The sequence below is a fragment of the Periophthalmus magnuspinnatus genome, chromosome 1, assembly GCF_009829125.3.
Source record: "Periophthalmus magnuspinnatus isolate fPerMag1 chromosome 1, fPerMag1.2.pri, whole genome shotgun sequence".
Lineage (NCBI taxonomy): Eukaryota > Metazoa > Chordata > Actinopteri > Gobiiformes > Gobiidae > Periophthalmus > Periophthalmus magnuspinnatus.
This window is the reverse complement of record NC_047126.1, coordinates 33,185,859-33,330,037: the sequence shown is the minus strand read 5'-3', so window position 1 is coordinate 33,330,037 and position 144,179 is coordinate 33,185,859. Positions and strand designations below refer to the sequence as shown.

General features: G+C 40.9%; 3 protein-coding genes across 3 annotated transcripts in view; all 3 read right to left on the bottom strand.

The window, feature by feature from the left end:
* The window catches only part of LOC117378456 (beta-1,3-galactosyltransferase 1-like), a 22,950-nt gene extending 12,243 nt beyond the window's left edge, over positions 1-10,707 (bottom strand). Inside the window, exon 1 of the mRNA XM_033975062.2 lies at positions 10,492-10,707. Within this exon, the coding sequence (XP_033830953.1) occupies positions 10,492-10,615 (124 nt within the window). The 5' untranslated portion in view covers positions 10,616-10,707. The remainder of the gene's footprint in view (positions 1-10,491) is intronic.
* Positions 10,708-48,139: 37,432 nt separating this feature from the next.
* Positions 48,140-54,127, bottom strand: LOC117370464 (beta-1,3-galactosyltransferase 1-like). The gene is made up of 2 exons (XM_055225228.1): positions 53,987-54,127; positions 48,140-49,571 (listed from the first exon to the last, which is right to left on the bottom strand). The coding sequence occupies exons 1-2, from the start codon at positions 54,016-54,018 to the stop codon at positions 48,227-48,229; spliced, it is 1,377 nt and encodes a 458-aa protein (XP_055081203.1). The 5' UTR covers positions 54,019-54,127; the 3' UTR covers positions 48,140-48,226.
* An 11,265-nt stretch (positions 54,128-65,392) lies between these two features.
* Positions 65,393-142,928, bottom strand: LOC117370448 (piezo-type mechanosensitive ion channel component 2-like). The gene is given in 56 exon segments (XM_055221762.1): positions 65,393-65,525; positions 77,141-77,282; positions 78,613-78,820; positions 79,672-79,751; positions 83,054-83,170; positions 83,820-83,986; positions 84,912-85,004; positions 86,554-86,742; positions 87,240-87,387; positions 88,172-88,330; positions 88,763-88,889; positions 90,871-90,958; positions 92,644-92,791; positions 93,270-93,369; positions 96,314-96,479; positions 96,917-97,099; positions 97,166-97,322; positions 97,494-97,595; positions 97,664-97,834; positions 98,221-98,356; positions 99,030-99,852; positions 100,287-100,476; positions 100,540-100,585; positions 101,918-102,035; positions 102,149-102,264; positions 104,703-104,860; positions 106,802-106,891; positions 108,155-108,317; positions 109,855-109,951; positions 110,133-110,289; positions 112,152-112,238; positions 112,985-113,156; positions 114,788-114,889; positions 115,225-115,429; positions 115,511-115,711; positions 116,028-116,141; positions 116,214-116,390; positions 118,330-118,545; positions 119,266-119,374; positions 120,304-120,398; positions 121,415-121,493; positions 121,949-122,097; positions 122,391-122,635; positions 122,759-122,888; positions 122,978-123,276; positions 123,325-123,402; positions 123,957-124,065; positions 126,020-126,178; positions 126,546-126,693; positions 129,093-129,303; positions 133,054-133,231; positions 135,511-135,625; positions 135,709-135,751; positions 136,808-136,915; positions 141,359-141,451; positions 142,847-142,928. Coding segments are annotated over 56 exon segments (8,427 nt in total). The 5' UTR covers positions 142,911-142,928; the 3' UTR covers positions 65,393-65,423.
* Between the last annotated feature and the right edge of the window lie 1,251 nt (positions 142,929-144,179).

Below are 144,179 nucleotides of genomic sequence, written 5' to 3'. Positions count from 1 at the left end.
CAACCTTGAGATTTAGGCCATAGTTTGATGAGTGTAGAGCATCTATTTAGTCTACAACAAAGTCCAGTACTCTGAACCCCATTCATTTCAATGGCACATTTATTATGTTACCATGGTAACATAGTTGCAAATAGAGGTATGTTCTTATTGACATTTTTGATCAGTATGTCAAGGAGGATGTATGTGCCAAATTTCAAATGTCTATGTCAAACTTTAGAAAAAAAAATGCATTGGGGTTGTAGGGGGCGCTACCGAGTCATTTTTCAAAATGACTCGGAAACAAAGGTGACTCGGAAACAAAGGTAGACAAAAAAAAATGAATTTTGGGTCCAATAAAATTGACTTTTCGTTAATGTTCAGGGGGTCAAAAGTGGCTTCAATCCGGCACGTATAATAATAATAATGGAATTTTTTTTTCCAACCATTATTTTTCTCCTAAACCATAACAGCTACAGTCTCGGGGTTTTTTTTCTCGGGGTCTTTTGTGACAATTAGAGGTCGTCGAGTTCTAATTTTTGACACCACTCACTGCCATGTCGGGGCGTGTTTACTACTTGATTTTTGTCATTTTCCATGCTCCGGACGCGGTTTTAATGAGTCCCTCGCCGGGACAGAGTCCCAGGCTCGGGCCTACTAATGGAAACGCATTTTCCACCAATTATCTTTCTCCTAAACCATAACTGCTACAGTCATGTGACTTTCTCATATTGTGCCCCATCACAAATAAGGCTCCTGTGAATTTTTTCACAAGTCCATGACAAATCGATTGTCTTCTACGAATTTTTGAAAATGAAATTTGAAGAGGGCGCTAGAGAGCCATTTTGTGAGAGTGCGCCTTGATTTGCATATCATTGCGTTCAGCTCACAAATGTGCATAAACGCTGTATTAGCGTTTTCCCAACAAAAAATGTGTGAAAGAGAAATATTTTATTGAAATTTTCCAAAAATTGCAATTTTGTTGAAAATTCACCCTGACCACATCCAAAGTCATAATCAAAATGTAATTGATAATCTTTAATCACACATGGGTTTAGTGGGATTTGGCCAAATTTGAAGTGTTTGTGATGAAAACTGTGAGAAAATGTCCTGAATGTGAGGGTGTGCACTTTTGTCATTCCCGGGTTTGATCCAATATGGCCGACTTCCTGTACAATTTAGGGCGGGGCCATAATATCATTTTTGTCATGTCCTTTGTCAGATTTTTACGTTGACTTTTTTCCAAGTCGGGCTCCCATTGGCCCCATGAAAATCAAAGTTTGAGGGGGCGCTACCAAGTCGGCTTTTGTTATTTTTCTCGGGGTGTTTTGTGACAATTAGAGGTCGTCGAGTTCTAATTTTTGACACCACTCACTGCCATGTCGGGGCGTGTTTACTACTTGATTTTTGCCATTTTCCATGCTCCGGACGCAGTTTTAATAACACAATATATATATATATATATATATATATATATATATATATATATATATATACACATACACACACACACACACACACACACACACACAATTATATTATACAATTCAATACAAAAATAAGAAATAGCAACCCAGCTTTAAATGGACATTCAAACATTTCTGATAATATTATCAAATAAATAATCGATTACAGTATGCGACCCAAGCCTTCAGAGGGCTGTTTAAGAGCTGTGTCTTTCAGTGTAAAGCTGTTATTAAACAAGGACCCATAAGCTCTCAATTGATGTTAGCACTTTGAGTGGTGCCTTGAAGGTGGAAAAGCACCGTAGATGAGAAGGGCTCAGGACCAGTCTTCTTTCATTGTAAAGGTATTTATTATCTAGGTATGCTACAGGGGTATATGATGGAGCATTCTACTACTAAATTATGTTTCTGTTGTAAAATGCACAATGTTTAGGGTGCCACTGTACATGTATATATATATATATATATATATTTATTTATCAAGGCATTCAAACCACTCTCCCACTCACCCACACACTCATACACAGACACTGGGGGAGAGGTGAGTTATGAGTCTTGCCCAAGGACACAATGACAGTATTCATTTGTGGGAGCATGAATCACACCTCCATCCTTTGGGTCAGTGGAAAAAGACTCTACCAACTGAACTGTCACCTCGTAATAATAGTCCAACCAGTGCCCCACCATCATCTTAGTGGCACTTCAGAGGCACTGGATCGTTCCTAATCAACCTCATAGGCCGCGTCTCAAGTCACCAAATCATTCGAAGGTACCCTTCAATGTACTCCTCGAAGTGCCCGGTTGAGAATGAGTAGTCCTCAGTGTAGCCGCCATCTTGCTGAAATGGGATGGGCCTACACCACTGACCGTACTACCACAGCTGTTATTTTTACTTATTTATTGTTTAATAGAAGAAAAGTCAAGGTTTCGTCATCGCAGACGTTTATTTCTGTTTAGATTGAATATCAATAGGCAAATATAATGTTCAAGGTCATTTTTTCCCAGTTGTAGCTAAAATATGCCTTGTTAAAACGTAATAATAGAGACAGAGGTAACCAATACCTTTTTTACATTTATAGTCTATAAACCAGAAAACACTTATTAGTACATATATATATATATATATATATATATATATATATATATATATATATATACACACACACACACTCATATGAGTTATATCTTGATTTACTAAGGCGAAGGTAAATGACACGTTCCCACCAGGGGGCGCGGACCTATGGAATGCACTGGAACTCATGAAGATGTGCAGATAAGCGTGGGACTTATGAAGACGCCGCACGGATTAGAAGGACCCTCCTCACACCTACACCCACCCACACACTGGGGGACCCTATAAAAGCTGTCACATGCACATCTCAGGACTCTCTTCTGTCCTTTCCAGAGAGTCTGTTGCTTCTTTGTTCACTTTATCCGTGGAACTCATTAAATCCTTCTGACTTTATGTTTCAGTGTCTTGGTCCTTTTTGACGCTTACACTAGAAACTAACATTCTTACTATTGCAATAATAATTTCTAATGATAATTAGATTATTGTCTAGCAATAACTGCACATTCCTTTATCCCATGTAACTCCCCTCCTTTTTAATCAGCAAACACGTGGCCTGTACATATCTTTATTCAGATTTAACAGTTTCATGTCGCAATGTTGTAGATGAGGTAAACCAGTACGAACATTTGAATGTGTATTGCGCAGCGGACTCCATTTTCTTCTCTTTTTTCTGTAGGCGCGGTGCATGATGGGATATAGCAGTGTGTGAAGTGTGCATGGATGCACACTTCGGTTACAGCCGATATCTGTGGAAATGCTGGAAACACAGGGAACATTTGTCGGGCGCATTGAAATGGGGCAGCTCTTGTCGCGCCGGAAGTTACGTAAATGCCCTTCGACGCACACTTCGAATGGTGCATCTAAGGGCATTTTGGCAAAGTGAGACACGACAATTGACTGTTTATATAAATGGACATGGCTAATCTGCTACCCGCTATTTTCCAAACAGGAACTGAGCATAAACCCTGACCAATCAGAGCAGACGATGCACACACAGTTGAAACCAGAAGTTTACATACATTATATAAAAACACATACAGTGGCTTGTAAAAGTATTCATCCCCCTGGAACTTTTTCAGATATTGTCACGTCACAGCCACAAATTTAAATACATTTTCTTAGCATTTTAAGTGAATGAGCAACACAAAATAGCACACAAGTGTGAAGTGGAAGGAAATATTTTACAAGATTTTCTTTTTTTTTTTTATAAATAAAAAACTTAAAAGTGCAGCGAGCAAAAGTATTCAGTCCCCTTTTTCTTGAATGCAACCAACTGCTTTTAGAAGTTGCCTGATGATTTTGTAAAGATTGAATGTTGACCTAATGACTGAAAAGAGTCCACCTGTGTGTAATCTTGTCTCAGTATAAATGCAGCTGTGCTGTGAAGGCCACAGAAGTTTGTTAAGAGAGTGTTGGGGAGCAAACCACAAAATGAAGTCAAAGGAGCACACCAAACAGGTCAGAGAAAAAGTTGTGGGCGAAGATTAAAGCAGGTTTTGATGAGTACTCAGAGTGCAGCCAGGAGGCCCATGGTGACTCTGGAAGAGCTGCAGAGATCCACAGCTCAGGTGGAGGAAACTGTTCACAGGATGATTATTAGTCCTGCACTACACAAATCTGGTCTTTATGGAAGAGTGGCAAGAAGAAAGCCATTGTTGAAAACCGTCTATAAAAAGTCTTGTTTACAGTTTGTTAGAAGTCATTTGGAGGACACAGCAAATGGTGCAGTATTATCAAATGTTGAATGGTTGTTTTTCTTATGAACTGCATTAATTGATGTGTCCACTGTGTGTGTACTGTATGTTATATGTCTCTATATGTGGCATGAGTACCCTTGTCCCAAGACAAATTTCTCCCAAGGGAGACAATAAAGGCTAGTCTAATCTAGTCAAACATGTGGCAGAAGGTGCTCTGGTCTGATGAGACCAAAATGTGTGGAGGAAAACTAACACTGCACATCACTCTGAACACACCATCTAAACACTGTCAGAGTTCATGGGAAGATGGACGGAGCTAAATACATCCTGTCGGAGTCTGCAAAAGACTTGAGACTGGAGCAGAGGTTCACCTTCCAGCAGGACAATGATCCTAAACATAAAGCCTAAGCAGCAATACAATGGTTTAAAGCAAAACATATTCAAGTGTTACAATGGCCCAGTCAAAGTCCCGACCTAAATCCAACTGAGAATCTGTGGCAAGATCTGAAAACTGCAGCTCACAAACGGTCTCCATCAAATGTGACAGAGCTTGAACTGTTTTGCCAGGAAGAATGGGCAAAAATTTCAGTCTGTAGGTGTGCAAAGCTGGTGGAGACATACCCAAAAAGACTCGAAACTGCAGCTCACAAACGGTCTCCATCACATCTGACAGAACTGGTCTTTTGCCAGGAAGAATGGGGAAAATTTTCAGTCTAGAGATGTGCAAAACTGGTGGAGACATAACCCAAAAGACTTGCAGCTGTAATTGCAGCAAAAGGCGGTTCCACAAAGTATTGACTTAGGGGGCTAAATACTTGTTGAACTTTTCAGTTTTTTGGAAATGATGTATAATTTTCTTTCAACTTCACATATATGTACCATTTTGTGTTACTTATTCACATAAAATGCAAACTTAAAAATATTAAAATTGTTTGTGACTTGACAAAATTTGAAAAGGTTCCAGGGAGATGAATGCTTTTGCAAGCCACTGTACGCTTTTCTTCTCACTGTCTGACCTAAAACAGGAAAACTTTAGTCTGATTCCATAACAATTACCAAAATTATTTACTAAATGCCAGAATAATGAGGATTTTTTTTTTCCAAGTCAGAAGTTTACATACATTAACATTACGAGGCATTTAATTTGTGATAAGGTCACTCCTTTAGAAGCTTCTGATAGGTTTATTGAGAACATTTGAGTTAATTAGAGACACACCTGTGGATGTATTTGAAGACTCAGCTGAAACACACTGGGTCTTTGTGGAACATCATGGGAAAGTGAAAAGAAATCATGCTCATTCTGGTTCATCCTTGGGTGCAATTTCCAGATCCCTGAAGGTGCCATCATTCAAACTATTATACACAAGTATAAACACCATAGGAATGTGCAAAAGACCTTGTGAAGATGCTGTTGAAACTGGTCATTATGTGTCACTGTGTCATTATCCACAGTGAAACGAGGACTGTACTGATATGGGCTGAAAAGACACTCTGCAGGAAGAAGACATTACCCCACAGAGGGACACAGGGACAAAGACTTTAATTTTTGGCGACATGTCCTGTGGTCTGATGAAACTAAAATCATTATGGTCACTGTTTGGCCATAATGAGCACTGTTACATTTGGAGGAAAAAGGGGAAACCTTGTAAGCCTGACAACACCATCCCATCTGTGAAATACTCGGGTGACAGCATCATGTTGTGGAGTTGTTTTGCTGCAGGAGGGATTGGTGCACTTCATAAAATAGATGGCATCATGAGGAAAGAACATTATGTGGAAATACTGAAGCAAGATCTCAAGACACGAACCAGGAAGTTAAAGCTTGGGTGCAATTGAGTTTTCCAAATGGACAGTGACCTGAAGCATACAGCCAAACTAGTTACAAAGTGGCTTAAACATGGACTGAAAGGACACTCTGCAGGAAGAAGACATTACTCCAAAAGAAACAAAAAAAATCCAGATTACAGTTTGCAAATGCACACAGGGACAAAGACTTAAATTTTTGGAGACATGTCCTGTGGTCTGATGAAACTAAAATTGAACTGTTTGGCCATAATGACCATTGTTATGTTTGGAGGAAAAAAGGAAGAGGCTTGTAAGCCTGAGAACACCATCCTGAAATGCAGGAGTGGCAGCATCATGTGTGGAGTTGTTTTGCTGCAGGAGGGACTGGTGCACATCACCAGATGACATCATGAGGAAAGAACATTATGTGGAAATACTGAAGCAACATCTCAAGACATGAACCAGAAAGTTAAAGCTTGGGTGCAAATGAGTCTTCAAATGGACAATGACCTGAAGCATACGGTCAAACTGGTTACAGTGGCTTAAAGATAACAAAGTCAATGTTTCTGAGTGGCCATCACAAAGCCCTGATCTCACTCCTATGGGCAGACCTAAAAAGGCCTGTGCGAGCAAGACGGCTACAAACTTTGTTCAGTTACACCAGTTCTGTCAGGACAAACGGGCCAAAATTCCTGCCAAGTATTGTGAGATGCTTGTGGAAGGAAATCCAAAATGTTTGTCCAAAGTCATACATTTTAAAGGCAAATATTAATGTACTAAATATTAATGAAATCCTTGTAAACTTCTGACTTTGAAGAGAGTAATGAAACATTAACTTAAAAATTATCCTGGCATTTAGCAAACTGAAATAATTCTGGTAATCTTAATTGACCTAAAATAGGAAAGGTTCAGTCTGACTTCATGTCAGACAGTGAAAAAAAAGTATTTGTATGCAGTGTACATAAACTTCTGGTTTCTGTATTCAAATCTAAGAAATGTATTCAAAATTATTAATAATGCAGCTTCACCTACATTGAAAAAATGTATTAAACTTTGTTCCGAACAAACTCCCCGATCCACTTGGTCTCCGTGAACTGAAATTGCACAGTTCCAGAAATATCCTTGGCGTTTGCTCAGTCGCCTTTACCAGACAGAGAATCAGCTTCAGACTCTGACATTTTCTGTAGATTTGAATAATTTTACTAGGAATTTGAAAAAGTACATTTTAGATAATCAAATGTGTCCACACCAGTCTAGATAAATTATATTGTTGTGTTTCACTATAAAAATCTGCACATGATTGAATTTTTAAATTGGTTTGGACTGTGGGAAACATACTGTACTGGACATGTATTTCCCTGCTAATGTCACTGTTTGTCTTATGTAATCGTAATGAAATGTGTGTTTTAAACTGTGTTCACTGCCCAGGGACTGCACACGGAAAGCAGCAGTAGCTGGTACAAATCATCTCTTCTTTTGTTAGATTAATGAAGTTGTACATGGTCCCTGACAGAAAGAATAAAGCAAGAAAGAAACTGTATGTAATTTAAGTAATAAAGCCTAAATATAGTCATCACAGCAAAATGAGGTAAAGATCTAAATGAGATGCTGCCTTCTTCCCTCCGATGGCATCATTTGAATATCTTCTTCAAACAATTTGCCTACGACTCTGTCAGCTTTTCCCGGAGGCACACCGCAAACAAAAATCCAGTAGGCTCAAGTAGATCCATAAACCAGGTTCTTTATTCTGGCACAGGCATCATTCAAACTGATTCGACACGATCTCCTGATTTTACATCTCCAGAGTGGGCTCTATATACTAGTAGCACACGTCACATTCTCTTAATAATTATCTTGAAATATACAGACATGTACATGTTATCTGGGTTCACTGAAGACAAAGTCAGCATGCTGATCTGGTCTTTCTTAAGAAACACACGTCTTGCACGTCTTGGTACAAAAATGCACATAGCACTTCCACGTCCATGTATGTTCCAAGTACATTATGACATCATCGTGCCACACTGGCACCCACAAAAACATACAGGTCAAAGTATAATATATCAAGTATAATAATATCATGTTACATGAAACATTAATCCCACACCTCAATGTCACCTTTTTCTCAGTAAAGATAGTATGTGACCTGCTTGGCACTTACTGTTGGAGGAAGTAGGATGGTGGTCGTTACAGCATAGCAGGAGATGCAGTGGCATTGTTTTGTGCCTCTGGATACAAAGACAACCATTTATGCCGTACTGGAATCTATGGTTTTAAATGTAGTCAAATGCAATGGCTTGTCTCGATTCATACTTAATGCTACAGTATGTAACTAGTCTCATTTTCAGAGTTTCCAGATGTCTCTAAACTTGTATGGTTGTCATGGTAATAGGAACAAACATTTAGGAATTGAGTGAAAAACTGCAGAATATAGTATTATGACTTTTGTAATCTTACAATGTCCAATATAAAGGTTGTAGTAGGACAATGGTGAGTAATATGAGGGCTCTGTACTCGATATTGGGCCAAATAGAGCACAACAAATAGTAAAGACATTAAGTGTTTTCCTATAAATAAAAAAATAGGCACCTACAAACAGATCTAGCTCCATGTAGTCTCACCAAAACGATACAAAGAAGTAATTTTCATATCGAAACAACTTGCCTGAAAATTAAAAAAAAAGCTATATTTTAGTTTTAAAAAAGACAAGAAAATAGTTTGTCGTTCATTAGTGATGAATTCATTATGCTGTGTGTGGTGACAAAATAGGAAGCCTTATAATATTGTCACGATTAAGCAAAATATACCATAAATTGTATTACAATTACAAAATTTATAAAATGGCCAATATAAGTTGTAGCAGGACAAGGGTGAGTGAACTAAGCTGTGCGGTGAATTTGAGTGCTCTGTATCGAATAATGGTGGCACTACTAAGGTGTTTTTTTGTTTTGTTTTTTTCCATTATTGTTCTCCTATAAAGGGTAAAGTCACTTGTGCCCCATCTCAAATAAGCCCCATGTACATTTTTTCACAAGTCCACAACAAACAGATCATCTTGTATGATGTTTTAATAAAATTTTAAGAGGACGCTAAAGAGCTATTTTTTCGATAGATAGGAATTTGATTTGGGTTCATTGTGTTCCTTTTCCTTCTTTCCCAGAGGTTGTTCCCACTAGCATTAGCAACAGGTTTAACCCTGCTAAACCAGCCGTGTGGGCAGGAAGGGGCATTAACTTAAGCCTTACTTGCCTCTGGCTGATTTTTACAAAGCTATACATGCTTTTGTCACATCGCGCCTGGATTATTGTAACTCTTTGTATCTAGGTCTGGACCAGGGCTCTATACAGTGTTTGCAGACTGTTCAAAATGCTGCAGGCGGGAGCACATTACGCCTGTTCTGTGCACTTTACATTGGCTCCCTATTGCTTTTCGGGTGAAATTCAAAGTGTTACTGATTGTCTTTAAATGTCTTAACTTCATGGGCCCAGCCTATCTTAGGGAGCTGCTGCAGCCTTATACTCCTCCCAGAGCTCTGAGGTCAGCTGACCAGCTTCTGCTTGCTGTGCCTAAAGCTAGGCTCAAAACTAGGGGTGACAGGGCCTTTTCTGTGGCAGCGCCCAAATTGTGGAACAGTCTCCCTTTGTCTGTCTGTTTACCTGAGTCTCTTACTCAGTTTAAGTCTCGGCTCAAAACTCATCTTTTCTCCCTGGCTTTTAATACTGTCTAGATAGAACGTCTTGGTACTTGCACTGTTATTGTATTTCATGCTCTTTTGTATAATGTAATTATACCTCATATGTTTTATGTGTTTAGTTATTTTATGTGAAGCACTTTGGTCAACTGAGGTTGTTTTTAAATGTGCTATATAAATAAACTTGAATTGAATTGAATTGAATTACCTTCAACACCCTTGCTCCTGAATCGCTCTTTGGTTTCTATGACAATCGCGGTCGGAATTCCAAATGTGGAACTCTGCTCCAAATTGGCCCGTGTGACTGCGAGCCTCAATGATCTTCATTTGACTGGAGCTGAACACTGAGTGACACTCCCTTGATCCATAGCAAAAACGAAGTTTAAATCTGTCAACTGGACAAATAATTGTAAGAGTGAAGATGTTTCGCTGCTCACCCAAGCCACTTCTTCAGTTCTGATCAGATTACTGGTGGACACTGCCTTATATCTGTCTGAAGGGACTGGGATTCAGCCCAGTTTGTCAGACATGCACTTTTGAGACGGTCCCTAAACCGCATTCACTCAGGCCAACAACACGCTCAGATTGAACAAGCACTGTGGGCCATTGTTCTTGTCCTCGTATAGGTGTATACACACTTTAGATGCCTTTAAGTTTGTTTTGTTTTTATTACGAGCTATTTACGCGAAAGTACGAGTGTGGAAATATGAGGCGAATATGAGGCATCGTATCGTGCGATAAGAAAGTCTGATAAAAATAAGCAGTCGTGTCCCGTTTACGCACACACGGGTTACCTGCGCTCACCTGCGGCACATCGGGTACGCGGTGGAGACTCTGCCGCGCCTCGGTTTGCGTTGGGCCGTTTCCCGCGGCTGTCTTTCGAATAGTAGAAGCAGCAAAAGCAGTAGAAGCAGTGGTAGCAGTCCATACGCCCACAGCCGGCTCCAACACGGAGCTAAACTCACCTTGACGACAACAACGTCCTGCCTTCTACGTAATACCCGGAAACGGCGAAGACGCAACGAGGAGAGAGGAGCAGAAGAAACAAGTGCGTATCATGCTCAGTATATGTACTGGACAGCCCTCATGTGAAAGATCAGAACCTCCAGAACTCACTCCCTGAGCTGCAGAGGCTGCACTAGCACTGATCTATGATTGTCTGCAGGTGCTGGGGTTTGGGTAGTGACCATTCAGATCAAAGAGAGGCATTTTAGTTTTAAATCAACTGGATTTCAGCATTGAAACTGATAACAGAAATGAGAGGCTCATGTGAGGCTCATTTCTGATTTCTGATTGGATAAGTGTCTAATCCGTACAATGTTTGTGTAATCAAGAATAATTCAGTCAGTAAAAGCTACATACGATTTGAACATGTTTACCTCATATTCCTGGTGACACATATGGATAAAATCTTACATACAGTCGCTTTTAAAGGTGAACTGCAACTTATCTTTGCTTTGCCGGAAACATTCCACAGTGCAGCTTTAAACTTACATCTTGCATGTTTTAACTGTACAGAAATACACTGAAAAACATACATTCTTACTGTGAACTGGATTGCTTCTACACAGATCTGACTGGTAACTTGCAGCGGAGTGGAGATAGATGAGTTTAATGCCATACTGTGGAATATTCCAGGAAAAGCAATAACATCTCCATAATGGCAAGTACTCTGTGACAAATACACTGCCTGGACAAAAAAAAGTTGCCACCTGGATTTAACTAAGCAAATAAGTTGGTGTTGCTGCAGTTGTCAGGTCTAAGTTCAGCAACAGTCTGTGCTTAAAGAATGAGGTCAGCTGACACCTGAATATACTGAATGACCAGGTTATTCCATTAATGGATTTTTTTTTTTTTTTCCTGATGACACGGGCATATTCCAAGATGACAATGCCAGGATTCATCGGGCTCAAATTGTGACAGAGTGGTTCAGGAGCATGAGACATCATTTTCACACATGGATTGTCCATCACAGAGTCCAGACCTTAACCCGATTGAGAACCTTGGGGTGTGCTTTTGGGATGTCACACTCTACCATCATAAATGCAAGACAACCAAATATCAGAGTGTGTGACCTTTTTTCTTTAGTGGCAACTTTTTTTTTGGCCAGGCAGTGAACAAATGAATTCCCCATGTGCATGAGTATCAGTGTTAGGTTAGAGCCCTGTAAGATGAGTGCTTGGTGTCACCTGATCTCACTCCTGATATGAGACGAGCCAAGGGGCAGGGCCACGTCAGAAAGGATGGGACTGATGTGAGGAGCAGTCCACTGTGCTGCGAGCCGGGCCTCTCCTTTGTTCCTCAGGTCAAATGTCTGGATTTGCTCAGCTCAGGCAACCAGTTACCAATTGACTGGGTGTAAAAAGACTGTCTTCCTTGCAAATGTTCAATGATTGTTTTTGAATATCAACACATACCCTGCCTATGTCTATTATTGATAAGTGTAACTTGTTTTTAATCATGTCTCTACTTACTTTTTAATTTGAAGTTTTTATGCCAAGTGTTTAACCAAGATTAAACCATGTAACCCAATTTAAATTAGATTTTTTTTAAAGTGCTTTCACATTTCACCGTGTATGTGAAGAATAATGTTACTTCAAAATAATATTACTAAGTAGAAGTACAAAATAGTGGTCCAAGAAATGACTCAAGTAAGAGTAACTTGAAAAGTAACTGTTGGGACGTAATATCGGATCTGATCTTAGAAGGGCAAAATATTAAATAAGGCACAAAATCTGGTATTTTCAAACAGACAAACTGAATTATATCTCGAGGAGCTGCAAGAAACACAAATCCAAATCATTTCATATTGTCGACATAAATCCACAACTTTTATTTAAGAAAAGTACTGTCACTTCATTACAAATATTACTCAAGCGGGATTAAAATAAGCTGCAGTAAAAGTACTCTGAAAAGTACAATTTCTATAAAAGTTTCTCAGCTAAATGTAACTGAGTACTACCCACATCTGAAGTTGTATAGTTTGTCTGCTGGTGGCTGCAACACACACAGTAGTTAATGCATCTAAGACAACATTTTTATTTTTTTCTCTTAGCAATAGATGGCAGTAGTACCACTTGCTTGTCCTTTTTTGTTTGTCTTCACGTTCTGAACCTGCCAAAACTGACGGGAGGTTTCGGATTTCTTCATTATGCAAATAGTGCCAAGCTACAATATGCAAATCATTAGGTCTATTAGAAAAATAAAAGTCTCTGGCTGGATTGGTGTGGTTCTGGTTTAGCTCCATTAGTTGTGTTGTAGATCTGGTTTGGGGCTTTTTCAGTCCTGGTTTAGTCCTGGTTCAGTTCTGGTTTAGTCCTTGTTTAGTCCTGGTTTAGTCCTGGTTCAGTCCTGGTTTAGTCCTGGTTTAGTTGTCTGTGTAATCCCTCACTTGTCCAGGTATGAAACATTGTAAATGACAAACTGAACTCTGTCAGCTGGATAAAAAGTTTTTGAGTGAAGATGTTTCGCTGCTCATTCAAGCGACTTCTTCAGTTCTGGTCAGATTACTCCTGGTGGACACTGCCTTATACAGTTGAAAACAGAAGTTTACATACGCTATCTTAAAACACACATACACTTTTTTTTTCTCACCGTCTGACATGAAATCAGACTAAACTTTTCCTGTTTTAGGTCAATTAGGATTACCAAAATGATTTATGGGAAAACCCAGATGAGGATGTCATGTCTTTGGAAGCTTCTGGTTTATTGAAAACATTTGTCATATCAGTGGTTGTATTTAAAGGCACACTTGAAACACACTGTTTCTTTGTGTAACATCATGAGAAAGTCAAAAAATGCACAAGTCTGGTTCATCCTTGGTGCAATTCCCAGATGCCTGAAGATGCCACATTCATCCGTCCAAACTATTACACAGAAGTATAAAGACCATGGGAATGTCCAGCCATCACACCGCTCAGGAAGGAGACGGGTTCTGTGTCGAACAATCTGAGAAGGTTCCCAACAAATCAACTGTGGAACAACCTTTTGACGAACACCTAGAAGAAAAATCCAGACGATGAATCTGATAAACTCGCAAATATGATTACAAGTTTGATTGTAACGGTGAGCAATGCAAGTTCATTAAATCACAATTTAGCAACTTTGAAGGATGTCTAGAGAAGATACAAGCAGGAATGACAAACAACGCAAAGGATATATAAAAAAAAAAAAAAGTTTAAGATGGATCTGAAAGAACTCTGCACCAAAAGTTGAAAATTTGTCAAAAAACACAAATTAACAAATACAACACACAAGAAAACAGGAGCATAAGACAGGACATAACGTACGGATCAAAAAACAACCACAATCACGAGGAGGATCCAACCTGCTGTCCCACATCAGCACTACTTTGCCCAAATGCTTTCCTTCGCTTGAAGATGAGAGGATTGAAATAATGCAGGCCCTCAGAAACGCTCTCCTGATGTGTGTTTCACTGTGATTGAAGGCATGGCTTCACTGGAGTTATGGAAGAAGCCAAAAAACAAGAATTTAATTCATTCCTTCTTTATCCAGCTAACCTAAAACTACCAAAAAGATAAGAATCAGATTATTTTGCCTCTTAACTACGCAAATCTTCTTCAAATAGACTTTGGGACAGTGGAATTGAATAAGGTCAGGTGTATATATTAGTTTAGGGAAGAGAAGCCACCTTACATGAAGTTTCAGCTTTTATTTAGGGCAGGTTTTGCTTTTTTGAGTTCATGGTGATAAATGGTGGGAGTTTTGGGATTTCTATATGTTCTGTTTATCATGTAATATTACTGTATGTTAAAAAACAAACTGACATAACATGACAACTTGTTTTAATATATGTACCTGGAATGGTAAAAGTTTAAATGCCCCTATCAAATGCATGACATGTTTAGATCCCCTATTAAGACACAGTATAGACATTGCCTTTATATTCTTCATTTGAATCAAAGACCTGTGGAACTTTGGTAGTAATTAAACACACTCCTTTATATCTGCGTATTGCGGATATAAAGGCTAATCTTTCAGGATGAGATTATGCACTAATCTCAATATACGCACCAAACCATTTATGATTCAACATTGTATGGACAAATAACAGAAATTTTATCAGGATCACAAGAATGTGCAGTAATTATTGGTGCTGATATGAATGCTATGTTAAATACAACCCTTGATAGTTCATCTTTTCGTTCACAATACTCACAACAAAATGTCAACTAATGCTTTTGAGACAACCACACTTTTATTTCGGCATAAAACACACTCTAGAGTAGACTATTTATGAGCTAATCCTTCTGCCTTTATGAAAATGTATAATGTTAAAATCATTCCCACTCTCCCCATTCAAGGCATCGCTCAATAACAGACCAGTGCCTTAACACTACTCCACTTAAAAACTTTCATTATTCTGATTACGTCAAAAATCAAATACAACAATTTTTTACATTTAATTCTGCTCCTGAAGTTGACCCATTGACATCATGGTGTATGTAATGCCATGATGTCTTACTCATAACATATTAATAAGATTTAATTCGAAAAAATAAGTATTAGAAAAAATGATTCACCTTTCTCCGACCTAGAGCAGAATTTGACATTCATAGATCTAAACAAAATCATTACTTTAGTGGTACCAGACATAATTCACTTCTTGCCATGGAACTAAATAAAGTACAATAATGTAACCACTATCAAAGTGAACAAAGAAATCAAAGTTCCCAAAATATTTCAAATCCCAAATATATAAACAAGGAATTTTGTTCATTCATCCACAATCTATTTAAATAAAGCAGGATGCAAAAATGGCCTACATGATTGAACTTTAACCTTATCTCAAGTATACAGCACACAACTCAACAGTAGAATTTCACTGAACAAACTCTAAGGGGCATGAAACAGGGCAAATCCCCGGGTTGGCAGGGCATCCATTTGGAATTGTATCTTATCTGTTGGAATGACTTGACTTTTGACTTCATTTGAGAAGCTCTTTCATTAATGATGTGAATCAAGCAATAATTATGATCTTACTGAAACAAATAAAGATCAAACTTTATGCAGTAACTGACCTTAAAGTCTGCACTCAAACCCTGGCATTGACACATATATGTCTACATTGATTGTGACCAAACTGGTTTTACTAAAATTGGAATCTGAAGACATAAGACTTTACTTCATATTCTCCACGCCACTGCTGATATTACATTAAACTGTGTTATTTTATCTCTTGATGCTGAAAAAACTCTCTGGTTTCAGTATTTATAGAAAGGAAACCGGCCACGTGTCTCATTAGCTACTTTAGCTAATGAGACAGTTCAAGTGGTGTTTCAGTGCCCAGTTTCAAATACTGCTATTGGTCTTTTGTTTTACATCCACTTTCTTTCTTTCTTTTTTTTTGATCAAATTTTTATTAAGTATTATTCAAGTATATTATTCAAGTTGATCTCAACTGCAGCTATACAGGTTACCCCCATGGGCATATCTATTCTTATTCTTCCTACTACTACTACTATTACTACAACTAATAATAATAATAAATAATACATAAAATAATAATAATAATAATAATAATAATAATAATTAAAACTGCAAGCAGTGATAAAGGCCCTCGCCACCCCTTGCGACCGCGGGGTACACGCCACCGTGGAGATCCTGCCTTTCGTTCCCGCTTACATCGCTCCTCCCCCCAAAATCAGCGACTGAGTAATACTACTCCATTCTTTTCAATGAGACCATTTATGGTCTCATTTATTTCCATTGTTGGAAATAGAGGTATGTCTTCATTTGCTTTTTTGTTCAGTATGTTGAGAGGAATATGTGTACCAAATTTTAATGGCCTATGACACAATAATTATTTTTCATCCATGTTGTCCGAAACCCATGTATTTCAAGGAGAAATGTCAGACATTGCCATGGCAACACCTTTAAACATAGAGGTATGGTGTACCTCTATGTTTTAAAGGCACTGACTTTTTTGTTCAGTATCGGAATAGGGATGTCCATGCCAAATTTCAAATGTTTGCGACCAAGTAATTTTTTACGTGCCATGTAAAAATTTCAAGAGGGCGCTGTGGAGCAATGTAATATTTGATATGTGTAAATTGCATAACTATGCACTCAGATCAAGATTTTGAACAAAATGTATATTAATGCCGGAAAATAGGAAACTGCATGTTTGAGCTACGGGCCATTGGAAACTTCAAAAAACTTCGGGTTTCTTTGCAGGCTGGCCACACCCACGTTTTACAACTTAGAAAATTCTAAAAGAGTTCCCTATAATCCCACAACGGTCTAGTAAATTGTGACCATTTTGCAAGTTTCTTGAATGAAAATCCACGACATAAAAACTCCAAATGTGAGAGTTAAAATTTTGAAAAAATGGGGTTCCGCCCACAATGGCTGACTTCCTGTAGGGTTTAGGGTGGGGTCATAATATAATTTTTTACTTGTCTTGACATGTTCTATGATTGTACCAAATTTCATTTGTCTACGATGAAAAAGGTCTCTCATTGCCGTAATGTATTTCAAATTTTGAGGTGGCGCTATTGAGTCTTTTTGACACATTAATTTTTTTGCACATGAGAATTCTAAATTTTTTGCCAATTTTGAATTTTAGGCCATAGTTTGATGAGTGTAGAGCATCTATTTAGTCTACAACAAAGTCCAGTACTCTGAACCCCATTCATTTCAATGACACATTTATTATGTTACCACGGTAACATAGTTGAAAATAGAGGTATGTTCTCATTGGCTTTTTTGTTCCGTATGATGAGAGGAATATGTGTACCAAATTTCAATGGTCTATGACAAAGTAATAATTTTTCATTCCAGTTATCCAAAACCCATGTATTTCAATGAGAAATGTCAGACGTTGCCATGGCAACACCTTTGAAAATAGAGGTATGGTGTCATTGACTTTTTTGTTAAGTATAGCAATAGGGATGTCCATGCCAAATTTCAAATGTTTATGTCAGAGTAATTTGTTTGGTCCAATTCAGAAGTTCAAGGGGGCGCTGTGGAGCAATTTATTGTCTGACCTGTGTAAATTGTATATCTATGTGTTCAGATCAACAGTTTGAATAAAAAAGTATATTCCTGCCGGGACATAGGACACTAACTGTGTGAGTTACGCGCCATTTAATAGTTCAAAATATTGCTTTTTTCTTTGCAGGCTGGCCACACCCACATTTTATGATGTAGAAAAATCCAAGACAGTTCCCTATAATCCCACATGGGTCTAGTTCATTTTGACCAATTTGCAAGATTCTTGAATGAAAATCCATGGCGCAAAAAATCCAAATGTGACAGGTAAAATTTTGAAAAAATGAGGTTCCGCCCACAATGGCCGACTTCCTGTAGGGTTTAGGGTGGGGTCATAATATAATTTAAATAAATATAATGATTTGCATACCATTGCGTTCAGCTCACAAATGTGCATAAACGCTGTATTAGCGTTTTCCCAACAAAAAATGTGTGAAAGAGAAATATTTTATTGAAATATTGCCAAAATTGCGATTTTGTTGAAAATTCACCCTGACCACACCCAAAGTCATAATCAAAATGTAATTGTTAATCTTTAATCACACATGTGTTTAGTGGGATTTGGCCAAATTTGACGTGTTTGTGATGAAAACTGGGCGAGAAAATGTCCTGAATGCGAGGGTGTGCACTTTTGTCGTTCTCGGGTTTGATCCAATATGGCCGACGTCCTGTACATTTTAGGGCGGGGCCATAATATCATTTTTGTCATGTCCCGACATGTACTATTTTTTTATGTGAGTTTCGGATTTTTACGTTGACTTTTTTCCGAGTCGGGCTCCCATTGGCCCCATGAAAATCAAAGTTTGAGGTGGCGCTACCGAGTCATCTTTCGTTATTTTTTCTCGGGGTCTTTTGTGACAATTAGAGCTCGTCGAGTTCTAATTTTTGACACCACTCACTGCCATGTCGGGGCGTGTTTACTACTTGATTTTTGCCATTTTCCGGGTTTCGGATGCGGTTTTAATGAGTCCCTCGCCGGGACGGAGTCCCAGGCTCGGGCCTAATAATAATAATAGTGATTAATCATATTATGAATAATATAAAATAATGAAAATAATCCCATCCAGGTGTGAATTCCTTCCGTACAGTAATTGTAAATTTACTCCATCTAAAGACATCAGCAGAAACTGCACTATACATATTCTTTATGTACTATATATATATATATATATATATATATATATATATATATATATATATATATATATATATATAAATAGAAAGAACAGAGTGTACACATAGTGTATCTCTCATGAATATACAGCATCCACATGACACAAAAACAGATATGTAATATATTCAGATCTCGATTTTGGCCAGTAAGTTGGACCCAAAGGAAATGTTTTTGGCTTTTGCTCCGTGCATTCAAGCAGCAGAAAGCTCCAGCTGAATTATTTCTCATTAAGATAAAGACCACCCTTTTACAGTCAGAAGCTGAAGTGACTTTCAACGGCCTATTACAATTTTCTTGGCAGCTGTAAGGCCTGCTAGTAATGTACGCCGGCCATTGATTGTCAAATTTAGTTTGGAGCTATTATTTAGCAAAATAAACCTCTGGGTGCAGGGGATGGTTACATCCACTGTCTTCATGATTTTCCCCAACAAGTGACTCTTCATGGAAATGCATACATGAAAATCTACTTCATCTTCATACATTAAGGGACCAGATTTCTGCCTGTATTCCACTTAAACAATCAAAGACTCATTTTTGGCCTAATAGTTACTAATCTACTGTCTGTCTTAACGTTGGAAAAAAAAAAATAATAATAATAATAATCAAAAACCATACAAAAATTTTTCATTTTTACATAACTATTCAATATTCTCTGGTGCCAAACCATCTGCATTGTCACAATAGGAAGATCCAAGTGTTAGGAGACATGTTTGGTGATTCTGGATTCTCCCCTTTAATCATTTACTTGCCATTAACTGTTAACCTTTAACTTTTAATCTGTCATCTTTTTTCTTTTTTCTTTTCATCTTTTTCCTCTAGTTGAGATCCTCCAGGAGCCTATGGGGTTCTATGGACTGAACCTCTCACCACAAATGACACAATATATTAAACAGAAAAATAAAAAAGAGCCTTGTTTCACAAATATGTTATTGTTACGACCCAGCTCAGCTAGGGAAAAGGGGAAGTAACAAAACAAGATGGAAATTTGTAAAACTAAAGTTATAATTTATTTAAAAGGAATGTTAAGGTTAAATATAACAAAAAGAGGCTCTAAACAGAGTAGTTTTCAATGTGCAACTTAAATACAGCTAACAAAACAAAAAATACCAAAAGTTACAATTACACACAAAAAAACAGGTCTCAGAATTAACCAAAGATCTAGAAGAGTCACAGTTTCAAAGTCCAATTTACAAGAATCACAAAGAACAAAAATGGCATACTTTTCCTGCCAGAACCAAGCAGCCCGGAGTAGCAGGGGGCGGGTCCTTTTAAAGAGGCGCTACCACAGGTGGAAGATCGTGATTGGCCAGGCTCGCACTTGATTGTTGCTCCAATCAGACGCAGGGCCCTGCTGTCAATCAGCAGTCAGCTGGAGGAGCACCACCTAAAGAGGTCCATGGAGAGGGTCAACACATAGGCACATAGGAGCTGAAGGCCTAGGGCCGGAACAATAATCTATTATTGATTGCAAATTATAAACCACTGAAAATTGAAAACGTGGAGTAAGTATTTAGATGCAGTATTGGAGAATGACAACTTGAAAGAATTATTGAACAAAATTACTTATTCTTCAAAAAGTCCAAACCATCAGATATTGCACTTTATCTTTCTACATAGAACTTATTTAACAATCAACAAAAGATACACACGTCGACAAAATTGATGGTACCTGTCAGTTAAAGAAAGAAAAACTTGAATCTGGCAAAAGTATTAATAAATAAAAATTCAATGAAATTTAAACAATGAAAGTCATTGGTTGCTTTTCAACCATGCCTCAACAGAATTATTAAAAAAATATAAATTCATGAAACAGGCCTGGGCAAAAATAAGATAAGATATGCCTGTATTAGTCCTGCAGTGGGGAAATTCCAGTATTGTGCTGCACAGTTCAAGAACAGCAGGAAAATGGTACATGCAATCAAACAAGATAATAAATAATAGCTTAAATTAAAACTGCAAGCAGTGATAAAGGCCCTCGCCACCCCTTGCGACCGCGGGATTTATGCCACCAAAAACCATACCACCATCCCACATACATTACTTCCATTGTATATGTCACACTGCTGTTTGTACACTCCAGTCCTGTTCACAGAGAAGCAGATGTGCAGGTGTGTTAATAAAGTGCTAATAATAAAAATTGACACGCAATATAATACTGATTAAACATTATTGTTTAATAATGTCTGTATGTGCTGTGTTTCTGAGTGTGAATGCTACATGTGTGCTGCTGAGTGTGTATGAGTGTCTTTTTTAATAGAAACTGTTTCAAATTAAATGGTAATAACATTGTTGTTGATGTTTTTTTAGGTCCCAATGAAGAAGGTCTGCTGTGGAAAGCAAGTCCCTGTCGTCAGACTGCAGCGGCTGTCACCCAAAGGGGGCAAAGCAAAAGTGGCCAAGAAGGATTCCTGCCATGAAAAACAAGCATCTGTCCAACTGCAGCCTCTGCAGCATGAAGACAGCAAAGCTAAGTCTCCTCACTTTGATAATATTGTTGGGTCATTTCATCAAGGACACACAATATTTAATCCAGAAAGTAGAGGAAAGCAGTGCACGGCCATTGCTTTGGCTGCAATTGTTAAACACACATACCAGCGAGAGGTGTATAAATGGTCTCAGAAAGATCTAAACATGACTTTATTGGAAGGTGATCGCCTGTACAGAAGGAAGAAGCCAGCTATTACTGGGGGTCACTTTTATTTGGGAGCTTTTGATTTTAAAAATGAGGAGAAGTTGTTTGGCAAGACGTTTTGTTTGAATATTGTCCCTGTTATGGGACGTTTGCTTTCAGTCACCATCCCTTTTGAGAAAGTATGCTTTGTTACTTTGAAGACAGCTCTGGAAGAACATCTTGCTACTGACAACGCTTGTCTCTTCACCATGTTAGCCACTACATATGCTATTATTGCTAAAAATGGCATGTATGCTATTGTGGACTCCCATGCACGCAGTAAATCTGGGATGGTAGATGGTAATGGTTCAAGTGTTGTTGTGTTTTTCAAGAGCATCAGTGAAGTTTACTACCACCTAATCCAACTTGCAGGAGGATTTGGTGTGCCACATGTTCAGTTTGAGCTTAATACTGTGACAGTGAGTTTGAAAGGTGAGAGTGAATGTGACGGTGTGCCTGCTGAGCCTGTAGCTGTCGAGAGTGTATGCGAGGGTGTGCCTGCTGAGCCTGCAGCTGTTGAGAGTGTATGCGAGGGTGTGTCTGCTGAGCCTGCAGCTGTTGAGAGTGTATGTGATGGTGTGTCTGCTGAGCCTGCAGCTGTTGAGAGTGTATGTGATGGTGTGTCTGCTGAGCCTGCAGCTGTTGAGAGTGTATGCAAGAGTGTGTCTGCTGAGCCTGCAGCTGTTGAGAGTGTATGTGATGGTGTGTCTGCTGACCCTGCAGCTGTTGAGAGTGTATGTGATGGTGTGTCTGCTGAGCCTGCAGCTGTTGAGAGTGTATGTGATGGTGTGTCTGCTGAGCCTGCAGCTGTTGAGAGTGTATGTGATGGTGTGTCTGCTGAGCCTGCAGCTGTTGAGAGTGTATGTGATGGTGTGTCTGCTGAGCCTGCAGCTGTTGAGAGTGTATGTGATGGTGTGTCTGCTGAGCCTGCAGCTGTTGAGAGTGTATGTGATGGTGTGTCTGCTGAGCCTGCAGCTGTTGAGAGTGTATGTGATGGTGTGTCTGCTGAGCCTGCAGCTGTTGAGAATGTATGCGATGGTGTGCACAGAAAGCGAACCAGGGTAGACTTAAAAAGTGGATCTTCTATTGTTCAAGGCAACCATATTGTGAAGAAATCCAAAGTGTATGATGCCAGTGACATCACAGTTGTTGGTAGTGAGGAAAATACTTTGCAGTTTAATCCTCTTTCAGAAAACGTGTGTAAGACAATTTGCAAATTTCACAGTGACACAACTGACTTGGAACATCAAGAGAAATTGAAAGCATACAGCAAGGAAAAATACACAACTGATTTGGAACGTCAAGAGCAATTGAAAGCATACAGCAAGGAAAAATACACAACTGACCTGGAACATCAAGAGAAATTGAAAGCATACAGTTGTGAGAAATACAGAAAAGATTTGACACACCAAAATAAAGTAAAATGTGAAAGTGTCAAAAATTATAAAGCAAATCCTGATCTTCGACAAAAATTAAAATCAATAAATAAAGCCAAATACCACAAAGATAGTACTTTTAGACATAATGTCCTGGCTAAAAAATCATTCAAAAGAAATCAAGATAAAGTACTAACTGATCAGATTAATTCTGTAATAAATGAGTTTTTAAAGAAATCAAATGATGGACCTGAATTTGTTTGCTGTGTATGTTTCCGATCCATGTTTAAAGCAGCAGTAGTTCCATACAAACAAAAGAACTACAAAAACAAAGCAGCTCAATTAACGGCAGAAACATGTGTCTCGGATGAGTATTTGCATAAATGTACCTCTGAGTGCAATACACCATGTTCATTACAAGAATCAAGAGGAGAGCTTTGGATGTGCAAGGTTTGCCATTCAAAGATCCGAAGAGGTGTAACCCCAGCAGAATGGTGGGGAAACAATTTACAACTGGATTCAATTCCTCTAGAGTTATCTTGTTTGAATCATCTGGAAAAACATCTGATTTCTTTAAACATTCCATTTATGAAAGTGTTAGCTTTACCAAAGGGTGGTCAAAATGGATGCCACGGACCAATTTTTTGCATCCCTTCTTCAGTAAATCATACTTGTTCTGTTTTGCCTCGGTCAAATCTGGAAGGTTGTTTGTTACGTGTTAAATTAAAGCGTAAGCTATCTTACAAAGGACATTATGAATATCACTTTGTTGACACAAATCACCTGAAAGAAGCACTTAAATATTTAAAGGAAAACAATCAATATTATCAAGACATAGAAATAAATGAAGAATGGGTGAATGAGTTTGCTAAGGAAGAAGAAAACCAAGCACAAGACAACTCTAATGATAATGTACAAAAAAACAGTTCCCCTGAGGATGCAGAAGACAAATCTCAACATGAAGAAGAAAAACATACAGAAGAAGTCTCAAACAATAATTCAAAACAACCTGAGTCTCCTGATGAAGAAGATGAAACTCTACATGACCGGCAGAACCACTGTATTTATCAAGATTCTTGTTCCATGCCTGTTGATCTTGGTCAAGAAACTCTTGATCAGGGTTTTGAAGATATAATTAATCTGGCACCTGCTGAACGAAACAATCCTGTGCGTATTTTGTCAGATAAAGATAATGAAGCAAAATCATTTCCATATCTTTTTCCATCAGGGAACAATACTTATCATACACCCAGACAGCACTACTTGACATTGGCACGATATTTTAATAACAGAATATTGCACGCTGATGGAAGGTTTGCAAAGTGCGTTGAATACATTTTTTTTGCACAATACATGTCAGAAGTTCAGCAAGTCATTCAGCAAGTGTCAATAGCATCACGCAAAGGACACACAAACCCTGCCGGCCAAAAAGAAAACATTGAGTCTTTGCAGGACATCATTAAGACTGATGAAGGATATCGTTTTCTAAGGCCTATAAGAGGTAGTCCAAGCTTTTGGCAAGGTGCACAAAAGGATTTACTTGCCATGGTGCGTAATCTGGGAAAACCAACGTTCTTTTGCAGTTTTTCGTCTGCAGACTTGCGCTGGGGAGGGCTTTTAAATTCAATTTTGAAGCAAGAGGGGAGAACTGAAACTTCTGAGAGTTTGGAGTATGCTGAAAGGTGTGAACTGTTGCGTAATCGCCCTGTCACTGCAGCACGCATGTTTGACTACAGGTGGCATCTCTTGTTGAATTACGTGTTACTATCTCCATTGAATCCAATTGGAAAGATTAAAGATTACTTTTATCGTGTAGAATTTCAACGTGGATCACCCCATGTACACGCTTTATTTTGGATTGAGGATGCTCCTGAGATTGGAAAAAACACAGATGAAGAAGTGGTGAAATTCATCGACAAGTACATAACATGTGAAATACCCACACAAGATCAGCAATTAGCTGAAACTGTTACCTCCGTGCAGCAACATTCTCAACGGCATTCGAAAACATGTAAGAAAAAGAATACAGCCTGCCGGTTCAATTTCCCACGCCCTGTATCTGAACGTACTTTCATCACCAAAAAACAGAAAATACCAAAGTGCCCAAAGTGCCAAGGTACAGACACTGCAACAAACAGCCAAGAACAAAGAAAAGACACTGTTGAATGCATATGCTCTCAAAATGAACAGAACTTTATGAAAGAAGAGGATGCAATGAAAATACTGACAACTGTTAAAAAAGTACTTCTGGATAAAGACAATCCCATTACGAGTATCCAGCAACTGTTTCAAAATGTTGGCATTACGCAGGAAGTATGGGAACAAGCACTTAAATGTGTTGAAAAACGCATGCAAATTGTCCTGCAAAGAGATGTCAATGAAATTTGGATTAATCCATATAATGCACTTTTGTTGAAATGTTGGAATGCTAACATGGACATCCAATATGTGGTTGATGTATATGCTTGTATCGTTTATATTTTCAGCTATATGTCCAAATCTGAGAGAGAGATGGGGCTGTTGTTGAAACAAACACATCAAGAGACCACAAAACAGGGAAACGCTGATGCCAAAGAAGCAATGAAGAAGATTGGTCAAGCCTACCTCCATAACCGTGATGTGTCTGCACAAGAAGCTGTGTACAGAATCACTCAAATGCACCTCAAAGAATGTTCAAGGAAAGTTGTGTTTATCCCCACAGGTGACACAATTTTCAAACTCACCAAACCACTAAATGAACTGAAAAAGTCAGGAAACAATGACATTTGGATGACTGGATTTGTGGATCGATATAAGAACAGACCACAGAATGACACTTTTGATGATATGTGCATAGCCACATTTGCTTCAGAGTATCGTGTGTTAAGTACATCAGAAAAGAAATCCAAAAATGTGATTAAGTTACAGAATTCATGTGGATACATTTCAAAACGTTTCAGAACCAAACCTGCTGTTGTGCGCTATGCACGGTTTTCGGAAACAAAGAATCCTGAGCTATATTACAAAAGCCTCTTCCAGCTGTTTTTTCCTTATCGTCATGATAATGACCTGAAACCTTCATCATTTCATTCTTTTGAACAGTTCTGCAAAGAAGGCACAGTGCAACTTGGCAACCAGACTGTTTCAGTGATGTCAATTGTGAACTCAAATAGATCTCACTATGACATTGAAACTGAAGATTTGGAAGAGATTAAAAATAATCTGGACTCTAATGAAATATTAGAGGATGCTTGGGCCATGCTTTGTCCTGAGCAAGAAGCTGAACGTTTGGAAGCCACTGATGAATTTGCACAGAGTAAACTGGATGATGAAGACCCCTTGCCCCATATTCCAGATTTGGGGATAGCTAACAAAGAAACTGCTCATTTAGAAAAACAACACAATGCGATGACTCGGGCTGAAGGTTTGGATTTAATTCGATCTTTAAATGACATCCAGCTGTCTATATTTTTCAAAGTACAAAAATGGTGCATACAAAAAGTCAATGGAAATGATCCAGAACCTTTACATGTGTTCATCACTGGTGGCGCTGGCACAGGGAAAAGCCACTTGATTCGGGCCATTCAGTATGAAGCCAATCGTCTATTTGCTCCAATGCGACGCCACCCAGACAACATGAGTGTTTTAATAACAGCACCCACTGGTATGGCAGCATACAATCTAAATGCATCTACAATTCACAGTGCATTTAGCATTGGAACAGATGTGACACTTCCCTACATACCATTAGGTGAAGAAAAACTCAATTCTCTCCGTGCCAAATATATTGACCTCAAGTTAGTAATCATTGATGAAATATCAATGGTTTCTCATAAACTGCTCACATATATACATGGAAGGCTGAGGCAAATCAAGCAAAGAGGTGATGTTTCCCCTTTTGGAAATGTCAGCCTTATAGCAGTTGGTGATTTCTATCAGTTACCACCAGTTATGGCAAAAGGTTTGTACACTGACAATCTACCTGTGAACTTTTGGTCAAGTTTCCAAATGGCTGAACTGAAAACAATTGTCAGACAGAAGGATACCACATTTGCAGAATTACTGAACAGATTAAGAACACGATCGAAAGGGACACCCATGCTTCATGAAGACATCCACATTCTACAAAGTCGTGAAACTGGAGAGCAGTCTTCTGCTCTACATATTTTCCCAACAAATTCACAGGTCAGTGAGCATAACTTTAACCAGCTCCAAGCCACTTGTCCTGACTATTAAACAATAGATGCACAGGACTATCACTACAACAGGAAAACTGGAAAAATGGAAAGCAAAGTCACACCTCACAGTAAAGACAACCTCACCAGTCTGCAGAAACAGCTATTTTTGGGTGTTCTTGCTAGAGTTATGCTGTGTAAGAACATTGATGTTGAAGATGGATTGGTCAATGGAGTCTGTGGAACTGTAACACATATTAGTGAAACAGAAATAAATGGACTTCCTGAAGCTGTTTATGTTCAGTTTGATGACATCAATGTTGGTACACAGAGACGAAAAAAGTACCCATCCACCTCACCTGCTTTAATAAACTCCACACGGATACAGCCAGAGGAGGAAAGGGCTAACAGCAAAGGGGGAAAACGTTGTCAGTTTCCTCTTGCACTTGCCTGGGCTGTTACAATCCACAAAGTACAAGGCCTGACTGTTGACAATGCTGTGGTGTCGCTAAAGCAAGTGTTTGCCTCAGGACAATCTTATGTGGCTTTAAGTCGTGTAAGAAGTCTAGATGGCCTTATTATCCAGGACTTTGATGAAAAGGCTATTTTTTGTAATGATGAGGTAAAACATGCCTTGGAAGCTATGCCACGCTTCTTGGATGACAATGTGTCACAAGCCAAACAGTCAGCTGATGTGTTAACCTTGTTTTTGATGAATGTTCAGGGTTTAGTAAAACATGTACCTGATTTGGTGTCATCCACGCAGCATTTACAGCCTGACTGTATAGCTGTGACAGAAACATGGTTAACATGTCAGTCTGCACTTCATAGTGTTGACATAGACGGTTACAGTTTTCACAGCCGTCCACGAAGTCTGGCATATGAACACAGCAATCTTCCGGCTCTTACTACACTCAAAAGTCAACATCACGGTGGAGTGGGCATGTATTGCTCACACAACACAAACTATCACTTTCCTGATGTACCCCAATTTCATTTGGAGTGCTTAATTTACAAAAATGTAAATCATCAGGTTTTAGTTGCTGTTGTGTATCGTCCACCAACATATCCCATGTCTGTGTTCAAGCAGAACTTGAAAAATCTGCTAACTTGGCTACAGGCACAAAGTCAGTCAGTTGTGGTTATGGGAGATTTCAATGATGACATATTGAAATCATCATCAGTGTGCAATTTCATGACCAGTTACGGATATGTTCAGAATGTCACATCTCCAACTACAGAACGAGGCACTTTGATTGATCATGTCTATGTCAAATCTCAACAATATGAGTTTTCATCAGAAGTTGTTCCAACATATTTTAGTGATCATCAGGGCATAGTCTGCTCTCTTAAGATGAAGTCGATGTAAGATGTGTAGATTTTCTTTTCTAACTCAAATGTTTTTGTTTTTTTTTTGTTCCTATGAATTCAAACTGTATTTTCTACTTATTGTGAATGTATTTGTTATGTAAAAGTCTGTAAGTAACATTTGTTCTGTCAATTTTTTTATTTATACAAAATAAAATCTCTGTACATAAATCCATCCAATTCTAACATTTTTTAAATATTTTATAGTGACATGCATTGATGCATCTACACTTGACAATATGTTATTATGTGTAGTTTGAATAAATGTTGTGTTTAGAAGTTGTTCCACCTAATTTTAGTGATTGTCAAGGGACAGCATGCTTTCTTAAAATGATATATTATGTAATAATATATATGTAATAATATTTATGTTTTTTTCTTTTTTTTTACTGTGAAATTCAACATTGTATATAGCCAACTGTTTTTTTTGCAAGTTGTACATATTGCTTATACATAAATCAAATTTTTATGTCAACAAACAAAATGTGTCTACTGCTTTTGTAAGAAGTAAGACATTACACATATTGTCATTTTGAAGGTATTAATATATATCTAAATAAATTGCCAAAAAAACCCTAACAATTTCTCAGCATCTTTTATTGTGTTTATGTACAAATTAAAGGCGTTCTTGGAATATTTATTGAAATATCCTCATTAGCAAACACTTTGGCATTTTAATTTTAATTTCTGACATATGTATTTCAATAGTATTTTTTTCCATTACCGTGGCAACATACTTGCAAATACAGATATGTTCTCAATGGCTTTTTTGTTCAGTATTGCAAGCCGGATGTCTATGCCAAATTTGATTTGTCTGCAATAAATAAAATTTGGTGGCCCAATTCAAAGTTTCAAGGGGCCACTGAACAGTTTTATAACATATCTATACAATTTTAACATCGCTATGTTCAGGTCATCAATGCACACAAATGTTTCATTGGGTCTGGCTCAATTTGACATCACCTATGAGAAATACACAAGTTTTTATGCTTCCAAATTCTCACTGCTTTGTAGATTTGCCACACCCACAATTCAGATTTCATCAAAAATCTACACATTAATATTTAATTGGACATGGTTCTTGGTTTAACCAATTTTCAAGTCTTTTGAAAGACATTCCAAGGTGGAGATATTACAAGTAAGACAAGTACAATTTTGGGTCATAATACAGTTTTTACTCATCATTCCCTGTGCTATTGTCATGACAACTTTTAATTTTTGTATGTTTAAAAATGTTTGGCCTCTTCTTCCATTGGCGTAATGTATTTTGACTTTTTAAAGGGACGCCAGGGAAACATTTTTCATCTTTTTAATTAAAAGTAAAAGTAATTTTTTTCGGTCCAATTCAAAAGTTCAAGGGGGAGCTGTGGATCACTGTAATGACTGACCTATGTAAATTGTATACCACTGGGTTTAGATCAAAATTTTGAACAAAACGTATATTAATGCATGTTTGCGTTACAGGCAATTTAATATTTAAACAAATGGCAATTTTGCATTTTTGTGTTTTGCAGGCTGGCCACGCCCACATTTTATGACTTTGAAAAATCCAAGGGCCTCAACTATAATCCCACATGGGTCTAGTTCATTTTGACCCATTTCCCAAGTGGATTCAAAGTCGCGACCAAAATAATAATAATAATAATAATAATTAAAACTGCAAGCAGTGATAAAGGCCCTCGCCACCCCTTGCGACCACGGGGTACACGCCACCGTGAAGATCCTGCGTTTCGTTCCCGCTTACATCGCCCCTCCCCCCAAAATCAGCGTCTCAGTAATACTACTCCATTCATTCCAATGAGACCATTTATGACATTGTCACGCCTGAACGGTTGGAAATAGAGGTATGTTCTCATAGGCTTTTTTGTTCAGTATGATGAGAGGAATATGTGTACCAAATTTCAATGGTCTGTGACAAAGTAATTATTTTTCATCCCAGTTAACCAAAACCTATGTATTTCAATGAGAAATGTCAGACGTTGCCATGGCAACACCTTTGAAAATAGAGATATGGTTTCTTTGACTTTTTTGTTCAGTATAGCAATAGCAAAGTCCATGCCAAATTTCAAATGTTTGTGACAAAGTAATTTTTTTACGTGCCATTTAAAACTTCAAGGGGGCGCTGTGGAGCTATGTAATATTTGACATATGTGAATTGCATGTCTATGCACTCAGATGAATATTTTGAACAAAACGTATATTAATGCCGGGAATTAGGACATTGCATGTTTGAGTTACGGGCCATTTAAAACTTCAAAAAACATACTTTTTCTTTGCAGGCCACACCCACATTTCATAATTTAGGGAAATCTAAGAGAGTTCCCTATAATCCCACAGGGGTTTAGTTCATTTTTACCAATTTGTAAGTTTCTTGAAAGAAAATCCAAGGCGCAAAAAATCCAAATGTGAGAGGTAAAATTTTGGAAAAATGGGGTTTCGCCCACAATGGCCGACTTCCTGTAGGGTTTAGGGTGGGGTCATAATATATTTTTTTACTTAACTTGACATGTTCTATGTTTGTACCAAATGTCATTTGCCTACGATAAAAAAGGTCTCTCATTGCCGCAATGTATTTCAAATTTTGAGGTGGCGCTATTGAGTCATTTTGATACGTTAATTTTTTTGAACATCAAAATACAAACTTTTTTGCTAATCTTGAATTTCAGGCCATAGTTTGATGAGTGTAGAGCATCTATTTAGTCTACAACAAAGTCCAGTACTCTGAACCCCATTCATTTCAATGACACATTTATTATGTTACCACGGTAACATAGTTGAAAATAGAGGTATGTTCTCATAGGCTTTTTTGTTCAGTATGATGAGAGGAATATGTGTACCAAATTTCAATGGTCTACGACAAAGTAAGAATTTTTCATCCCAGTTATCCAAAACCCATGTATTTCAATGAGAAATATCAGACGTTGCCATGGCAACACCTTTGAAAATAGAGGTATGGTGTCTTTGACTTTTTTGTTCAGTATAGCAATAGGGATGTCCATGCCAAATTTCAAATGTTTATGTCAAAGTAATTTTTTTGGTCCAATTCAAACGTTCAAGGGGGCGCTGTGGAGCAACTTATTGTCTGACCTGTGTAAATTGTATATCTATGTGTTCAGATCAACAGTTTGAATAAAAAAGTATATTCATGCCGGAACGTAGGACACTAACTGTGTGAGTTACATGCAATTTAAAACTGTACAAAATGGCTTTTTTCTTTGCAGGCTGGCCACACCCACATTTTCATACGTTAATTTTTTTGAACATTAAAATATAATTTTTTTCACCAATCTTGAAGTTTGGGTCCAATAAAATTGACTTTTCGTTAACGTTCAGGGGGTCAAAAGTGGATTCAAAGTCGCGACCAAAATAATAATAATAAGAAGAAGAATGGAAACACATTTTCCACCCATTATTTTTCTCCTAAACCCTAACAGCTACAGTCATGTGACTTTCTCACATTGTGGCCCATCACAAATAAGGCCCCTGTGAATTTTTTCACACGTCCACGACAAATCGCTTGTCTTCTACGAATTTTTGAAAATGAAATTTGAAGAGGGTGCTAGAGAGCCATTTTGTGAGAGAGTGCCTTGATTTGCATACCATTGCGTTCAGCTCACAAATGTGCATAAAGACTGTATTAGCATTTTCCCAACAAAAAATGTGTGAAAGAGAAATATTTTATAGAAATATTGCAAAAATTGCGATTTTGTTGAAAATTCACCCTGACCACACCCAAAGTCATAATCAAAATGTAATTGTTAATCTTTAATCACACATGGGTTTAGAGGGATTTGGCCAAATTTGAAGTGTTTGTGATGAAAACTGTGCGAGAAAATGTCCTGAATGTGAGGGTGCGCACTTTTGTCGTTCCCGGGTTTGATCCAATATGGCCGACTTCCTGTACATTTTAGGGCGGGGCCATAATATCATTTTTGTCATGTCCCAATATGTTCTATTTTTTGATGTGAGTTTCAGATTTTTAAGTTGACTTTTTTCCGAGTCGGGCTCCCATTGGCCCCATGAAAATGAAAGTTTGAGGTGGCGCTACCGAGTCGTCTTTCGATATTTTTTCTCGGGGTCTTTTGTGACAATTAGAGCTCGTCGAGTTCTAATTTTTGACACCACTCACTGCCATGTCGGGGCGTGTTTACTACTTGATTTTTGCCATTTTCCGGGTTTCGGACGCGGTTTTAATGAGTCCCTCGCCAGGACGGATTCCCAGGCTCGGGCCTAATAATAATAATGGAAACGCATTTTCCACCCATTATTTTTCTCCTAAACCATAACAGCTACAGTCATGTGACTTTCTCACATTGTGCCCCATCACAAATAAGGCCCCTGTGAATTTTTTCACACGTCCACGACAAATCGCTTGTCTTCTACGAATTTTTGAAAATGAAATTTGAAGAGGGCGCTAGAGAGCCATTTTGTGAGAGTGCCTTGATTTGCATACCATTGCGTTCAGCTCACAAATGTGCATAAACGCTGTATTAGCATTTTCCCAACAAAAAATGTGTGAAAGATAAATATTTTATTGAAATATTGCAAAAATTGCGATTTTGTTGAAAATTCACCCTGACCACACCCAAAGTCATAATCAAAATGTAATTGTTAATCTTTAATCACACATGGGTTTAGTGGGATTTGGCCAAATTTGAAGTGTTTGTGATGAAAACTGGGCGAGAAAATGTCCTGAATGTGAGGGTGTGCACTTTTGTCATTCCCGGGTTTGATTCAATATGGCCGGCGTCCTGTACATTGTAGGGCGGGGCCATAATATCATTTTTGTCATGTCCCGACATGTACTATTTTTTGATGTGAGTTTGGGATTTTTACGTCGATTTTTTTCCGAGTCGGGCTCCCATTGGCCCCATGAAAATCAAAGTTTGAGGTGGCGCTACCGAGTCATCTTTCGTTGTTTTTTCTCGGGGTCTTTTGTGACAATTAGAGCTCATCGAGTTCTAATTTTTGACACCACTCACTGCCATGTCGGGGCGTGTTTACTACTTGATTTTTGCCATTTTCCGGGTTTCGGACACGGTTTTAATGAGTCCCTCGCCGGGACGAAGTCCCAGGCTCGGGCCTAATAATTAAAAAAATAAACTAAAAATAGACTCTAATGTAACATACTGTTTCTTATTATGTACAAAAGAGTAACAGTGCAGCATATAAACAGAATAAATCTCAGTTAAGTGGCTTCAGTGGATTTACATGGTATTCAGTATTGCACATGGGTATAGTTGAATGACACATGTTCAGTATTAACAGTGTTCATTGTACAGTCTGACAGCAGCAGGAAGGAAAGACCTGCGAAACCTCTCCTTCACACAGAGAGGGTGAATCAGTCTGTCACTGAAGCTGCTCTCCAAGGCAGACAGAGTGTCCTGCAGGGGATGAGACTCATGGCTCAGCATAGATATGACCTTAGCCAGGACCCTCTTGTCCCCCACCTCCTGCACTGAGTGCAGAGCACAGCCCAGGACGGAGCTGGACTTCTTGATGACCTTGTCCAGCTTCTTCCTCTCTCTCTCTGTGATGCTGCTGTTCCAGCAGACCACACCGTACAGGATGGCTGATGCCACCACAGAGTCATAGAAGGTCTTCAGGAGTGGCCCTCTCACTCCAAAAGACCTGAGTCTCCTCAGGAGAGCCTGCTCTGGCCCTTCCTGTACAGTGCATCTGTGTTGTGAGTCCAGTCTATGAACACCCAGGTACTTGTATGAGTCCACTCTCTCAATGTCCCTTCCCTGGATGTTCACTGGGGGGGCAGTAGAGTGGTAACTTAATATTTTGTTGCACAACCTTTTGAGGCAATCACTGCAATCAAACGATTCCTGTAACTGTCAATGAGTCTTCTGCACCTCCCAACAGGTGTTGAGCTATGGGAGTGGCTTGTAATTGTGTCAGAGCTTTAAAAGAGTCTGAATCCCCCCAAGAATTGTGGGTTTTGAGAGGAGGAGATTTTGTTGACGGCATTTCTAACACTATACTAGTTATTCAATAAGGGAAAGTTTATATTAAAGCAGGTAAGATAAAACAGGTAAGAATAGATTACATCTAGTACAGATACATTTATATACTTGGTGACATATTACATAACACTTACAAGACACACTCCACCACATACACAGATTCACATCAATATACACCTAGGCCTACATAATACACATAGTCATAGTTTTAGGTAAGTGGTAGGTAAGTCTTGAGAGTGAGTTTGAGTGGTTGAAAGAGAGTGTGAGAGATAGTAAGGAGATATGGAGGGACATTCATATGCATGGGAGCACTTTGACTTAATAAGCCTGAATAAAGTCAAGTGTTTGATTTGTGCTCAAGAGAAAATCTCGAAAACTTTATAAATACCGTATCTCACATTTCGCCCACTCACATCCTCAACCGCCACCTTAACGTGGTGGAGGGGTTTGAGCACCCGAATGATCCTGGGAGCTATGTTGTCGGGGGCTTCATGCCCCTGGTAGGGTCACCCATGGCAAACAAGGTCCTGGGAGACGGGTCTGACTAAGAGCAGTTCAGAAGCCCATCATGAAGAGGAATCCAACGAGGCCATTTACGTCGCCCAGACTGCCGTTACCGGGGCCCCACCCTGGAGCCAGGCCTGGAGTGGGTGCTCGGCAGCAAGCACCTGGTGGCCGGGCCTTTTCCCACGGGGCCCGGCCGGGCCCAGCCCGAAGGAACGACGTGGGGCCGTCCTCCCGTGGACCCACCATCTGCGAGTGGAGCCATGAGGGGCGGGTGCAGAGAGATCTGGGCGGCAGTCGAAGGCGGGGACCTCGACGACCGGATCTCCAGACATGGAGATTAGCTCTGGGGACATGGAATGTCACCTCGCTGGGGGGGAAGGAGCCTGAGCTTGTGCGGGAGGTTGAGCGTTACCGGCTAGATATAGTCGGCCTCACCTCCATGCACAGCTTGGGCTCTGGAACCCAACTCCTTGAGAGGGGTTGGACTCTCCATTTCTCTGGTGTTGCCCGCGGGGAGCGGCGGCGAGCTGGTGTGGGCTTGCTCATTGCCCCACAGCTCAGCCGCCACGTGTTGGAGTTCACCCCGGTGAACAAGAGGGTTGCGTCCCTGCGCCTTCAGGTCGGGGACAGGTCTCTCACTGTTGTGTTGGCCTACGGGCCAAACAGCAGTGTGGAGTACCCGGCCTTCTTGGAGTCCCTAGGAGGGGTACTAGACAGTGCACCAACCAGGGACTCCATTGTTCTCCTGGGGGTCTTCAATGCCCATGTGGGTAATGACAGTGACACTTGGAGGGGTGTGATTGGGAATGGCCTCCCCAATCTGAACCCGAGTGGTGTTTTGTTATTGGACTTCTGTGCTAGTCACAGTTTGTCCATAACAAACACCATGTTCGAGCACAAGGGTGTCCATCGGTGCACGTGGCACCAGGACACTCTAGGTTGGAGGTCGATGATCGACTTTGTTGTCATGTCATCTGACCTCCGACTGCTTGTCTTGGACACTCAGGTGAAGAGAGGGGCTGAGCTGTCAACTGATCACCACCTCGAGGTGAGTTGGATCTGCTGGCGGAGGAGGAAGCCGGACAGACCTGGCAGGCCTAAGCGCATCGTGAGGGTCTGCTGGGAACGTCTGGCGGAGCCCTCTGTCAGAGGGGTCTTCAACTCCCACCTCCGGGAGAGCTTCTCCCTGATCCCGGGGGAGGCTAGGGACATGGACTCTGAGTGGGCCATGTTCTCCACGTCTATTGTCGATGTGGCTGCTCGTAGTTGTGGTTGTAAGATCTGCGGTGCTTGTTGCGGCGGCAATCCCCGAACCCGGTGGACACCGGAAGTAAGGGATGCCGTCAAGCTGAAGAAGGACTCCTATTGAGCCTTGTTGACTCGTGGGACTCCTGAGGCAGCTGATGAGTACCGGCGGGCCAAGCGTGCCGTGGCTTGGGCAGTCACAGAGGCAAAAACAGGGTTGGGAGGAGTTCAGGGAGGCCATGGAGGAGGACTATCGGACGGCCTCAAAGAGATTCTGGCAAACCGTCCGACGCCTCAGGAGGGGGAAGCAGTGCTTCACCAACACTGTTTACAGTGCGGGTGGAGAGCTGCTGACCTCGACTTGGGATGTTGTCGGGCGGTGGAAGGAATACTTTGAGGATCTCCTCAATCCCACTTCACCAACACTGTTTACAGTGCGGGTGGAGAGCTGCTGACCTCGACTTGGGATGTTGTCGGGCGGTGGAAGGAATACTTTGAGGATCTCCTCAATCCCACTGTCACGTCTTCCGAGGAGGAAGCAGAAACTGGGGACCCGGAGGAGGACTCGTCCATCACCCTGGCTGAAGTCACTGAGGTGGTTGGCAAGCTCCCCGGTGGCAAGGCTCCGGGGGTGGACGAGATCCATCCTGAGTACCTCAAGTCTCTGGATGTTGTGGGGCTGTCTTGGCTGACACGTCTCTGCAACATCGTGTGGTGGTCGGGGACAGTACCTGTGGAATGGCAGACCGGGGTGGTGGTCCCTCTGTATAAGAAGAGGGACCGGAGGGTGTGTTCCAATTACAGGGGAATCACACTTCTCAGCCTTCCCGGTAAGGTCTATTCCAGGGCACTGGAGAGGAGATTCAGGAGGAGCACTGTGGTTTTCGTCCTGGTCGCGGAACACTGAACCAGCTCTATACTCTCCATCGGGTCCTCGAGGGCTCATGGGAGTATGCCCAACCAGTCCACATGTGTTTTGTGGATCTGGAGAAGGCATTCGACCGTGTCCCTCGTGGTGTCCTTTGGGGGGTGCTCTGGGAGTATGGGGTCCGGGGCTCTTTGCTAAGGGCTGTCCGGTCCTGTATGACCGGAGCAGGAGCTGTGTTCACATTGCCGGCAGTAAGTCAGACCTTTTCCCGGTGCATGTTGGACTCCGCCAGGTTTGCCCTTTGTCACCGATTCTGTTCATTATATTTATGGACAGAATTTCTAGGTGCAGCCAGGGGCCGGAGTGGGTCTGGTTTGGGAACCACAGGATTTCATCTCTGCGGTTTGCAGATGATGTTGTCCTGAAGGCTTCTTCAAGCCAGGACCTGCAACAGGCACTGGGGCGGTTTGCAGCCGAGTGTAAAGCAGCTGGGATGAGAATCAGCTCCTCCAAATCCGAGGCCATGGTTCTCGACCGGAAAAAGGTGGTTTGCTCTCTCCGGGTGGGTGGTGAGTCTCTGCCCCAAGTGGAGGAGTTCAAGTATCTCGGGATCTTGTTCACGAGTGAGGGAAGTGTGGGTGTTTTGAAATGTTTCATAACTCTTGGACGTTCATACTGTTCACACTGTTTCCCAGAAATGGACTTGGGACAAGGATGTTGGGAAATGTTTTGATAAATGAATGTCAAGGTGACCTTTTCGAGAGGAACCAGATGCCAGAGTGAGCTCAGATCCCATCTCACTCCCTTCTATGGTCAGAGTTAGGTCCGGTGTTAGAGTTGTACCAAATTACATCAGGTGGGTGGATGGTCCAAAGAAGGGGTGGAACCTCCAGGGGAGTAGATCTAACAAAAGGGACAGTCACACCCAAATCGGGGGCTTTTGGGGCTTCGGGGTTTTTGGGGCTTTGGGGATTTGGGGCTTTACTGGGGTTTCGGGGTACCCCACACCCACAGAAGGATGGAGCGTGAGATTGACAGGCAGATCGGTGCAGCGTCTGCAGTAATGCGGTCGCTGTATCGGTCTGTTGTGGTAAAGAAGGAGCTGAGCCCAAAGGCAAAGCTCTCGATTTACTGGTCAATCTACCTTCCTACCCTCACCTATGGTCATGAGCTCTGGGTAATGACCGAAAGGACGAGGTCGCGGATACAAGCGGCTGAAATGGGTTTCCTCCGCAGGGTGGCCGAGCGCACCCTTAGGGATAGGGTGAGGAGCTCGGTCACACGGGAGGAGCTCGGAGTAGAGCTGCTGATCCTACACGTCGAGAGGAACCAGTTGAGGTGGCTCGGGCATCTGCTCAGGATGCCTCCTGGACGCCTCCCTAGGGAGGTGTTCTGGGCATGTCCCACTGGGAGGAGGCCCCAGGGAAGACCCAGGACACGCTGGAGGGACTATGTCTCTCGGCTGGCCTGGGAACGCCTTGGGGTCCCAGCGGAGGAGCTGGAGGACGTGTCCGGAGTGAGGGAAGTCTGGGAATCCCTGCTTGGACTGCTGCCCCCACGACCCGGCCTCGGATAAGCGGAAGAAAATGGATGGATGGACATCCCCAACACCTTTTCCAAAAATGTTCCAATTTCAGAAAAACTACAGTTGCACAATCACTATCCCAGTTGCTTAACCACATCATTTTATTCTCCAATTCTTCCAGTTTAAAATGCCTTTGTAGCTACAAACTCTTTAGTTGGCCAAGTCAGAGTAAAACTAATACATACATATAAGTGTAGGACACAAAGACACCTGTTTGAAAAGTATTTTTTTATTAGAAAGTAGCCATTTTATTGGTATAGCACATTTAAAAATAAGAGTTGCGTCTGTTGTGGAATTTCTAATATTAAAAACCTTAAAAATATAAAATAGACAATTGACAATGACCCAATGACCCAAAACACACAGCTAAAAACACCCAAGAATGGATAAGAGGAAAATTTTGGACTATTCTAAAGTCTCACTCTCTCCTCCCCTCTTTTTCCACACTAGGGTCCTCCTGGGAGCGTGAGGGTTCTACAGTATCTTTGCTGCTCCTAGTACTGCACTTTTCTGGACTGAGATGTCTGATGTTTCTCCTGGGATCTGCTGTAGCCACTCCTCCAGTTTAAGGGTCACTGCCCTGAGTGCTCTGATGACCACAGGCACCACTGATACCTTCACCTTCCAGGCCTTCTCCAGTTCTTCTTTGAGTTGTTGTTCCTTTTTCCTGATGTTCCCATTACTTGGTACTGTGTTGTCCACCACAACGGCTTTGCTCTGTTGTTTATGCACTACCACAATGTCCTTTTGGTCCTTCACCAGTCTGTATCAGGAAGTCCCACAGGATCTTGGCTCGATCATTCTCCACGACTTTTGGAGGTGTTTCCCACCTTGACCATGGGGTTTCCAGTCCGTACTCTGCACAGATGTTTCTGTACACTATGCCTGCCACTTGGTTATGCTGCTCCATGTATTCTTTCCCTGCAGCATCTTACACCCTGCAGTTATGTGCTGGATTGTCTCAGGGGCCTCTTTGCAGAGCCTACACCTTGGGTCTTGTCTGGTTTGGTAGATCTGGGCCTCTATCGCTCTAGTGCTCAAGCCAGGATGAGTGCCTCTGTCCTTCAGTCCAGCTCTCTCAAGCCATTGGTAGGATTTCTTGATATCAGCCACTTCAGTTATATTCCGGTGCTACATCCCATGCAGGGGCTTGTCCTCCCATGATGGTTCACAGTGACAGTGGCTCTCACACTCACTAGTCCTCGGCTTCCTTCCTTACGGCTCGCGTACAGTCTCAGGGTGCTGCATTTGGGACAGAACCCTCCATGCATGGTCAGGAGCTTTCATGTCCTAATGTCTGTGGTCTGTATCTCCTCCTTTGGCCAGCTTATGATTCCTGCTGGGAGTTGACTCCTTAGGACTTAGGAAGTATTTGGCCATGGCTGCTTTCCTTGTTTCCTCTTCAAGGTTGCCATTTGCTTGTGGGATTCCAAGGTAACTGCCCTCGATGGCTGCTATTGTTTCTTCTGGGAGTGAGACCCCTTCTATGTGAACTACTTTCCTCACTTTGTCATCATCCGGCTACACTTCTCAAGCCCAAATGACATTCCAATGTTTGTGCGGTAGATCTGTCAGCAGAAAGTCTCAATGAGTTTACTCAAAAGACTTCAATAAATTCCAATGTTAAGTCAGGTCCAAACATACCCTGGATTGCTTCTATCACTGATGACCAATAGGGGGCTTGACACCAAAATATATGAAAATGCCCCGCCCTGTCACTGCCACAATCTCTCCAACATTGAGCTTTATCAGGGTGATTACAATGTTTGCTCCTGCCATAAGGTGTTACAAAAAAAACGCACCATACTTTTTCACATAAATGCCCTCCAAAGACCTGAACAGGAGGTAGTTATGGTGGTAGTTTTGCAAATATTCGACCAATCATCCCCTGATATTTTAACATTAGCTTCCTTTTCCCAGGCATCTTTAGTATATATAGTAGAAATACTCTTTGCTTCTTGTAAACATTTATAGATTGTGGTTATTTGTTGTTGTTGTTGTTGTTGAGTGTTGCCTTTACAAGCTTCTATAAAATTCTTTTCACCAAATCATCTTCCTCAGTAAATTTAATTTCCCTATCAAAATAATGCCTTTACTGAAAATATCAGAAGACATCATGTTTGCTCAAATTATGTGTGGCCAGTAGTTCCATGTAACTTTTCAAAACACCATTATATGATATACAACAATAACCAGTGATATGTCGCCATGACCACTGTTCAAACCCATTATCTGTCTGCGTTCGCAAAAACTCTGAATCAAAAGCCTTCCTTCAATGTTTATGGTTTTTACTCCATATATTTATTGCTACTTTTATCCAGGCAGGTAACAGATGTGAGTCTAAGTACTTTTTGAGAAGAGGCTCATCACTGAGCATGGACTGAAGAGGCACATCAAAGTATGATTGGTCAATCTTTCCATGTAGCCTCACAACAGGGATCACACCAGCCTATCAGAACCCGTAGGTGGGCTGCTTTATAATATCCTTCCAGACATGGCAGGGCCAGTCCACCTTCCTCCCTTTGTAACTGTAATATCTGAAACTTTATTCTTGTTTTTTTTGTTTTTGTTTCCCCAAATAAAGTTTGCGATCATTCGATTCCACTCATTGAATTGCCTGGAGGATATCTAAACTGACAGTGCCTGGAAAAAATAAAGAAAACTTGGCAACAGATACATTTTTATAATGTCAATCCTATTATACATATTCAATGGCAACAATGACCATCGCTCTACATTCACTTTAATATTGTAGGTTAACATAGTATAGTTTTCTTCAAAGATTACTGATTAATACTTTGGTATATGTACTCCCAAAATTTGTCATCTTGTGAATCTCAGGAGAGGGTTGATAGTTAAAAGATTATTTGGGTTTTCGGTACATTATGCTTATATAAACAGGCTTTGCGTGTAGTGTCTCCTATGATAATCCCTGAAATATCTTTCAGTTCTCTATTAGCCTGAGCCAGAGGCTCAATCAAAAGTGCAAACAGAGTTGCGCTGAGGGGACATCCCTGACCACAGGCCCTCTCTAGATATATTGTGTCAGACAAGTCCCCATTGATTTCGATTCTGGCAAATGGGGAATTGTACAAAGATCTTATACACACAATTATTTTACTGTTAAAACCAAATTTGCTCAGGACCAAATAAAGATATTTCCAACCGACAGAATCAAATGCTTTTTCAGTATCGAGACTGCTACAGGGTCTATGTTTTTCATTTTATTAATGAGATGAAGAGCATGCCTAATATTGTCATGAGTCTGTCTATTGCGGACAAATCCAGATTGATCAGTGTCTGTCAATTCTGGAACTATGGCCTCGAACCTCTGAGCGAGTATCATGGCAAATATATGGTAATCGATATTTAAAACAGATATTGGATGGTAAGAGCTGTATAGACTTCTATCTTCACCTGGTTTATAAATCACTAAAATCACTGCTTGTTTCCCCCACCCATTAAAACATGATTAAAATAAGTCTTAAGTGGCCGAATTATTAAATTTCGAAAATGTTCATACCACTTGGCTGGATAACCGTCCTATTTGGCCATTTTATTGCCTTTCAATTTTGAGATGGCTTTACTAATTTCTTCTTTTGTTATTTCCCAATTTAGTCTCTCCTTTTGTTTGTTTCTTATAGATGGTAAGTAAAGTGAGGAAAGAAAATGATTTATAGCCTCAACATTAGCTGAGGGTTGGGTATACGTTTGCTCATAATATGCCACAAAGGAGGTCTGTATGTCTTTAAGATCATGACATATATTAATATCAAGAGGGCTCTTCATTTTATATATAAAGCTGTTGGCCTGTTCTTTACGTATCCGCCAGAATGACTAGAGAATGACTAAAGTGCACACACTCGCATTCAGGACATCTCCTCACGTCGTTTTCATCACAAACACTTCAAATTTGGTCAAATCCCACTAAACCCATGTATAATTAAAGATTATCAATTACATTTTGATTATGACTTTTGGTGTGGTCATGCTGAATTTTCTACAAATTCGCAATTTTTGGAAAAATTCAATAAAATATTTCTCTTTCACACATTTTTTGTTTGGAAAACGCTAATACAGCTTTTATGCACATTTGTGAGCTGAAGGCAATGATATGCAAATCAAGGCACTCTCTCACAAAATGGCTCTCTAGCGCCCTCTTCAAATTTCATTTTCAAAAATTCATAGAAGACAATCTATTTGTGTGAGTGGTGTCAAAATTACAACTCAACAAGCTCTAATTGTCACAAAAGACCCCGAGAAAAAATAATGAAAGACGACTCGGTAGCACCACCTCAAACTTTGATTTTCATGGGGCCAATGGGATCCTGACTCGGAAAAAAGTCAACGTAAAAATCCAAAACTCACATCAAAAAATAGGAAATGTCAGGACATAACAAAAATTATATTATGGCCCCGCCCTAAAATGTACACGAAGTCGGCCATATTGGATCAAACAATGAAAAGTGACAAAAGTGCACATCCTCGCATTCAGGACATCTCCTCGCACAGTTTTCATCACAAAAACTTCAAATTTGGCCAAATCCCACTAAACCCATATGTGATTAAAGATTATCAATTACCTTTTGATTATGACTTTGGGTGTGGTCAGGGTGAATTTTCAACAAAATTGCAATTTTTGGAAAATTTCAACAACAAAAAATGTGTGAAAGAGAAATATTTCTTTCACACATTTTTTGTTGGGAAAACACTAATACAGTGTTTATGCACATTTGTGAGATGAATGCAATGATATGCAAATCAAGGCACTCTCTCACAAAATGAGACTCTAGCGCCCTCTTCAAATTTCATTTTCAAAAATTCGTAGAAGACAATCAATTTGTCACGGACTCCAGAAAAATTCACAGGGGCCTTATTTGTGATGGGACAAAATGTGAGAAAGTCACATGACTGTAGCTGTTATGGTTTAGGAGAAAAATAATGGGTGAAAAATGTGTTTCCATTATTATTATTATTATTTTGGTGGCCGCTTTGAAGCCACTTTTGACCCCCTGAACGTTAACGAAAAGTCAATTTTATTGGACCCAATATTCAAGGTTGGTGAAAAATTTATTATTTTGATGTTCAAAAATGTTCAAAATGACTCAATAGCACCACCTCAAAATTTGAAATACATTACGGCAATGAGAGACCTTTTTCATCGTAGACAAATGAAATTTGGTACAAACATAGAACATGTCAAGACAAGTCAAAAATTATATTATGACCCCACCCTAAACCCTACAGGAAGTCGGCCATTGTGGGCTGAACTCAATTCTTTCAAAATTTTACCTCTCACATTTGAATTTTTTGCGCCTCGGATTTTCATTCAAGAAACATGCAAAATAGTCAAAATGAACTATCCCCATGTGGGATTATAGGGAACTGTCTTGGATTTTTCTACATCATAAAATGTGGGTGTGGCCAGCCTGCAAAGAAAAAGTCTCTTAGTCCTCTTTGACGCTTGCATCAGAAACGAACATTTCTTACATTATGGTCCATAAAATCTTTCATTTCCTTCTCAACAAAGTCATGAAATTTGTCATCCTAAGTTGTTAAGCCTCCATAAAGCATTTTCTTGACAAAAGTTGATTCTGATTGGGTTTTTGAATTTAACTGGGGGAATCTATATATCTATATATCTATCATATACACTCACCTAAAGGATTATTAGGAACACCTGTTCAATTTCTCCTTAATGCAATTATCTAATCAACCAATCACATGGCAGTTGCTTCAATGCATTTAGGGGTGTGGTCCTGCTCAAGACAATCTCCTGAACTCCAAACTGAATGTCAGAATGGGAAAGAAAGGTGATTTAAGCAATTTTGAGCATGGCATGGTTGTTGGTGCCAGACGGGCCAGTCTGAGTATTCACAATCTGCTCAGTTACTGGGATTTTCACGCACAACCATTTCTAGGGTTTACAAAGAATGGTGTGAAAAGGGAAAAACATCCAGTATGCGGCAGTCCTGTGGGCAAAAATGCCTTGTTGATGCTAGAGGTCAGAGGAGAATGGGCCGAGTGATTCAAGCTGATAGAAGAGCAACTTTGACTGAAATAACCACTCGTTACAACCGAGGAATGCAGTAAAGCATTTGTGAAGCCACAACACGCACAAGCTTGAGGTGGATGGGCTACAACAGCAGAAGACCCCACCGGTACCACTCATCTCCACTACAAATAGGAAAAAGAGGCTATAATTTGCACAAGCTCACCAAAATTGGACAGTTGAATACTGGAAAAATGTTGCCTGGTCTGATGAGTCTCGATTTCTGTTGAGACATTCAAATGGTAGAGTCAGAATTTGGCGTAAACAGAATGAGAACATGGATCCATCATGCCTTGTTACCACTGTGCAGGCTGCTGGTGGTGGTGTAATGGTGTGGGGGATGTTTTCTTGGCACACTTTAGGTCCCTTAGTGCCAATTCTGCATCGTTTAAATGCCACAGGCTACCTGAACATTGTTTCTGACCATGTCCATCCCTTCATGACCACCATGTACCCATCCTCTGATGGCTACTTCCAGCAGGATAATGCACCATGTCATAAAGCTCGAATCATTTCAAATTGGTTTCTTGAACATGACAATGAGTTCACTGTACTACAATGGCCCCCACAGTCACCAGATCTCAACCCGATAGAGCATTTTTCTTCGTGCCCTGGATGTGCATCCCATAAATCTCCATGAACTGATCAAGATGCTATCCTATCAATATGGGCCAACATTTCTAAAGAATGCTTTCAGCACCTTGTTGAATCAATGCCATGTAGAATTAAGGCAGTTCTGAAGACGAAAGGGGGTCAAACACCGTATTAGTATGGTGTTCCTAATAATCCTTCAGGTGAGTGTATATATATATTATACACATACATGCATGTCTTGTGTGCAAGCAAGGCGGCCTACACACTTGGCTCATTTAACCAAATATATGTAAACATCTGACTTTGAATAAAGTAATGAAAAAAGATCTCAAAAAATCCTGTCATTATTCTGGCATTTAGCAAATAGAAAAAAATTTGGTTGTCCTACCTGACCTAAAAGAGTAAATCTTTAGTCTGATTTTATGTCAGACAGTGAGAGAGAGAGAGAAAAAAAAGTGTATATGTATTTTTATATAGTGTATGCAAACTTCTGGTTTCAACATTATCTGTCTGAAGGGAGGAACTACACTGAAACTAATACACCTGTTGTTTGCTGTTTCTGTTTGTTAACTAGGTCTGTTGAAGTACACTGTGTGAACTGTGCCTGTGGTTAGAAACAGGAGATAGATGATAGGAAATAGATTCTCTTATGGAGTTACTGTTTAGTTTGTCCAATATAACACTCACTGCAGTCTTCACTATAATGAGTAGAGTAGACCACATTGCTTTGTTTGTTTGTGGGGTTTTAGTAAAAGCCAAAGTTAAATCTGTCAACTGGAGAAAACATTGTTTTAGCGAAGACTTTTCGATGCTCATCCAAGCCGCTTCTTCAGTTCTGGTCAGATTACTGCTGGACACTGCCTTATATCTCTCTGAAGGAAAGAGCTAACTACATGGAAACTCAAAACACCTATTGTTTACAGTTTCATCCTTAATGGCCTCCATTCAACCTTTAATGGCCCTACTGGCTCGCTTCATTGTTCTCTTTGTTTCTTTTGTTTGCATTGGGTCTAAGGATGGAATTATAAATTGGGGACAGGTGATGTGTCAGGGCCCAGTTCCTGTTCAAAAAAAGATTGTCTTTCCTAACAAAAATGGCTTCTTTAACTCTCCTCTCAAACCATTTATTTTCTCTGGCTAAGATCTGAACTTCACTATCTTCAAAGGAGTGGTTAGTGTCTTTGAGATGGAGATGTACAGTGAACTAGGGTCCAGACAGTGTACTAACGGTGTTGGCACATTCTGTCATGGAGTGGCTGTTTCTCCAGTGTAACACTCTTCACTATACTGAATGGAGTAGACCACATTGCTTTGTTTGTGGCTCGGAGTTTTGTCCTTTAGGTGAACCAGTCTCTGTCTTAAAATGTTAGTAGGTTTGAAATCAACTGGGAGGTTCAGAATCCAAACTAAGAAGAAAAGGCGCAACCATTCCTTACACAGCTGGTGTTTCTGAAAAGCTTCAGAGGAAAGCATGAAATTCTGCAGCAGATGAGCGGGGTCTTCTCCAGTTTCCCAGGAAGCATCAGGTGTAATATGAGATATGTGTTACACCAGGGCAGGCATTCAAAGTACAAACTCTAGTTTTAAATCAACTAGACCACTTGAAAACAATGCCATCTAAACCAACACCGGTATTGGGTATATGCTCTGAAGCAAAAAAACACATTGTAGTGGTATGGTGTATATATATATATATATATTTTCTCTCATTATTCTGGCATTTAGCAAATAGAAATAATTTTGGTAGTCCTACCTGAACTAAAACAGAAAAAGTTTAGTCTGATTTCATGTCAGACAGTGAGAAAAGTGTATATGTATTTTTATATAGTGTATTCAAACCTCTGGATTCAACATTATTTGTCTGAAGGGAGGAACTACACTGAAACCAATACACCTGTTGTTTGCCATTTGTTTGTTAACTAGGTCTATTGAACTAGACTAAGTGTGAACTGTGCCATTTCACACTGAGCCAACTGAGTCATATTTTGCATAATTTTTCAGGTCAAGAAGAAAAGGTGCAACCATTCCTCCGTGTGTCTGTAAAACTTCAGATCATTTTCAGATAGTATGAAATCCTGCAGCAGGTGAGTGAGGGAGGGGCTTCTCCAGTTCCCTAGGAAGCATCGGGTGTAATATGAGATATATGTAACTCCAGGGGAGGCATTCAAAGTACAAACTCTAGTTTTAAATCAACCAGCTCACTTGAAAAGCCATCTAAACCAACACTGGTTTTGGGTATATGCTCTGAAGCAAAAAACACATAGTAGTGTTCTGGTGTAAGGATGAACTCCCAATTTCTTCTGGTTGTTTATTTCCTGAACACAAGGGCTACTGTAGATCATAAACAAGAGCAAAACAGTAGCAGTCTCAACTCACTACAGCTGGTCTCCAAAACAGACCAGGAACTGACCAACAGAACCTCACATCAACTTGTTGGCATAGCAACCAAGAGTCACATACAAAATTAGTTACAACAAGTTAAACAAAATATCAGGCCCATTCATGGATACACCAGAATCACAGTGCCTTGTATTAATCTCAATTCTTTTTGCTACAGACATGCCCATACCATTAACAACACAAATTTGTATTTTGGAATAAATTAAACTTAATTAAATCTATAAAAAATATAATACCCCTACAACATATTTCAGGTTATGCTTTTATGCCATAAGGCACGGACATACTGTTTGTTGGTCCAGAATGTTTACACTTTTATTTACAGTGCTACATTTAAATGACAGATCAACACATTTTAAAAGAGCCAGAAGTGCTGAAGGTTAAGGTGACTTCTTTGCTTCTGATGCATCATACAGGTCTTCAATACATTTTATTTTTATTCACACATATTCCAGGAATTTACAGACCAGATCAAAAGTGCAGGGAAATATGTTTGCATGAATGAGGTCCATCTGGTTGCCAGCACATAACCATTCACACTCCCACTCCATTGCCACAGCTCAGATCCATGGTCTCACTGGACAGGGTGGACCCGTTTTTTTCAGGTCTGTCCAGAACTCGACCAGCTCCTTTGAGGAGCCCAGGATGTAGGTGATGACCTTGGAGAACTGGCAGCGCTCGTATTTGTGGTTATAGGCCTGAAACTGCCAAGGCTGAGGGGGAGCTGTTGGACTGAGGCCCAGCTTTTTCATGCACATCCCAATGTAAGCATCCTCAATGTTAAAAGGCTTTATTGTTTTGGAGACCTCCAAAAATTTCATTGGGAGGTCATTGGAGAAGATGTAGCCCATGCCCAGGCAGTAGGTCGGGTAGGTAGGCTCATGGTACATCTCCTCTGGCACGTACCATTTGGAGTTTTTGGATCGGACCACCGGACGGTTCCACATCAGCATCCCAGTTAAATAGTTCATTCTAGGGATTTCAGGCTTTTTCAGCATGTCCACTAAATTGTCTATATTTAAAAACATATCCGAGTCGATCTTCATGGCAAAGGTGGCGTTAATGCAGTATGTGGAAAGCCAGTGCATAATCACCATGGTCTTGATGGTGAGGTTCAAATATGAGTCGACAAAGTCACTCTGGATGAGATCATGGTGCTGGTCATTCTCCTGCTGGAGGCTCTGCCCATTGCCCCCAAGACCCCTAGCCAGTCCCAGCATGAACAGAGTCAGCACGCGCTCCCCCTGCACCTGGGACTCCTTACCCCACGTCTGACGGATGGCATTACGTGCATCTATGTTTATGGACGCCACCGGAACCATTAGAACCAGGAAGGGAGTGTTCTTGCATGCATCAGAGTTGTCCATGATGAAGTGATAGTTTGGGGCATAGGCCTGGTGAAAGTTGGGAAGTGGGAGTTTCGAAGCTGGAGTAGATGCTTCTGGTTTGGGTTGGGATTTAGTGGCCGGAGTGGGTGCTTCAGGTACAAGTTGAGTTGCTGGAGCAGGTGCTTCTGTTTTGGGTTGGGGTTTAGTGGCCGGAGTGGGTGCTTCAGGTACAAGTTGAGTTGCTGGAGCAGGTGCTTCTGTTTTGGGTTGGGGTTGGGTTGCTGGAACGGGTGTTTCTGGTTTGGGATGGGGTTTGGTGGTCAGCTCATTGGGGATAGCAGCAGCAGTCTGTACCACAAGCACCTCAGGTCGAGGACGGACATAAATAGCAGGGGGTCTGAATCCTCTTCTGGTGTACCAGTTCTGGGTGAGAAGCCTTTGGTAGTACTGATCCAGGGGAAGCTTGTCCCACGACAACACACTGCCTGACTCGCTCGACATGAAGAAGACAAAGAGCAGGAGAGCCAGGCACAGCAGGAGGAAGTGGACGAAGGAGGGGAGATGGTACCGTGATAGTCTACAAAACACAAACAGTACAAAAGCATTATTTATATAAGAAATATTATGGTATCCGGAATACACAATTGTCCATTACAATAAAATGTGAGTCTAATCACCATCAACCCAATTTTAGATGGGTGTGATTGACCGGTAATCCACCTGTCAGTCAAGTCAGGGACACTATCTGCATCAGAATCAGAACTTTTTACTTTTATTTATCTCCAAGTTGAAACTATTTTTGTTACAGACATGCAGTTGACCAGTAGAAGAATAGACTCAAAAGTTAACGAATTTTAAATATCAATAAAGAAACTCAGTGCAGTGAGTCTTATTGGTTTTGGGTTGCGCCTAGTCAATGCAAAGAAAACCTTCTCAGCATAAGTTTGTGCATCTGAAAAAACAGTCGACCAGCTTTTCTGGTCCTGTGACTAAGGGTACCAAAGGTTTTCATTGACTTATGCTTAGGCTCAAAGTGGCTGAGCGGGTGATAACAGGACCTGCCAACAAAATGCCTTCCTTGTGCTTGAACTGTCTCTGCATTATGGATGGAATTTTCCGTGTTGATGACATAGGTAGAACGATTCTGTTTCTGTATAAAACTATGCAACAAACATGCAGCTTTTTTATACTGTAGTATAATGCAACTCAGCATGAATGTATTCCATGTAGGGTGGTCAAAAGGATCGAAAATCAGATACTAATCGATACTAAAAAAGTCACATTCATAAGACAGAAATGAATCTCTCCAGAATAACTTTAGAATGATCTTGAGCTGTATCAGAACAAGTATAAGACCACATGGACCACTACCTTGATCACTGAGGGATTACACAGATCAGGGAGATTATCAGCGGTCTTGTATGTCTTCCATTTTCTAATAATTGCTCCCACAGTTGATTTCTTCACCCCAAGCTGCTTACCTATTGCAGATAGTCTTCTCAGCCTGGTGCTGGTCTACAGTTTTGTTTGTGGTGTCCTTTGACTGCCCTATGGTCTTGGTCATAGTGGAGTCTGACTGTTTGAGGTTGCGGACAGGTGCTTTTATACTCATAACGAGTTCAAACAGGTGCCATTAATACAGGTATCGAGTGGAGGACAGAGGAACTTCTTAAAGAAGTTGCAGGTCTGTGAGAAACACAAATCTTGCTTGTTTGTAGGTGACTGTGACAAAGTGGGCCTTTGTCCCTTTTAATAGTATTATAATTTGGTTTGTGCACATGTCTGTTCATTTTCAATACTAAACTAAATAGAACTATCCCGGGTTTGTTTTGTTTAGTTTTCAATCAGTTAAATCACCACACACTAGTTAGTTAAAATATATTTTATTTAGTTATTCAGTTCAATACAGTAATCCACTTCCCTGCATCTCCACATGGTCCAAACAAAGAGGGGGTGTGCCCTATGTCGGCCATTTTATAGGCTTGAGTGGGGTCGTGGGCCGGACCATGTGGAGGGAAAAACTGGCTTAAGTTTTATTTATTTCTTTGTGTTAATGTCTTGTGTATTTTCGTTTCATGAACTAAGTGTTTATAGTTTATTTAGTTAAACACTTTTAGTAAAGGGACTTGGGCCCGAGAGATGCTTTTATGGAACATAGTGCTTATGTTACTCCCACAGCCCCCTGGACAAGAGATGGAGTATACCGGGGGCGGAGCTTCCGGTACAGGAAAGTATTTTAGCCTGGGTAATTAGACAGATGAAAAACACCAGTGTAGCCAGGGTACTCGTGGCTTTTGTCTCAGTTGTCTCAGTTGTTTAAGTTTGGTTGCTTAGTTTCCGTTGAGCACCGTTAATTTTTGTAAATATGGATTATTTTTTGTGTTCACGGTGTACCACTACACGGGAATAAATTGTGTCTAATGGGACTTCTTTTGAGTCTGCCTCCTATTTTGATCACTCGGGCCAGCTTCCCCACAGTGACCAAATACTTATTTTACCGAGGAATTTACCAATTAATTCATTAAAAATCCTATAATGTGATTTCCTGGATTTTTTCCCCTCAGTCTGTCTCTCATAGTTGAACTGTTTCTAAGATGAAAATTACAAACTTCTCTCATCTTTTAAGTGAGAGAACTTGCACAATTGGTGGCTGCCTAAATACTTTTTTGCCCCACTGTATGTCTATGTGACATTTGGCATGTCTACAGTGACATTTGTATAAAGAAGAATAACACTGATATTTGCTCAAATGATACTAATTGATACTAGTTTTATGGTCTGATTTTTTTATATATATATATTTTTGACAATCCCAGGGCCTATGTCTTTCAAAATGCTACCTCCTCAAAAAGTTTCAGAATGGAGGCTACTGAAAGCATGTGTGAAGTAGACCATAATATTTTGAAATGATAAACTCATAAAAATGCTAATCAGGTCATATAAATTAGGTAGAGTTTTGATTTTCCAGGATAGAAAGTTAGTTTGCTACTTGAGTAGAATAGAAAAGCTCACATAATTCAGATGAAGGGGCACAGTTGGGTACTGACCCTATACTCATACTTGCACTGTCATACTTTTAATAGGAGCAGTACTCTTGACTTGAGTTTTGTTTACTCTTCCCACCATGAGCTTAAAAGTGACTTAAGGCTCATTTTCACAGCATTGGTACTGGTAATATTACTATTCAATCTGATGGGGACGTAAAAGCTGTTAAAATTCTTCTTTTTACTTTCTGTACATTTTGTAAGTACTCTAGGCTACTTGAGTACATTTGGACTGTACCTGTCCAAGGACTACTCCTGCCTATGGACTGCAAATGGAAAGTAGCACTAACAAGTCATCTTTTCTTTAGTAAGATAAATAATTTGTACATGGTCCCTGATAAATAAAGAATAAACTAAATTAAAGTCAGTGATAAAGGGCCGTTCTGACCCTTGTGGCAGAGGAAGGACAGGCCACAGTGTAAGAGCTGCATATCAGCCTGAGCTCGACATGTCATTCAATATTTCCAGTGTCATGTTGGAGATAAATGTTTATGGCCCATTGTAACTTTGCAGGGGGCACTGGAGAGACATTTTTAAAGATACACTTTCAATCCACACATCATTTTGTCCAGCTCATCAAAATACACAGACACTACTATGGGTTTGTCTGAATCTGACAATGTTTGCAAAAGTTACAGGATTTTTTTATGTTTTAAAAACATTAACTTCTTTAAGAGCTCATTGTGACCACACTCTGACACTTATATCAATTATTTTAACAACTTTTGACCCCAGACATGTCCTGATGTTGCTGCCTCAGTTTGGGGTCCATCAGATAAAAACCCTATAATTCTAATTAAATACTATTTTATAACTGATTATATTATAATATAGTTATAAATTAAGTATAACTATATTATTATATATTTTCGGAAAAAAAAAAAAAAAGAATAGTGGTTATGTCTTAATACAATGTTTTTTTACTGGCGATCTACCCGTCCCATCTGGCCAACTGTCCATGTGCTGTAACCACACACACACAGACACACCCCCCCACACACATACACAGACACACCCCCACACAGACACAGACACACACACCCACTCACCCCCACAGACACAGACACACACACACCCCCACACACCCCCACACACACCCCCCCACACACACAGGACCGGCCGGTGGGACAGCCCCAGAGGACCGTGACTCTGTGGCTCTGCGGCACGAGGCTCACGGGAGGCCGCAGATCGCTGCACTTTCTCTGGTCAATGAGAACGAAAGTTCTCTTAAGTCTCGACTTTAATGTCACATTGTGACATGAGTATTACGAAAACATGAATGTAAAAGCATAATGTATACAATAGTACAAGACATGCTGTTTTCGACTCATTGTCAAATTAAATATATCGCTTTCCATCTCTGCATTAAAATAATTACTATTGCAAACAAAAAAAACAAAAAAAACAAAAACAAAACTGCAGTGTGGAAAGAGCTTTAGAGTCCAGAAAGAAATGATCAAACTAAACAGTTACATAAGACATGAGACAGGCGCAGGGCACAAATCAGAGCCTCAAATGTGCCGTATACAGGCACAATATAAATACAGCCTTTTTAGGTAGTTGTCTGTTTATAAAGGCTGTATTTACTGTACATATAGTGGTAATGGCAATACACTGGTGTCTAAATGATGGTGTGTTCAGCGCTGTTCCCTGGTCTGACTGTGCGGGGTTAAGGCTCTCAGAGTCTCTGTCAGTACAGGGACTGGAGTTCCAAAGTTTCAAACATCATTTGGACAGTCCAGACTGTCTTGGGCTCTAGGCTGTGAAACCCTCTGACTAAAACTACACTTTTTAACCTCAAATAAACACGTCCTAGTTACTAGACTTACTCTGACAAAAATGACATTAAACTTATTCAAGTCTTTGGTTGTGTCCCTGGTATGTCCCTCCCCGGTGCTCGCTCTGCCCTGTCCCGCCTGTACAGCTCCATAAACAGTGGGCGTCTTACCTTCGGAGGCAGCTTTGGCACACGGCCCGCATGACTCGTGCGCTGTCCCGTCCCTCGGTGCGTATTCGGGGTATACCTGTGCAGGTGAGCGCGGCGCAGTGATGGCTCTTGGCGCAGAGAGGAGGAGGGACTAGTGTTTGGGTTGTGTAGTTTCCAGCTAATGGATAGCAATCTCATGTTTACCACCACAGTGAGATTTATGAGTTTGCGTTGATGAGCCGAGGGCGTGGAGTTTTGCGGTGAGAAAACTATTCTGCATATTCACAGCGCGTCCGACCATGTGCCCAAATCACAGCAGCAGTCGCTTCTTGGGGCTGAACATGAGAATTGATTTAACCAACAGAAAGTTAGAAAATCAGCAATGAAACAAAAACAGACAAGCAAATAGAGAAGTATCCCAGAACATCTCCTGTCCTTAGACCCTCCTCCTCTAGGACCCAAGGACAGGAGATGTTCTGGGACACTTGAGAGCACCCCCTGTCCTTAGACCCTCCTTCTCTTCTTCTATGAAAATAAGACAAACTAAATCGTAAAGTTTTTTGTCACCAGGACCAGAGCCACTCAACTAAGAGCCAGAGCCACTCAATTATTATTATTAGCTCACAGTCTAGTTTCATTCATGTTTCAGTCCTGGTGTAGTTCTGGTTTATTAGAATTTGGTTATATTCAGGCTGTAGTCTGGTTCAGTCCTGGTTCAGTCTTAGTTCAGCCTGGATTTCGTCCTGTTGAAGACCAGATGATGTTGAATGCTCTCACTGTGACTAATGATATAGTAAAATGCCATAAATGTGATGCATTGCGGGTGAAGACCCTATAAATCACATGGTCTGACGCAAAACAAGACAAAGTCCACAACAGTTGCTGTCTGTGTACTTTTATAAACTCCTTTACTTACTTTTACCCCTACTTGAGTAATATGTTTATGGAAGTAACTACTTTTACTTGAGTAAATGTTTTGGTTATTCTTCCCACTGTGACTGAATCTACAAGTGACAAAAAACTTTATGTTTACAATATGAAATGATATGAACATTTGTGTTCCTGCAGTGCTCCTTCAGGTATGATTTAGTTTGTCTTATTTTTATAGAAGAAGAGGAGGAGGGTCTAAGGACAAGGGGCGCTCTGGCACAGTGGGTGCTAGAGGAGGAGGGTCCAAGGACAGGGGGCACTCTGGGGCAGTGGGTGCTAGAGGAGGAGGGTCTAAGGACAGGAGGAGCTCTGGGACAGTGGGTGCTAGAGGAGGAGGGTCTAAGGACAGGGGGCGCTCTGGGACAGTGGGTCCTAGAGGAGGAGGGTCTAAGGACAGGGGGCGCTCTGGGACAGTGGGTCCTAGAGGAGGAGGGTCTAAGGACAGGGGGCGCTCTGGGACAGTGGGTGCTAGAGGAGGAGGGTCTAAGGACAGGGGCCACTCTGGGACAGTGAGTCCTAGAGGAGGAGGGTCTAAGGACAGGGGGCGCTCTGGGACACTTCTCCATTTGCTTGTTTTCTGTTGAGTCATTTGTCTGTTTCTTGTCTGTTTCTGTTTCAGTGTTGATTTTCTAACTTTCTGTTTGTTCAATTTTTGAGTACAACCAAAATAAAATGAATTGAATATCTGTCATTTCAAAATGCCAGATTTTATGCATCATTTAATATTTTGTCCTTCCAGTTACATTGAAGAAGACCTATTCTGCTTGTGTCTGCTCTATAGTTATAATCTATGACACCCATGGATCATTATGTTATAATTTACACATTTTAAATCACAAAATTTATCTAAAATGACTAAATAAAAGAAACAAGTCTGCATCAGAAAACCCAGTGGGGTGCCCAATGGGATAGCTGCACATCACACAAGCAGGTAGCTGGGTTTTTTTTGTTTTTTGTTTTTTGTTTCATTTGTACCAGAATAACAACGCTGCTGAATCCTACATGTATCACAAATTAAGTAAATAATATTGGAGAAGGAAGTGCATACTGTTGTGGAATGTCTAATAGTAAAAAACAACAAAGGAGCGGTCTTGAATCAAAAAGTTTGGTTTATTGAATCAATTGTACACAACTGTCAAAGAGCAGTTGTCCCTAACAGAGGGTCGTCTCACTGTCAGCTGAAGAGTGAACATACATGCAGCGTATTTATACATGGGAACAATAGTACAAGAAAACCAGTTTAGTCTAGTCAAAGTGAGCCAAGGCCACTGGGGATCTTGCCATAGAAATAGGGACTTTGGTATCACTATAAGGTGGTTGTGACACAGACAGATATCTCCACAGTAAAGATTAGAACACAGAATGACCTAACAACACAGAGCTGTGCACGTATACCAGCTCCAAAAAGGACAAGGAACAGTAACAGTTTAATGAGAAAGACCGATTTAGAGTTTAGATCCACTTTACAAGAATAATACCTGTTAGGCAAAAAAGCAACTCCCTTTTTTGAACATTCAAAGGGTGACTCATTCCCAGCATTGTTACAAGTTACAGAGGGTACAAAACTGTCGATATGTTCCTTTAATGCCCCAGTCATTCACGGTCTAGTTCACTTATCTGTAGTTCTGAGAATATTTTTAGAAAGTGCATTTGACAGGTCATTATTCATTTATATTAGTCTACTCAAAACTACATCAGGTAGGCTTCATGCAGGCTCCTTTAGAGCGCATTCATGGTAGCAATTAGCATTAATAAAGCATGAACAAAGACTTATTTCATACTGAACAGTTTATTAACAATGATTCAGGCTCAGTAACTATTTCATGAATACTCTTTAATTAAAAAGTAATTAATCCTGCACCATTCTGTATTAAGACTTTGTTCATGCCTTACCAGTAGAGGAATAATCCTGGTAAAAAAAAAAAAAAAGGTCAATAATTAAACCCGATTCATTCAGAAATCCAAGTCAACATTCACATACTCCAGATACACTGGTATCTGATATTCTGCACCACCTCTTGGCTTCAGGGTGTAGGTACAGATCAGACTGACCAAGAGCCCGTGTCCTTCCTGCCCTTCCCCCCTGCCCCTCTCTCTGCCCCCCTCTGCCCCCCTCTCTGCCCTTCCCCTCTGCCCCTCTCTGCCCCCTTCTCTGCCCCTCCCCCCTGCCCCCCTCCCTGTCCTTCCCCCCTGCCCCTCTCTTTGCCCCCCTCCCTGCCCGTCCCCCCCGCCCCTCTCTCTGCCCCTCTCTCTGTCCCTCTCTCTGCCCCCCTCCCTGCCCGTCCCCGCGCCCCTCTCTCTGCCCCCCTCCCTGCCCCCCTTTCTGCCCGCTGCTCTTTTTGAAAGAAATACCCAAAATAAAAATCTACAAATGTTCAACGTTATCACTATTTGTTTGAGGCTGGTTACATAAACTTGTGATATTAAAGTGTGCATGACAGATTTTAACAATTCTCTAATTTCTACTTTAGTTAATAATACCTGTTGTAAATATAAATGATAGTTTTACACATTTTTTTCTGATACTTTAAATATTATTTCACCAAAATGATGGTGTTTTCTTATCATTTTATCTGGCTAATAATAATTTCTTTGTACATTAGAGTTCTGGTGTTGTGTACAACATGGTTGCTAGGTAACAGTTATGGATGTCGCATGATGTCATGATTTCCAATCAGAAAGTAACCTAAAAAAAAATGGTTTTAATACAGTCCTAAATATATTTATCTTAATTGTGTTTTAGTAAAACGAGCAGTCTAACCTGCCATAGGGTCTTTGACGTCATGGTCTATGACATCTGACAACAACTATGTCATTGGGGTTGAATAAAGTCACGTCTTTATGAAGCTGTTGAGATACAGCTATTTCACTTTTGTTTATTTTAATACCTGTTAGGCAAAAAAGCAACTCCCTTTTTTGAACATTCAAAGGGTGACTCATTCCCAGCATTGTTACAAGTTACAGAGGGTACAAAACTGTCGATATGTTCCTCTAATGCCCCAGTCATTCACGGTCTAGTTCACTTATCTGTAGTTCTGAGAATATTTTTGGAAAGTGCATTTGACAGGTCATTATTCATTTATATTAGTCTACTCAAAACTACATCAGGTAGGCTTCATGCAGGCTCCTTTAGAGCGCATTCATGCTGCGTCTGGTAGCAATTAGCATTAATAAAGCATGAACAAAGACTTATTTCATACTGAACAGTTTATTAACAATGATTCAGGCTCAGTAACTATTTCATGAATACTCTTTAATTAAAAAGTAATTAATCCTGCACCATTCTGTATTAAGACTTTGTTCATGCCTTACCAGTAGAGGAATAATCCTGGTAAAAAAAAAAAAAAAAAGGTCAATAATTAATAAGCCCGATTCATTCAGAAATCCAAGTCAACATTCACATACCCCAGATACACTGGTATCTGATATTCTGCACCACCTCTTGGCTTCAGGGTGTAGGTACAGATCAGACTGACCAAGAGCCCATGTCCTTCCTGCCCTTCCCCCCTGCCCCTCTCTCTGCCCCCCTCCCTGCCCTTCCCCCCGCCCCTCTCTCTGCCCCCCTCTCTGCCCCCCTCTCTGCCCCCCTCCCTGCCCGTCCCCCCGCCCCTCTCCCTGCCCCCTTCCCTGCCCTTCCCCCCTGCCCCTCTCTCTGCCCCCTCCTTGCCCCCCTCTCTGCCCTTCCCCTCTGCCCCTCTCTCTGCCCCCTTCTCTGCCCCTCCCCCCTGCCCCCCTCCCTGTCCTTCCCCCCTGCCCCTCTCTTTGCCCCCCTCCCTGCCCGTCCCCCCCGCCCCTCTCTCTGCCCCTCTCTCTGTCCCTCTCTCTGCCCCCCTCCCTGCCCGTCCCCGCGCCCCTCTCTCTGCCCCCCTCCCTGCCCGTCCCCACGCCCCTCTCTCTGCCCCCCTCCCTGCCCCCCTTTCTGCCCGCTGCTCTTTTTGAAAGAAATACCCAAAATAAAAATCTACAAATGTTCAACGTTATCACTATTTGTTTGAAGCTCGTTACATAAACTTGTGATATTAAAGTGTGCATGACAGATTTTAACGATTCTCTAATTTCTACTTTAGTTAATAATACCTGTTGTAAATATAAATGATAGTTTTACACATTTTTTTTTCTGATACTTTAAATATTATTTCACCAAAATGATGGTGTTTTCTTATCATTTTATCTGGCTAATAATAATTTCTTTGCACATTAGAGTTATGGTGTTGTGTACAACATGGTTGCTAGGTAACAGTTATGGATGTCGCATGATGTCATGATTTCCAATCAGAAAGTAACCTAAAAAAAATGGTTTTAATACAGTCCTAAATATATTTATCTTAATTGTGTTTTAGTAAAATGAGCAGTCTAACCTGCCATAGGGTCTTTGACGTCATGGTCTATGACATCTGACAACAACTATGTCATTGGGGTTGAATAAAGTCACGTCTTTATGAAGCTGTTGAGATACAGCTATTTCACTTTTCTTTATTGAAAATGACAGACAACTTACCAGTACGTACCAGTTTAGTTAGCCAGTTGCAGTATATGATTTTAGACCTAGACCCAGTATTACAAATATTAACCATAAACCAGATCAACAAACCTGACAGTTAAACAGCAAATTCCCCCACAGAGTTCTGACCTGGCGTCCAGTTCATTTTAAACTACGGGGATTTTATAATACTGTGATGTCACGTAAACACAGCCAATAACCAAATCCACTGATTGATTCTTTTCAGCTGTCATCAACCTTCCCTGTGGGGGAAGCTAACTGGAGGCACTGCTTTTTCTCTAACTCTGATTCTCAAGTTGGGCTTTAATCTTTTAACACAATGTGACCATAAAAAAAACTAAATTAGTTGAAACTCCAACAGGTGAGCTCATTTTGTACTATTAAACAAGTCAATCTCTACGCTCACAAGCTAGCATTAGCCAACAGTTTTTCTGTTAGTCACTCTCACCTTTGTTGAAAATCAAGCACTTAAACAGGAGTATGAATGTTTGTATTGACCACAGGCTCCTGGAAATATGTTTAAATCCATTCTGAGTTTGAGTTTTCAGATTGACTGCATTTGCCCATGTGTACATTGTGTCACCATGGAAACCGCTGAACATTCCTCTACATACATGCATGCTGCTGCCCCCCAGTGTGATGTCACTGCACAGTAATAATAATATAAGTAATATAATAACAGCCCTTTCTCTGGAATGTTACTGTGTATGATGACTGTGCCTGCTCAAAGTTACTATTGTTCTATGTTTACACAGTAGTTAAGAGTCACTTTCAAACAATAATGGAATTCATTGTTGAACTGTCACATTGCAGATGTGTTGACCTGGTTTTATTTTTCACTACAGCTTCAGGAACTGGTGCCATTATTCAACCCTAACGACGTGATTGTTGTCAGCTAAAAGCACTTAAAGAGCAGGTATTAAGCAAAAAATATTTTGGACCTATCTCATGATGTTACCTCACCAAAAACATGTTTGAATATGCAAATACAGTGGACCCTCGTTTATCTTTGTTTCGTTCCAAAAATAACCCACAATAGGCGTAATCGGCAAAGTAGTCAGCTTTATTTTTTACAATTATTCTGTATGTTTTGCAGCTGTAAAACCCCTCACCACACACTTTATACACTTTTCTCACACAGGCATTAACATTTTCTCACATTTCTCTCTTGTTTTAACACTCAAAGTTCAAACCTTTATAGATTTTTAAAAATACGCATTATAAAACGAAACAAAATACTATACTGTACTGTAAATAAAAATGACAGATTTTAGAAATACTGTATCAATTTAATTTTAATGATCAACCTACCAGGTTGGACACATAAGAAATGATTCATAGTGATTAAGGTGTATTTCACAGTTCTTCTGACCGTGCCTCTTTGTCCTGGCGCTGCTCTCCTGTAATGTCTCGTAATGTTCTTTTTCCTGCAGTCACTGATTCTCAAAGCTAAAGCAGACTCCATCTGCACGATGGTCTTGTTGCAGTTACAACCCTTTTTGCATCTTATTGCTGCTGTTGTCCTTATGTTTTTTTCCTCCTTCTTTATGTGACAAACCGAAGATTCATTTATTCCGTAATGGCGCCCCCTACAGCCGCGTAACTTCTACCTTCCCTCATAATGTCCAGAAGTCCAGCTTTTTCTGTGATATTTAACATCTTTCTTGGCTTTTTGGGCGTAGGTGCATTTTTCGATGCAGAACGTTTCATTGACATTGTGGGTTTTGTCAGGGAGAAAACTTGCAAACATACAGCACTTCAGAGTCACACTGTGATACAACATTTATGTAAATTTGTCTGAACACATACTGTACTGTACAGGAGACACGGCACGGAGGAGACTGATGGACAATGGTCTACAGTCCAACAGCCAATCAGGACACAGGACACAATGGTCTACAGTCCAACAGCCAATCAGGACGCACGACACAATGCACGCTCATACACTGTTAAAAAAACAAACAAAAAAAAAATCTGTGAAACAGTGAGACTGCAAAAGGTGAACCGCAATATAGCAAGAGACAACTGTATAGCATTTTCAAAACAATGAAAAGTAACATGGTGATCTTTTTTTTTTTTTTTTCTTAAATTATGTGTTAGCGGTTAATAGTCCATAGAGTACCCCCTCTATCAAGCCTTTCGATTCATATGACAAGTTTGTGGGGCCAATCCCAAACAAATAATAAGGTTCAACATTTGTTGACGATAAGTTTGGATATTTAAAAAAAAAAGTGACTCTCTGTAGAGTTATATAGGCCTCAGCCCTCCATCGACATGATCAAACTCTAGAACAGGAACGCACACTCCACTTTAACATTATAACATAGTTCCATAGTTCCAGTTCTCGACAAGACGCTGAGCACATTTACACACACTCCAGTATTCCAGATATGAGCCTTATCCTGGTTATGACAGTATTCTGATATAATGGCACAGATATGTTTCTAATAACAAAGTTTTACACGATATACTTTAAAATAAAGGTGTTAAAAGGTGGTTGTATTGAAATAGACAACTTTTATTTTGTTTATAGTAGGTATTAAAAAGTTCTGGTAGAGATTTGAATTGTTTTTGTTACTTTAGTTTGCACATGCTCAGTACAGCACTAGTGGTGACAAATCAGGATACTGATATCCTGCTTAAACCACATACGGGCTTATCCAGGATAGTTGAATCAACACACTGTGTTTACATGGACACACACAAAACCAGGATATTTGAAAAGCATAACTGTGACAATCACATGTAAATGCACTCATTGGATAATTTGGACATTACACAGGTCCATGAGCAAACAAGACACACCAGACACATCCTGGTCCTCTGAGGCACACATGGGTGTACACAGGACTACAGCAAAGCAAAACTAAAGTAGGACTGCAGCAGGACTAAACAGGGCTAAACCAGGACTGTAACAGGACTAAAGCAGAACTGAAACGCTGAAACAGAACTAAATAGAACTAAAACAGGACTAAACATAGTTTAGACTAAAAGTTTAGACTGGACTGAAAAAGGACTAAACAGGGCTAAGTCAGGTTTGAAACAGGACTAAACAGGGCTAAAGCAGGACTGAAACAGGACTAAACAGGGCTAAGCCAGGTTTGAAACAGGACTAAACAGGGCTAAAGTAGGACTGAAACAGGACTAAACAGGCCTAAAGCAGGATTGAAACAGGACTAAACAGGCCTAAAGCAGGTTGAAACAGGACTAAACAGGCCTAAAGCAGGATGGAAACATGATTGAAAGATGATTAAACAGGGCTAAACCAGGACTAAACATGGCTAAAGCAGAACTGAAACATTGAAACAGAACTAAACAGGGCCAAAGAAAGACTGAAACAGGACTAAACAGGGCAAAAGTAAACCTGAAACAGGGCTAAAGCAGGGCTAAAACAGGACTAGACAGGGCTAAAACACTAAAACAGGACTAAACATGGCACGACTGAAACAGGACTAAATAGGGCCAAAGCAGGACTGAAACACTGAAACAGGCCTAAAACAGGACCAAACAGGGCTAAAGTGGAAGTGAAACCCTGAAATAGGATTACACAGGGCTAATGCAGGACAGAAATAGGACTAAAAAGGGCTAAAGCAGGACTGAAACAGGACTCAACAGTACTAAAGTGGGGCTGAAACAGCACAATATATGGCTAATGCAGCACTGAAACACTGAAACAGGCCTACACAGACCTAAAGCAGGAGTGAAACAGGATTAAAGCAAGACTGAAACACGACTAAACAGGACTAAAGCAGGACTAAAGCAGGACTGAAACAGGATTAAGTCAGGATGGAAACACTGAAACGGGACAAATCAGGGTTAAAGTGGAAGTGAAACACTGCAACAGGACTAAAGAGGGCTAACGCATGACTGAAACAGGACATAACAAGCCTAAAGCAGGACTAAAGCTGGACTGACACAGAACCAAACAGGGCTTAAGCCAGACTGAAACTCCGAAACAGGACAAAATGAGACTAAAGCAGGACTGAAACTGGACTATAGAAGGAAAAACGAAGGACTAATGTAGGACTAAAGCAAGACTAGTGTAGAACTTACACTGGACGTAAGCAGTATTGAAGCAGAACTAAAGTGGCACTAAAGTAGGACTAAAGCAGGACTAATGTGGGACTAAAGCAGGACTAATGTAGCAGTAAAGCATTTTGAGTTGAGTTTCAACACTGGAATGTCGTGATTGTGGGACAAATAATGGTTCTCTTAAGGTTGAGGCACATGGTATTATGCCTTGCATTTGACCCATCCTTCACTGCAGCTGGAGCAGTGAAACTCTTTTCCAGAGCTAGACTTGGTCAGGACTACCTTAGCTAGTGGATTTGACCTTTCATTTTGAAACCCACCCAGGCACAGGGAGAACATACAAACTCCACACTGAAAGGTCTGGATGTCAAACCCCAAATATTCTTGTTATGATATGTGAGAGCTCATCATGTATTTGTTTACTTTAGGAGACAGTGGCCATTCATTTCTGTATCTGTCAAATTTAACTGCTAAGCTCATTTTCAACTATAGTTGGGACCCTGGGCATGGTGCATACAGCAACAACCTATAGAAGACCTGATAGTAGAAACAACAATCATATACTATTAGTAAAATATATATGAAATGTAGTAGCATAAATGTTAATACCTCTTAGAACATGCAAAATCAAGACAAAGCACAATAGTCACATTTTTAGAAAAAAGGGTTTAAAATGCATTCACAAGAAGTGTTATATGTGTGGCATTTTTCAATCTATCAGTTAGTCAATCACTCAATCAAAATAAAAAAATATTTGACCCGCACATTGAGCAGTAAAATGCAATAATGATAGAAAAACTCAACCAAAAGTCTCAGCCATGGCCATCAGATCCTGTGTCAGGGCGGTTTGAGGTGAGTAGCAACCCTCAGGAAAAAATGTCCCTTTTCTGTGTCTTGCAGCATCACAGCAATCTCCAGGGGGCGCCAGGTCAAGTCTGGAGACACAAGAGTTTCCTCTTGCCTCTTTTAAGCTTCACTCTCACTCCGCTCTGTTGTTTCAGTCGCTGATGAGACGGGACATCCCCTCGAGGTGTTTCCTCTGGAATGTCTTCTGCCATATTTGGTGTAGAAAGCCTGGTGCATTGTTGTAAAAAGTCTTGAGAATTTCAGAGCTAGCTACTAGCATAGCTATCACCAAGCAGGGTTGCCATGGATACAGGAATAACAAATTGCTCAAATCACACAATCCAATTGTCCTTAACTTCTGCCCATTGAACTGCAAAAGCTGAATTTCTTAGTTGGTAAAAATTCCCAAATATTAAGTTACAACACAAACACAACTGAACAAAAGATCACAAGTTGTAATGTGGAGAGCTTTATTTTCAATAAACTTTCACATTACACAGGACAGTAGCTATGAGCATACACCAACATACACGAGGGACAAGTACACATCATACTTCTACATTTAAAATACTAATCTTGACTAGTATATTCAACTACCAGAAGCTTTCTTAAAGGTCCTAGAATATGCAAAACTGACTCATGTGAACTTTTGGCCATGCTCCTATCCTCCCTCTAAACATACTTTGGCCATGCTCGTATCCTCCCTCTAAACATACTTTGAGTTGTGTTATATACCTATATATATATATATATATATATATATATATATATATATATATATATATATATATATATATATATATATATATAGAGAGAGAGAGAGAGAGAGAGAGAGAGAGAGAGAGAGAGAATTGTTGTGTGGGAGCATAGTGATGGAGGCTTGAGGATTTAAATAGGTCACTCAAACATTCAAACATGCTTTGATGACATCTAAAACCTCTTCATTTTTAATGAAAAAGATAAAAAAAAGATTTTGCATACCCTTGCAATACCCTTTAATGGTTTACACGGTGCATAATCTGGACTGGGTTTTTGAAGCCAGCTTGTAAAATCCAACCCAAACAAAGCCATCCAGTGAGTCCGCTCCATGTTTTCTGTCCATGTTTCAGAAATTCTTAGTCTATCTCATAGTAGAACATTTAAGTTGCGTCATCGTCGTGTCCATTTGATCAGAGTCTCTGGGGATCGATATAGGAAGATGAGCTTAGCGTACAGCTCCTCCTCCAACTCCAGCTCACCAGTCTCTCGCACCTGCAAAACAATAGCCAATCAGACCACAAAGCACAGATACAGCAACCAATCAGAACACAGACAATAAAGCTAATAAAATACAAAACACGTCAGAATACAGATCACAAACACAACAGCCGATCACAAAACTCAGAAACAGACATGAGACACGACAACCAATCAGAACACAGACCACAGACACAACAACCAATCAGAACACAGACCGCAGCTACAAAAGCAAATCAGATCACAGACTGCAGACATAACAGCCAGCAAAAAATGCAGACTGCAGATACAATAGCCAGTAAGAATACAGACAACAAACACATCAGCCAATAACAAACAGACCTGACATTCATCAGCCAATCAGAAAAAACAAAACAAAACAAAGAATAGAAGAAAAGTGACCAATAAGAACACAGACTCCAGATACAGCAGCCAATCAGAAACAGACATGAGACATGACACTCAATCAGAACACACATCACAGACACAAAAACCAGAATGCAGACAAAACAGCCAATAAAAATACAGACCGTAGATACAACAGCCAATTAGAACATTGACAGCTGACACAACAACCAATCAGAACAAAGACCTCAGACACAGCAGCTAATCAGAACATTAGGCCACAGACAATGCAGCTAATAAGAACACAAACCGCAGACACCGTAACCAATCAAAACACAGACCATAGACACATCAGCCATTTAAAACATTGACAGCAAACACAACAGCCAATCAGAACTCAGACAGCTGACACAAGAGCCAATCAAAAAACAGATCACAGACACAAAAACACAGACCGCATTCGCAACAGCCAATCAGAACACAGACCGCAAAACAGCAGCCAATCAGAAGGGAGACATAGCATTTAGCAGCCAATCAGAAGGCAGGCATAACATTCAACAACCAATTGGAAACACACATGAGACACGACAACCAATCAGAACACACCACAGCTGCCAATCAAAACACAGAATGCAGACAAAACAACCAATAAAAATACAGACCGTAGACACAACAGCCAATTAGAACATTGACAGCGTACACAACAACCAATCAGAAAACAGATTACAGACACAAAAGCCAATCAGAAAACACACCACAGTCACAGCTTCAATACAATGTTTAGATGTTAGTTCTGGTGTTTTTCCGCAAGGGTGCCCTCTATCATAGCAATGAAATGAATTGTTAACATCCGTGCCTATTCTGAATTGGGGATGATTCTTCACCTCAGTCATTGTCATGGCTCATGGGCAGTGGATCTGCATCTGGCAGACACCACACATTTATATCCTCCATTCAAGAAGGTGAAGTTTGATATATAGAATTATTATTAGGCCCGAGCCTGGGACTCTGTCCCGGCGAGGGACTCATTAAAACCGCGTCCGGAGCGTGGAAAATGGCAAAAATCAAGTAGTAAACACGCCCCGACATGGCAATGAGTGGTGTCAAAAATTAGAGCTTGACGAGCTCTAATTGTCACAAAAGACCCCGAGAAAAAATAACGAAAGATGACTCGGTAGCGCCACCTCAAACTTTGATTTTCATGGGGCCAATGGGAGCCCGACTCGGAAAAAAGTCGACGTAAAAATCCGAAACTCACATCAAAAAATAGTACATGTCGGGACATGACAAAAATGATATTATGGCCCCGCCCTAAAATGTACAGGACGTCGGCCATATTGGATCAAACCCGAGAACAATAAAAGTGCACACCCTCACATTCAGGACATTTTCTCGCCCAGTTTTCATCACAAACACGTCAAATTTGGCCAAATCCCACTAAACACATGTGTGATTAAAGATTAACAATTACATTTTGATTATGACTTTGGGTGTGGTCAGGGTGAATTTTCAACAAAATCGCAATTTTTGCAATATTTCAATAAAATATTTCTCTTTCACACATTTTTTGTTGGGAAAACGCTAATACAGCGTTTATGCACATTTGTGAGCTGAACGCAATGGTATGCAAATCAAGGCACTCTCTCACAAAATGGCTCTCTAGCGCCCTCTTCAAATTTCATTTTCAAAAATTCGTAGAAGACAAACGATTTGTCGTGGACGTGTGAAAAAATTCACAGGGGCCTTATTTGTGATGGGGCACAATGTGAAAAAGTCACATGACTGTAGCTGTTATGGTTTAGGAGAAAAATAATGGGTGGAAAATGCGTTTCCATTATTATTATTCTTATTATTTTGGTCGCGACTTTGAATCCACTTTTGACCCCCTGAACGTTAACGAAAAGTCAATTTTATTGGACCCAAAATTCAAGATTGGTGAAAAATTAATTATTTTGATGTTCAAAAAAATTAATGTATCAAAATGACTCAATAGCGCCACCTCAAAAATCAAAACGCATTACGTCAATGAGAGACCTTTTTCATCGTAGACAAATAAAATTTGGTACAAACATAGAACATGTCAAGACAAGTAAAAAATTATATTATGACCCCACCCTAAACCCTACAGGAAGTCGGCCATTGTGGGCGGAACCCCATTTTTTCAAAATTTTACCTCTCACATTTGGATTTTTTGCGCCATGGATTTTCATTCAAGAAACTTGCAAATTGGTCAAAATGAACTAGACACATGTGGGATTATAAACAACTCTTTTGGAATTTTCTAAGTAATAAAATGTGGGTGTGGCCAGCCTGCAAAGAAAAAAGCTATATTTTGAAGTGAGCATAACTCAAACATGCAGTATCCTATTTCCCGGCATTAATATACATTTTGTTTAAAATCTTGATCTAAACAAAATGATATACAATTTGCATATGTCAGAATTTTTTTTGCTCCACAGCGCCCCCTTGAACTTTTGAATTGGACCAAAAAAATTACTTTGACATAAACATTTGAAGTTTGGCATGGACATCCCTATTGCTATACTGAACAAAAAAGTCAATGACACCATACCTCTATTTTCAAAGGTGTTGCCATGGCAACGCCTGACATTTCTCATTGAAATACATGGGTTTTGGATAACTGGGATGAAAAATTATTCCTTTGTCATAGACCATTGAAATTTGGTACACATATTCCTCTCATCATACGGAACAAAAAAGCCAATGAGAACATACCTCTATTTTCAACTATGTTACCGTGGTAACATAATAAATGTGCCATTGAAATGAATGGGGTTCAGAGTACTGGACTTTGTTGTAGACTAAATAGATGCTCTACACTCATCAAACTATGGCCTAAAATTCAAGATTGGCAAAACAAGTTGTATTTTGATGTGCAAAAAAATTTACGTAACAAAATGACTCAATAGCGCCACCTCAAAATTTGAAATACATTGCGGCAATGAGAGACCTTTTTCATCGTAGACAAATGAAATTTGGTACAAACATAGAACATGTCAAGACAAGTAAAAAATTATATTATGTCCCCACCCTAAACCCTACAGGAAGTCGGCCATTTTGGGCAGAACTCCATTTTTCCAAAATTTTACGTCTCACATTTGGATTTTTTGCGCCTCGGCTTTTCATTCAAGAAACTTGCCAAATGGTCACAATGAACCAGACACATGTGGGATTATAGCGAACTGTCTTGGATTTTTCTACATCATAAAATGTAGGTGTGGCCAGCCTGCAAAAAAATAAGCAATATTTTGAACTATTAAATTGCGCGTAACTCACACATGCAGTTTCCTACTTCCCGGCATTAATATACATTTTGTTTACAATATTGATCAGCACCAAATGATATACAATTGTGTCCATTTTTTTTTGGCTCCACAGCGCCCCCTTGAACTTTTGAATTGGACCAAAAAAATTACTTTGACATAACCATTTGAAATTTTGCAGGGACATTTGGCTTGGCAAACTGAACAAAAAAGTCAATGAGAACATACCTCTATTTTCAACTATGTTGCCGTGGTAACATAATAAATGTGTCTTTGAAATGAATGGGGTTCAGAGTACTGGTCTTTGTTGTAGACTAAATAGATGCTCTACACTCATCAAACTATGGCCTAAAAATCAAGATTGGAAAAAAAAAGTTGTATTTTGATGTTCCAAAAAATTAAAGTATCAAAATGACTCAATACCGCCACCTCAAAAATTTAAATACATTACGGCAATGAGAGACCTTTTTCATCGTAGACTATTTAAATTTGGTATATACATAGAAGATGTCAAGACAAGTAAAAAAATATATTATGACCCCACCCTAAACCCTACAGGAAGTCGGCCATTGTGGGCGGAACCCCATTTTTTCAAAATTTTACCTCTCACATTTGGATTTTTTGCGCCTTGGATTTTCATTCAAGAAACATGCAAATTGGTCAAAATGAACTAGACCCATGTGGGATTATAGGGAGCTGTCTTTGATATTTCTACATCATAAAATGTGGGTGTGGCCAGCCTGCAAAAAAAAAAATCAATAATTTGAAGTGTTAAAATGTGCATCACTCACACATGCAGTGTCCTATTTCCCGGCATTAATATACATTTTCTTTAAAATCTTGATCTACACAAAATGATATACAATTTACATATGTCAGATTTTTTTCTGCTCCACAGCGCCCCCTTGAACTTTTGAATTGGACCAAAAAAATTACTTTGACGTAAACATCTGAAATTTGGCATGGACATTTGGCTTGGCAAACTGAACAAAAAAGCCAATGACAACATACCTCTGTCTGCAACTATGTCACCGTGGTAACATAATAAATGTGTCATTGAAATGAATGGGGTTCAGAGTACTGGACTTTGTTGTAGACTAAATAGATGCTCTACACTCATCAAACTATGGCCTAAAATTCAAGATTGGCAAAACAAGTTGTATTTTCATGTTCAAAAAAATTAATGTTTCAAAATGACTCAATAGCGCCACCTCAAAATTTGAAATACATTGCGGCAATGAGAGACCTTTTTCATCGTAGACAAATGAAATTTGGTACAAACATAGAACATGTCAAGACAAGTAAAAAATTATATTATGACCCCACCCTAAACCCTACAGGAAGTCGGCCATTGTGGGCGGAACCCCATTTTTCAAAAATTTCACCTCTCACCTTTGAATTTTTTACACCTCGAATTTTCATTCGAGAAACATGAAAATTGGTCAAAATGAACTACACCCATGTGGGATTATAAGCAACTCTTTTGGAATTTTGTAAGTTATAAAATGTGGGTGTGGCCAGCCTGCAAAGAAAAAAGCCATTTTGTACAGTTTTAAATTGCATGTAACTCAAACAGTTAGTGTCCTACGTTCCGGTATGAATATACTTTTTTATTCAAACTGTTGATCTGAACACATAGATATACAATTTACATAGGTCAGACAATACATTGCTCCACAGCGCCCCCTTGAACTTTTGAATTGGACCAAAAAAATTACTTTGACATAAACATTTGAAATTTGGCATGGACATCCCTATTGCTATACTGAACAAAAAAGTCAATGACACCATACCTCTATTTTCAAAGGTGTTGCCATGGCAACGTCTGACATTTCTCACTGAAATACATGGGTTTGGGATAACTGGGATGAAAAATTATTACTTTGTTGTAGACCATTGAAATTTGGTACACATATTCCGCTCATCATACGGAACAAAAAAGCCAACGAGAACATTCCTCTATTTTCAACTATGTTGCCGTGGTAACATAATAAATGTGTCATTGAAATGAATGGGGTTCAGAGTACTGGACTTTGTTGTAGACTAAATAGATGCTCTACACTCATCAAACTATGGCCTAAAATTCAAGATTGGCAAAAAAGTTTGTATTTTGATGTTCAAAAAAATTTACGTATCAAAATGACTCAATACCGCCACCTCAAAATTTGAAATACATTGCGGCAATGAGAGATCTTTTTCATCGTAGGCAAATGAAATTTGGTACAAACATAGAACATGTCAAGACAAGTAAAAAATTATATTATGACCCCACCCTAAACCCTACAGGAAGTCGGCCATTGTGGGCGGAACCCCATTTTTTCAAAATTTTACCTCTCACATTTGGATTTTTTGCGCCTTGGATTTTCATTCAAGAATCTTGCAAATTAGTAAAAATGAACTAGACCCATGTGGGATTATAGGGAACTGTCTTGGATTTTTCTATATCATAAAATGTGGGTGTGGCAAGCCTGCAAAGAAAAAAGCAATATTTTGAAGTTTTAAAGTGCACATAACTCACACATGCAGTTTGCAAATTCCCGGCATTAATATACATTTTTTTCAAAATATGGATCTGAACACATACATATACAATTTGCATAGGTCAGACATTATATTGCTCCACAGCGCCCCCTTGAACTTTTGAATTGGACCAAAAAAATTACTTTGATGTAAACATTTGAAATTCGACATGGACATTTGGCTTGGCAAACTGAACAAAAAAGCCAATGACAACATACCTCTATTTGCAACTATGTTACCGTGGTAACATAATAAATGTGTCATTGAAATGAATGGGGTTCAGAGTACTGGACTTTGTTGTAGACTAAATAGATGCTCTACACCCATCAAACTATGGCCTAAAATTCAAGATTGGCAAGAAATGTTGTATTTTGATGTGCAAAAAAATTTACGTAACAAAATGACTCAATAGCGCCACCTCAAAATTTGAAATACATTGCGGCAATGAGAGACCTTTTTCATCGTAGACAAATGAAATTTGGTACAAACATAGAACATGTCAAGACAAGTAAACAATTATATTATGACCCCACCCTAAACCCTACAGGAAGTCGGCCATTGTGGGCGGAACCCAATTTTTTCAAAATTTTACCTCACACATTTGAATTTTTTGCGCATTGGATATTCATTCAAGAAACTTGCGAATTGGTCAAAAAAAATTAGACACATGTGGGATTATAGGCTACTCTCCTAAATTTTTTTAAGTTATAAAATGTGGGTGTGGCCAGCCTTCAAAGAAAAAAGACGTTTTTTGAAATTCTAAATTGTCCGTAACTTGAACATGCTGTGTCCTATTTTCCGGCATTAATATACGTTTTGTTTAAAATCTTATTTTGAGTGCATAGATATGCAATTTACACACATCAAATATTACATTGCTCCACAGCGCCCCCTTGAAATTTTAAATGGTACACAAAAAAATTACGTTGTCACAAACATTTGAAATTTGGCATGGACATCCCTATTCCTATACTGAACAAAAAAGTCAATGACACTATACCTCTATTTTCAAAGGTGTTGCCATGACAACATCTGACATTTCTCATTGAAATACATGGGTTTTGGTCAACAAGGATGAAAAATTATTACTTTGTCATAGACCATTGAATTTTGGTACACATATTCCTCTCATCATACTGAACAAAAAAGCCAATGAACACATACCTCTATTTACAACCGTTCAGGCGTGAAAATGTGATAAATGGTGTCATTGGAATGAATGGAGTAGTATTACTCAGTCGCTGATTTTGGGGGGGGAACGATGTAAGCGGGAACGAAAGGCAGGATCTCCGCGGTGGCGTGTACCCCGCGGTCGCAAGGGGTGGCGAGGGCCTTTATCACTGCTTGCAGTTTTTATTATTATTATTATTATTTTGGTCGCGACTTTGAATCCACTTTTGACCCCCTGAACGTTAACGAAAAGTCAATTTTATTGGACCAAAACTTCAAGATTGGTGAAAAAAAATTTATTTTAATGTTCAAAAAAATTAACGTATGAAAATGTGGGTGTGGCCAGCCTGCAAAGAAAAAAGACGTTTTTTACAGGTTTTAAATGCGTGTAACTCACACAGTTAGTGTCCTATGTCCCGGCAGGAATATACTTTTTTATTCAAACTGTTGATCTGAACACATAGATATACAATTTACACAGGCCAGACAATAAATTGCTCCACAGCGCCCCCTTGAACTTTTGAATTGGACCAAAAAAATTACTTCGACATAAACATTTGAAATTTGGCATGGACATCCCTATTGCTATACTTAACAAAAAAGTCAATGACACCATACCTCTATTTTCAAAGGTGTTGCCATGGCAACGTCTGACATTTCTCATTGAAATACATGGGTTTTGGATAACTGGGATGAAAAATTATTACTTTGTTGTAGACCATTGAAATTTGGTACATATATTCCTCTCATCATACGGAACAAAAAAGCCAAGGAGAACATACCTCTATTTTCAACTATGTTACCGTGGTAACATAATAAATGTGTCATTGAAATGAATGGGGTTCAGAGTACTGGACTTTGTTGTAGACTAAATAGATGATCTACACTCATCAAACTATGGCCTGAAATTCAAGATTGGCAAAAAAGTTTGTATTTTGATGTTAAAAAAAAATTAACGTATCAAAATGACTCAATAGCGCCACCTCAAAATTTGAAATACATTGCGGCAATGAGAGATATTTTTTATCGTAGACAAATTAAATTTGGTACAAACATAGAACATGTCAAGACAAGAATAAAATTATATTATGACCCCACCCTAAACCCTACAGGAAGTCGGCCATTGTGGGCGGAACCCCATTTTTTAAATTTTTACCTCTCACATTGAAATTTTTCGTGCCTTGGATTTTCTTTCAAGAAACTTGCAAAATGTTCACAACTTACTAGACCCATGTGGGATTATAGAGAACTCTTTTTAAATTTTCTAAGTTATAAAATGTGGGTGTGGCCAGCCTGCAAAGAAAAAAGACGTTTTTTTGAAGTTTTAACTGGCCCGTAGCTCAAACATGCAGTTTCCTATTTTCCGGCATTAATGTACATTTTTGTTCAAAATCTTGATCTGAGTGAATAGATATGCAAATTACACATATCAAATATTACATTGCTCCACAGCGCCCCCTTAAAATTTTTAAATGGCACATAAAAAAATTACTTTGTCACAAACATTTGAAATTGGGCATGGACATCCCTATTGCCATACTGAACAAGAAAGTCAATGACACCATACCTCTATTTTTAAAGGTGTTGCCATGGCAACGTCTGACATTTCTCATTGAAATACATGGGTTTTGGTTAACTAGGATGAAAAATAATTAGTGTGTCATAGACCATTGACATTTGGTACACATATTCCTCTTATCATACTGAACAAAAAAGCCAATGAAGACATACTTCTATTTCCAACCGTTCAGGCGTGACAATATCATAAATGGTGTCATTGGAATGAATGGAGTAGTATTACTGAGACGCTGATTTTGGGGGGAGGGGCGATGTAAGCGGGAACGAAAGGCAGGATCTTCACTGTGGCATGTACCCCGCGGTCGCAAGGGGTGGCGAGGGCCTTTATCACTGCTTGCAGTTTTAATTATTATTATTATTATTATCATGAAGGTGATGAGCCACCAATCTGGTTGGTTCATGTGTTTTTTTTTTAATAGTCAAGAGTTATATAATTGATACAGTTATTAACACAACAATGCCATCTGGACTCATTTGTCCACAAATATGTTCTCAATTCATGTTAATATCACTTCATGCAAAAAAAACAATAAACACACCTGCAAATTGTATGGTAATTGATGTTTTAGTGACTTTTAAAATTATATATATTATATTATATTATATTATATTATATTATATTATATTATATTATATTATAGTATAGTATAGTATAGTATAGTATAGTATAGTACATTATATTATCGTGATAATATCGTTAACCGCAAATATTCTGGTCAAAATAATCATGAGTCTAAATTTTAATATAGTCCCTTTCCTACCTGCCATTAAACAGCCAATCAGAAACAGACATGAAACACAACAACCAATCAGAACACAGACAGCAGACACAGCAGCCAATCAGAACACAGACCTGAGAAACAACAGCCAATCAAAACACTGACATGAAACATCGCAGCCAATCACAACACACCCCTCCAATCAAACCATCAATAAAAACACACACTTGATGTGTATGTATCATAAAAGATATAGAATAAAACAGCCAATCAGAAGAACGAGTTAACAGATACACAATTAAAAATGTTGACTGACAATGTACTGTGACAATACTGGGTCATGCGCATAGGCTGTATGTATAAATGAACATAGGTAACCCACTAGGTGGCTTACCACAGGAAGTGAGCAAGGGGCATGCTTCCTGCTCCATCGACTCCTGCTCCAATTCTCTTTCTATTGAAAAAAACATTGTCTATCTAACTGCTGCTCGTCATTTGGGTTTTAAAATGTTTGTATTGATGAGCTATTAATGATAATGATACTTTTATTTTGTCATTTTGTCCATAAATCAAGATATGAACATTAATAACAGACCAACCCGGTGCCTTCTTTCCCCGAGGTCGCTCCTGCTAGCATTAGCAACAGGTAATTGACAGCGTTGCTAAGTGCCTGCTCCATGTTAAACCACTGTTGCAGGCAGGAAGGGGTGTTACCTTCAAGAGCCTCGCTCTAGGCTTTTTGGTTACTATGATACTCGTGGTCGGAATTCCAAATATGGAACTCAGCTCCAGATTTACCGAGCTTCATTTGGAGCCGAATGTTGTGGGTGACTCCCTTAGTCCATTTTTTATACAGTCTGTGGCGATGCATAATACTTAAATGTGCACTGTGTAACTTTTTTGGTGGAGGGTTCTTCATAGTGTTGTACAATACAAAAATTTCAAACTCGATTTTGATACTAAGGAATAGACTCGATACTCAATTCTGATGCCCTTATGATAAAAAAGAACAAAACAAACACTTTCTTTAGACAATAGAATGTTATTTTCAACATTAAATGTTAGTACTTTTCTATTCCCATGTGTCCTTATATCTGTGTAATCCCAACGTGTCCAGTAGGTTCATAGTGGTGCATGGGTGTATATGGGTCTATATGTCTTATTCTGATACAGCTCAACATCATTCTAAAGCTATTTAGGATCATGTTCACACTTATCCTATGAATATGACGTTTTTTAGAGTCGACACAGTTTTGATACTAGTTTTAGTATCGATTAGTATCTGAATAGTTTTGTCAATCGCAGTCCTCCAGCATCTGCTTGTCATTTCAGATAAGTTTAAGAGGGACCTATTATGTAAAATCAACTTTTCAAAGCTTTTACCCATGTTATAGTTGTTTCCCCTCACCATTTACTCATGAGAAGCTGTATCTGAAGTGATTTGTGCATGCTTGAGTAATCTTTAATTGCTTATTTTCAAGACTTCTTTTTTGCCGATCAACTCCTGTTCTCACCACCACTGGTATACACCCACTTCAGTACATACTTTTCATTCTCCAATTTTATCTTCTTAATCTGTGATATGTGTAGGATTCAGCATCGTTGCATATTTATTTTGGTACAAATTAAAACAAATCTGCGTCTCGCTGGTGATGTGCAGTTATCCATCGTAGGTGCTGCCAGCTCCACGGCTCTTTGTTGTGATGATGTTTACAGCAACGTCATCTCCCATTGGGCACTACTGTTTCCTAACATGGAAGTCAGTGGACTTGTTTCTTTTATTAAGTCGTTTTAGATGAATATTGTGATTTAAAATGTCCAAATTGTAACATCATAATGCACAAGTGTCACAGATTATGCCTATATAGCAGACACAAGCACAATACGTCTTCTTCAAAGTCAAAGTTTGCCTGTGGAACATCTCAGGCAAAGCACATCTCCGGGTGCCTGACCCACCACCACAAAACGTTACACACTACACCTTTATATCTGTAAAGAAAATGTGTTTTTTTACCAGAAAGATGTCTGTGCAGAGCTTGAGGATGCGGTCCACACAGGGCAGCTCCTCAAACATGATGGAATGGCTGATTCCAGAGAAGAACTCTCGCACAAACTTCCCAATGACCAGCACCACAGAGGCATACAGGCCCATGATCCTACAGAGAGGGACAGAGAGTCAGGGGCCCGAAACACAGTCAGGAGCCCGCATCACACAGGCCTACAGGCCCATTATCCTACAAAGAGACACAGAGTAAGAGAGCTAAGGGCCCGAACACACAATCAGAGGCCCACATCACAGAAGCATACAGGCCCATGATCCTACAGAGAGAGAGAGAGGCCCAAACAGACAGTCAGGGGCCGGCACCACAGAGACGAGATATTAGCCTCGTTTCCATAAGGCCAGTATGGGTGGTATGGTGCGGACCCCTTTTAAGGGTCCAAAGTGGACTGCTGGAGGTACTATCTTTCAAAGGGGTCTGGAATGCTTGGGACCTGGGACCGGCTTGTGAGGGTTAGTGGTAGTCAGCCAAGTTGCGATTCCATGCTCTGGGTGCAGGGATAGGGCTCTGCTACATGAAATTCTGGTTTATCTACAGTTTTTTGCATTTATTTCACTAATCTGCACCTCACTGGGGTTTGCTAGTGCCAGTTGCATAATACACTGCAAATGTAATAGCTGGATAGGTTTAGTGAAGCATATCTGCTCAATATACAAGCTCCCATCATTGGAAATACAGTGGTATATCACAAGATCAAGCACACTCAGGAGCCCCAAGCATGCTCAGGGGCCAGCACAGCAGAGGCAAAGAGATCTATGAACCTACCGTTAAAAAGGTAGGGTTGCCTGAACCTTAACCTGCAGATAAAGGACATATTTTTTTTCTCATTCTCAGTATATGGACAGGCCTCAGGTGGTAGCTCAGAACCTCCAGAATGTACTACTACTGATTCATAATTGGTTGCAGGTGCTGGAGTTTAGGTAGAGACCATTCAGATCAGAGACTCATTTTAGATTTAAAACTCATAAAGTAAAATTCTCTATATTTTACCCATCCTTTAACTAGCGCCGCTGGGACAACCTAACAGGAGGAGTGAGCTACTGCCGGAGACCCATCTCCAGATGTTGAGCTAATCTTGGTCAGGACTACCATAGCTGAAAGATTTGACAGATGGTGCATATTTTGGGTTGATGAATGAAACCGGAATGCCCAGAAGACACACGGGCAACATGCAAACTCCACACAGAAAGGCCCTGGAGACACCTTTGTGTGGAGTTTGCATGTTCTCCGTGTTCTGTCTTTTTGTCCTTTCTGTCTTGCTGTAAAGCACATGTGTCAAACTCAAGGCCAGTGGGCCAAACGTGACCCTCCACAGAACTCTATGTGGCCCTCGACAGGGTAAATTAAAAGGTATGATGGTCTTAAAATTTTATCAGGAGATACACAGTTACACAAGCATATTTTTACATCTATCTTAATCCTTTACCCATATCCAGCCAGGAAGCCCAGACTCGGGGGGCTGACTTTGTCACTAAACACAAAGAGCTGGAGTCCTGCTTCCCGAAGCTCCATGGCCATACCCCCCAGATGGACAATGCTGTCAGCTGATTGATCAACAATCCACCACTCCTGCATATCCGATTGCCAATTGGTTGTTCGCTCCAGGGCTAGCAGGATGTCCTTAAAGCGCTCATCTGAAAGCAACATAAAAGGCACAGTACTGTAAACATTCATTATGTGGTCATTTTTATGCAATGATATACAGTAAAGCCCCTTTTCCACCAGCCCTACTTAGCCCTCAGCTCTACTTAGCCTTGTTGTGTTTCTATAACCATGTAGAATCTGTTACTACATTCAAGGAAACTGCCCACAACAAATCAATATCCATGGAAATTCCCTGGTAAGCCATAAGTTGTATAAAGAAGTGGACTAAGGGAGGTGTGACGTCACCTATAGTGTTCGGCTCCAGTCAAATAAAGTTAATTGAGGCTAGCAGTTTTAAGGGTGAATTTGGAGCAGAGTACCTTATTAGGAATTACGATCACGAGTATCATAGCAACCAAAGAGCCAATCAGGAGCTTGGTGTGGAAGGTAATGCTCCATTCCACCTGCACCACTGGTTTAGCATGGAATGGAATAAAACATGTTGCTAACACTAGTGGGAGTGAACTCCATGAAAGAAAGATCCTGATTTGTCTGTTATTAATGTTCATATCTTAATTTACAGACATCGTCAACATTTAGATCATTTAGAGCGCGTTGCTACGAACATTTTAAGACCAAAATGATGAGTCTGACAGCAGCATTATGGAGAGAGGGGCCATGGTTTTTCAGTAGTAAGTGAACTGGATTCAGAGTTGATGGAGCGGGAAGTGCTAGTTTATGTGGTAACCATGGACTCAACTGGCACTCTGACCAAGTACATGGTACCGATTAAGAAGGGCTAGTGGAGATGCTCTGAATCAAGAGTAGAGTAGGGCCAAGTTAATACTTTTCTAGGTTGGAAAAGAATCAGTGGGGAGTGGAGGACAGGTGGAGCCCATACCTGGGTAGAGCTGATCGATGGGTTTCGCGTTGGAATCACTCGGTGCACGTAGAAAACAGGGAAACACATCTGGAATCACGCTGGACACATATTTGAACACAACATTTACAAGTCTCCTTATGACATAGCATGTATTTTCCTGATGTAAGATGTAGACTGCAGAATTCCCTTCTCATTTACACTCTCAAAGTTGTATTTGGAGTGAGTTGTGCATGTTTGAGCAATCTTTAATCGCTTATTTTCACGCCGCCATTTTGTTGATTAACCCCTGTTTTCAAAACTGTTGGCATACGCGCACTATTCTATATTTACTATGTTCTACAATTTTATTGTTTTAATCGGTCATACGTAGGATTCAGCAACGTTGCGTAGTAGTTTTGGTACAGATGGAAAAAATATCCACAGCTCTTTAGTGTGAGGTGTGGCTATCCATCAGACGCCAACAGCTCCACGACTCTTTGCTGCGATGACGTTTATGGCAGTGTCGGCTCCCACTGGTCACCACAGTTTTCTAACATGGAAGTCAGTGGACTTGTTTCTTTTATTAAGTCATCTTAGGTGAATAATGTAATTTAAATTTTCAAAATTATTATACACATAATGATCCACGGGTGTCATAGATTATAACTATAATGCAATCAAAAAGGTCCGCAATTAATTATTTGTGGCATTTTTTAAATAATCGTGATCATCACACACGATTATAATTGCCTTTATGGCACCAGACCACCTCATGTTTCCGGTTTCAATACAAAATTTAGATGTTAGTTCTCGTGTTTGCCCACAAGGGGGCCCTCTATCATAGCAGTGAAACTTAGCTTCTGTGCCTATGGCTCATGGTTCATGGGCAGGCAAGTTTGTGTTTTGATTTGTATGAATAATGATACGTGTGTCAACTTTGCTATCGTTAGGTTAGCACTAGCTGATTTGTATTTTGCACAGCTGATGGCTGCGATTCCAGCATATCATTTTTCTGAGGCTTTCTCTTGGTTCACGTGTTTTTAGTCAAGAGTTATATAATTGACACATTTATTATTCATTTATTGTTAATTTCACTTGCAGAAAAAAGCAATAAAGGTGATCGCTCAGACACCCGCAAATTGTATGGTAATCGATGATTTAGTGACCTTTTAAAAAAAAAAACTGTAAACGTTGGTTTAAAAATTATCGTGATGATATCTTTAATCTGAGTCTAAATTTTAATATCCCTAACACAAGCATAATATGTCTTTTTTTTAGGTAGAAAAAAAAGTCAGATTTACAAAAAATACACTTAATTAAATGAATACCTAATATGATCTTTTGGACAAACGTTGTGATTGTGATTAGTGATCTGGTTAAAGCCAAACTAATAACAAAGCAATACAAAGTAACAGAACTTAAAAAATTGCAGTATTTTCGATTTATTAATTACGTCCAAACTGCAATTCTAATTCAACTGAGATTAATCTTGCAGCCCGAGATCATATTTAAAGCCAACTATGTGCAAAGTTCACAAAAGAAATGTGTTACTGGAAACTAATAAGCAAATAAAAATGTACAGCAAGGGAACATCCCCAGCTGCTCGTATAAAAGCATCACTGCCTGCAGCCGCCCACACTAAGTTATAATGTACCTACTTCAATACAGTTTCACAGGAAGGCTTCATATAAGGGTAGAGATAGTATCTGTATTTAAATCTGTTTGGCAGTTTAATGACAGACTGTGGATATATTGTGATGCACACGGCCAAGTCCGATCAGCACTTGGATCAATCTCAATCTTGCTCACAACATTAGAGAGGAAGTATTTTGCTATGGCATATTAACTGCTAACACGCAACATATTTCGGTCACTAGAGAGATCACTAGATTACTCAAACATGCATGGACGACATCTAAAACCTCTTCAGACATGTTGTTGATCAGGGAACAATGGTATAACATGGTAGAAAGCTCTCAGAAGTCAATTTTGCATAATACTCCCTCTTTTAAATGACGTATCAGATGTGTAACAAACAGCCCATTTGTTACAAAATGAACAGCACCCTTCACTATATGCACTTTACATTGCACGCACACTTTAATAGCACACAGCACGTTATAGCACACAGAACATTACCTGTACTTTGAAAAAGACAGTTGCAAACAAAAGATTTTAAAATATAACTTGTCTGTTTTTTTTACTCAATTTTAGATATGGAGGCACGGTGGCATTTTAATTGAAGCTGCATGTCCTGGGGGGAAAGAAGACCAATTTAAAGCTAACTGCTAATAATTAATTTAATTGGATATGTGCGATATTGGTGCAATGCTTGTTTAAGAATGTTTTTTGGTGTTTTTATGAACAGTGTTTTAAGAATGTTTAACTTGCCTATTGTGTCCTTGTGTCCACGTGTCAGTGAGGTCCCCGGTGAAATGAGCTCTCTTAAAAAGGTTCCGGGGCAGGACCAAGGCGGGGAATGTGTAGGGAAGGCATTTCAAAAGGTTTATGAGTTTTAAGTATATTTGGTGTTTGTTTTTAGGGTTTATGGGTGTAATATATATATAAAGTTAATTTGATTTATGGGTTTATTTGGTTTTATGGAGGTTTAACAGTTTTAAAGAGCAAATGCTGCTGGAGGAGACAATGCTCCTCAAACCTCCATTGTGGACCACGCCCGTCCTGCTGTCTTCTGTCTCACATCCTAAGGCCAAAGACCGGCCTATGTTACTAGGCCGGCCTTTAGCCTTTAGCCAAGACCTGTAAATGTAGCCTATAGTTTAATGGAGCGACAGCTGCTATGAAACACTCTTCCTTTGGATGACATGCTTTTGTTCCCCTTTACCACATGCTGTCTGTTTGACACATGTACAAATGCTAAGTAAATCTGGCCATGACTGCTTTAACTCTACTCCAACAAGTTACTTTTCTCAAACAAGAAACTGGAACTGGTCCAGTTTGAAGGAAAAAACTTGGGGCCCAAAACTTTTATTAGTCGACAACAATAACAATTTTAGGAGAAAGGAGAAGTGAGAGAGTGAGCTGAAGGCTTGTTTAATCTAATTTTTACATATAAATACCAAACTCACAATTCTCTTTTAATCTGTCTTTATATAAATACATTGTTTCCTAGTACTTTTTTCTGCATAAATAGTAGTTTTTGCGTAAACTTTTCCTGCAGGTGTAGTGTTGTGAATGTAGTTTGGGTCAGATACATAGAGACCAAGAATTTCTTTAGTCAGCTACAGCCCTAGTAATCAGTGGGTATATTATGATACAACTGCAAAAGTGTTCAGTACTGTGGTGAAGGTGAATTTTGACTACAGCTTAAAAATGTAGTGATATTCCTCTACAACTTGGATCCAGCCTATTTATGGAGCTGCTGAGAAGATACATATCTCCATCCCTCTGTGGTACTCACACAGGCAGAGTTCTTGTGCCATTGAGAAGCTGGATGAGCTCCAGGCGTGTGTGGTCGTCCAGGTATGTCACATGTTTCCCTGAGGCCAACTCAGCCTTGGCTCCCAGGCTCAGATTCCTGGGGCACAGAGCAGCTGTTAGACATGACCATGAAGCAGACAACATGCGTGCTGGGTGTACAAAGGCACTGCTATTGTAAATTAATAGTACTATATTACACAAAATGGACTCTTGTGAGCTTTAAGCCATGTTATAATGATGCTACCTCCTCAAAAACATACATGGAGCTGTGTTCATTCACACATATATGAGTAATCTTGGTTTATTAGTTTGTCTACATCTCCAAAGCTCAAATGTTCCACCTGATGTCATGATGTGGTAGTTTTTAAATTAACAGCTATCCTTTAAGCTTTAGTTTAGTAGAAATTGGCAGTTCCAGATCTGAAATCACCCAAATGATTCTAGTGAAGGTGTGTGGAGTTTAAAAACACAGTGGAGCACCTGTATTACCACATGACATCCCAAGGTGGAACAAAGCACTCTGAGCTTTGGCGATGTAGAAATGTATTAATGAAACAAAACACAACCCCAGGTATGTTTTTGATGAGAAAACAATGTTATAACATAGATAAGAAAATAGCGGAACATGGGCCCTTTAAAGTAAAATTATGTTGGAAATATTTTAGTTGCACACTGGTGAACATGGAAGACTGTTACATATACCACTCAGAAGTAGAAATAATGGAGGGCTAACAACAGGGGCATACCTCTGGACAGTCCAGGACAGTGTGAGGGGGAAGTTCTCCAGGTGGAGCACATGGCTGAGGTAACTGCGGCTGGGTGGGCTGATGGTCCACAGAGAGTTACTGCTGCCAGGGAGCGCTGCCACGGTCACATCTTCTGCTCCATAAGCCTCCAAAAATTGCAGGGCACTCTGGGACAACGGGCAGGAAGGAGGAGTTACCAGGGGTTAGAGGACCAGGAGGTTAGAGGACCAGGGGTTAGAGGACCAGGAGGTGAAAACACCAGGGGTTAAAGGACCAGGGGGTTAGAGGACCAGGAGGTTAGAACACCAGGTTGTTAGAGGACCAGGGGTTAGAGGACCAGGGGTTAGAGGACCAGGGGGTTAGAGGACCAGGGTTTAGAGGACCAGGAGGTTAGAACACCAGGGGTTAGAGGACCAGAGTTTAGGACCAGGGGGTAGAGGATCAGAGGTTTAGAAGTCCTGGGGGTTAGCGGACGATGCAGGTTAGAGAACTGGGGGTTAGAGGACCAGGGGGTAGAGGACCAGGAGTTAGAGGACCAGGGGTTAGAGGACCAGGAGGTTAAAACACCAGGGGTTAAAGGACCAGGGGTTAGAGGACCTGGAGGTTAGAGTACCAGTCATATCTAACTAACGTGTAGCTAGATATAACCTACAATGACTCATAGATATGATAATTAATCACAATGTGGTTCATGGTTTGGTGCGCATGAGTCCTCATATAACTGATTCAGGGGGAGGACCACTGCCTCAACCTCCTTTTGTTCTTTGGCAGTGAACCACAGCTCACCTCAACCACACCTCTAATTACCCAGGAGCCCTATTTATACAAGCCTATCCCGGCCAAACCATCTGTCACCATTCTCTCGGCCCCTCCCTCCCACCCCTTGTCTTTTGCATACACTGTATATATGAATGGACATAGCTAACAGGCTAACCGGCACATTCTAAATAGGAAATGCTCATGGGGGCTTACAGCTCCATTGACTCCGATTCACTTTACATTGAAAAACTGTCACCACTCCCTCTAGGGTACTCAGTGACAAGCTGGTGGGGTACTTAGTGACAGGCTGGTGGGGTACTCGTGGGGACTCACCGGCTCGTAGCTGTAGGAGCTCAGGAAGGCCTGGTACTCGTACTCACTCAGCTCCCTCAGCTGGTTCTGCTGGGCGCTCATGGTGAAAATGGGCTGAGGACAAATGTACACAGCAGGACACAGAAGTCACTACAGGAAACAGAGGCAGGTCCATTGACCGAAGAAACCTCACTCCAACCCTCCACAGACCGTCCACATGAACCCTCCACAAAGACCCTCCACACAGACCCTCCACACAGACCCTCCACACAGACCCTCCACACATACCCTCCACATGAACCCTCTACACAGACCCTCCACACAGACCCTCCACACGAACCCTCCACACAAACCCTCCACACAAACCCTCCACACAGACTCTCCACACAGACCCTCCACACGAACCCTCCACACAAACCCTCCACATGAACCCTCCACATGGACCATTGTCATAGACCCTCCACACAGACCATCCACGCAAACCCCTCTCCTACTTTCACTTTGTGCCTGAGCTAGAACAGAATTCACTAAGTCATCATCGTCTGCTGTCAACAGAGGGTGAAACTATACTCCTGTTTGGTCCATGGTTTACACAAACGTGTTTTTCAGTAATGCTGCCCAAACCAGAACATGCTGCCATATTGATTTGTTTATTTACATACACTACCTGTCAAACATTTGGACACAACTTAATTTTCAATGTATTATTCCTTTAAGTTTACCTACTTTCTACATTTTATGTACACACAGAAGACATTGAATATATAATACAAGATATATGGAATTATGTCAACTTAAGGGTGGATACTCAAAGCATCCCTTTGCTTTGTTTAAAGCCTTGGCCTTTTCTCAATGATCTTCTTGATGAATGTACATGATTTGGTTTGCACTCCACAGCTGTGCCTTGCCAGGGTCAAGAATTGCCAAGAGTACAAAGCAGTGAAGAAAAGCAACGGGTAAAGGCTATTTAAAAAAAAAACAAAAAAAACAACAACAACTAAAATCTAATAGAAGTTTGGAGTTATTTTGTGTTTATTTTTTGTTTACTACGTTCCATATGTGTCATTCATCGTTATGATGCTTCAGTGAGACTCTATGGAGTAAATAATCATGAAAATAAATAATAAGACTGACTGTCCAAACTTCTGACTGGTAGTGTATGAAGACATGGTGTGTTCTTTTCCCCTTACGAAAATCTGGACCAGAAAAATACTACACTAAGTTCCACTATGTATGTTTTTGGTGTGCCACCTGCTTGTCTCCATGACATGTTTACCAGGCCTAGTTACAGATAGGATCTGTGGAGAGGTGAGCCCACTCACAGGAAGAAAGCAGGATTTATAGGTTCTGCTAATTGGCCATAAAACATCTGTAAGTTGCCAAACATAATTGCAGTTTGTGATATTTTGACTGTAAAAACCTGTTTAATTGGCCGAGGAACCAATGTCTCAGGCAGATGCAGCAAGGTCTGCAGAGGAGAATTAGATAGAAAAATCAATTTGGCCAAAAATGACTTAGGCTGTTCACAACATGAAAATCTATTAAATACATTTTGCCACATAGACCTGTATATACGCCCATGGACCACTATGGAATCTATCTTGACCACTGAGGGATTATCCTGCTTCATGTTTTATTATGTTGACGTTGATGTTATACTTACTTGGAAGCCTCCCAGGGTGATGGTGACGGACACGTCCAGCGGCCGGTTGACCACTCCGGCCACAGACTTGACCAGAGACATGAAGAGGAGAGGGAACCAAACGATGCAGATGAGCAGCAGCACGATGAGACCGCCCATGCCATACTTTACCACACGCTTCTTCTTCTGTCCGCGTGGCTGAGGGTAGCGCTGCAGGGACATGGGACAAAGATAGCCTCGTATGACAGGTTCTGATGATTCTCAAACTATGACTTCATTTGGTGGAATAATATTTGGTGTAAATATAAATGATAGTTTTAAACAAATCAAGAATAAAACTGTGAAGAAAAGTTGCAAAATATGTTGAATATTACAAGAAGTAGAGAGTTCTATCTTAGAGACAATCCAGCACAATTTACACACAAGAAAAACATTGTTTCACCAAAATAAAGGTGTTTTCTTCTTTTTTATTCATTATATGTTAATTTCTGTGTGCATTGGAGGAATTCTGGCTCAGTGTATGACATGGTTCCTAGGAAACAGTAATGTAATTCCCTAGTCCACTGATGGCTGCAATATAACGAAGAGTGAAAAATTTAGGAGGGTCTGAATACTTTCCATACCCACTGTAAAAAATAAATAAATAAATAAATAAAAAAAGAACTACCAGACTACTTTATAGAATGTTTTACGGTAGGTGGTCTGACCTTCTCTGACTCCCTCCAGCACTTAAGGGTGAAGCAGTGAGCGTAGATGTCCTCCACACAGATCCAGGAGGACAGGGACAGCGTGGTGTCAGTCCAAACCCAGTCCATCACAGCCCTCAGCTCGGTCAGGAAGGGCACCAGGCGGAAACTACCGACAAAGACATGTATGGTGGAGAGCTACACCATCAGTCAAAAGTTTGGACACACTTTTTCATTTCTTCTATATTTTTTATGATTATTTATACTGTAGATTCTCACTGAAGCATCAAAATTATGAATGACACATATGGAATGAGCTAAAAACAAAAAATAAACTCAAAATAACTCCAAACTTGTTTTATTTATTATTTTTTTAAATAGTCTCCCTTTGAGTTTTACTTTTGGCATTTCTTGACATGGCACAGTTGTGAAGTCAAAACCATTTCAGGAGACTCCATCAAGAAAACCACTGAGAAAACGCTTTGAAAAGAGTTTGTAGCACTGTCGAAAAAAGCTAAGGGTGGATACTTTGGGGATTTGAATATAAAATATTTTTTTAAATATATTTAGTTGAATTATTTCACTGTTTTTCTTTACTACATAATTCCATAAATCTGGCATCATATATTTGATGTCTTCAGAGTGTATATAAAATGTAGAAAGTAGTAAACATAAAAAAAGGACCAGGATCGTTTTTTGCCAACTAATGCAGGGCAGTCAGTGCAGATTACACATGGATACTGGGGCAATCAGACTGTTTTTATCTGACTTTTCACTGACTTTAATTTTCCTGAAATTTGGTTTAATACTGATATTTGGGCAGTTAATGCATGTTTCCTTTGGTGTTTACCTTTGTTTACATTAGTAACTAGAAACAACATGGCGGCAGGAGGAAAAAAACGATTGTCTGCCTAAAAGAAAACCAAACCAGGTCTGATGTGAGGCTTGCTTACCCCTGGAAGAGGAAGAGGTTGAGGTAGTTGTGGCTTTTGGTGAGGAAGTTGCCCAGGACTCGAGTTGGGTACCCGGAGCGGATCTGATACGCTGACAGACCAAAGTATACACACTTTACAAAATACCACAGCTGTGCCACCAGGTTCTGGTTAAAACGCCTGGAACACAAGTGAGGGATTATCAGTGGGGACTACACCAGGACTACACCAGGACTATACCATGACTAAACCAGGACTAAACCAGGACTACACCAGGACTACACCAGGACTATACCAGGACTAAACCAGGACTAAACCAGGACTACACCAGGACTACACCAGGAATATACCAGGACTACACCAGGACTATACCAGGACTATACCAGGACTACACCAGGCAGTGAGATATTGAGATTTGAGTGTTGAATTATGAACTTCTATGACTCATTATAGATACAAAGTAACTATGTAAGTGTTGCATTCTGTTATTTATTTAGTGCAGTTCATGTTTTTTAACAATATTGTGCATTAATTCTGCTGAATGTATTGGTTTCAATATTATCGTTTATCACACTTCAAAATGTGTTATCATGACAGGGCATAGAACAGCACCTCTCAGTGACGGTGGGGAGGATGAAGAACATCCAGAAGTGAATGCCCAGCACCAGGATGACCTGGAACACCAGCTTCCCAAGGACCGTCTTTCTGAGGTAGAGTGCGCGGTCTATCACCATAGTGCCTGCACACACACAAGCACACACACAAGCATGCACACAAGCACACACACAAGCACACACATGTTGGGTTTTCATGCTGTGGCGGGACATTACATTGACTTGCATGAAATTCCTGAAGATGATCCTAACCTTAACCAAAATACCACTAATACTAATATTACTAATATTAAATTAAACCCTCACCTCACCAAAATTAAGCCATATCTGAGCTTCAATTGGCCCATATTATGCTGTTTTCTGATCTATGTTATGCTTCCTCATCAAAAACATACCAAGAGTTGTATTTTGTTTCATTCACACATGTTTAATATAAAACCCTGCATATGAAGGCTGAGTTCTTCTCTCAAACACAAAACACTCTTTTCCACCTTGTGATGTCATTGGGTAAAACAGGAAGCACTACACTGTATTTTTAAACTCCATACCTCTTCAGTTTCATCATTTCATCACATCACAAGGTGGAGCATTTTGACCTTTGGAGATGTAGTCATATGAGAAAATTCTACGCCAATTTTGCGTAATATAGGACCCATAAAGTGCATCTGTTAGGTTAGACTACTAATTTCACAAAAAAAAAAAAAAAATCATAGTTAATATAATCATATTTAAGATTTTACTAAAAATCTTGCATTTTTTTAGGTTTGTTTTCATTTATTTCTTTTTAAAGTGAAGTTTATAATTTAACTTCCTGGTTGGACACTGACAGCAGATATGACATGTGTAGAGGTAATTCCAACAACCATAATGTAAACAAGGGCCAAAACCTAAATTGTACAAAGACCTTTATTTTATTAAATCAGTGTTTAAACAGTCAGAAACGCCTTCCTTCTGCGTAAACTGTCTCTGTATTTTGGATGACATACATAGAAATATTGTAGAACTCAGCGCTACCTCTTGTGTTTTTGTACTGCCAATTAAATAATGTAAAACTATGATAAATATTTACCACGTATACTATCACAGCAAACCAGTGAACATGAACAGTTTTCTTTCTGGTTGGACTCTGGAGCTGCCACTGTCTGCATGTGAACAGCTGAAGTATTTTTACTCAGTTGCTCAAAATAATGTTTATTATATATGACGTCATGATTAGAAACTCTTGTGAGCTTTAAGTCATGTCATAATGTTGTTTCGTCCTCAAAAACAGACCTGGAGTTGTGTTTTGTTTCATTCACACATGTTTGAGTAACACTTGCTCAACTTAGTATTATTTGTCTGTCTACATCTCCAAAGCTCTGTTTCACCTTATGATGCCATGAAGCGGTAGTTTTCACGATAACAGATACCTTTTACCTTTTGCTTAATAGAGATTTCAATTCCAGGGCTGAGATGATCCAAATTACTCAAGTGAAGGTGTCTGGAGTGTAAAAACTTAGTGGAGCACTTCTTGTATTACCACATGACATCACAAGGTGGAACAGAGTATTTTCTGTTCGAGATAAGAACTCACCCTAAATATGCAGGGTTTGTGTGTTAAACATGTGTGAATGAAACAAAACAAAACTTTGGGAATGCTTATGGTGAGGAAACAAGATTATAACATAATCGTGTGCAGCAGTGGCTCAGTGGTTATAGTGTTGGTCCCCCAAACCCAAGGTTCGATCGAGTCCCGTTGTTGTGTCCTTAGGCAAGACACTTCACCCACATTGCCTAGTATGAAAGTGGTGTGTGCACGAAAGATTGGTGGTGGTCGGAGGGGCCGATGGCGCAGATTGGCAGCCTTGCTCCCGTCATTCTGCCCAAGGGCAGCTGTGGCTACACTAGTAGTTTACCATGTGAAAGTGAATGAATAACTCCATACCTATAGTGTAGCACTTTGAGGCTTTAACAAGACTGTAAAGAGCATTACAAGTTTAAGCCATTATTATTAAATTGGAAATGTTTGTAATATGAGTCCTTTAAACTAGACCTGCTACGTTATGGCAAAATGATCATTATTATTTGGCCCATTATTGAAATAGTATTAAAATCAAAGTGAATTACCAAACTGAATGAGCACCATGACCAGGAAGGCCTCAGGAACCTGGTCCTCGGACAGAGAGGAGGTGATGTCTGCAGCTGCTGAGTGCTTCTGTAAGAAGACAAATAGTGCACACTGATAACAGGCTAGTATGCTTCAGTGACAGCAAGATTAGGGGTGCAACACAGACTGTATAAAGAAGTGCACCTGCCCCAGTTTCACGCATGGATGTCGTAGGCTTGTGGACTAACCATTCTGCAGTCTCATGGGCTCGACACATGGGGAGCGACTAAGGACAGCGTGCAGCGACACTCATCGCATAAGCTTTAAAATCGAACACACGGGCAGCGACAAACTGCAGGGACTAGCGGCAGCTTGTCACGTCGCGCTCTGTTCCAGAGCAGATCGCGAGCCTCCTACACGTCTGATTGGCTGTTTATTTGGAGGGAATTTTGAGGTTAATAGCGGTAGATGGGAAAAAGATGCTAAAATGAAATCTCGTAAAGTTTTGCTTCATTTGACTAAAATATTACAATTGGTTGCACTCTACAAAAAAAAAAAAAAAAAAAAAGCGATCCTGGGTTCACCCTTTTCTGCAGCTAATTCTGTTTAATGTAAAAACCTTAAATAAATATATTTTTTTAATGTTGAATAAGTCTTTAATACATTTGGTTATGAGCCTCCATAAATTTATCTGAATTAACAAATTTGCGCATGTTAACTTACCACTCATATTCACCCTGGCACCAACGAGTTCCCAGGCAGCTGCTTTTTTGATATATCTCTGTAGTCTCTTTGAGATATGTCAAAAAGAATTGGGAAATCCGACACCGTGAGTATAATTTTCTCCTCCATGATGTTACTGAAGTGGACAGTGCATTGGCTCGTCAATCAAACTCTTGCTGATTGGCTATTGTGCAGGCAACAGCGATAAAAGTAGAAAATTTTTCAACTTTCATTAATCGCGCCGCAGGCCCGCGTGTGCACGTCGACATGCACGAGCGCGAGGCTTTCACATGCACGACTTTCGCTTGTCGCGGAGGTGAGAGAGACGAGCGATTTTCGCAGTGTCGCACAGGTACCATTGAAAATAAATGGAGAGCGAGCGACGTCGCTCCCCGTGTGTCGAGCCCATCATACTGCTAACTGTAAGGAGGATTTGAAAAGTGTCCAAGAGAGATCACAAGATTATGCAAACCTACATGGATGACATTTAGCCCTTTAATGACTGAGCACATTATAGACCAGTATGACTCGCCTAGACTTTTATTCTTTTTTAGCCATAAAAATAATGTTAAGGGAAGTATCAGAATGTACTGCATTTTTTCACACAACTACCTCTATTTTACATAGCCACCCGTATTTTTCCTTTGACGCATCAAATAACTGACTGGGAAAATCCCCACGGCACCTGTACTCTGACTGGTCATCTTCGCGGGACAACGTAAACAGATTACCGTAATGACAGTAACATATTTAAAGAGCCCCATGCCTCTGCTTTGAGATGCCGTTTGAATTTACATGAAGCACAATTGGTTGCAGAGTTACGGTAATGGAAAGTCCACAACCGCACTCTATTGGCGACGACACCATCCGCCACAATAGGGTTAAATGAGGGAACAATGCTATTAAAAAATGGTAGGGAGCTCCAAAAAGTTCTCTCTTTAAGAGTGCTGTATATAAACTGCAATACACATAAATGCAGTTGCAGTAAAACGTGTGGACAGTAGTGCCTGGTCTGGGACAGCCCTGTTAGGAGGAGGGGAGTCAAGGGGCTACCCTCCTGTGGAGCTCACCCCAAAGGCCCAGAAGCCAAAGACGATGATGATGAAATCCACTGTGTCAGCCAGGAACATGAGCACGTAGACATCAGTGACCGCGCTGTACTCCGGCTGCACTAGAGCCCGGAAGAAGTCCTGCACTGGGGAGCATGCTGCATGCACCCTGCAAAGACAAGTCACCAATCTGAGCACCTGCCTCAGTTTCTCACCTGCTTCAGTGTCAGCTGTCTCAATTCAACCTACCCCAGTCTCACCTGCCTGAGACTCACAGTCCCCAGCTTCACCTGTCACTTTCTCATCTGCCTCAGATGCACCTGTGACAGTCTTACCTGGCTGACCTACTTCAAACTCTCACCTGTCTCAGTCCCATCTGCCAGTCTTACCTTCCTCAGCATCCCCTGCCTCAGTCTCTCACCCACCTTAGTCTCTCACCTGCCTCAGTTTCACCTGCTTCACTCTCACCTACCTCCCTCTCTCGCCTGCCAAGGCTTCACCTGCCTAAGACTCTCACCTGTCTCAATCTTATCTACCATAGTTTTAAGTGCCTCAGTCTCACCTGCCTCCATCTCACCTGCCTCCATCTCACCTGCTACATCTCACCTGCTACGTCTCACCTGCTACGTCTCACCTGCCAGTCTTACCTGGTGAAGGAGTGGTGTTGGGCTTTCAGGGACATGTTTCGCAGTTTGGTTAGAAACATGAACACTTTTCTTTCTGGTTGGACTCTGGAGCCGCCACTATCTGCATGAGAACAGCAAAAGTGTTTTTACTCAGTTGCTCAAAATATTGTTTATTTTACAACTCATTCCTGAGGGAGAAGACAGTAGAACACATGAACCAGGCTGGTATGATAATTATAATTATAATTGACGTATCAGTCAATATACATCTGTGTCTTTTCATATACTATATGAAAAGACACAGACGCTTTTTTTCCCCTCACTGCCTGAAATCAAACTAAACTCTTTTTGGGTCATTTAGGATGTAAATGCCAGAATAATGATATGAATAATAATGCATGTTTTCTTTTAGACATTGTTTCTTTACTTTCTTCAAAGTCAGAAGTTTACATACATTTCATTAATATTTGATAAAATTGCCTTTAAACTATATGACTTTGGACAAATGTTTTGGATTTCCTTCCACAAGCTTCTCACAATAGTTGATAGGTATTATGGCCTGTTTGTCCTGACAGAACTGATGTAACTGAACCAAGTTTGTGGCCGTCTTGCTCGCACAGGCCTTTTTAGGTCTGCCCTAGGACTGAGATCAGGGCTTTGTGATGGCCACTCCAAAACACTGACTTTGTTATCTTTAAGCCACTGTAACCAGTTTGACCGTATGCTTCAGGTCATTGTCCATTTGAAGACTCATTTGCACCCAAGTTTTAACTTCCTGGTTCATGTCTTGAGATGTTGCTTCAGTATTTCCACATAATGTTCTTTCCTCATGATGTCATCTGGTGATGTGCACCAGTCCCTCCTGCAGCAAAACAACTCCACACATGATGCTGCCACTCTTGCATTTCAGGATGGTGTTCTCAGGCTTACAAGCCTCTTCCTTTTTTCCTCCAAACATAACAATGGTCATTATGGCCAAACAGTTCAATTTTAGTTTCATCAGACCACAGGACATGTCTCCAAAAATTTAAGTATTTGTCCCTGTGTGCATTTGCAAACTGTAATCTGGATTTTTTTTGTTTCTTTTGGAGTAATGTCTTCTTCCTGCAGAGTGTCCTTTCAGTCCATGTTGGTACGGTCCTCGTTTCACTGTGGATAATGGCACACTCTTGTCATCTTCAGCAGCATCAGCAAGGTCTTTTGCTTTTTGTTCTTGGGTTGATTTGCACATTTCAGACCAAAGCACGTTCATCTCTGGGACACAGAACCCGTCTCCTTCCTGAGCGGTGTGATGGCTGGACATCACACCATGGTCTTTATACTAAAATTGTTTGAAAAGATGAACAAGGCATCTTCAGGAATCTGAAAATTGGACCTAAGGATGAACCAGACTTGTGGAAATTATCTTCTTATATCTTGGTTGATTTCTTGTTTAGTTTCCCATGATGTTACACAAAGAAGCAGTGCGTTTTTCTCACTGTCTGACATGAAATCAAACTAACCTTTTCCTGTTTTAGCAGTTACGATAACTAACATTATTTCTATTTGCTAAATGCCAGAAAAATGAATAATAAATAAATTTTTAGACAATTTTTCAAAGTCAGAAGTTTACATACATTTCATTAGTATTTGGTATATATTTTGGAAATCCTAATTGACCTAAAACAGGAAAAGTTTAGTCATTTCATGTCAGACAGTGAGAAAAAAGCATGTGTCTTTTTATATAGCGTATGTAAACTGTAACTATGATGGAGTATAGATCGTAACTAATTACTTCATTCTTCCATGTATTTATTGAAGTCAAATCTTATGGTTTAACAGTGGCTAAACCTTCTTGTTCAAGCCCCATCTTGACAGATCTCACACAGCTATTGTAGCCACACAGCTATTGTAGCCACCGCTACTTACTACCGCAGAGTGAATGAATAATGCACAAAGCACTACATAGACTAAGGCATTATCATTATTATTAACATACTCCATTTTGTCCGTGCATCATACAATTTGTCCTTTGGATCTAGAGGGTGAAAGAGAGCTTTTCCATCGCAATTTCGTGGACCATGTTAATCCATTCACCTATTGTTGGAGGTTCCACTTTTAGCCTATTTAGTCTCTAATATCATCCTTCATCCAATTATGAGCATTCTCCAAACTAAATACTTTCAAATGTACAGGGTAATTTACCCAATAACATAATTTATAAGGTTTGCATATCTGTGACCAATAGAATTAAAAAAATAATAATGTCCCTGGAAATATGAAAATGGTTAGCCCCAGATGAACCACAGTCTCCAATATGAATCTTCACTTCTTTGGTGTCTTTTTTGAATAGGTGTAATATCTAATGGCACTAACATCCATTTCCCTTGTCCATTCCAATTGCTGTCTTCTAAACCTGGAATTATGTGGTCATGTGGCAAAGAAGCTTATTACAGTTTGCCACCTAAACTCCAGTGGTCTGGATGCTGCCACCCATCTGTTGTCATCACAGGGATAACAGTACTTTATGAAGACAGAGAACCTCACAATATTCTTCCAACCAAACTCTTGCCACATAATGGTACTTTGTAGTGATGTCACACTGAGGGTGGAATGTTCAGAAATTACCATGGAAACACAGTGCACAGATTAGCAAACACTGTCAAATAAGTTTTAAGATTGTCTGAAAATATAAAATGTATTTAAATAGCACATTTTCAGGAGCCTGTGATCAATACAGCACTGATGGTCCTGTTTAGGTGTTTGATTTTCAACAACAATATGAGAGTGACTTTATGTGTGAGAGACTTGTTTAAGAGCACAAATCAGCTCACCTGTGGTCTTTCTCAACAGACTGTATAAAGCTCAGATTTCTGTCTAAACAGAGTTTCAAACATAGCAGAGCCTCTAGTTGGCATCACATCCCCAGGAAATGTCGATGACATCAGCTGCAAAGTATCAGTTGGATCCTGTTGTGTTAAATGGAGCTGACAGATCCTTCCCCACCGTTCACTTGAAATGAAAATGTGTTTTATAGGAAAGGCCCAACAGTAGAACACAGACTCTTATGAGAGAGAAGACTGTACCTGCGGGAGACTCCGGGCTAAACCCTGGCTGCTCCCTCCTCCTGCCTGCTGGGTGTGGAGGTGTAGGTTCTCCCCCTCCTGGCTCTGAACAAGAGGTGCGGGTAGAGCTGAGCTGGATACCGGGGCTGTTTGGCTCAGGGTCAGTCTGGTCCCACAGCCCATGGCACTGTACACAGTAGGAACACAGGGGTCAGTTTAATGTCCCTCTGACCCCTCAAAAACATTTGACTGATTTATTCTTTTTAAAAGTACACTTCATATTGTGTGACATGATATGTTATGATGATATAGTAGGTTTCAGTAAGGTAAGTTAAAGAGGGGGCATTATGCAAAATCTATTTTTTGAGCTTTCTACTATGTTATAACATTGTTCCCTCATCAAAAACATGCCTGAAGCAGTTATAGATGTCATCCAAGCTTGTTTGAGTATTTTAGAGAGCTCTCCTGGGCCCTAGTCAAACCCTCCTCACAATTAGCTGTGAGATTTTGTGCAATGCTCAGCCCACAAGCCCACTCCATTTAAATACAAAAACATGATACAAAACTATATACATACTTAACAAAACAATCAAGTGTCCCAGTATCAGTGAGTGTCCCCAGTACCTTAAGTATGGCTCGGTGGTAGAACAGAATGAGCAGCTGCAGCAGGTCATAGATCACATAGCCCTCCTTCTTCTCCACTCCCAGTATGTTGGGAGGATGGAAGGGCTTGGAGCGGTCCACCTCAAGCTTCTGATTAAATGGAAAGAATCCAAACTGGAAAAAATACTTGATGACGATGGTAACCTGTGAAGAACACACAGTGTTAACCTGCAGATAGCCCAGAGCCACAGGTGCGGAGTGAGAGGGCACCTCAGTGTAGATGATAGCTGTCATCCAGAAGGCCTTACTGGGCCGAGGCACTGAGAGCGAAGCCCACAGGAAGACCAGTACAGGCAGCACCAGAGTCAGGCAGGAGGCCGACACCATGTGGTTCACCACCATGACCAGGAAGCACACAGCTTCAGACCTGTGCAGGGACGGAGGGGTATCAGAGCATTTAAAGTACAATCAGTACAGACCACGTGCTTATAGGCCTTATAATAGGGCCTAAGCATAGAATTACATGATAATAAAACCACACAATGATGAGAATTATAACCAAAAAGTATTCCTGCAGTTGCATTAAAGTCAGGTGTACCTTGCTGCCAGGATGCTGTAGAGAGTGTAGCAGAGCTGCAGCAGCTGAGGCTGGCTACTAAAAAAGTGGTCTGAGGCCTCCAGCTCTTCATCGTAGAACGTCCTGTAGGTACAATACCAACTTTATACAGATAGAGGATGTACTTACATTTTTTACACTGGTATATTGACCTGTTCTGGAGCAGTTCGCTGGCTGTCAGTTCCTGGGTGCGACACAGAGACAGAGGGGACTCCAGCGGCTCTGCTTGGAGCTGCTCCTCTGTGCTGAGGCGTCCCTGGAGGAGCTCAGGGTCCTGGTCCAGACCCAGAGCCAGGCTGTAGGAGGGAGGCAGATGACTCCAGCTGGAGAGGAGACACAATGCAGTTATGTAAAGAGATCTGTTCTACCACACTTGGACGGGTGCTGTTCAGAAAAAGTGGGGCCTAGTGGATGAGTTTCCACAAGCCAAAGTCAACCAAAAGTGGTCTAATGCAGCTATCTCGAAATGGAAGTCCGGACTCACCATTGGGTTGTAAGACACTAAGCTAGGGGATGACTTTGAAGATGTAATTTGTCATGTTGATTAATATGTACTGTCCCTGAAATATATAACTATAAATAAAATAACACACGATACATTTCAACTCAATGGATCCACTATGTAACTATTCTGGAGTTTTTCTTATTTTTTTCTACGGAGAGAAGCTTGCTCTTGTCATGAAGAGCCTTATTTACAGAGCTCTCAGACCTGTGTGGGAGCTCCTCTTCTCCCTCTGATGAAGATGACGACCTCACCCTCCTCATCTTCAGCAGCCTGGGTCTGCGCCGGGCACCCACTCCGCTCTCTGCTCCACTCGTCACACAGGACAATTCACTTGACTTGTCTGCACCACAAGCAAAACAATAACAAGTTTAAGTGTGACACATGCAGCAAAGCAGTGGGGCCAGAAGAAACATAGGTCAGAGCTGAGACCAGGGCCCTGTAGAGCGCCAGGAGTGCATACCTACCCCAGGCTAACATCCCAGCTGTGCCATACTGAGGACACCCTTGAAACAGTACACAAACCTACACTTCCCTCCCTGACAATGAACTTTTATACTTTTATTTTTTCTCATTTTTGTATAGATTAAAGGAACTGCATGTAACTCTATGTTTTAAAAAAGGAACTACTACCACAACTGAATATTGTTGTCCATTCTCAATATATGGAGGTGCCATGTCATGTGAAAGCTGAGAACCTCCAGAATTCACTCACTGAGCTGCAGAAGCTGCACTAGCACTCAGTAATGATTGGCTGCAGTTGCTGGAGTAAAGGTTGTTTTCATTCAGATCACAGAGAGTTCTTTTAGGTTTAAACCAACTAAGAGACTGATGTGAGGCTCATTCTGCTTTCTGATTGGATAATCATCTTGAGAACCAAAACATCAAACTATGAATTAAAAATAAATCAGCATATATGATTTGAACTAACCTACCTTGTCTCTGGGGACTGTGACAGGTCATGTTTATATGACTTAAAATGTAAATTTTAAGAAGTGCACAACTTTGCACCATACCTGGTTTGATGTGTTTGCTGTGTTTAGTTGGATCCTTTTCCAATCCACACAGGTCAGGTCTGAGTCCATCATGTTCCTGCTCCGTGCGGTCCAGCCTATGTGCACCATCGTGTGGTCCAAGTCCACTCAGGTCCTGCTCAGTTTCAGTATGGTCCAGTTCAGTAAGGCCTTGTTCTGCGTGGTCTTCTGCAGTGAAATCTGGTTGTTTGGGGTCCAGTTCACAGTGTTCTAGTTTGGTGAGCTCTGGTCCAGTTTGGTCTGGTTCAGAGTGGTCCAGTTCAGTGTGGCTTAATTCAGTGTGGTCTTTTCCAGTGTGGTCTGGACTGGTGGGGTCTGATTTACAGTGTTCTAGTTCAGAACGCTCTGGTTCAGAGTGGTCTGGCTCAGTTCGATCCAGTTCAGTGTGATCCAGTTCAGTGTGGTCTGGTTCAGTGTGATCCAGTTCAGTGTGGTCCGGTTCAGTGTGGTCCGGTTCAGTGTGGTCCAGTTCAGTGTGGCCTTTTCCAGTGAGATCTTGCTGGGTAGGGCCCAGTTCACAGTGTTCTCGTTTGGTGAGCTCTGGTTCAATGTGCTCCATGTCAGTATGGTCTAGTCCTTTATGGTCTGGTCCGGTGTGTTCTGGTTTGGTATGGTCTGGTTCAGTGTGGTCTGGTCCAGTGTGGTCTGGGACAGTGTAGTCAGACACATTATAGTTCGATTCTGGTTTATTATGGTCTGACTCAGGCCCTGTGTGGGCTCTGTGGTCCAGTCCGGACTCCTTGGAGCTCCTCTTTAGCTGCTGCTGGTAGTAGAGGTGAATGCCTTCTCGAGATGGAGCTGTGCCCTAGGGTTGTGAAAAGTATAGAAAATCAGATAATAATCGATGCCAAAACTAGTATAACTAGTATCTATAAACTAAATATTCATTTAAACAAGTATCAAAACTAAAAGCCATATCAGAACAAGTGTAACAACATATAGACTAGTATACACCTATGGACCGCTATGGAACCTACCTGGACACTGAGGGATTACACAGATATAAGACCACATAGGAATAGAAAAGAAAGTACAATCTAATGTTGAAAATCACATTCTGTTTAATGAAAAGTTCTTTCTTTAATTATTATCATTATGGTATTAGAATCGGTATTGAGTATCGAGTCTGTTTCTTCATATCAAAATACTTAGTATTTGAAGTTTTAGTATCATGACAACACCACTGTGCTCTGACAAATACAACATGAAACTTTCAGTATTCTCTGCGGAGTGCAGTACCTGACGGGCCTGCTGAGTGAGCATGCATCTCTCTATCCGGAGAACGGTGGAAATATCAATGTGCTCTTGACACAAGCCACGGAGCCATGTAGTCAGGGAGTCCAGTAGAGCAGACACCAGCACCCAGCAGAAGTGCAGCCCACTGGAAAGCCTCTGGAGCACGGTCTCTGGAACAACAGCAGCCTGCAGTCTGAAGGTGAACAAAATAAGTCTGGACATACAAAGTACTAATAACTTACCTGCAACATCCAACTCCTCCTCTGTATCCTCCTCATCTGTTTCCGTGGAGACCTCAATGGCTTCATGAAATACACCAATAAAAGGAAAAGGCATTATCAACTACTATTGTGGATTACTTTTGTTTTCATCTAACAGACCAGTTTGTTTATTAACCTTAACATGTTTGGACTACTTGTCTGCAGTCATCCTCAAAAGAGTCACATGATGTTGCCGTGACATGTCTAACGGCTGATTTACACAGTCTTTGGTCTGTGGTCTTCCTTCCGGGAGAGGCAGATTGACAGCACCTTCTGCAGTACAACTTCCTCGAAACAGTATCCTGAGTGTGGGAAAGCAAGAATACCCCCTCGTCTCAGTTCAGTGTATTATGGGCACATTTCTGGATTTCTATTGCCTCTTTTATCCAGTGATGGTGTTTATTCTCCTCTGTCTCAATAACTTTGGGGGTATTCCATCAAAGTGGCTTAACAGTCCTGAAATCCTGTGCTCAAACTAGCTCCACCTCCAGCGTAAGCCTCAAGTCATTCCATGCAAAAAATAAGCCAGGATCTGCCCAAAGTTAATTCAGGCTTGAAGGTTAAGATGCAGTTTGTGCCCATTCCCGGTGACTCAGAGAAGGCCAGATCAAAGGAGCGATGATATACCTAAAAATGGGCTCAAAGTATAGTGTTTTTAATGATCTTACTAAATGAGAGAGAAGCTACAGTGCACATGGACAACAGTTTGATTTGGGACATGGAACTTTCAAGGAGCAAGAAGAAAAAACATCGGCAGACAGGAGGCTGGCTACATACTGTGTAGCCTACTTAATGCGGAGAATTAAGTTACCTGACCCCTTCCTGATGCACGGTAACCTTCTACGTTTGAAGCTTATTCTGTTGTATATAAAAGTAAAGCTGGGCAGAGAGCCTGGTCTCAATCAGGTTTGTCTCCAGGTGCTTGTTTCTACAGCAACTCAGCTCTATTCCATCAAAGAGACTATCTAGAGTTGGAGCTGAGGAGTTGAGAAGCTTGGATAGTCCAAATAAGCCAGGCTTTCACTTTACTTTGCATCATACAATACCCCTCAGTGGCCTTTCAGTTTCTAACTTTTTCCTTGCCAATTCCTCGTGGAAGACCACACCAAAGACTGTGTAAATCAGCCTGCAAGACACATCACAGCAACATCATGTGACTCTTCTGAGAATGACTGCAGACAAATAGCGCAAACATGTCAAGGTAAACAAACAAACTGGTCTGCTAGATGAAAACAAAAGTAATTTGAAGAAAAAAAAAAGAAAAAAAAAGAACATTTTCGGAATACTACGATGGCTTATCTCACTAGTGTAAACATACAGGAGACATCACTGGCTAAACTGAACAATAATCCTACAGAATGTGATGAGGTCAACCTGCTGCCCTATGCTCCCAGCGTGGCCTCCTCCGGGCAGACCTCTGGTGCAGCTTCTTCTGCCTATGACGGGCTCTCATGGCAGTTCTGGAGTCAGTGATCCAGGCGTGGTAAACAAACTGCACACCGCACACTCACATTAGCACGCTTACAACATTGTGATGCTGATAAATAAACAATCTAAAAAATATTGAAAAACTAAACAGTGAATGAACACTGTACAAGTGCTAACCTGAAATGCAGATTTGTCTTGAGGCCGCACCCTTTTCATATGCTCCTCCTCCTTTTCCTCTTCTGTTTCCTCATCGCTGTCAGTTTCAAACAGATAGTAGTCCCCACTGCGGATCACTGAGAGAGGTGGAGTGTTAGTGCGAGCTGTGGTGGGACTATGGTAGTGCTATAGTAGGACTGTGGTGGGACTATGGTAGTGCTATAGTAGAACTGTGTAGTGCTATAGTAGGACTGTGGTGGGACTATGGTAGTGCCATATACTACTATAGTAGGACTGTGGTGGGACTATGGTAGTGCTATAGTAGGACTGTGGTGGTACTCTGATGGTGATGTCATGAAGCACTAGTTTTCAAGGCAAAGCAAGGCAAGGCAAGTTTATTTGTATAGCACAATTCGTACACAAGGTAATTCAAAGTGCTTTACAGAATAAGAAAGACATTAAAATCACTCAAATCAAAACATAAATAATCACCCAATCTGCAACTCTCTCACCCACTCGTTTGCACTCTTTAAAAACTCTCTCTCGCACTCTTTAAACACTGTCTTGCTCAGTTTAACAACTTTCCCATTACTTTACAAAACTTTCCTGTCACCTCTCAAATACTTTCCTGTCACTTTACTATGTCTAATAAAAGTCAGTCAGTCCATGTTTCTTTTGTCATCATAAAATTACCATTAAAGGAGAAGAGTGCAGAATAAAAAACTTTTAAGTCATATGCACAGCTAAACAGAACCGTTTTGAGCCTGGATTTAAATATTGTCGAAGTAGAGGCCTGTCTCACATCATCAGGAAGACTGCTCCAGGTTTTAGCTGCATAAAACTGAAACGCTGTTTCCCCATGTTTAGTCCTGACTCTGGACACCAGCAGGAGGCCGGTCCCTGAAGTCGTCAAATTGCGAGATGGTTCATATGGCACTAACATGTCGGAGATATACTTTGGACCTAGGCCATGGAGAGACTTATACACAAGCAGAGCTGCTTTAAAGTCTATTCTCTGAGCTACAGGAAGCCAGTGCAGAGACCTGAGCACAGGACTTATGTGCTCGTACTTCCTGGTTCTAGTCAGGACCCGAGCAGCAGCGTTCTGGATGTACTGCAGCTGTGTTAAGGCTCGTTTGGAGAGGCCAGTGAGCAGGCCGTTACAGTAGTCTAACCTCCTGGAGACAAATGCATAGATAAGTCTCTCTAAGTCTGGCTTTGACAGTATACCTTTGATTTTTGCAATGTTTTTTAGGTGGTAAAAAGCTGCAGATGTTATTGATTTGATGTGGCTGTTAAAGTTCAAGTGTGAGTCCATTGTTACCCCTAGATTTCTAGCCTGATTTGAAGGTTTTAGAGAGAGAGACTGGAGGTGACTGCTGACACTTTCTCTATGTTTCTGTGGGTCAAAGATGATGACTTCAGTCTTGTCTGAGTTTAGCAGAAGAAAGTTGTTTTGTATCCACACACTGATCTGCTGGATGCAATGGCAGAGTGAATCCACTGGTCCATATTCACCTGCTGCCAGTGAGACACAGATCTGAGTGTCATCTGCATAGGTGTGGTAAGACACATTATTGCTGCGTATTAACTGGCCTAACAGCAGCATGTAGAGATTGAACAGCAGGGGTCCCAGGATTGAACCCTGGGGCACCCCACAGGTCAGGGACATTTTATCTGATATACATTTTCCAATTTCCACAAAGTACTCCCTGTTTTCTAAATAGGAATTGAACCAGTTTAGTGCAGTACCAGAGATGCCCATCCAGTCCCCTAGTCTCTGTAAGAGAATCCCATGATCCACAGTGTCAAAGGCAGCACTCAGATCTAACAGGATCAAGACTGAGACTTTGCCTGCATCAGTGTTCAGGCAGATGTCATTTGTCACCTTGATAAGAGCAGTCTCAGTGCTGTGGTGGGGTCTAAAACCTGACTGGAAGACATCAAAGGAGTTGTTCATTTTGAGGAAGTTAATAAGCTGTTGGTAAACGACTTTTTCGAGGACTTTGCCTAAAAACGGCAGATTTGAGATTGGTCGATAATTGTTCAATATTGTGGCATCAAGACTGCTCTTCTTTAGGAGAGGCTTGATAACCGCAGTTTTCAAAGCGCTTGGGAATGTTCCAGATTGAAGTAACATATTAATTATGTGAGTGAGTGGTGATAGCAAACTGTTGAGCACAGACTTTAGAAATTTAGTGGGTAACACATCGAGGCAGCATGTAGATGAACTCAGACTGGTGACAATCTCTTGGACAGTTTTGTCAGTTACAGGTGCAAAGTGAGTCAGCTCTAAGTGTCTAGGTGGGTGCTGGGTTGTTTTTTGCGTTGTGGAATTTATGGCATTTTTAATGCCCTGAACCTTGTTATTAAAGAACACTGCAAACTCATTGCACTTAGATGTGGAAATTAGTTCTAACGGCAGTGGAACTGGGGGGTTTGTTAATCTGTTTACCGTTGCAAACAGGACACGAGAGTTGTTACTACAACTTCCAAGCTAAGCAGCTACATGGTAACTGACATCCATGATGTGGTTGTTTAAAGTCCAAAAAGGTGAAATGCTTTAATAACTTACTGGAGGCGTGGTTGACCCAGGGCCTCCACCACTGGCGGTTTTCCTTCCTGTCCTTGGGGGCAGTTTTCCCCTCGGCATCAGCAGTCTCCTTGTTAAAACTCAGCAGTGTCTCTTTGCCTTGGCGGAACTTCTGCTGTCTCGTTTTGATTCTCTCCATCCTGAGGACACATGAGAGATGAAGTGAGGAGACAAAAACCAGCCTGCATCCTGGATTAAAAATCCTATATTGTGCAAAATTAACTCCTGTGAGCTTTTAGCCATGTTATAATGCTCAAAAACATACTTGTCAGTGACACGTGATTGGGTACCTCTATTATTAATCTGTCAACATCTTTAAAGCTCAAAATGATCTATTCCTTTTGTCCAGTAAAGATAGGCCATTCCAGGGCTGAATTACCAAGTGATTCTAGTGAAGGTCAAGGGAAGGTGTATGGAGTTTAAAGCACTTTCTGTATTACCATATTTTTTTTTTCTTCAACGAGAAATAAATCATCAAAACAAGACATGAACAGATTATTACAGATTTTGAGAGGTTGAGAGTGGATCTCTCCTTCACTGTGGTTCTTCTTGAGGTTTCTCTTTTTCCTACTGTTTTTTTTTCTTAGTTTTTTCCTTGCCAAGACGGAGGGTCTAAGGACTGGAGATGTTCTGGGACATTTGCTTGTTTTCTGTTAATTTATTTGTTTGTTTCTGTTTCATTGTTGATTTTCTACCTTTCTAACTTTCTAGTCCTAAGAGGCAACTGCTGTTGTGATTTTGGGCACAACAAAAATAAATTGAATTAAAATTGAATTGAGTCAATTTTGACAGTCATGAACAACCCAAATGTAAGTTTATTCTTTATTACAGAATTTGTAATTTTACAATTTGTGCAATTTAATATCAGTGTACAACTGCCAAATCTGAACTAAACAAACATCAGCAGTATCACATTTTGACATTAAATTACGTCAGTTTTTAATGTTAAAATGAGATACAAAATTATCATGAAATTATGTGATATGTAAAACAAGGAACTACAGTAGAGCATCTATCCACTTTTGTGCGTTTGTGTGATGAGATATAGGCTATGCTACTGATGTTGGGATGACCTGAAATCTGCCTTATTTTGAGTGAGGAGACAGAGGCTGCTTAAGAAGCTGCTATTACACATATGATTTATTTACTGAAGGTACAGGATTTGGTCAATGGCAAACAGCTGCTTCTTGCGGTGTGCACAGCTGTAGACTGTGGGCACATACCCAGTCTGTGTAAAGAGACTCGAGTCTCTCATAACTCCGGGCTGAGTTCACTCAGCCAGACTTTGATGTGGAGGAGCACAGGAGCTCACAGCACTAACACAGTCATGTCAGTGCTCCCTCATGGGCTCATCTTCCCATTGGTGATGCAGCTTTATCATTTGCACACAAGCAGTAGTCCTACTCCTAGAGGCTCTACTACTACTACTACTACTACTGCTACTACTACTACTACTACTACTACTACTACTATTACAAGTCATGCCAACATCAGTAGCATAGCCTTTATCTCATCACACAAACACGCAAAAGTAGATAGATCCTCTACTTACGTTTTACATATCACATAATTTCATCATAATTTTGTATCCTGTTTTAACATGAAACTATCACGTGGTTTCGTGAAACCGTCATGTCATTTTGAGATAGTGTCATGTCAAAATGTGATACTGCTGATGTTTGTTTTTACAGTAATTACAAATTCTGTGATAAAGAATAAACTTCCATTTGGGTTGTTCATGATTGTCAAAGTTGACTCAACCTCTCTAAATCTGTGATCATCTGTTCAAGTCTTGTTTTGAATTTCTAGTTGAAGAAGAAATAACCAAGCGTGTGCTTGTTGAAGAAAAAAAACAAGCAGGTGCAGGCAGAAAGAGAGAGGGCACTGGAGGGTAAACAGCACACAGGGACAACAACACCGGGAGATGTCAGGCACATACGTGCTTTCTTTTAGTTACCGCATCCTCGATTTCTGTCTACGTGCTCTCAACTTCAAGATAGTCAAATGACACCAAAGGAAAGAGCATTATAACAGATCAGAAGACAGTATAATATGGGCCCTTTAAGTGAGCATGTCTTTACTGTCTCTTGAGCAGGTCCATCGAGTTCTTCTCCACCTGCAGCCTGGCTCTCACTGCCTTCACAGTGGAGGCCTCAAACAGCTCTGCCCCTCTGCACACAGACACATAAAGAGCATTCCTTTAAGTACTTACTCTGACTGAGATGGGTCACTCACTACGAAAACCAGATAACTGGTCTAGCCCAATTTAAACTGATTCATCAAAATGCATGTAAACCCAGGAACTAGGACTGAGGTGTGGTGGTTCTCAATAACACAAAGATCCCAATAACCCAAATGGTGAAGCCAGTATGTACTCAGATGCCTGCTGCATGTAAGAGTTTAGTCCGATTTGGATTAGACACAGGCTAGGAGAGGCATTCAACTGCACAGGGTAAGAAACAATCAGGCAAGTATTAGAGATGTGTTTGGAAGTGAACTCACTAGTTTTAGATCAGCAGTGATAATAAACTACAGCCCCTCCACTGCGGGCTGTCTACTTCTGCCAAAAGTGTGGTTATGTCTACGACTGTCATTTGTATGGAGCTCAGTGACCACCTGCTCCGGTTCCAGAAGTAAATTTTCCATTCAATTTTCCCATAGACTTTCTGAAAAATTCAAATGTTAAGTTCAAAGACATCATGTAGGCTAACTAGCTACGTGGTAACTAATATCCATAACACGGTTGTTTTAAGTCCTAAAAGACCGAGATTCAGTGAAATGCTTTAATAAATAGATTAATTAATAGATTTTAAATACAATTTTAGGTCTTGTGGTCATTAATTATCACATAGCGAGTTGAGCAACATTATAAACTTGTACATTACTTGTACATAAACTATGTACATTTAGTAGTGCACACTACTTTAAACTTGTATCTCGATGTATTAATACTAAGTTCATAACACATGAATACCGGTAAGATGCAGACACACAATATACAATAGAGACTTTGTTGCTTGGCATCAAGGACAGAACTGTGTGTTCCTGCTGTTGCGTGGGAGCTTACCAAGATAATGCTAACTGTAAACTTGCACATCTCCCATCCTGTCCTTTGTGTAGAGTCTTTTGCTTCATTGTTCACTTTACCTGTGAGAAAACTCATAAACCCTTCTGACTTTATGTTTTCAGTCTCTTAGTCCTCTTTGACGCTTACACCATGTGAGCTCCATTCGCAATTATAACTAGCATGTATTAGTGGCAATGCTTAATTATAAAATGACCCTGAACATCTCGTAGACCTCGTTCACACCTGTGCAGTTCTTTGATCTGCTGTAGACTGGGACAAGGGTGGCCTTTAGTTGTTCAGCGCACTCGGAGGTCCGTGTGCATGTAAACATAGTGACTGCTGCTGGAGTCAACAGGCAGGGTTGTACCTTGACGCTAGCAACTGGGTGTTGTGCAGATCCAGGAGTACGTAGAGGAAGTAGTGGCTCCTGAACACTCTCCTCTGCAGCAGCAGGAAACAGAAGCAGATGCCATCCCAGATGATCCCCGCCTCGTCATTAGGAAGCTCACACTGTTTGGAGTTCTGTTCCGCTACATCCAAATAAAGGATTGTATGTAAATTGCATGTAAAATGTATTTTGCATAATTTTGAGCAAAATTAGTCTTGCCCTAGAATAGATATATGAGATGGTTAGTACTTAATAATTATATTTATTTGAGTAAGTGCGTGTAATCCCATAGTTGTCCAGGTATGATCCGTAGCAAAAGAAAAATACAATTCTGTCTACTGGACAAAAAGTTTTTGAGTGAAGACGTTTCACTGCTTATTCAGTCTGCTTCTTCAGTTTTGGTCAGATTATTAGTGGACACTGCCAATCTATCCGAAGTGAGGAGCTAACTACACTGAAACAAACAGATCTGTTTATAGATAGGTGTGTTTGTTAGCTAGGTCTATTGAACTACACTAAAGCTTCATTTCCACTGGCACTGTTTGGAACAAGTGGGGTGGGAAAGGGGGGGGGGGGGGGTTGATTACAAACCGTCAAGGCCGCTTTTGGGCATGACATGGGTCGAGCAAGACACACCCAAAGACCTAGGCCAGTCCCACGAGTCGCAGGACATCTATAAGTGCTACAGGAGCATCAATACAGATCAACAGCAGCACAACAATGAGTTTGTGGGGACTGGGACTGGCAAAAAAACAGATATAAACAGAAAATAATAGTTTCTCACCAGATGCTGTCTTGATCTTGTGATACCACTATATTTCCAGGGATGGTCAATGCACACCACTCCCATCAATATAAAAAATATTACACTTGCAGTGTATAATGCAACTAGCACTAGAAACCCTCAATGCATTAAAGAAAGAGGGGTTAAAATGCAGCTGAATGAAATAAATGCAAAAAAAATAAACCAGAATTTCTTTGGTGCTTACGCTAGCTTTAGTCTTGTGTGTGCCTCAGTCATATTTTGCATCATCAATCAGGCCCCTAATGTCAGTATACTGGCAAGCACTGTTGTTTTCCTTGTTTTGATTTAGGTCTGAGGAGTTATAAATAGGAGATAAATTATGTCTAAGGCCCCAATTTCTGATGCTGGCACACTTCAAAGTGTAGTTCAATAGAGCTAGCCAACAAACAGAAACTGTAAACAATAGGTGTGTTCGTTTCAGTGTAGTTAGCTCCTCCCTTCAGACAGATATATAAGGCAGTGTCCACCAGAAATCTGACCAGAACTGAAGAAGAGGCTTGGATGAGCAGCCAAACGGCTTCACTCAAGTACATTTTTGTCCAGTTGACAGAGTTGAACATTTGAGTAACATTATAAATAAATTGTACTCTTGTAGCACTTTTCTAGTACTCCTGGACTGTGCAGATGCCCTGAGCCTCACCTGTGTGCCACTCCCTGGATGAAAAGAGTTTATAGGTTCTTGCTGTTGTAGCCTGCAGGCCATTAACAAAGCCACTCCAAGCCTGGCATTTTTGTCATCTTTGTTTTATCTTTGTTTACAAAAGTTAATAAATTGCTTGTAGGATTTGAACCATAAAGGAAAAGTCCATGCAACATTCTTCAGTGACTCTTGTCTCTGGACTTTGGACTATCTGCTTTGAAGGAGGTCACGTACGTTTGCTGTAGCCTTTGATGGTGCAGGCCAGGCTGAAGAGCTGGATGAGCCAACAGTGGTTCACTACCAAAGACTTAATGAAGCCACATGCCAGGATCTACAACACAAGACACATACTCCCAGTCACGGCAGGTCAAAAGTCAGGAGAAGATCATGGAGAGGTCAAGAGGAGGTCATGAAGAGGTCATGGAGAAGGTCATGTAGAGCTCAGGAGGAGGTCATGGAGAGGTCAGGTTGAGTCAGGTAATACTTTTTTCATTTTTTTCAAACAGACTTACTGAGAGTATGTTTTTCATGGTGATGACAAACACGTTGTATCCAATCAAACAGTCCCAGTAAAGCAGGATGGAGCTGAGCGGCTTCAGGAGTAAGTCTCCACCCACCAGCAAGAAGTAGAAGCAGGCTACCAGGTAGCCCATACAGAAGACACTGATCCTGCACACACGGCTCAGGGTCACATGATGGCTACAAGAGGAGGGTGCTACAACACTAAGCCTGTCACAATAATTACTATATCGACTTACCATAGGTTACATGACAGATGGAACAATTACTTTTGGAGGTCAATATTTATCATGAGTACTTTTTCTTTATACTAGCTGGGAACTTTTTGTTATTTTTCTGTACTACGATTTGAGCTGCAGAGCTGCAGTTGGATAAATAACTTTTTTGGAAGAATCCTGCTTTAGGGTTGTCATGTAAGTGGCTTAATAACATTTAGTACAATCGTTTATTGTCTATATTTTTTTTCAGCAGTATATCGTGCTTCAAAATGTTTTATCATGACACGCTTATTACACTGCCGGGCCAAAAAAAAATTCACTACCAAAAAGAAAGGTCACACACTCAAATATTTTGTTGTTCCTCCTTTAGCTTTGATTACATCACACATCCGCTGTGGTATTGTTTCGATTTCGCTTCTGCAATGTCACAAGATTTCCATCCAATGTTGCATTAATTTTTCACCAAGATTTTGCATTGATGATGTTAGAGTCTGACCGCTGCACAAAGCCTTCTCCAGCACATCCCAAAGATTCTCAATGGGGTTAAGACAGGGGTGCCCAAACTCTTTTCACTGAGGGCCATATCTTGAAAAATATTCGACACCGAGGGCCACAGACCAGTGGTCAGTACAGTGGGATAATTCAGAAGTCTGCATTTAACATACTTTAAATAAGGCTTGAAATATTATTATTAGGTCTGTATGACAATGTAATGTGATGTTATTTAGGATATATTGGTAGGATTACTCAAATTTGCACTGTTGTTCTGATGCTGCTGTTGTAAATATTTTCTACCTAGTATTTTATTTTATTTTTTAAGCATATCTTTTTTAACTTTGTGCATGCCCTTATTTGTATTTGTATTTATTCAGTGTGTTTTATGTTGCACTTTATCACCGAAGTAAGTTCCTAGTTTGTGAACTGTGTTCACAGACGATGGCAATACAAGTCTTCTGATTCTGATCAATTAGGCCAGTTCAACTGAAGTCCTGAGGGCCAATAAAAATTGGTCTGAGGGCCCCCGGGCCAACCCTTGGGTTAAGGTCTCGACTCTGTGGTGGACAATCCATGTGTGAAAATGATGTCTCATGCTCCTGAACCACTCTTTCACAATTTGAGCCCGATGAATCCTGGCATTGTCATCTTGGAATATGCCCGTGTCATCAGGGAAGAAAAAATACATTGATGGAATAACCTGGTCATTCAGTATATTCAGGTGTCAGCTGACCTCATTCTTTGAGCACAGACTGTTGCTGAACTGAGACCTGACCAACTGGAGGAGGAGAGGACTTATTTGCTTAGTTAAATCCAGGTGGCGACCTTTTTGTGGCCGGGCAGTGTACGACACTGTTACATAGGCCCCAGTAATATTATAAGATCAAGGCAGATGAAGGGGGGAAGAAAAAGCAACAGCAGCTGCCTTTACCCACTTTCATGGACTACAAAGCCTAAGGCATGATGGGAAATGCAGTGCTGTGCACTGATAGTGGTGTTAGTGTGTAAACTCCACAGTGAGCTCTGTGTTCTTTGCTCTGGTGATATGCACTTCAGTCCGTGGTGTGTGAGACAGGAGAACGCAATCACAAAGTTCAATGCAGTTTTGTTCAGTCCAACACTTCAAATGCACACAAGACCTGCCCTGTAACGCTGAGTGATCTTTTTCTCCTTCCTCAACTGAAGCTGACTGCTCTTGCCAGGCAAGGCGCACCACATCTTAAATACACCTATGCAATCACAGCAGAGGAGGGAAGGAAGCAGCAAGGCAGAGGAGGGAGGTGGGGGGAGGGGGTTTACCTGGTGGTGCCTGTGATGAAGATGATGGTGAGGACAAACCAGAACATGTAGCAGAAGATGATGACCTTCAGCATGTCTAAGTAAGACCTAAAGCAAACACAGAACAGTAGATACTTCAAATGCGCTGCACACACATGCATGTTTTCAGGCTCAGGGATGTCAAGAGATGTCGCTTAGATGATATTCGTGGTTATTCAGGTCACAATAAAAAATGCATTAACGTTTTCTCACATTTCTCTCTTGTTTAAACACTCTCAAAGTTCAAATCTTCGTAGATTTAAAAAAAAAATAAGCACAGTATTATAGAACGAAACGAAATACTATACTGTACTGTACTGTACGATGGTCTTTGTCTGGTTGCAGTTACAACCCTTTTTGCTCCCTGTTCAAACTTATTGCTGCTGTCGTCCTTATGTTATTTTCCTCCTTCTTTATGTGACGAACCAAAGATTAATTTATTCTGTAATGGCGCCCCCTATAGCCGCCTGACTTCTACCTTCCCTCAGCATGGGCAGAAATTCAACTTTCTCTGTGATGGTGACCATCTTCCTCGGCCTTTTGGCCACGGGCCAACATTTATGTAAATTTGGCTAAACACATTCTGTACTGTACAAGAGATGTGGCACGTCCCTTAGCCAATCAGGACGCAGAACACAGTGTATGTTCATACACTGTTAAAAAAAAGCATGCAAAAAAAATACACACAAAAAAAGCCATGAAACAGCGAGACCACGAAAGGTGAATTGCATTATAGCGAGGGACCACTGTATAACCATAATGGATTCTGTAATACCTACGTTAAACTAGCCTCATAATATATGTGTGATACTAACCTGCAGAGCATGAAGTCGGGCACAGGGTTGGAGGGAAGGCGCCTGATCAGGTCTGGGTCCTGGTCCAGCTCCAGCTCTGTGTTGTCTCCTGCCCTCTGCTGGACATGAGGCTGCAGCTCCTCCTCAAACACCTGTCTCTGCAGAGAGGCCCCCAGCAGAAGCAGGAAGTCGTCTGAGCACCAGAGGAAAGAGAAGAAGAGAGGGGGAAGAGAGGGAGAGAAGTGAAGAGAGGGGGGGTGAAGAGAGAGGGAGAGGGGGAAGAGAAGGAGAGGTGGTACAAAGAGAGGGAAGGCAAGGAGAGAGTGAGAAAGTGTGAGAAAGAAGGTAAAAGGGAGGTGGGAGAGGGAGGATCGGGTTGAGAACGAGGGGGACGATGGAGTGGGGGAAGGGGGGGGGGAGAGGAAGCGAGAGGGAAGAGCGGGGGATGAAGCGAGGGGAACAGAGCAAGGGAGGAAGATGGGAAGAGGGTAAAGAGAGGGGAAAAAAAGAGAGGGGGAGGAAGGGAGAGAAGGGGGGGAGAAGAGGAATACCGGAGCAGAGAGAGGAGGAAGAGGGATAGAGGTAAAGAGAGGGGAAAAGGAGGGGATAAAAAGAGTAGGGGACAGAGAGGGTGAGATAAGAGAGGGAGAGAGAAAAAGAGAGAGGGTTATAGGGACAGAGGGAGACAGAAAGAAAGAGGAGAGAAAGGGAATGGGGAGGGAGGGAGAGAAAGATAGACGGGAGAGAGTGGGATAGAGGAGCATTACGATACAGCTGGAGCAGCCTTTGCAATCAAACAGTGAGAGATGACTCTTTAATTTAATTGTGGTCAGTAATCTCAAATAGACCCTTTACTCCCCTCTGCTTTCATTCATTCATGGTTGAAATTACTGCACTCACCAATTGTGCAATGATCTAATCCAATTCCTCAAACCCCCTGAGTGGAGTATGGTTCAACTCCTCCTCATTAAAGCTTTAACCCATGTTATAATGTTGTTACCTCAAAAACACATGTTTCATTCACACATGTCTGTATCTCCGAAGCGCAAAAGGCTTTGTTCCACCTCACGATGTCACGCTGTGGTACTTTTCAAGTAAACAGTTACCATACCTTTTACCTTTTGTTAAGTAGAGATTGGCAATTCCAGACCTGAATCATCCAAATTCTACTGAAGGTGTATGGAGTTTAACCCCTAGACTTTATTCTTTTTAGACATAAAAATCATGTTAAAGGAAGTATCAGAATGTACTGCATTTTTTCACACAACTACCTCTATTTTACATATACATCTATATTTTTCCTTTGACGTATCAAATAACCTGGGAAAATCCCTGCGGCACCTGTGCTCTGATTGGTCATCTTTGAGGGACAACTTAAACAGATTACCGTAATGACAGTAAGATATTTAAAAAGCCCCATGCCTCTGCTTTGAGACGCTGCTTGATTTTACATGACAGCACAATTGGTTGTGGAGTTATGGTAACGGAAAGTCCACAACCGCGCTCTATCAGCTTTCTTTGGTTCTTCTCACTGTTTCTTTCCTTACTCGATGTGTTACTTCATGATTTGTTTCACATTGCTGCTTTGAAATGCACATACTAGCAGTGTGGTCGGAACATGTGATGAAATAACCACATGTGATTGTTTTGGAAGGGTTTTTTTATCCTCTGAGTAATATATTTAAATTGAGTCCACATCCTGGCACTTGAATTTTTTTTTTTTTTTTCTGTATTATGACAAATAATGTGCATTCAACCTGATAAAACAAACCAGAACCAAATGGTGCAATCAGTCAATCTAGAGTTTAGGAGGGGGGCACTTACAGAGCAGAAAGATGGGGTTGGGGGGTGTGAGGTGGTCTGGGAGGAACAGCCATTTCACCACATTGGAGTCTAGGCTGGAGGAGGGCGCCCTCCAGGGGTAATCTGCAGGAAAACAGGCTTGATCAGAGGAGAAGATAAGATAAGATATCCCTTTATTAGTCCCACAGTGAGGAAATTCCAACAAGAACAAGAACAGAAAAAAATATACCAAACAATGGCATGATATATAAGCCTTTAATTTGATTTGATTTAATTTACCTTTTTTTTTTTTTTTTTTTATCAGCCAATTCAGCAGGCCCAAATATAAAAGAAAACACACACACAAACACGTAACCCTCAAGGAAAACTAAATAAAAAAAATTGAAATGATGTTGCTATGGAGTAATATAATAGTGTGGCTAGCTAACAGTGACACTGTTTCCCCAGTTCAAACACACCTGCACAGGAGGCAGGAGGATAGCCGATACAGAGGATGTACTGCACACACAAAATGCCTGACAGGAAGTAGCAGTAGCAAGGCCAAACTGCAGAAATGAGACTCCTGCTGCGACGCCACATGATGCTGATGAGAGCGAGGGCGTGGCCAACTGCAAACACGTCCATCCTCTGACCAATCACATTCACTGCCAACAGGAAGCATGTCTAAAAAAGGACAAGTCACGCATGATCAGATACCATGTTCAGGAGAAGACGGATGAAAATATAAATCCTATATATCCTAACCTCCAGGCCAAACTTGTAGAAGAAGTAGTTGATGAAGTACTTGGTGCAGTTGAGAAGGCCCTCATCAAGGTGACACCTGGTGATGTCATCAAACAACGTCCTGGTAGGGGGCGGGGTCTCACCACGACGCAGACGATAAAGCTCTTGATGCCGGTAGACTGTCACCTCAAAGGCTAACAGTGCTAGCATGGTCAGGTTACTCTGTGGAGACACCACAAGCTATTCCACAACAAACCCACAATATATTTGTCCAGATATCAAGCTTTTACAATTTAAACTAGGTTAAACTAGATCCAGAGTGGACTTCAAAGAGGGAGGAAATGTTGAGCTTCCTAACTGTCTATATGTGCCTATATATAGACAACGCAGCTGCTTATCTTGGCCAAGAGCTCACAAAATTATATTTAAACAGAGACTATTTTTCTTAGTGTATCCCTGAAGATTGTAGAGTGAACATTGTAGAGTTCTACAGTAGTAGTAGAACTCTTGAGTTTGATATGTGGTGCAGTTGTGTTACCAGCAGATAGTCCAGAACTCTCCCTTTGGTTTTCCTGAGTCCCACCCACTGGGCGGGGTCTACAGGTCCCGAGTACAGCACAGACTTGGACAGGTCCAGACTGGTGTTAGCGACCTGTAACATGCTAATGAATGAGTGTTTACCATGATATATGCAGTATACACCAGTACTGTGTCTGCTGTGTACCATGGGGCAGGTGGAGGAGTACTTGATGGGCTGTACCACGTTCAGCTGGTACAGCATCTTGCAGACAATGACCACACAGGTCCAGATGGTGCACACTGAAGACAGTAGGGGGCGCCACCTTCTGCATGGTAAGCCCACAGCCACACACAGAATGAATACCAGGTTGAACACACACACCTGTGCAGATAGTACAGGGAGGAGAGTAGGAATCAGATAGGATCTGGTAGTGATACTGTTATGCACATATCGATCCTAATGAGCATGCAAATGTTAAAGGGCCCACATTACACTATTTTCTCTATTATAATGTTGTTTCCTCATCACAATCATACGTGAAGTTGTGTTTTGTTTCATTCACGCATATTTAACACACAAATCCTCTTCTCAAACAGAAAACACTCTGCTCCACCTTGTGATGTCACATGGTCATACAGGACGTGCTCCACTGTGTTTTTTAATTCATTTTCACTAGATTCATTTGGATAATTTCAGCCCTGGGATCTCTACTAAACAAAAGGAAAAAGGAGCTGTTAACCTGAAAACTACCACTTCATGACATCACAAGGTGAAACAGAGCATTTTGAGTTTTGCAGATCTAACAGACTAATAATAAAGTGTTACTCAAACATGTGTGAATGAAACAAAAACACAACTTCACATATATCTTTGAGGAGCTGACAACGTTCTGACATGGCTTAAAATTCACAAGAATTTATTTAACGTAATATAGGACTTTTAAAGTTTGACATCACTTTTAGACCTATTAAGATAATTTCTTAGTTGTTTTTGTTTAACACCTCCACTGGCAGAATTTTGGTGTTTCAGTTTGTCTATTACAGACTATTTGAAACCATCTTTAAAGAACCATTTAAGGTGTAATAACCAGTTGTAGCAATCCACAAATTTCTTGAAAGTACCCCTATAATACTAGGAAAATAATACCTTGATAAGTACTGTATGGTGTATTGTATTGACTGAAATATATTGGTCCATCATGATCAATAATTGGCTCTGTGCCGAGCAGCCCACTAACTACCTCACTCGTAGAATACTTCAGTTTGTGGTGTTGTTTTAATGTTTATTATGACTCAAGAACATGGATCTATTAAAATAACAGGATAGGGTCCTGCTGCTTAGAGCGCCCTCAAGTTGGATTAGTGGATACTCATTGGTACTACAACAAAAAAATCCCTCATGTTCAGAAAGGATTTTTCTCATAGAGCACAATGTAATCATAAACTGCTCATGTTCGGCTGACAGAGGCTGATAGCGTACTAACAATTTTCATAAAGGTCGAATTTTGTGGTGATTTTTACCTATTTTTAGATCATAAACTTTTTCTCAGCTCAAAATAAAAATAAAAAAACTATTAAAAAAAAAGCGTATTTAACATCAGTTACACTCTGTCCACTCAAGCTAAGCTCAAGCGCTGACTGGTTAGAGCTGGCACGAGGTATGACATGAAGGAGCATGTGAGCGATGTGAAGTAGCCAAACTGTCATGAATGAGCCACAAGTTACGAACATGGTTCAGAAGCGCCTGGAACCATAAATAAATTACAAATTATAAATCGTGTGTACCTAATCTGTGTGTCTGGTGGGGGACAAGGGACAAATGCCTTATCTGAGCAAACCTGTGTTGAGGATGATAAAGACTGGACAGGTGACATGTGCCCTGCTAATTTTGAAAATGCTGAAGTGATCAAATATTGCTATAATAAGAATATCTAAGGAGTGAATGATGGAAAAGGCTGCATGTTATAAGAGATTGGTGAGGGTAAATATTGACACAGGTGCTGTCATGTGGCACTATCAAGTACTACAACAGTAACACAGTTAATATGCCTGCATCTGTGTAAATGTCTAAATGTGTTTGTATGTTAATTCCTTTATCATTAGACCTATTATCTAGATCTAATAGATCTATTGCTATTTTGTGGGATTTTGTTCTGTCTTTGTTTAAAATTCTATACATAGATTTTGTCTCTTCTTATCTAAATCCTGATCTATGCTTGACAAAAAGTGTTATGTCTTGTCACCAACTACTTTTTCGCCTAGCTCCAGTTTCTCTTGTTACTAAACTGCAGCCCTGCAGAGACTCTTGAATATGTGCATACCTCTTTGACAGACACCCAGATGATGTATGCTGACACCACTTTGACTATGTGCAATTCCAGTAGCCACCACACGAGGCGCTGTAGCTTCTGTAGGGACAGGAGGAAGCGCAGGAAGAGTACCGAGAGGCGGTCCACCACGAGACGCCAAGACACCAGTACTGTAATATTAGTGAGCGTTATAATGTTAATGATCTGAGCTTCGCTTTTAACACAGATCTATTGTGCCTGTGTCTGTAACATAGTTCAAATTTATGATACCCGTGGATCATTATGTCATTATTTGGGGATTTTAAGCCACAATATTCACCTAAAACGACTTAATAAAAGAAACAAGTCCACCCAATGAGAACTGATGTCGCCATAAACATCATCACAACACAGAGCCATGAAGTTGTCTGCATTTTTTTCCATTTGTGCCAAAATGGCTACGCGACACTGCTCAATCTTATGCATTTCACCAATTAAGAAAATTAAATTGGAGAATGCAGTAAGCACATCACAGTAGATGTATGCTACTGGCAATGAAATCTGCAATATCATCTTTGAAAAAAGCTAAGATAAGATTAAAGTTTGCTAGAGCATGCATGAATCACTCCAAATACAACTTCAGGTGAGTAAATGGTAAGGGGAAAAAATTATAACATGGTTAAAAGCTCTGAAATGTGTAAAACTATTTTTGGATGCTGTGGCAGGCGTATAGTGTCATATTAGTCTTATATGGAGCATTTATTTGAATACTGAAGTAGAGCTGAATAATTTGGGGAAAAATATCTAACAGTGTTCTTTTGTAAGCATTACGATTGCGATTAGTGATTTTATGTTTTATTTACTTCTCAGAGATTACTAGATCACTTAAACATGCATGGATAACATCCATAGGGGAGTATAGTTTAATTCTGGGTGACCTGTGATGTGGTCAGACATGGAGTGAACTGCCTCCTCCTCCTCCTGCATCTCCAGGTTGTTGTCCATGTGTTTGCTCTCAGCGCTCATGCGGTGTCCTCCCTCAGACAGGTCCACCAGGCTGCCGTCTGAATGCACCAGTCTGCACACAGCACCATGGTTAACTCTGGCACATTTACATGCCGTAAGTGTGTGCCAAGTAAGTGTGTTAGTCCAGCACGTAAATGTACACTGTTCCATATTTAATGAATAAACATATGGTCACAAAAAGTGGCCTGTGTGGCAGGGTACGGATGTGTGGCGTGCTATGTCCAGCCAGGCTCTGTGAAGTGGTATGGTGGTGTGGTTGGGGCTCCGTGGCGTGGTATGGTGGTGTGGTTGGGGCTGTGGCATGGTATGGTGGTGTGGTTGGGACTCTGGTGTGGCATGGTGGTGTGGTTGGGGCTCTGTGGCGTGGTATGGTGGTATGGTTGGGGCTCTGTGGCGTGGTATGGTGGTGTTTTTGGGGCTCTGTTGCGTAGTATGGTTGTGTGGTTGTGTGGTTGGGGCTGTGGCGTGGTATGGTAGTGGTGTGGTTGGTGCTCTGTTGCGTAGTATGGTGGTGGGGTTGGGGCTCTGTGGTGTAGTACGGCGGTGTGGTTGGGGCTCTGTTGCGTAGTGTGGTGGTGTGGTTGGGGCTCTGTTGCGTAGTATGGTGGTGTTTTTGGGGCTCTGTTGTTTAGTATGGCGGTGTGGTTGGGGCTCTGTTGCGTAGTATGGTGGTGTGGTTGGGGCTCTGTTGCGTAGTATGGTGGTATGGTTGGGGCTGTGGCGTGGTATGGTAGTGGTGTGGTTGGAGCTCTGTTGTGTAGTCTGGTGGTGTTTTTGGTGCTCTGTTGCGTAGTATGGTGGTATGGTTGGGGCTCTGTTGCGTAGTATGGTGGTGTGGTTGGGGCTCTGTTGCGTAGTATGGTGGTGCTTTTGGGGCTCTGTTGCATAGTATAGTGGTGTGGTTGGGGCTCAGTTGCGTAGTATGGTGGTGTGGTTGGGGATGTGGCGTGGTATGGTGGTGATGTGGTTGGGGCTGTGTACCTGGTGATTGTGCTGTTGTGAGTGTCCACCACTGTCTGAAGGTCTGTGAGCTGCAGGAAGGGCTCGTGAAAGTAATGCAAGTGGATCACACACACCTGGAACAACAAACAAACACAGATTTAGATGGAAAAGTCAGTTTTCCACCAGCCTTAGTTGGCCCTTCTCTGGTTGGTCTTATGGGGTCTGGTTATGTTTCGATTACTCTTTAGAATCCGGTACTACGCTGCCCGGCCAAAAAAAAAGTCACCAAGCAAATAGTTAGGAACCTCCTGCAGTTGGTCATGTCTAGGTTCAGCAACAGTCTGTGCTCAAAGAATGAGGTCAGCTGACACCTGAATATACTGAATGACCAGGTTATTCCATCAATGGATTTTTTCTTCCCTGATGGCACGGGCGTATTCCAAAATGACAATGCCAGGATTCATCGGGCTCAAATTGTGACAGAGTGGTTCAGGAGCATGAGACATCATTTTCACATATGGATTATCCACCACAGAGTGCAGACCTTAACCCCATTGAGAATCTTTGGGATATGCTGGAGAAGGCTTTGTGCAGCGGTCAGACTGCACAAAGCCTTCTCCAGCAGGCTTTGTGCATCATCAATGCAACATCTTGGTGAAAAATGTATGCATCACTGGACGGAAATAAATCTTGTGACGTTGTAGAAGCAAAATCGAAACAATGCCACAGCGAATGTGTGACGCAATCAAAGCTAAAGGCGGAACAACCAAATATTAGCGTGTGACCTTTTTTTTTGGTGGCAACTTTTTTTTTGGCTCGGCAGTTTATATCCATGGAAACTCTCCGCAACAAACCAATATCCATGGAAACATTGACAGTCACAACAGTGTAGTATCTGCTTGACCTGGTTTGAATATGGGCCAAGAAGGTACAAAAAGTACCTCGCACCATTTAAGAAGGGCTAGTCAAAACTCTCCAAATGAGGGTACAGTGGAATGGGGCCAAGTAGGGAGGGCCATTTTTTATGAATACATTAAACAGTATGGATACAGAATATTGGCTTTATGCCCATTCCGAGAGCAGAATATCGAAATCTAGTTGTCAACTTCTTCCTTTCTGTTCATATGATGTAATGAGTTGTAGTGGCTACCAGCAGGAACGCAGCTGGGATAAAGATTCTGGTGAAGAGCACAGGAACAGAGAACTTCTCCAGCCCCAGATCATCCAGCCTGCAGAGAGCACAGACAAAAGATTGGACATACCTTTTCATTTCTGTTTCTTCTTTCCATGGTAATTTACACTGTGATTCTCACAGAAGGCATCAAAATTATAAATGACACATATGGAATGTAGCCAACCAAAGATAAACTCAAAATAACATTTTATGCCTTTTCAATAGTCTGCCTTTGCTTTTCACCTTTGACATTTCTTGTTCCTGACAAGGCACAGCTGCGAAATGAAAACCATTTCAGAAGACTTCATCAGGAAGCTCACTGAGAGTAGGGTTTGCAGTGCGGTCGACAATGCAAGGGTGGCTCTTTGATGTGGCTCAGTGTGTATATAAAATGTAGTAAACATTAAAAAAAAAAAAAAAACATTGAATGAGAGGGTGTGTCCAAACTTTTGATTTGTAGTTTAGGTAGATGTTCAGCAAAGCAAACACCAAACACGAATCTGGCCTCACCTGTGAATGCTGAGGCCAGTGTAGTAGCTCCAGCTGACCGGAGCTGAGGGGAACTGGAAGGTGTAGACCAGGATCAGGACCATCATGGAGTAAACCACCACCGTGAGCCAGAAGGCCCTGAGCAGAGAGCGCCACCACTGGTAGTTTACCTGAACAAGAGCACATTGGTGCTGTGTCACTCTACAGCAACCAAGGGAATGCTGCTCAAATGTGCTCAATGACTGGCTTTAGAATGGATGGTCTGGATTCATCTGGACTCTGTTTCAGACAACCTGTCACCCACCAGTAGTGATCATCCTTAATTCTCAACCTATAACCACTCCCTCCTGAACTTTTAATAGGTTACATTAATATAAAAATAATCATGCCTCACTGGTTTAAAGAACTAGGAAAACAAGTGAGACATCAGAAATCGCCTTGGATTAAAGCAGAGGAGCAGTACCTGGTACAGGGCCACACAGCACAGAAACATCACCATGTAGATGACTTTGTAGAGCACGATCTTCCCCTCGAAGCTGACGAAGAAGAACATGGTTCCACAGACGTAGATCCAGTATTTAACAAACATGCGTTTGAGCACCGCCCCCAGAACATTCATCTGTGCTCCGCCCACCTCGGTCTGGAGGAGGAACGCGTCCTCACACGAGCTCTCTGAAACACACAGTTGTATTATTATAATTCAGAGGTCTACAGGCGTGTTACAGTCATTCAGAGGTCTACGGGCGTGTTATCGTCATTCAGAGGTCTACGGACGTGTTATTGTCATTCAGAGGTCTACAGGCATGTCACATGGACCTGAGCATTTCCCACCTGCAGAGGGTGCTGTGGTGTGGATCGTCACACTGGACAGGCGGGTGGGAGTGGGGCTCTCCTTCAGTGTGTTTTGTTTCTCAGTGATGGACTGACGCAGCAGCATCCAGAAGGTCAGCAGGCAGATCAGCTGTGCTCACACAAGCACACGTAGTAACCAAACAGAAGTCACATTTCCCTAAGACGCTGGAGCAGGTTCTCTCTGTGTGAGTAGCTCACCTTTGATGCCAGCTCCAGACAGGGTTCCTCCTTCTGGGGGAAGACCCCAGGGACTTTGTGGACCTCTGGCAGACTGAAGATGTACTGCAGGACGAGCAGCAGGTTGCCGTAGGCAACAAGCCAAGGGGCGGAGTCCAGGGTGTGGCGGCGGCGTTCCTTCATCATCCATAGAACACAGGACCACAGCAGCAGCACACAACTGAGCCAGGACACGTAGGAGATGGACCAGGCCAGCATGGCCACCAGGGCGGCGATATAGCTCTGCCTCAAGAGGAAGCTCAGAGCCACAGAGGCCATGCCTTTTCTGTCAAGCAGCTCCGCCCCCTGCTCCAGGCTTTGCTCCGGACTCTGCCCCAGGCTCTGCTCCAGACTAGGGTCCAGGCTCTGCTCCAGGTCCTCCTCAAACATGCACGTCTCCAGAGTGTCTGTACTCACACACACAAACATATTTAGTCCCCTGAATGTGATAAACAGTAGCGCACAGCTCTTCTTATATGAACAGTTCATCAGGTCTTAATACACAATCCTCCGCACCATTTTGTCCAATCGTTTAGAATGTAGAGTAAACCAAGAGACAGTGATACTGATGATGACAGCCATTCATGTAGGTATCTCAAAACTCAGCTCAGCAAATACCACTTTTCCTCTTCCTTCACCTCTCTACAAAGGTAAACACTGCTAGCACATGTGTTAACACCAGGTAAATTTATAGAGCTGATTTCATCTGCTTTGGATTATAGGGTTCAATCTGACATTTTTGGCAAAATTTAGTTACTATTATTCCTGGATCTACATAAATTATATAAAAGTCTAATACAGGGCAATTTTGAGAATTTTATGAGCAGATAGATGGGTTTATATGCAGTTTCACAAATTCACTTGGGGTCATAATACATAGATTCTACATAACTCCAAATGTCTTATAAAACTTGAGCATCCTGACCAGTTCTGTTCAGTGATTCCAGTATGACGCTCTCACCTGACTGGCTGATGGAGAACTGAGGAGTGGAGTACAGATCCGTTTCCAGTACAGTACTCTGAGTAGGCGGGCCATATGAACCAGAGGGACTGTGATTGGCTGAGGAGACCTGCGCATACAAGATGAGACCATGTACGATATAGACTACTAGAGCAGGGGTTCTCAAACTTTTTCACATCCATGAAACTTGTCCTCTGCGTTTGACCCATCCCTCAATGCCGCTGGGGCAACCTGAAATTAATCTAGGTCTAAACTAGGGCTAACCATTTCTAAAATAGGACTACAAAACTAACGCAACTAAAACAAAAATGTGGAATAAACTGACTCAAAATTCAGCCAATATTTTAACTTCAGAGGAAACCACGTAGCAACTGAAGGATCAAGGATAGCATACCACAGTTTGAGAACCCTGTATTTGAGCATAAGGCTACAGTGGGGGAAAAAAGTATTTACTCAGCCACCAGTTGTGCAAGTTCTCCCACCTAAAAAGATGAGAGGCCAATAAATTTCATCATAGGTATACTTCAATTATGAGACACAGAATGAGAAAAAAAATCCAGAAAATCACATTGTCTGATTTTTAAAGAATTTATTTGCAAGTTATGGTGGAAAATAAGTATTTGGTCAATAACAAAAATTCATCTCAATACTTTGTTTTATCCCCTTTTGTTGGCAATGACAGAGGTCAAATGTTTTCTTTAAGACTCCACAAGATTTTCACACACTGTTGCTGGTAGTTTGGTCCATTCCTCCTGCAGATCTCCTCTAGAGCAGTGATGTTTTGGGGCTGTCGCTGGGCAACACGGTCTTTCAACTCCCTCCAAAGTTTTTCTATGGAGTTGAGATCTGGAGACTGGCTCGGCCACACCAGGACCTTGAAATGCTTCTTACGAAGCCACGCCTTTGTTGCCCGGGCAGTGTGTTTGGGATCATTGTCATGCTGGAAGACCCAGCCACGTTTCATCTTCAGTGCCCTTGCTGATGTTGCTGAGTTTTCATTCAAAATCTCGATATATGGCCGCATTTGATACATACACGATACATGGCCCCATTCATTCTTTCCTTTACACGCATCAGTCATCCTGGTCCCTTTGCAGAAAAACAGCCATAAAGCATGATGTTTCCACCCCCATGCTTCACAGTAGGTATAGTGTTCTTTAGATGCAACCCAGCATTCTTTCTCCTCCAAACACAAGAAGTTGAGTTTTTACCAAAATGTTCTATTTTGTTTCATCTGACCATATGACATCCTCCCAATCATCCAAATGCTCTCTAGCAAACTTCAGACGGGCCTGGACATGTACTGGCTTAAGCAGGGGGACACGTCTGGCACTGCAGGATTTGAGACCCTGGCGGCGTAGTGTGTTACTGATGGCAGCCTTTGTTACTTTGGTCCCAGCTCTCTGCAGGTCATTCACTAGGTCCCCCTGTGTGGTTTTGGGATTTTTGCTCACTGTTCTTGTGATCATTTTGACCCCACGGTGTGAGATTTTGCGTGGAGCCCCAGATCGGGGGAGATTATCAGTGGTCTTGTATGTCTTCCATTTTCAAATAATTGTTCCCACAGTTGATTTCTTCACCTTAAGCTGCTTAACTACTGCAGATTCAGTCTTCTCAGCCTGGTGCAGGTCTACAGTTTTGTTTGTGGTGCCCTTTGACTGCTCTTTGATCATAGTGGAGTTTGGAGTCTGACTGTTTGAGGTTGTGGACAGGTGTCTTTTATACTGACAATGAGTTCAAACAGGTGCCATTAATACAGGTAATGAGTGGAGGACAGAAGAGCCTCTTAAAGAAGAAGTTACAGGTCTGTGAGGGCCAGAAATCTTGCTCGTTTGTAGGTGACCAAATACTTATTTTACCGAGGAATTAACCAAATAATTCATTAAAAATCCAACAATGTGATTTTCTGGATTATTTCCCCCCATTTTGTCTCTCACACCTGTAGTATACCTACGATGAAAATTACAAACCTCTCTTTTTAAGTGGGAGAACTTGCACAGTTGGTAACTGACTAAATACTTTTTGTCCCACTGCATGAAGCTGTAGCAGTGGACAAGCATTACCCGAACGTGCGCTTGGCTCCACAGCGCCCTCTTGGCTTCAGCTGACAGCTCAAACACAGTGTTGTCTGGAGGCTCCACAGGCTCCTCCCCCTCCACAGGTCCCTCCCCCTCCACAGGCTCCTCCCCCTCTGCACTGCGGCTTAAGTCTGCATTCAGGAGCTGCACACAAACACAGTATTCCCATGTACATACTTACACATACATATCTGAAGACCAGGAGAAAAGCTTGCATGAATTTAGACCTTTCTATAAATTTTCTGCCGGAGAGTAGGCCACCTGTTCGTCTCCATGACATTCAAATGCCTAAATGAATTGTTTAAAATGTAATGTATAACTTTACAGCTCCAAAAAAAAAAATTAAAAAGTGTGGTCATAATAAAGCTATAGTTAGTTGGTTTGACTAAAATACTCATTGTTCATAACTCTTATCAACATGAGCGCAGTGATGGGCAGCGGAGATGAGTAATTGAGAAGAACACTCAGTCTCTCACAGCTAACCCCCATGGCTCTAGTGCGGCTGCTGTACCTTGTTCCTGCGTAGGGCACACACACAGTGGAAGAGCAGCAGCACCATCAGAGGAGAACACAGGTGAAACCAGCGCAGCTCCGGGCTCAGCTGCAGCCTCCAGGGGGCACTGCAGTCCACCCTAACCAATGGCACCACTCCGAACACACTGTGGAAGAGGAAGGACACTACAACCTTCTGAAAAGTGCAAAAATATGGCCCAGGAGCGATCACTGAATTACTCAAACATGTATGGATGACATCTAAAAGCTTCTGGCATGTTTTTGATGAAGGAACAATGTTATAGGGTAGAAAGCTCCAAAAAGTCAATTTTGAATAATACCCCCTCTTTAATGAAAACTTTATTTATGTGTTTTCTGGTATTTAGTGATAAAGTACAACACATGTACTGTAAATCACAAGTTTATGTTTAGTAAACTACTTCATTAAAACCCTCAGTTTTCATTTAAAACAATCTAATAAGAGAAAAAGATCCATTGACGTCCAGTTCAAAATCTCAGAACTCTGCTGCTGGCCCTGCCTCTTCATCGTGGCAATTCAGAAGAAGTTACAGTAATTTACAGTGTTTTCATGATGATTATTATTATTATTTTGTTAAATAGCAAGGCAACATTTTTGACCATTTGTGTATGACTCAAAGTTCTAATTTAAAGGGAAAAATGGAAGTAAGTACAGATCTTTGTTCAGAGATGGCGGTAGATGAAAACAGATTTTCAGCACGTTATGTGTCCACTTTAAGCCACTCTCAAACTCTATTCAACACGTTCAACAGGGCGACAGTAGCTCAGTTGGTTTGGACTGTTTGTCCACTGATCTGAATCCTGCTCGTGACATAAGCATCACTGGTCAGATTCACTGACCCACAGGTTGGCGGTGCAATTCCAGCTCCCAGAGATGAATACTGTTGTTGTGTCTTTATTCAAGACACAAAAACAGCTAATCAACAGCGGGACAGAGGGATCATTTGTGGTTTCACTGTTCCAAAAAGGAGTACAACTTTAAAAACAGCTCTATTATTATCAAAAGTCTCACCATTTTTTTTATTAGTTTACTCTTAATAAGCAAATGAAATACAGTTGTCCCTTGCTATATCGTGGTTCATCTTTCATGGTCTCACTGTTTTGCGGATTTTTTTGTGTGCAATTTTGCATGTTTTTTACAGTATATGAACGTGCATTGTGTTCTGTGTCCTGATTGGCTAAGGGACGTACCATGTTTCCTGTACAGTACAGAATTTGTTCAGCCAAATTTACATACATGTTGGATTGCAGTGTGACTCTGAAGTGCTGTATGTTTGCAAGTTTTCTCCCCGACAAAACCCACAATGTCGATGAAACGTTCTGCACCGACAAAGGCACCTGCTCCCAAAAGCAGAGGAAGATGTTAACCATCACAGAAAAAGTTGGACTTCTGGACATTATGAGGGAAGGTAGATGTTCCGTGGCTGTAGGGGGCGCCATTATGGAATGAAAGAATCTTTGCTTAATCACATAAAGAAGGAGGAAAATAACATAAGGACAACAGCAGCAATAAGATGCAAAAAGGGTTGTAACTGCAACAAGACCATCGTGCAGATGGAGTCTGCTTTAGCTTTGAGGATCAGTGACCGCAGGAAAAAGAACATTACGAGACATTACAGCCGAGCAGCGCCAGGACAAAGAGGCACGGTCAGAAGAAATGTGAAATACACACGAGTCACTATTAATCATTATATGTCCAACCTCGTGGGTTGATCATTAAAATTAAATTTGATACAGTATTTCTAAAATCTGTCATTTTTATTTGCAGTACAGTATAGTATTTGGTTTCATTTTGTAATACTGTGCTTATTTTTTTAAATCTACAAAGGTTTGAACTTTGAGAGTTTAAACAAGAGAGAAATGTGAGAAAATGTTAATGCCTGTGTGAGAAAAGTGTATAAAATGTGTGGTGAGGGGTTTTACATCTGCAAAATATATAGAATTGTAAAAAATAAAGCTTTCTACTTTGCAGATTTCACCTATTGTGGATTATTTTTTGGAACATAACCCCCAAGATAAACGAGGGAACACTGTACAGCCTTTGCCTTAGTTCACTATTAAATGTGAATGTACATTTAATCCCCCGTACATTTATAAAAGTGTTATAATTTGAAAGTATCTTTGTGTTGTCTGCTCCTCTTGCATGGGGAAATTAGGAGTTTAAAACACGTTACAAATATACAGAGTAGCTGCAGTGGCTCAGTTGGGAGAGTGGCTGCCCTCTGAGCCAAAGGTGTTTGATTCAAATCCCGCTCTTGACATAAAACATCACATCAAGGGTTTGGTTTTCTCTTAGTCACCTTTAGTAGTGTTACACTGAAAATAGCAGTCAGGACACAGTGGACTTGTCTTTTAACATGGCCCCTGTTTGTTGCCTGTTTCTTGCACAGTGCAGTTGAATGCCTCCTCTAGTATTGTTGGAGTGCATGTGCTACTCCAAATAGAATAAATCCAGAAGTATAATTTGAGGTATGCAGTATTGTGTGTCCCTCTCTGTGCATGCACATGTCGTGAGCGAGGGTGGTACCTGGCCGTGCTGGAGTTGACCACAGTGTCCTGCAGGGTGGGCAGCTGGCAGCAGTAGAACAACAGGAAGTGACACGCAGAATACAGCAAGGACACGACAGACACGTAGCCAATCATGACCGAGGAAACCTGGCCGGACCACGCCCACCAGGAGCACAACACCTGGAAGCAGAGCAGGTAGGGCATGGAGGACAGCGACGGGAACACGATACCTACAGAAGAACACAGTGGAACATTTCAGACAAAGAAACAACATCTCCATGGAGACAAACAGGTCACATAGTTTTCTTTTTGTAATTATTTTACAAATTTTCTATTGTACAATGTTTTCTGTCTAGTGACCCCTTTAGCCTTACCAGTGCTTTATTGTCCAAGAATGAAACTGCAGTTTATGGTTTAAAGAACACATATTACGAAAAGTTGACTTTTGTGAGCCATTTGTTTGTTCCCTGTTTAAAAACATGCCTGGAGTTAGATTTCATTTCATTCACATGGTTTCAGTAACCCTCTGTAAAAAGTCCTTTACCACTGAGCCTCCCCAAACACTCCTTTGAAATTCCCTGCGATTGTGACATCACAGACAGAAACCCTGCAGTTTTTAAGTCCACAAATCATCACCAGAGTCATTATAAGTATGTCTGTTGTCAAATTTAACATTTAACTTTCCAAAAGGATAAACTTCTTGAGATGAAACATCAAATTTTTGAGGGTGTGCTTAAATAGTGTATATTATTGCTACATGCTTATGTTCACGTGTGCAGACATGTTCTTCATTATGTATATTAACTGTTTTCACTTTAGTAATTCCCTCTGCCACCAGTAGATGACAAATTGCAGCCAGGGCCTAGCAGCCCTAGCCTTTAGATGGCCCTAAGCCGATTTTGCAGTTGAGCCACTTCAGTGCCACATATTCATATTTGACAAAATTAAGACATAATCTCATCCGATAAAAACAGTGAAAATCCTAGAAGCTCACAACAGCAATAGCCACAAGTATAACAGATTCTGGTGCATTTAAATGCTCCAGTTGACTAAAGTGGACTTACATTTATTAATTCAAAAGTGTTCACTTACTTCATATCATAATACTCAAGAAGTACAAACTAGTGATCCAAGTTAGAGGATCTAAGTCTGGACATAACATTAGATTTATAAACGTCAGATAATCTGGAAGGACTGAACATTAAATAATGCAAAAAAATCTGGTAACTTCAAAGAACAGACCGCAAAAAGAGGATCTTAGGATCACATTATTTTGATGTTCATTGTCAGGTTTTGGATACAGTGTTGAGTTTCGAGACATACATTTGCATCCGAAATTAGGGGAGATTTCATGTAAATGCACATATTAATAAGTAGGGATGCACCAACATTAGTATGGGGTATCGGTTCGATACTAGGTGCCAGTACTCGTACTTGTCAGTGGGCTGCCGATACCAAGAGCCGATAACACTATAATTATGCTGCCTCTTATTTGTACTTTCTGTACTTTTTTAGTTCACAAAGGATAGCTCAGTGTTGTGTTTAGGTAGTAGCATGCTAACATTGCTAAGTAACACTGGCAATTATTTGCATTGTACATTTGAACTTATCGTAATTGACATGTGACTGAATAGAGGGGGTCCAGAGCTTTTAAGCTTTTATCAGCTGCAAAGACCAAGTGTAAATATTAAAGCCAGGTGCTTATCTAAATAAATTATAATGTATTTATATCTAACTACAGTGATTTCAGTAGAATTTTAAAACAGCCACTCAAATAAGTATTCTAAAATGAAAAAGTAGGTTATGCTATAAAAATCCTATGAAATGATTTCCCACTATAATCGAACATCTGTAAAGAATAATGAACAAGTACTCAAAATGAAGTACTCATGTTTGCAGTGGTATCGGTGTGTCCTTATTAATGAGGATTCACATCACATTCAGGAGTCGTTCACAGGTCGCTCTTTCGTCCAGCAGATGTAACAGAGGTTTCTGCCATAAACAACATTGTTAATCTGACACAGGAGCAGTGACCTGCTTTAACTACACTCACATCATCTGATGATTTAGAGACCGAAGGATGAGCCCCACCCAAAAACAACCAGTGTAGCAATCGGGCTATTGGACGCTTCGCACTCACCATAATACAGGACTCCACTCACCCCCTCCAGGACCATCTAATCCCTCTGCCTTCAGGACGGAGGTATAGGGCGATCAGGTGCAGGAGGTCACGGTTTGGTATAAGCCTGATCCCAGCAGCCATTGCCTTCTCAAACAACAGGCCCCGCTGAGGCCTAATGTCTGTTTTGTAATGTGTTTATGTGACTGTGATGTTTTTTCTGCGTATATGTCAAACATGCTCTGTGTATGTGGAAAGGAATCCCCGCGGGGACAAAAAACTAAAGTCAAAAGTCTAAAGGAATAAATGGACTCACCGCTATCCTTGTGCCGCTCTGATGTGTGTCACATGTGCAGAATTATACAGCTCCGGCGTCACTGTTTTATGCTGCATGTCCAGTGGGGTAAAGTGGGGACATATTTTGAATCCTCTTTGAAAAGTCCCTCTTTCCCAAATCAATCTCTCTACACTCTTCCTGCATTTTCCTGTACTTTAGATAAACTTAACTTCACTAAGTTTTTAGTTTGTGAAAATGTACCTCTGCTGCCTCAGTGTAAACACGCAGCTGTCCACACCAATGCCCGGTAGGTAACACATATTTAGCTACTGGAAATAAAACACATCTAATAATTTTAGAGGGATATTTAGAATAGCATAAACACCCGAGTGTCATTTAGTTAAAAAAACAACAACTTTCCAATCATTATTTTCATTATAAATGTATGTGCTGTTGGGCTCCGGTGGCCTCGGGCCATAAGCAGCTGCTGAATCTGTGTATAGGCCGGGCCGGCCCTGGTTGCAGCAGCTCAGAGTATAGTTTAGCACTGAGGCTGAAATTATGTTATGTGCAAGTTTCTCAAACTGTGGGTGAGGGTCCAGGGAAGGGGGGGACTTAGGAGGTTAAACTCAATATAGTAACCTATTTCAAAGCTCATATTAAGCCTACATTTCCTTTAATAGATGGAAAGTAAATCAGAAGTACTCAATTACATATTTGGGACAATACTGCATTGCATAATGTTAAGTTTTTAGCATTGAAATAGACCAAGGTCCTTTCAAAGTACCTTGTCCAACAGTGGTCCCAGGTGAGGACAGAGGAGTCTCTTACAACATGTTGTATCTGACTCAAAGTGTTGTTGGTGTATGTTTGGAGATATGGGCCCTATATCCTAAAAGCAAGGCCTATGAAGGTATTGTTCTAAGTGTTGTGGCACTACAACATTCATACAGTGGATAAAAGACACACATTTTCATTTATGTTTCTTCTTTATTTGCATGATTATTTACACTATAGATTCCATATGTGTATGAATGACACATATGGAATGTAAGTGGTCCCATTTTTAGGCTAAGCAGCACTTTTCCACCTTCAAGGCACTCAACCACTCACCCATTCACGCACACATTCATACACCAGTGTACACAGACACTGGGGGTGAGGCGGGTTAAGTGCCTTGCCCAAGGACACAATGACTATTCATCTGTGGGAGCTGGAATTGCACTGCAAACTGTGGGCCAGTGGATCTTACTGCGCTGCCAGTGATGTTTATGTAAAGCTACTGGTGTCCTTTCATGTCGTGTGAAATGACTCGAAACTTTTTATACTCGTTTTATATGTTTCAGATTCTTCTAAATAGCCACCCTCTGCTTCGATCGCTGCTTTACACTGTGGGTCAAGATGACCACAACCTTAATTTAAGTGAAACACTATTTTGTTTTATCGGACAAGGAGATGTGGGTGTCAGGCAAGTAAAAAATGTCATCCACTTAAGTACTTAAAAATGCTAAATGTGAAGCCCTGTTCACAGGTATGAATGTTCAGGCAGGGATAAGGGAATAGTAGAGAGTGATGCATATTCACCTGTCAGTCCCAGCAGGGCGGTGAGCAGCACCTGTCCTCCGGTAGACGTCATGCTTCCCACGACACCTTTCACTTGCCTTAGAACGTTCTCCAGCTCGGCCCACAAACGGTTTGGGTTGTGTTCTATGTCTCCTCTGCTCATGTCCATGGCCTCCAGCGTGCAGCCTGCCTCCTGCTCCTGACACACACACAACGATTAAGGGGCATATTAGGCTATTTTATGATCTCTGTTCTAAAGTTTAACACACAAACCCTGCAGAGTTCTGCAACCTCAAAGGTGTGAGAAGCACTGGGGTAATTTACATGCATGGTAAGAAAATATTGTTGTCACAAATATTAGTTCCATATAATTCACAATATACTTCTCTGTGGCATTTAAAGGGCATACATCACACTATCTACTGATCTATTTAATAATGCTGTATTCTCATCAAAAACCGACCTGGAGTTGTGTTTTGTTTCATTCACACATGTTTGAGTAACACTTTATTATTAGTCTGTCTATATCTCCAAAGCTCAAAATGCACTGTTACACCTTGTGATGTCATGAAGTGGTAGTTTTCAAGTTAACAGCTACTTTTACCTTAGTAGAGATTGGCAATTCCAGGGCTGAAGTCATCCAAATGATTCTAGTGAAGATGTGTGGAGTTTAAATGGATGGAAATTAGCATTTTGCTAAATCTGGTGCAGCCATCTTTTTAATGTATCTGCACATTGTCCTTCAAATAAATAAATAAATAAAAACACAGTGAAGCACTTCCTGTATTACCACTTCATAACATCACAAGGTGGAACAGAGTGTTTTCCATTTGAGAGAAGAACTATATGTACAATCCTACATGGCGTCACTAGAATAATCAGATAACCCAATAATTTAATCTGATTATTACATGTGTAACTAGAGGATTTTTAGAGTAAATGTTGCATTTGGAAGAAAAAGTACAAAGAATTTTAAAATGACTCTTTTATTTTTGTCTTCACCACATTTGTTTGCACTTTTCATGTCAAAACCTGCACAGGTGTGGCCTGTTTACATGACTCTGTATATCAAGATTATCTGGGTCAAAATTGTAAATTGTCAAAATTGTAATTTCCCCTACAAAAATCCCCAAATTTCCCTTTTTTTTTCAACTTTACATTTGAATGCCTTGTAACGTTGAAAAATCCTATCTTTCAAAATTCAAAGAGAATGTAAAGATGGATTCTCATGAGTTTGTAAACTCACAAATATTGCGAGAATCCATCTTGCTGTGCAAGATTAGGACAGACAAGTTAAAGCTCAAAACCTCCTGAATTCACTGACTAAGCTGCAGAGGCTGCACTAACACTGGTTGATAATTGGCTATCCAAATGTGAAGTTCATTCTGCTTTCTGATTGAATAATCATCTTGAGAGACAAAGCACCAAACAAACTTGGCCATCACATCCAAACTCAAAATGTTACATACAGTCCCTTTATCTGCACTATCAGCTATATGTGAACTGGTGATCATTAAATGAATAATGCATCCTGTACACTAGTGTCCACTGTCTCCTGGTCTTTACACTAGTGTCCACTGTTTCCTGGTCTTTACTCTAGTGTCCACTGTCTCCTGGTCTTTACTCTAGTGTCCACTGTCTCCTGGTTTTTACTCTACTGTCCACTATCTCCTGGTCTTTACACTAGTGTCCACTGTCTCCTGGTCTTTACTCTAGTGTCTACTGTCTCCTGGTATTTACTCTAGTGTCCACTGTCTCCTGGTCTTTACACTAGTGTCTACTGTCTCCTGGTCTTTACTCTAGTGTCCACTGTCTCCTGGTCTTTACACTAGTGTCCACTGTCTCCTGGTCTTTACTCTAGTGTCCACTGTCTCCTGGTCTTTACATTAGTTTCCACTATCTCCTGGTCTTTACACTAGTGTCCGCTGTCTCCTGGTCTTTACACTAGTGTCCACTGTCTCCTGGTCTTTACTCTAGTGTCCACTGTCTCCTTTAAACATTAAACTAGTGTCCACTGCCTCCTGGTCTTTGGAGAACTACAGTGTTGTCCTCAGACCCATTATTGATCTGCACAAGAGGCACACACGAGCAGAGGCGGAGGAGCACGGCAAATCAAAACAGATAGGTTGGTTTCAAAATGGCTCCTCAGGTTATTATTATTATTATTGAGTCTCTACTAACAAGGTTAAGACTGGACTGTATTCAGACATCCTGCTGCAGAGCCATAGACCGGAGCCTGGAGACCGGACCACCCAAAGCGCATATGCAGAGGGGAGGGTCAGAAGAGTAGAAGAGAGGGTCAGAGGAGCAGATGATGCAAAGGAGAGGGTCAGATGGGGCAGAGGAGAGGGTTAGATGGAGCAGAGAATGAAGAGGAGAGGGTCAGAGGAGCAGAGGAGAGGGTCAGATGGAGGAGAAGATGCTGAGGAGAAGGTCAGATGGAGCAGAAGAGAGGGTCAGATGAACTACAGTTTGTACCTGAGGAGGAGGTCCAAGACGAGAGCTGAGTCTCCAGGTGATTAAACCCACCAAAAGCACAGCCAGGTCCGGAGCTATGTGTCGTACAACTGAGCCCGCATCACTGCCTGCGAGTCTGGAAACCAAAAATAAATAATTGATTGCCAAAAAAATTACTTTACTGTCAATCAGTCATGAGTACTGGCAATGTTGTCTTACCCAATGAGCCCGAGCTGAGAGAGTGCCTTTTGCCATGAGGTACCTGAACACAGCACGTTAGCATGTTAGCTTACTCATACGTTAGCATGTCAGCTTTCAAACAGGGTATCTCCCCTCTCAAACCATTTCTTTTCTCTGGCTAAGATCTGGACCTTAATATCTTCAAAGGAGTGGTTAGTGTCTTTGAGATGGAGATGTACAGCAGACTGAGGTCCAGAGGAGCTCTCTCGTGTTCTTGTCCTTTGTCCTACCCAAATACAAAACTCTGAACCATAAACAAAGTAATGTAGTCTACTCCATTCAGTGTAGTGAAGAGTGAAGTGAGCATTACACTGGAGAAACTAAACAGCTGCTCCATAAGAGAATGTACCAACATTGTCGAGAGAGCTCCTCTGGACCCCAGTCTGCTATGCATCGCCATCTCAAAGACATTAACCACTCCTTTGAAGATAGTGAAGTTCAGATCTGATCCAGAGAAAAGAAATACTTTGAGAGGAGAGCTAAAGAAGCAATTTTTGTTAGGAAAGACAATCCTTCCTTGAACAGGAATGACGGTCTGAACTCTGACAGATCTATCATTCCATCCTCTGCCCCAAAGCAAAAAAAGAAACGAAAGAGAACAATAGGAGGGCCATTAAAGGTTAAAACTGGAGACAATAGCTGTTTACAGTTTCAGTGTAGTTAGCTCCTCCCTTCAGATAGATTTAAGGCAGTGTACACCAGCAATATGATCAGAAGTGAAGACGTAGCCTGGATGAGCATCGAAATGTCTTCACTCCTACAATAATTTGTCCAGTTGACATATTTAAACTTTGTCTTTTGCGATACTTGTTAGACCAATAGACTGTTCCTTATACCCCAAGACCCTGCCCCTCACCCCCCTCACTCTCCCCTTTAGCCCTCCGGGCACTGCCCAGTTTAACAGTTCTATTTGAAATGTGGTTGTGGGCGAGTTTAGGTGTTTAGTACCACAGAATTGTCACTGACTTTGAGCAAGTTCTTCCAAAAGTTAATTTGGAAGTGTCTGTGTGTGTGCATTTTGAAAGCCACCTCCTACAAGTAAACACAGCTCCAACAGGTAAACACATGGGATACGTACAGTTGTTGTCTGGCTGCAGGGTGATGGTGGTCACCTGGAAGAAGGCCTGGAGCAGGAGGAAGAGGAGGCTGGACACACACACAGCAGTGACACAGCGGGCTGGGGTCCCTGCACACAAACACCAGGCAGCATAGGTTTAAAGGACCACATAAAGTTTGTTATCACACGTTAGTGGGTCTGTGGACTGATCCAAGTATGCACTAGATTTAGTTCTGTTGACTTTACTTTTGGGTCGGCCTTGTTCACACACACCACATATCATTCACCCCAAACACCACGAGAGGGAATCATATTACTTATTTCTATGACAATAACTATGATAACTCTTCAAGCGAACAGAGCCCCGTGAATACGTATGCACACACTCACTTCCCCTATACACTGGTCTTTTCTGAGGACTGTGTGCAGAGGAGGCGTGGTGGTGGAGGAGAAAAAGCTTTAGGAATGACACACAGACAGACCCAGGGCCACCTGTGCAGACAGAGGCAGTAGGAGACTAGTCTCCTTCTGGAGACTGATATTACATTGATCCAAATTGCCTTATCAGCAGCATCTATTCATAGAATATATGTGACCTGAGCCTTTTTTGCCCAATTCCAAACAATTTTACTATCACTGCGGACCTGAGTTTGGCCCGAGGCCGGCCCCGAGGTCGACCCTGAGGTCAGCCCAGAGGTCGGCCCAGAGGTCGGCCCAGAGGTCGGCCCGACGTCGGCCCGATGTCGGCCCGATGTCGGCCCCATTCAACCCGCTCTAGAGCCCCACAGTGGAGATGCCCCTGCCTGAGACCTCCTGGCTGTTTACTGTGGTCCAGAGTGGGACTGTTAGGTTCACACTGACCCAGGAGAGGAAGAGAGGTGTAGAAGAGGAAGACAAGAGGAGAAGAGATGGAAGAGAAGCAGGGGAGGAAAAGAGGAGAGAAGCAGAGGAATAGAGGGGCACAGCAGTGACACAGCATGCTGGGTCCTTGCACACAAACATCAGACAACACAGGTTTAAAGGAGCACACTAAAGACCTGGAGCAGGAGAAAGAGGAGGAAAGGAGAAAAAGGAGGAAAACAAGCAGAGGAGAAGAGGAGGAAGAGGAGCAGAAGCAGAGAAGGTTAGGGGAGTGAGGAGGGCAGGGGCTCTCCTGTCTGGGCATGCTCCCTGCCTCTTCAGGACACACTTTTAATCCTCTGAATTTACACCACTTCAGAATAACCTGAACTGACTTGATAGATATGCGTGGGGGGGTTTCATGCCTTCCAGTGAGAAGGTTGTGGGTTCAATTTCCTTTATGTGGGTGAATCATGTTTTGGGATTTGTGTATTCCACGAAATAGCTCTCTTAAATCCCTTAATTGTCCTATAATTAAATATCAATGTCAAATTATTGTAGGCTGTGAACCACTTCATTTTTTTTCCCTCATTAATGCACACACAGCACCACATATTGACGGAGAGTAAGTATAAGTATTCAAACCCTTTGCTGTGACCCTCATATATGTAACTCAGGTGCTGTTCATTTCTTCTGATCATCCTTGAGATGGTTCTACACCTTCATTGGAGTCCAGCTGTGTTTGATTAAACTGACTGGACTTGATTAGGAAGGCCACAGAACGACTGGTTGCAATCAAAGGAAAGATGAATGCAGCCAAGTACAGGGATATCCTGGAAAACCTTCTCCAGAGTGCTCAGGAACTCAGACTGGGCTGAAGGTTCACCTTCCAACAAGACAATGACCCTAAGCACAGCTAAAATAACAAAGGAGACAACTCCATGACTGTTCTTGAATGGCAATGGGGTCTGAATACTTTTCCTAGGCACTGTATCCTCCAGAACAGTTGCCTGTGATCCAGAATAACACACTTCTTCAAAACTTTACAAAGATGTGAATCTGGTCACCGGTGAATCTTCCTGTTATCAAATGGGCCTGATTGACAGGTGGATTAGCCAAACATGTGTCAAAAAACATGGCAGATTTCTGCAGAATCAATGAGCGAAGCACTAAACTCTGTTAATCTGAGGTGAGAGAAATGTGATTTTATTTGTAAATCATAGGTGACCAATGAGCTTCTTCATTTCACATGTGTCACTGAACGACCTTGAAAACAGATCTGATTGGACGATCACATTTGACTGGGCTTGAATTCAACAGAGCATGTGGGACCAGACTGATGTCAATCTGTAAACAAAATATAGAGAGATCATCCTGGATTTGTCGAAGACCAAAACAGTGAATCTAAATGTAAAAGTAGGGTTGTGCAATTCATGGAGCTCGATCAGGACAAAGAGGCGCGGTCAGAGGAACTGTGAAATACACGAGAGTCACTATTAATGAATTAAACAAGAGAGAAATGTGAGAAAATGTTAATGCCTGTGTGAGAAAAGTGTATAAAGTGTGTGGTGAGGGGTTTTACAGCTGCAAAACATATAGAATAATTGTAAAAAAAAATAAAGCTGACTACTTCACGGATTTCACCTATTGCGGGTTATTTTTAGAACGTAACCCCTGAGATAAATGAGGGACCACTGTATTTTATTTTTGGAATGAGACAAAATAAAATAGAAGAAAACATTTGTGATTTATCAACATGAGGTAAAAAAAAAAAATAATAATGACTAATTTTTTGTCAAAATCTGCTCTTTGCTATGATGAATTTCCCTCTGAAGAGGTGGGCTTTTCAGTTCTGCATTTTGGAGGCCAAGTGTTGACATTATGATCTATGTATGTTTTAGTTGAAAATACTAAATACATGGAAATATGTCTGCTTTAAAGCTGCTCTCTGGAACACTCTGTTCCACCTTGTGATGTCATGTGGTATTACAGGAAGTGCTCCACTGTGTTTTTAAACTCCACACACCTTCACTAGAATATTGGATAATTTAATTCCTGGAATTGCCAGTTTCTATCTGAGGAAAGGTAAAAGGAGCTGTTATCACAAGGTGGAATTTTGAGCTCTAGAGATATAGGCAACCTAATAATGCAGGGCTATTCGAATGAAACAAAACACAACTCCAGGTATGTTTTGATGAGATAAGAACATTATAACATGGTTTAAAGCATAAATTTCACATAATATGGGAGCTTTAACTGCTGTTTTATGTGTGTGTTTATGTCACATTAACTTTTCTTTTCAGACAGTTTGGATGTAAGAAAACCTCTGCTACTCAAAATAGCCTCAAACGCCTCAAGTTGGACGCCTCTGCAAAATCCGACATTGTGAAATCTCATGAATGCAAAGAGACAGATGGAATATTGTCACAATATTACCATTTCAAACTTGATTTTAATCACACCGGGGAGAACTCTGTCCAAACATTTAGCACTGTTTGCACACTAGAAAGCTTTTTTTTTCAGGTACTTTGAACATTATTTCAACAAAATAAAGGTATTTTCAAATTATTTGTCAAATAATCTTTTCTGTGAACACAAAAGGAATTTTGGCCCAGTGTAACACATGGTTGCTAGGTAACAGTTACAGAATTCCCTAGCATGATGTCATGATTTCTAACCAGGACGTAAAACTTGAAAACAAAAAAAAAATCTTGGAAAAACTCAGGAAAAGAATTATACATGTTTTGTAAAATCTTAAATCCACTGATCTGAACTGTGTTTTTGTAAAATCCAGCCTGTCATAGGCACTTCCAAATTATTTGGTTTATTATTGGTTAGTGTCTTAGGCTGGTTTATGGCACTGTTGATCCTGATTATGAATAAAACACCCTTACATAAACCGTTGCTGTATAAAATTGCCAGCATTAGCACTTACCTTAGCTTGAGCTGTTAACAGAGCAATCATTTCAACATTTGAGATTAAAATAATGTATAATCCAGTCTGTTTACATGAGATCCAGCTTGACAAAAACTTATGGTTGTTATTAGTCCATAAATACATCTGTGCCACTCCAATCTGATCAGTATTTATGACACAAATCAAGTTTTAGCAGAGTTTAGTCTTTAGACTTTTTGTCACCCAGACACCAGAGTCACATTACTCAAATGAAGTGAGCTGCGTGTCCAAATCGCTCTGTGAGTGTGTGCAATATAGAGTCTGTTAAGACTGTGGGACTGTGTAGTGTGTGGGGGGTTATGGGCTAGGGTGGACATTCGGACGCAGCCCTGGTATTGATACTACTGCAAAACTTTGAGACACGGTCAAATCTCAACAGCTTTTGCCCTGGAGCTACACTGAGCCTGTGTGAGTGTGGGGGTGATGTCACAGGTAAATTAGGTGTGAACTCAGCCCAGAGGAACGCACACATGTGTCACGCTCTCACTCATCTGTCTGAACAATAATAATAATATTCACTGAGCAGACTCACAGAGGAGACAGCTGTACGCTAACTCTAACCAGGCTTGTCACGGTAACACATTCAAGCATGATATATCGCTACATTATACATTGCATTACCTGTGTCGGGGGCAGTTGGCTGGGGTATTACCTGTGTCGGGGGCAGTTGGCTGGGGTATTACCTGTGTCGGGGGCAGTTGGCTGGGGTATTACCTGTGTTGGGGGCAGTTGGCTGGGGCATTACCTGTGTCAGGAGCAGTTGGCTAGGGTATTACCTGTGTTGGGGGCAGTTGGCTGGGGTAGTAGTGGCAGCAGAAGCAGCAGCAGGATGTAAACCAGAGAGAAGGCGCTAAACCTTACACTGGAGGCTGGAACAGACACAATGAAAACCACACAGAAATATTCTTAAGGAGGTCAAATAAACAGAAAGAACAAATGCAAAGAACTTTTAACATTCAAATATCATGGAATGCCACCTTTCTTTAAATCTGAAGTGCTCTTGTACCCCCAGGGGTCACAGTGCCCCAGCTTGGGAAACACTGGACTAAGACACCATCAACCTGTTATAACTCATGATTCTGAACCAGGGGTGGGCAAACTTTTTTGACACATGGGCCACAATGGTCTCTAAAATTTGACACTGGGGCCGGGCCAAGATATATATATATATATATATATATATATATATATATATATATATATATATATATATATATATATATATATATATATATATATATATATATATATATATATATATATATATATATATATATATATATATATATGTATATATTACATTAGAGATTTGGTCAACAGAGATCAACAACTTGTTCAAAATCTTTGTTGTATTATGATCTTAACATCTTTTTTATTCCGTAAAGCACTTTGAATTACCTTGTGTACAAATTGCACTTTACAAATACACTTGTCTTGCCTAAATTGAACATGGTTTACCCTTACCTATTTTAATATAATTTGATCACGTTTCACGGGTCAGATTAATAAGCCCAAAAGGCTGCGTGTGGCCCCCGGGCCCTAGTTTGCCCATGTCTGGCCTCCACACCTGTGGGTCATCGTCACAGGTGATGGTGTTGGTTGCTGGTTGTTATAGTGAATGTAATTTTGATTATAGTTTGTTAATCAATGAATATGATGTCATTAATCTGCACACTAACAGGGCACACATCATATTTTGGATAAGACGGTGATTGGAAGTGAAGTTATATTTGTTTGCTGTGGAGTGAAGTACGCGCCCTGAGTTCCACAAAACCATGGAGGTTGTAAAATGGCATAACTGTCTGAGTCTGACCACAGTACTTTTAAAATAGTCTTTATCCTACAAAGAACTGTAATATTAAGCTTATCGTACGTTTTTATATTGCAGTGGTCTATAAACCTAAGAAACGTCAAACTGCCTGTACACTTGTTTGTACACACATGCTGACTAACTTATGAACACACACTCCTGTCCCATGTCTGCTGCTCACACCTGGGGAGCAAACCAACCCTTTCAGACCTCTTCTGGCCCCGGGAGTTGTGGGATTCTGGGTTACTCATGCCCTGGTCTGTCATGGCGTCAGACTGGTCCAGACTCAGGTTAAATGTCATTAGAGCATTAGGAGCCCGTATGTGTGCGCGCCTGCGTGCGTGCCAGGGGGTCAGGAGTCAGTGTGCGCTCCAGATGTGTTGACTTTCAAAAAAATGACTCGTTTTACATCAGATCATGCCTTGTTTGGGCTCCTATCTGAAGTCCATCTTACCTGCGGTGAGAGTGAGGGGCAGCACCAGCCTGAAGAACGCGCACACGTACGGCTCCGCGGACATGCTGCCCTCGGTGTGTGCGCTCCGGAGCCAGCCCGAAACAACCAACACTCAACTCTGCGGACAACGTTCCAGCTGTCTCACTTGGAGCCCGCGGACCTGGCTTAGTCCACGTCAATCCTCCAGAGAGCCCCCTCCAAATGGGATCCAGACTCACAGCGGGGCGGCGCTGTTCCCGCTCGCACGAAAGCTGCCTCTGATGCAGCGACAAGCGGCAAAAAAGTCTGCTCTCATCCCGGAGCCCATAAAGAACAGACCCAATGAAACGTGTGAGAAGAACCAGCTCCACCGCCGCTCCCAGGACAAAGCATGCAACAGTTTTTACTCCACAGGACTAAAAAAAGTTTCTATTCCATATTTGTTTATGCACTTCAGCGTTCGGACATCCCTCTCCAAGCCCCGAGGACCAGTCCACGTCTAGCGCGGACACGACTTTGACAAAGTGTCAGGTTTCTTGGACCCGAGGGCTCTCGCCCCCTCCCCCTCAGAAAACTGACTCAGGAGTGGACCAATCACAGGAGGAGCTCACTAACCGCAAAACCCCACAACTTCTTGATATTGGATCTAGCAGCGCCTCCAAAAACAGCGGAGTCAAGAGTCGACTCCTGTGAGCTGGGTCAGACTGTGGACCTATGTTTAAACCCCCGCGTGTTCTACCACAGTGTGGCCTGTTGTCCTGAGTGTGCACTGTGGACTCGTGTGTTTGTATATGAGTGTGTGTGTGTGGGTGTGTGTGTGTGTGTTTGTATATGTGTGTGTGTGAGTGTGTGTTGCATGTATGTGTGTGTGTTTTGCATGTGTATGTGTTTTGCATGTGTGTGTGTGTTGCATGTGTGCGAGTGTGTGTGTGTTCCTAGTGACAGCAGTAAACCTCTGCCTGTTATGAACATGGACACAAACATGTCTCCAGTTTTCGAACCTTGCTAAAGGCAGAAAGTCAGAAATCTATGGAAGATTTTTTTTACCAACAAAATGGAGATTTTCTATTAATCCAGTTAATGTTTGACATATCTGATATTTATCCTGTCCACAAATGCAATCACCAGCAGAGAATTGGACACTTTACATGCTGTTACACCTGGGTTCTGCATGTACAGTGGGGCAAAAAAGTATTTATTTAGCCACCAATTGTGCAAGTTCTTCCACTTAAAAAGATGAGAGAGGCCTGTAATTTTCATCATAGGTTCATTTCAACTATGTATGTAAGCCGCCATGGAAAAAAAAAAGAAAAAAAAAAGCCCCACAGGAAGTTGAAATTTTGAGTTTTAAACT

What these genes read in the sequence shown, in the direction of transcription:
- LOC117370464 (XM_055225228.1), bottom strand. Translation starts at nt 54,018, where the DNA reads ATGCGGGCCGTGTGCCAAAGCTGCCTCCGAAG. An exon ending in TGCCAAAGCTGCCTCCGAAG is followed by an intron (nt 49,572 to 53,986) that starts GTAAGACGCCCA and finishes TGTGTTTTGTAG; the next exon opens with ACTATCACGGTACCATCTCC.